This window comes from Antechinus flavipes, chromosome 1 (assembly GCF_016432865.1).
Source record: "Antechinus flavipes isolate AdamAnt ecotype Samford, QLD, Australia chromosome 1, AdamAnt_v2, whole genome shotgun sequence".
NCBI lineage: Eukaryota > Metazoa > Chordata > Mammalia > Dasyuromorphia > Dasyuridae > Antechinus > Antechinus flavipes.
The window spans coordinates 324,281,581-324,425,759 of NC_067398.1; the positions used below are offsets into that span (position 1 = coordinate 324,281,581).

The 144,179-nt window shown below is 35.3% G+C and overlaps 1 protein-coding gene across 6 annotated transcripts; it reads left to right on the forward strand.

The window, feature by feature from the left end:
* The first annotated feature begins 5,021 nt into the window (after positions 1-5,021).
* On the forward strand, positions 5,022-106,100 carry PRUNE2 (prune homolog 2 with BCH domain). Of its 6 annotated transcripts, none has more exons than XM_051966663.1 (13): positions 5,022-11,379; positions 11,840-12,650; positions 52,865-52,944; positions 55,651-55,851; positions 70,457-70,630; positions 78,439-78,541; positions 79,216-79,347; positions 79,578-79,664; positions 88,691-88,789; positions 91,455-91,490; positions 92,056-92,094; positions 96,649-96,696; positions 103,266-106,100. In XM_051966663.1, exons 1-13 carry the CDS (start codon positions 5,022-5,024, stop codon positions 103,294-103,296), a joined length of 8,199 nt encoding a protein of 2,732 aa, XP_051822623.1. In that variant the 3' UTR covers positions 103,297-106,100. The 6 variants fall into 6 exon arrangements, with proteins under 6 accessions (XP_051822623.1, XP_051822650.1, XP_051822640.1 ...); XM_051966690.1 differs by having other exon boundaries at positions 5,022-11,214; XM_051966680.1 differs by lacking the exon at positions 96,649-96,696.
* The last annotated feature ends 38,079 nt before the right edge of the window (positions 106,101-144,179 follow it).

Genomic DNA, 144,179 nt, shown 5'->3' on the forward strand with positions numbered 1-144,179 from the left:
TTTTTTTTTATTAAAGTTTCCAAATAAACAGATTGGGACAGAGTCTCGGGGAGTGAGAAATAGAATGTTAGTTAATTTCTAACCTAATTCAAGCTCTGCCTTTGACTATTTTATATAACATTCCTCATGTAATCTGATCAGAACAAAGTAGTATGAAACTAGGCTCTATACAATATGCTTCTATGTTACACCACATTGAGCCTGCACTGACTGTGTGGAGAGTCGTCACTTAATAGCCTGTGTGTTATTGCTATGTACTTGTGTAATATCTCCTATGCTGATGGATTTGTGCATACCTGTTTCTAATAAGACCCTTCAGCCCAGAAACCCACTAGCAATCCCCACTTTCCTTTGGTGCTTTTCATCTCCCTTCCTAGACGTCAGTGAGGGTGTGATCATCTCCTTTTTAGTGCTTTCACCTCTTTCCTGAGAAGTCAGGGAGGGCATAATCACCTCTCCTTGGGGTCACTTCCTTGAAAGGTCAGGGATGGTGTGACCACCTGTGTTCTAAAACAAAAGAAAGCAGGAGATGTAATGGACTGAAACTGAGCGATGCACTGAGGTTCAGACAAACAAGCAATTAAGGCTAATTACCAGTTGGACAATACTCTATTAGCATTCGCTTGGAAATATGGCCCGCCCCACCATTCTGTGCAGGCTCGATCTGTTGGTGTATAGGGAGAGGAGGAGGGGGGGAGTAAAGGAGAGAGTAGGACAAGCAAGGTGACTTCAGGTGGGAGAAGGAAGAGGAGATTCCTGTGTCCACTCTCTCTTTTCTTGCTTCAACAAATAATAAAAATCAAGGACCTTTGCTTATCCTGACTCCAGCTGATTTTAAAGTATTCAGGGTGCTAACGTGGTCATCACATTTATAGTAATATAGTGTAAAATCACATTAACTTATTTGACAGCCACATCTCATACTCCTTCCTTCTGGCCCCAATCTTTTTCACACCTGTCTTTTTCACACAAATTCCTGTATAGATACATTCATATGTTGAACATCTACCATCTTGTATATGAGCAATTCTTAACTGTTTAACCTATAGAGATCTTTTAGAATCCCATTTAAAATTTTTTTAACTTTTATTAATCCTTTCCAATAACTGAAATCTAATTTCAGGTTTTGAATGTTAATAGAAAAGAAGACAGAAAGAGAGAGGCTATTGTGTTAGCATGAGGTACAGCCAGAGAAAACACTTAGAGACATGAAGTGGGACAGCAAGGATACCCATGTCATTCCATCAAAGAGTTCATGGAAGAGGGGAAAGTGTAACAGATCAGAAAGCTGTGGGCAGAGAATTAGAGGAAAGAGGTTTGAAAGTCTTTGAGCTCCCAGTTGAGGATTTTGTTTTTAGTCCTGGAAGTGATAAAGAAATGCTGGAATTTATGGACTAGGGAGGTACTAAGATTGAAATAGTACTTTAGGCAAATTACTTTGGTGGCTAAATGGAAGATTGACTAGAGCAAGGTAAGATTCACAGCAGTTAGACTCACAAGAAATCTAACAATTGTCCAGGTATGAGATGATGAGGGCCTCAACACATTGCTGGCAGTGTTTCTGAAAGGGAACAATAGGATATTTGTCCACTAAAGAAAGACTGCTTACATGTTCATAAGTCACATTCCTAGATCTGTGAGCTGAGAGCTCCATAAACAACTGGGTTACTTCTAAGGTCTGCTCCTGGTTTGTTGGGTTCCAGTCTTCACTGTTATGGCTGGTACTGGACTGTGTTCCACTCTCACCCTGATGTTCTTTCCTGCTGATCTAAGTTTTCTTGGGCTGGAAAATTGTTTCACTTCATCCTTTTGTAAGTTCTGCTACTCTAGAATTTGTTGTAGAGCATTATTTAAAGATTTTTTTGAAGAGGTTTTGGGGAGAGCTTTTCCCTACCATTATGACTGCCCCTACTCCTTCTTAGTTTCTTAGTGACAGAATAATATAATATCAGGGTTGTGGATGAGCTGATAGAAACAGAGACAAAATATTTATTATTTAATATTTGGGAAATAATTGGGACAGGTTAATGTTTTAAATGTTATTTGCCTGAATTGTTGGTAATGATAATTAGTTTTTGCTATTATAAGAAATATTGTAATTAAGAAATAACAATAGTGACACTTTAGAATTATTCTCTTAGAAATACTTCAGTTGATTTGATCTTGTCAGGTTTCATCAATGGCAACTTCCCCTCATTATCTGACTAATTTCTGAGAACTCTTGTACTGTTCAAAGTTTAGTGCATCCTCTTCTAAGGGATCCTCTTCCAAATTCAAATAAGCCCACTCCATTGTGCAACTAGATTACTAGTATAGTCAATTGTACTATCATAGTACTTAATAATTATTTGTTGAATTGGCTTGTCAATAATAGGTTAGTATTCCAACATTTCAGGAAGGTAATCAGGATCCAGAAATGAAAGAGATTAATTTGTTTCTTAAACTAGCCAGTGGATTACTTTAAAGAGTAATTGAGTATTTTCTATTTTATTTATGGATTTCAAACTAATTCAAATTAGTTTTAACAGATTTTTTAATGGTTTCCATAATCCTTCAATCTTTTTTTTAACCATGGTACGTACAGTGTTTAATTCAACACTAACTTCTGGCCTTGTTAAATCAGAGCTAAGGAATCATGTTCACCAGTCCTAGGATTTTTCCCGAATCCTTTGTTATTGGGGAGAGAAGGCAAAACCAGAATGAATTGCCTACTACAACTGTGTAGCCAGAATCGTTTTCTTTTTCTTAGTTACTGACTGCAAATTCATTCTCTCCCTCAGTGTTTTGACAGCCATTTTCATATCCTATATGTGCTTATGGAATTCCTTTAAACTCTGCATACTCTGCTTTAGCAGATATATCCTCTGGGCATCATACAAAAGAAGTATGACTTTTTCTGAGTGGCTCCATCCTATACCCCCCAAGCTTACCTCCCTTTTAAATGTCTTTATAGCTGCACCACATTTTAACTAGAGACATCAATGACAGATGATCTTAATTATGTAGGAAAGAATTGTTTCTTTCATTGCAAAAATAATGATTCCCAATCCTGACTTTATAGTTTCTCTTTTGTCTTAAGAAATGGTATGAAGGGGCAACTAGATGGCACAGTAGATAGAGTACTTGCTATGGAGTTAAGAGGATCTGAGTTCAAATCCAGTCTCAGACACTTAACACTTCCTAGCTGTGTAATCCTGGGCAAATCATTTAACCCTAATTACCTTGCAAAAAAAGGGAATGGTATAAAGTTCTTTAAAAATTATTGAGATCTAATAAATTTAAAAAGTTGAATATTTAATATTCATCATACAGTACTTTTTAGAATTAGACCATATGATGTGTGTATATGTGTGTGTTGTGAGTATTTTATATCACTCTACCCAGTCTCAAATTGGAAAATCCTCTGATAATGTCTACATTTTCCTTCTATTACAGGACTGCATGTTTCATAGAAATATTGCCACTGACCTGAAGATTTTTACAGAAAAGTATGGCTTTGATGTACTCATTCTTTTGACCAGTTACTTATCAGATGAACAACAGACAAAACGTCAGATAGCTGTATATTCAGAGAATGTGGAATTGTGCAACCAGGTGAGCATCCTGCCACAGTAGTTTCATTACTTTAAGAATATGTTATAGAGGAGAGAATTCTGAATTGGGGGCCCAAGGACCTGTGTTCAAATTCTGCCTTTTCTACTTATTACCTGTGTTACCTTGAGAAAAATGCATATTCTCTCTGAATTCCAGTTTTCTCATCTGTAAAACAAAGGGTGACTAGATGATCTCTAAGATATATTCCATCTATAAATTAGTGATCCATAGAATGCTCGGATAAATGGTTCATGTGGAAGATAAGCTTTTAACTTCTTACTAGAAATAGCAAAAGACAGTCCTACACTTGGCTTCAAAAGATGTCAGGCATTAGGTTAAAATAAGTCTTTAAAGGTATTGCCATAGATCCAAAATATAGTGCCCCCTCCTCCAAATAGGAAGTGTCTTATGGTTTTCAAACACTTCCCCAGTTGGGATTTATAATAGAAAGAAAATCTAAGTCCTCTCCTTTTCCCTAATGTAACTTGCTGGCTGAGCTATGTCAGTCTAAAGACACCCAGTGAAGATTTTACATTTTCATGCTATACGTCTCCTTATTCTAATGCTGATATATGGGAATACTGAAAAACTTTATAGTGGTCCTGGTTCCTTCCTCCCAATCCCAGGGGTTATGGGTTTGAGAATATAATTACTGGATCACTGTTCTGTTTATATTAGAATGTTAGTGAATGTTACCAAATCCTCAGGCTATTATTTAGTGTCTCTCTTATCATTCAATTCTTTGTAACTTTCTCTACCAAAAATATCCTTCTCTGGCCACCACCACTGCCCTATATGGTTGTTTCTCTATTTAGAAAGAGTTGCTTTTGTCTTTGTATCCCCACCATTTAGCACAGTGGTAAGCAAATAGTGAATACTTAATAAGTGCTTTTTTATTCGTTCTTTGTATATGGCTTGAGCTTAGAAGAAGAGGTGTGTAATGGAAGTAAATACAACACCTAGAGTCACTGTATTTCCAAAAGGGACAGTGTCTCTCCAAATACCCAAAGATGGTACAATGGAGGTATTACAATCGTTTCCCTAGGAGATCCTTGTACCCCTCTGGTTTTGTTTTTGTTTTGTGCAATTTAGGTTTTTATGGGTAATCATTTGGAAACAGATCGATTGTGTTTCACTGAAGTGAGTATTGGTTTTTAACTTATCCTCTCCAGCCTGTGTAGTTAAGCAGGTTTGAGACAGGTATGCTGCAAAGATGATTGGGGCGAATGATCATGTTCATTTGAAATGTTGTGCTTTCCTGACAGATCTGTTGTGAACTAGAAGAGTCTCAGAATCCTTGCCTTGAGCTGGAGCCTTTTGAATGTGGCTGTGATGAGATCCTAGTGTATCAGCAGGAGGACCCTCTGATTACTTCTGATCAACTGGTTCTCCTTGTCAAAGAAGTCATTAGCAGAAGGTGCTCAGAAATGGTCTCCAACAGTCGGACATCCTCCACCGAAGCTGTGGCTGGCAGTGCACCACTCTCTCAGGGGTCTTCTGGTATCATGGAATTGTATGGTTCTGATGTAGAACCACAACCCAGTTCTGTGAATTTCATAGAAAACCCTCAAGACCTCAATGGTTCCATTCCAGCTCAGGTGGATGTCAATGTAGACCTTGTGAGCCCTGATAGTGGGCTAGCAACCATTCGCAGTAGCCGGTCTTCCAAGGAGAGCTCAGTTTTCCTAAGTGATGACAGCCCAGTAGGTGAAGGTGTGGGTTCTCATCATAGCCTTCTCCCAGGGTTTGATTCCTATAGTCCCATTCCTGAAGGAGCTGTAGCTGAAGAGCATAAGCCACAGTCTGGAGAAGATGGTGAACATTTTGACCTTTTCAACTTTGATTCAGCACCCAATGTTTCTGTGCAATCCCAGTCATCTTCCCGTTCAGCTGACTATTCCCCAGCAGATGACTTCTTTCCCAACAGTGATTCATCAGAAGGACAGCCACCCACAGTGCCAAAGGGACTTGATGAAATGAATCTATTAGGGAGTGACATGGATAATTACTCAACAGGTTTAGTGATGACAGTGGCTGAAAAAGAAAATCTTCTGGAATTTGATGGGGAATTTGCCCAGAGGCAGGAAAGCCCTGGAGACATCTCAGAAAGAACTTTGAGCCTCCCTGATTTTGTGGGAGATGATTCTCCTCCTTCTGAGAAGCTGAAAAATGTTGGGACAAGAGTCCCACCAACTCCAATGAACAGCTTTGTGGAAAGTTCACCACTCACAGAAGACCCAACTCTGCTCTTCCCAGAAGATATGTTACAAAAAATAAATGACTTAGATTGCACAGGGTCCACTCAAACCCGCATGAGATGCAGCAGCTGGTGGGGTGGTTTAGAAGTCGACTCAAAAAATACTGCCCTATTGAACACTGATGCATGGAGTTCTAGTGAACAGGAGTCTGTCTTCCAGAGCCCTGAGTCCTGGAAAGATCATAAAGCAAGTCCCATTGATAGGAGGGCCTCAGATTCTGTATATCAACAAAAGCAGTCCAAACATGGTGACTATTCAAAGCTGGGTCTCTGGGAGAATCAACTTGAACAAGATTCAGTCGGTAACATTGGCACCCACCTCCAAAGTGAGGGCAATCCAGAACACCTGAAACTGCCTTCTGAGAAATCACCTCTGTCTCACACTTCCCCTCAAGGTACATGCCACTTGATAGAAGACTTTGCCACTCCATGGCAGCCCAGCTCATCTTCTGCGGTGGAAACAGATCCATGGGAAACTCCTGCAGGTGACAGTGGGAGACAGGAGGATTCAGAGCCTTTCCCTGCCTGGACTAAATTTAGTAAAGAAGACAACACCACTGCTCTGAAAAAGGCCTGGGATGTGCATCAGATGGACAGAAATCTACCTCTCAAAAGAGACCATAATGACTGGGCTTTTTCTGCACAAGTCCCATCAGAAAATTTCCCCCAAACTTCAAACAATCAAGTGACTTCAGAAGCCTGGGATGAAAACAAAGGTGATCCCAACAATATCCACATTAAGTCTGAAAATCCCAATCTTGATTCTGATGTTATATGGAATAATTCCAAGTTGCTTAGGGAAAATCAGGATGCATTCGATGGTTCTGAGATCAGGGGGAAATCATTTGAAAAGGTAAATACCTGGAACTTGTATGAAGCAAATGATAAGGAAGGAGCTCCAGCTCCTTGGGAAGATTCCTTCTTAGCATATAGGTGCTCAGACTTCAGCACATCCAATGTAGGTGAAGATTTGGTTGCTTCTGAATTAGATACCAATTATTCTACATCAGATTCATATATATCACCTACATTTGTAGGGGAAGAGAAAGAAACTGAGGACAAAACTTTTGATCATGATGCTAACATAGCTACAGAAGAGATGTCACTGAATAAGTCAAATGATGCTGAAAATCTTCCTCAGCCTATGGAGCCAACATCCTACAGAAATCGAATTAGCTCAGGCCCTGGGACCCTACAGATGTGGACAACACAAACACCAAATGATAGCCAAATTGTTGATGCAGAAACAAATGTCCTTTCAAATCCACATAAAGGTTTGCTCAAGTTAGAATACCCAGATGGTAAAAATTTCTTGGCCGAGGATGATGCTGGGGAGAGTAGTCAATCTAGCTATGATGATCCTAGAATGATGCAGATATATAACGAAACAAACCGACAACTGACTCTCATGCATAGTGGTACAGAGCCCAGGCAAACAGCTCCTGAGAATGTTGACTTGTGGAATAGAGTTATCCTGGAGGACACACAGTCTACAGCAACTATTTCAGATCTAGATAACGATTTAGACTGGGATGACTGTAATGGGGGAATGGAGACTTCCAGAGAAGGACAAGCCCAAGGATATATGCATGAAAGTACAGAACCAGAAACTCGATTTTCAGTGAGACAGCTAGAACCATGGAGTGTTGAGAGTCAAGAGGATAGTCAAGTAGGATGGGAGCATCATATGCTTTACAATGCCTCTGAAGAAGGAAAAGATGCCACTTTCAATGATTTCAATTCATTGGATGAGAAAAGTGGACAAAAAATCCTTAGCAATATTTGGGATACAGTCATGAAAGATGACAATGTGTCATCCTTAATATTACCTGACTCATCATCCATTGTAGATTCAGATGAAAACAAATCACCACAGGAAACCCTGAGCTCATCAGAAAACATTAAGGACAGCAACATCCCAGATAAGCTAGAAATTTTAGAATATGATCAGAAAGAAGCATTTACACCTGTCACTCCTCTGGCTGAGTCTGTCAGCCAGGAAACACAAGAAAGTACTTTGGTGAACAACGAAGGATTCTTTGCAACAAGTCCTGAGAACAAAAAACATTCTGATCATTCAGACATATGGCAGGATCAGAATTATAAACACAGTGAAGATGATAATAATATACAAAAAAATACTGATAAAGAATATTTAGTTGAAGATGATACAATAAGTTCTGAAGTAGATAGTGCTTCAGGAAGTTCAGGAAGAGAAGAAGGTAACCCAGAACTATACTTTCCTGTTGCATTTGAAAATCAAGGGACTCATGATGACTCTGTTAAAAGCAGCTCTCCTTCAGTTGCGTCTAGTCCCCACACTAATGAAATCTCAGAGGAGCTAGTGGAACTTCAGGGCAATACTATTAACCAAGAGACAAGTGATGCACAAGCTAGAGCTTCCACAAATAATCTAAATATAAATAATGCCTGTGAAAAGCATTTTGTGGATCAGGGAAATTCAGTTGACACTGCTAACACTTTATCTATTGAGAATCAAGATGTAACAGATCACTCATTATCTGAAATGAACCTTGAGAAAAATGAAACATATAAAATTTTTGGTTTGGAGAGTGGATCCACAGAGAATGTAAATAAGGTACCTCTTCTTAAGACTCCCCAGAATAATGACATTTGGAATGAATGTGTAGGTGTTGACCCACCTCAATCCAATGAAACAAGTCTTGAAATAAATGAAGAGCATGAAATGAAAAATATTAAGAATCATTTTGCTATAGGAGATTTTCAAAAGAGAAATGATGAGGATGATATAGTGTCCAGTGAATATACACATTCGAGCGCATCAAGCCCTGACCTAAATGATCTATCTGCTGCTATGCCCAGCTTGGGTGATACAAACTATCAGCAAAAGAATCAAGATGATTGGAGCACAGGGAATAATGAAGACTATAAACTTGTTCCCAATGATGATCAGTCAGAAATGGTGCCTGAAACGGGAGACTTACAGGGGAATATGACAGATGAGTTCCAAAAGGTTGTCAATCACAAAGTCCCTAAAATTTTAGATATCTGGAATGACCAAGTGGAGGATGATAACTCTCTCTCTTCTTCATCAAGCCCTGATGAAGGCAACACTCCTCAAAATTCAGGATCTGAGGAAAGAAGTTCAGCAGTTAACCATTACCAAACAAATGAGCATGAAATTCCTGAAACTTCACTCAATAATGATACTAAGTCCATTACAACAAGCTCAGAGATTAATAGCAGGGATAATTGTCAAGATAAATTGGAGAAAGAAGTTCATTTGGTCACTTCCCAAGCAAATTTGCAGAAGGATTCTAGGATATGGAATATATTTAATGAAAAAAATGTACCTTTGACCATAGTTGACCATGAAAGTCAGGGATTTTCTGAATATAGAGATTCCTGGGAAACAAGCAGAGGTGAAAGTCAAGAAAGTCCATCCTATGAAGATCAAAGTAGTCCTGATAATTGGAATTTCTCACCTATAAACAAAAATGATGAACAATCAGCTAGATTTAGCGAGGAGACAAAATGCTGTCCAGAGACATTGAAGATTAAAGATGTAACTGAAGAGGCATCATTGCAAATGTCGCCTAAAAATGAATCAGAAGTAAACCATAAGTCCAAAGTGGAAACTCTTGGATTTTCAGCTGAGAGAGAAGAATGGTGTAACACCTTGTCCCCCCAAAAGAGTCCTGAAGAGATAAAACCTTCTGATTCAGATGGTGTTTTAGGAGAGACCTCTTTTGGATACCAAAAGGTAGATCCATGGGATATGCCCATTCAGGGTAATCTTGAATCCAAAGAAGCATTTTGTGTTGATCCTTTAGCAGATGAAAACCAGCCACCCTTTCAAGGTAACAATGAGGTGAACTATGAACCACCTTGGGATATTCAACCGACTCAAGTGGCTTCAAATTCTGTACAAATGGAGCAGTCTGATGAGTTTGATCCAAGTCAAGAAAAAATGGATTTTAAAAAGCAAATTTTCATATCAGCTGCTGCTTCTGAGTTTGTGCCTGAGAGTCATACACAAGAACAATGTCAAAACAGAGTGTTACCTGTTTTGGATCAGCTAGACTCAGAAATTACTCATGAAAATGTTTCCATTGCCATTAGCCCTAACTCTCAAGTGACAAATAGGTCCAGCCCTGGATGGAGTAGTTCTCCACCTGGCAGGATGCCTCAAGATACATTTGTCCCTGATATTTTGCATGACAATTTCCAAGAAGACAGACAAATTATCTCAGCCCTGCCTGATCTGTGGACTGATGCTACACAATCCCTCAGCTTAAAAGTAGATGGTGAAAATCCAGACATATTGAATCACTGTGATCAGGACAGCAACTCCCAGTCTTCCACCAGTCCTGATGTATGTCATGAATATGACATGAAGGAAGAGGCTGGGCAGCATCTTGCCCAAGCTTTAGGCAGCCCTGGAGGGGAAACTAGTGAGTTTTATCTCACTGAATCAGAGCAGAATGAAGTACCTAGACAGAAATTTGTCATTCACAATATGGAAATGCATCCTGAAAAACAATTTTCTTTGCATCCAAACAATGAACAAACAAATGTTGATAGATTAGATTTTTCAGTCTTTCCCAGACCTTCTTCTGAACCTTCTGAACTGGTTGGTGACAATGATGCAAACTTAGGAGAATTGAAAAGTGAAACCATCCTAGAAAAAGCATCAGTTTTGGACCCAGTCAAAATGGAGGATTTGACTGTTGAAAACATGGGAGCCTATGCCATCTTGACTCCCCAGGCATCAACTACTGTTGATTTCAACAGTGCTCGTATAACAGATGATATCTTTCTTGCAAGTCAAGAAGATACAAATGTCTTGATTAAGGCTGGACATCTTTTAACTGGTGAGGAACCAGAAGGCAGCACTGAGACCCTAATAGCCATGAGCCCTTTTCATGATAGAAATGAGGCTATTATAGGACACAATTTCAATGATGCAATGAACATTTCAGATGGAACAACGAAGGACATGAAAAAATCACCATTAGAAAAGCACAACCCTGAAAATTCTATGGGAAGACAAACTGTCTGTCTCTCAGCAGCCTCTTGGGATGATTTTGAAGATAGTTCAATGGTTACAAATTTTGACGAAAGAGCAATAAAAGAGCCTGAACACTTCCATTATGGTGGTGAGGGTCTCCTGGAGGAGACTTCCACCAAACATTCACTTATGCCATATACACCTCCCTTTGATTTGTCATTCCTCACAGAGGTGCCCCAAAGCTCCAGGCAGGAGGAGAAGGAAGTGTTCTCAACTGAGGAACAGTCTTCTGACAGTGAAATGGAAGAATTACTGTTCCCTGCACCAATGTCCAGAAAATATAAAACAAGCCATTCAGAGGAAACAGACGGTAAGGCCAGGCACCAGTTGCTTGAATTATATATACAGGAAGATCCTGAGCCAACATCCTTGCCATTAGAATCTGGTTCCAATCTTGGGTCAGCTCTTTCTTCCAATGAAGTAGAATCACGTAATTCTGGTTCACCAGCAGGTGGAGACATGAGACCACCTTATGGTAAGACATGTTGCCTTAACTAACAAAACATGGCTTTCCTGGAATGATTTAAGAGACTGCATGTGTGGGATTCATCCTTCCTTCTCCCCTCTCCCCAATAGTTTGCAAAAACTTGGAGATAAGAAATGCGTGTCATATATGGGAAACAGAAGGTCAATTTGACAGAATCAGTGTCATGAGCTTCTGAGTTTAAAATGCATGTTGAAGCACCAAAAGACTAAACTTTATGCAGTTTTGCCAAATAAGCAGTCTCTATAATTAAAATAGCTTGTAGTGATTATTCCCAATAACACATATAGAAATAGTAACAAAACCAGTCACTGTGAAATTTTTAAAATTGATTTTTAGAAAAATGTTTTTATTTTAGAGGGATCTTTTGAAATAGGAAAGTTACAGAATACCTCTAACCAAAATGTCTCTGCCCCTTTCCTCTACCCCCTTCTTCCTTATTCGTATATAGGTGTCATCCAAAACCCACTAAACTTTGAAGTAGAATTTGTTTCTAGCAAGGATTCTGAATTAAGAACAGAAAATAAGGAAGATGCCTGCATGGAGATGAATGAGGACTCTAGTGCACTACAAATGGATTATATTCTTGTTGATCATGAAGAAAACTTTGAGAGAAAAGTTGTCCCTGAACCAAAGGAAAGTGAATCTGAATTACAAGAAGGCAATGTTGGGTCAGAAGAAATGGATCTTTCAGGAGAGTTTTCAGCATGCTCTCAGGAGATATTTCAGTCAGTTGGAATAAATGAATGGAAAGGCCAGTCTACAGGAGGACCTTTAATAGAGAATGATTCTTACATTGTGCCTTCAAAACTGGAAGATGAAAGAAGACCTTCAGAAAGCCCTGGGCAAGACCCAAGTTGGATGGTCTTAGGCCAAAGTGAGGTTTACCATCCGTTACCTGAAGAAAGTTCTAGACAGACAGAGACAGTGGCCCTAGGGTCTGGACATTCCATCATGCATGTAGACCAGAGACTGAGAGAAGCTGAACAGACTCAGGTCTGTGCAGAGACAATGAAAAATAGTTCTCATGAATCTTCAGGAATGGAGAAATCCTCTTACCGAGGCAGCCTGGCAAAGAAGAATAAAAATAAGAGCACAAGTGATGTGGATGGAGATGCTCTTTTGCTAAAGGTGGTTGCCCATGATAATGAATGGGAAATGCTTTCACCACAGCTTTCTGAACATAGCATGGCCCCAGAAAAGGAAATGGAGGAGGAAACAGAGTTCCTTGACTCTGAACCAAAAGAACCAAAACCACGAGGGTAAGAGAAAATGCATATTATACCCCATCCACTCAACCTCCCTCCCATTTATTAACATTTTAATAACCTGAGAATACGAATTTTTAAAAAGAAGTAAACCCTTCAAATTATAGGCCAGCGAATTTGATGATCGTTTGTCAAAATTTTAAAATGTATTATTAATGAGAGAAATTGAAAAAGGAAGCAACAATAATTATAATGCTTTTGTTAATAATAGCAATTACATGTTTAGTAATAATTCTTTATTAAAAATACTTATTTAATGATAATAACAATAAATAATAATACCTAGCATTTATATAGTTCCTACATACCATATGCTGGACACTATGCTAAAGGCTTTACTAATATCTCATTTTGTTCTCATAGCAACACAGGCAGGTAGATGACATTATTATTCCTATTTTATAGTTGAGGAAACTAAGACAAACAGAAGTTAAATGACTTGCTAAAGTTCATAGAGTTAGTAAGTATCTGAGACCAGAATTAAACTCATGATGTTTTTCCTAACTTTAGGTCCAGCACTCCATCTACTGCACCATTAGCAAATAATACCAGACTCAATTTATTTCCATTTCTATGTTATTAGACTGATATTAGTATTCCTAGATTTCATCAAGGCCTCTGACATATTTCTTGATCTTTTTGAAGATAAGAAGAGGAAGAGATGTGGGATTGGATAATAGTGCAGTTAGGTGGATTTGAATTTGAAACTGGACAACTCAAAGAGATGATTTGGGGTTAGTATCAAACCAGAGGGAAGTTTCTAGTGGTGGGTCCTGAGGATATGTCCTTGGCTTTGACCTAGTCAAAATTTGCATGAATGATTTAAATAAACCCATAGTAAGCCATTCTATAGAGGCAGCTAGATGGCCATAGAAGATAAAGCACTGACCTTGGAGTCAAAGATTCTGCCTAAGACACCTACCAGAATTATTTAACCTCTTGTAAACTCACCTTCTCCCACAGAGATATTGGGGGGTTTTTTGTTTTGTTTTTGTTTTTTGTTTGTTTTTTGCTGAGGCAATGGGGGTTAAATGACTTGCCTAGGGTCACACAGGTAGGAAGTATTAAGTGTCTGAGGCCACATTTGAACTCAGGTCCTCCTGACTTCAGAGCTGGTACTCTATCCACTGTGCCACCCAGCTGCCCCTCCACAAAGGTATTGTTAAAAACAATACCTTTTATATGGCCATATAATATTTAAAGTGTGGTTTACATTAGCTATTAATATTGTCAAATTTATAGATGAAAGAATTTGAGAAGGGTATGTTAAATGACAGAGTCAGAATATTAATTTATTTCAATAGGCTAGAATAATTGGTTGAATCTCTGAAGGAAAGATTTAGTAACACTAAAGTTCTATACTTAGGCATGTCAACTTAAGATATGCATATTGAGGTTCTACTCTACTCATTTGCTCAGAATTACATGCTGATTTGTAGCTTAAACAGATAAACCAATTCCTTCCAAATCCTCATAATACCCAAATGGTTATTATTCTCAAATCTGCTCACTGAAATATTGTTCCTAGTACCTGAATGTCCGTGAATAGTCATAGCAGGGAAAGATCCTGATGCTTTTCTTGTAGTCCTGGGAGAACAGGAAGCCAGTCCCTTAAGCTGGGTAGCTATGAGGCTATTTTGGCTGGGCTCTCAGTTGTCAGTTCCCCAATTGGACCAAAGTAGACTAAGTCACTGCCCATTCCTCTAACATTAAAATTCTATGAAGTGCATGTGATTTAAGATTCCCCGTATTTTCATCTAGAAGTAATCATCATCATATGTATTCAGAAACTTTATATGATTAAGTTAAATTTTGATCTTTCAAAAAGGAATAGGACCTCTTTTCATTTCCAGTCAAATGCTTCCCCATTGCTTAAATCATTTCTCTGTAGTAATGTACCACCCTAAGTGCCTGACTGAGAATTGTGGAGAATAATCTGAGTATGTTTAAGATGTGGAATGAGCAAATTCCTCTCCTGGGAGGGAGAGAATTCTTTCCTCATTTGGGAGGGAATTGGCTGAACAACTGAAGGGGAAAAACGTAAAAATGCTCATGTCCTGAAGCTCAGGAATCTATCTTAATGAGTTAAAGGTATAGCTCTTACATGCTCATCAACATGTCAGCATCTTCACTGTTCTAGACATTTTCTTTGCTATTCTGATTTTTCTTGCCTCTTTTCAGTCTATTTTGTTCCTTGGAGATCCTCAATCTCTCCCTTACTATAAAAGTAGCAGCAGATGGAGCCCAGCAGCCTCACTGGTAGGGTTACACCCTCTTTCTTGGAAACAAGACAGTTTTTAGTTGAATGAGCAATTGTTTGAGCTCCTGTACACTCAGGCACCTGCCCCTGAAATCTAACATTGACACCATTAAAAATGGCACCGACACTTTAATTATTAATTTATTTTTTCTTTTAATTATAAATGTCCACATAAAATATTGCTGGAAAAGTAATTCAAGGTAAAAAAATAAATAAAATTCTTCTGTCAGACACAAAAGTACTGAATTTCATGCTTAATCAATCTAACAAATATTTATCAAATTCCTACTCAATATGAGCAATTAAACTTGATGGTGAATAATATTAAAATTTATAAAACAGGATCCTTGCCTTCAAGGAACTTACCATCTGATATAAGAAAAGAGAAAAGATAATCATGAGGTAGTCCATGGTTGAATGCTTCCCAAAATGGTATAGATAGTAAGTGGAATTTAAAAGGAGAGAGAGGTTTATAATGGGTCAAAGTAGTTCAGGAAAGCTTTATAAAAGTGGTGCATTTGAATGTGATATGGAAAGGAGGATGACATTTAGAATGGTAGAGAAGAGAGATCTCTGTGCAAGGCTATAATATGAGCAAGAACATATGGAAAGATAGAAAATTTGTTTAATATATGTAAAAATATGTAACAAAACGAGAATCTAAAATTCAAAATCAGATTTCTCCAAAAAATATTTTGGAAAACAATAATCTAGATTTTCACATTTTTATCTTAGAAAGCAGCACGTCCTCTCCTGTCATCTACCAGCCTTCTTTCAATTGTGTGCTTTCTGACTCTCCTAATGGAACATACTATTGCTATGACAGTCTGAAAGTTTCTACCCCCACCCCCACATTCATGGCAGATCTCAGAATATGCAAGTAACCAGAAAGAAACAGAGACAGAGAGAAGTAGAAACCTTTGATTTCCCTACTAGATCACATGAAAAGTGAAAATAATTCATTTCTTGAAATGAGACAAAATTTTTTTTTAAAGGAAAACTAGCCATCATTAAGAAAGGAAAACTGGATAAACAGAATGCTCAGTACTTTGGTCCTTAGGATTTTTAAAATTATCATTTCAATGATAATTTACACATACACACACACACACACACACACACACACACACACACACACACACATATATATATGAGTCTGTAGTCCGGGGCGGGGGGTGGGGGGGAGAGAGGGGAGAGCGGAGAGAAAAGACAGAGAAGGACTAAAAGATTCAAATGAAGCACTATACTCAAAGCATATGTAGGCAGAAAAATTTTTATTTTTTGCTTGATAAGATGTGGTAAAAGGGAAAAAATTATCCTGTGCCCTCATATAGCTCCCATTTTGTGATCGTTTGGAAAAATTCTCATTGTGATAAGAAACTGTATCAGGGGAAGCTTTGAAATAAAGTATTTAAAATTAAGTTGAACCTTAAATTTATTAATTTTTTGTATAAAGTGAGTGATTTTATATTTTAAAAAAATTAAATAATCTTGAGGTTCAGTGGATTTTACTGCTGGCATATTTCCAGCATCCAACTAGAGAAAGATGTTTTTCTGGACCTTCCTGTCCTATCCAGACCTTTGTGCATTCTTTTGATTTTTTTTTTAACATTAATCATTCTTGGCTTATTTTCACATATGACAGGCCCTACAAAAAGTCCTTTTATTTTCTGTGAGTGACACACATAATATGCCATTAGCTCTTCCTGCATTTTTCATGAGGCCCTCTAAGTTTCAAGCTTATTATTTCTCGGAACTACTGGAGACAGTCGTTTATGGTCATGTTTCAAGAGTCATTATGCTAAGGTTCTCTGTTCTGTAGATTTCATAAATCCAAATACAAAATTATTTTCAATTTCTCCCTTACTTAAAAGATGGAGAACTGTGGAGGAAAATCCTCCCATATGAATGAATACTCAATCTAATTTTTAGAATTGGTTTTCTTTTCAGTTCAACATATATATGTATATACATGTGCTTACATGTAGATATATACACATCTACATATGTGTATATATTGTGTATGTGTATACACACACACATATTTTGGAGGCAACTAGATGGCTCAGTGGATAGAGTGCTGAGCCTGGAGTCAGGAAGATCAGAGTTCTCATTATCCTGGATAAGTTACTTAATCTTTATTTGAATTTAGTTCACTGCAGAATGAAGTGGAAGACTAGTAAATTTGCCAAGAAAACCTCAATAGGGCCACAAAGAGTCAAAAAACAATCGAACAACAAACCTACATATGTATATATGTATGTAGATACCAAGTTAGGTGTTGTGGACATATATCCCCAGAGTTAAGCATCTGTGGCAAAGCTGTCTCTCCCCAAACTGTGGTTCTTCACTGAACCCTTTTCACTGAACTCAATCTGGAAGTCTGGGATTTGACACCAACTTTGATTTTTTTTAGTTGCAAAGTTTAATTTCATATATTGATATATTTTTGAAGCAATGATTTTCAAATATTTTTGTTCATATACATTCTATGAGGAGTCACAGCATACCCTGAGAAGCCAGAGAGATTGCCCATGTACATATAATGGCAAGTATAAATTCCATGCAATCTGAATTTCACACAGTGAAACTCAAGGCATTTTAGTGTGCTAGGAAGCACATTTTTTGAGATCCCTTACCTCAGGGAGCTGAAATATTATTAAGCATGAAAAAGAGTTATTTGTAATTATAATCCTGTGGCACAGGGACAAACAGGTACTTAATAAGGATATATTTGAATGACAATAATTTAGAGTAACTTCATAGGTAGTCTATACATTAGGATGTTCTGCTGTTTCCATTTTAGCAAGGAAAAATCCAAGGTACAAAAAGATTAAGGATTTATAGGGATATAATAAAGTGCAATCATTTTAGATTTTGAGCTCCTGGCCTTAAAGATTATTATTTTATATACAATGTTGCACTGATGCCTGAAGCATAGTTGGAATGGCACCAAGAACAGACAACTTAGTGAGAGTCAAAGCCATTGTATCATTGTATTCTCTGTTACATGTGGTTTGTAACAAGTATTTATTAAGTCAGTCAACATTCATTAAGTATTTACTATGTGCAAGCCCTGAGCTAAGCATTGGTAATACAAATATATAATCCTTACCTTCAAGGAGCTTATACTCTAATAGGATAATATAACCCATGAAAACACATTGAAAACTGGTGGGATGTGAGAAAGGTTATTAAGGGGTCCTAGAAGAGAAAGAAGTCTAGAGACTCAGGAACAGAACCCAGAGAGGAATGGAATGGATATGGCTTGTCTGAATGCCTTCCTTAAAATGGAGGCTCCAGGAGGAACTGATCAATTAAAAAAAGGACCATAGGGATAGAGCGATTTTCCAGATTGAGGAGACCCCCAGGGAGAGGCTGTCTATGGGCAGACAACTCCATTCATATACATAGTTAAAAGACTGAAAGCTCTTAAGCACTTATTTTGGATTTTTCTGAGTATTTAGGAATGTGATAGGGGGGCATCTTTGGGGAAGACATAAGCAGGGTACATTCTGTGAATGATGTTCTACAGCAGGTCACAGCTTTACAATTATACATCTAACTGTAAGGTAGTGACAATAGAAGTTCAGAAACTGATAGAATAAGAAAAGATCTAGAAGAAAAGGTATATGTGGATGGTAATCTGCACATTGGAGGGTATATAAAGAGTTATGTAGATCAATGATATGTAGAAATGAAGTAAATGAATTGGTGAAGTAGCTTGGGAAAGCTGCACACAAAAGTTGACATGGTTCAGTCAAGGAACTGGTTAAGCATCAATCTAAGGGACTTTTATGCTAGAAAATGTAATTGTTCAAGATGAATGACATTGATCCATATAATGTCATTAGTATTTTATTCCATTTTCATTGTCTTCTGGTTCTAAGAGATGTGAGTAGTTTTCTTGAAATATGGTATCTATATATCTATGTAGTCATGGTTTTCAGGTCATTCTGAGAGTCTCTCTCCTAGATCTGTCTTCTGGGGTTTTGTTTGGTTTTTGTTTTTTGTTTTGTTTGTTTTTTGATCTTTTTTGATTTTGTTGTAATGTGTCTTTTTTTTTTAAAAAAATGTTTTTTCTTTTCAAAATATATGCAAAGATAGTTTTTAACATTCACCTTGTGTTCCAAATTTTTCTCCCTCCTTTCCTTCCACTCTCTCCCCTAGACAGCAATAATTCAATATACATTAAAACATGCACAATACTTCTATACATATTTCTACATTTATCATGCTGCACAAGACAAATCATATCAAAAAGGGGGGAAAAAGAAAGAAAACGAAAAGCAAGCAAACAACAAAGGTGAAAATCCTGTGTTGTGATTCACATTCAGTCTCCATAGTTCTCCTTCTGGATGCAGATATCTTTCTCCATCACAGGAATCACCTTAATTGTTGAAAAGAGCCAAGTCCATCACAGTTGAGCGTCACATAATCTTGTTATGTACGATGTTCTCTTGGTTCTGCTCACTTCACTTAGGATCAGTTCGTGTAAGTCTCTTTAGCCCTTTCTGAAATCATTCTTGTTTTAATGTTTCCTGTTGTTTTGTGACATCACTGCTTTCTATTTCACCCATTTTAATTTTCAGTGATTTCAGTTATTGGATAGAGCTGGCTGTTGTTTTAGGCTATTAATTCTTCTTGTCATTCTTTCTAGCTGTCATTTTATTTAATAACTTTTCTTGTATCTCTCGTTTCATTTTATGTTTTCCATAGCCAAGACATCCTTTTCTCTGGGGACTTCTGAAATTATTTTCTTGTTTTGAATTTAGCTCTTGGGTTTCTCTCAGTCCATAACATTGCATTATAGTCAGTATTTTCTTGTGTTTTTCATATCTCCAACTTTGGTTTCTAGACTGGGACTTTGGGTTTAGGGCCTCATACTCTTAGTAGGCTTTGCTTAGTTCTGACTTTGGTGGCTAAACTTCAGCCTGTCATCTGTCCTATGCTTTTACTCAGTCTCCTGGTGATTAGAATTAAGTTTTGGTTTGTCTCTTTCCTTCTCTCCTTGCTCAGTTCTGCATTCAAAGCTCTTATTGTGACCCAAATAGTATCCCATCAAATGTCACAGGATACATTGGTTGCAAGCTCCTGCAGGATCTCAAGTATTTTGCTTCCCAGGTTCCATTCTAGTTATTTCTCCTTTGCAGATCCAACTTTAGCTTAGACACAGACAATTGATAGGCTGGGCTATCTGGGCATGGTTCTGGACTTTTCTGTTCTGCTATGGTTGGGAATGGACCTCCTATGCTCTAGATTGGGCCCAGCTGTCTCAGTACTGAATTGGGAATGGGCTACCTATTAGCTGGTCTGCCCTACAGCAGCTTTTGCTTGTGCTAATCTGGTCCTTATCTCTTGCTGTGAGACCTGGCTGTTTATGTACTTTGCCTTCCATTATTCTGACTTATTTCTGCTCAGGCCTTCTGGAGGATCTATTGTTTTTTTTTTTTGTTTGTTTGTTTGTTTACAATCCTGTACAACACAACATAGTGTTTGTCTCTTTAGTTTCATCATTATTCCTTCCAGTGCATTTTTAGAGTTCTCCTGGGTGTTTGTAAGAGAGGTGGGCTCCTCTAGTCTTAAATTATTGCCACCTTTCCACAATTCCTCTCATGAACTAATGGAAAGTAAAGATAGTAGAATCAAGGAAACAAAAAACACAATCATTACAAAGTTATAAATGGAAAGAACATTACCTAAATTATTGAAATTGAATGTTGTTTCCCTAAATAGTCCTCTTATTTCTTCTATCCAAAAAGTCATCTAATTTAACAAATATAGAAAAAGAAATAAAAGGGAAAAGGAAATTCAGCAAAACCACTGAACAAACCTGAGTTCAATAGTATATTCAATGCTTCAAACCAATAATCTTTTACTTCTTCAAAGAAAGTTGGGAAACACAATCTCATTATACAGAAATACAATTTCTTTAGAGTTAAATTTAGTCATTATAATAACAAAATGTTCAGTTGTGAGGATTATTTAATTCTTTCCATTAAACTTGTTATAATTATCATGTATATTGTTTGGTTCTTTTTATGTCACTTTTCATTACTTCATCTGTCTGTCTTCCCATAATTCTCTGTATTCTCATATTCATTGTTTCTTATAGCACAATAATATTCTATCACATCCATGGATGACAATTTGCATTTTCAGTCAAAAAGCATCTGCTTTGTTTGTACTTTTCTTTTTCTTTATTTGTTATATAAAAAAATGTTATAATTATTGTGGTGTGTATGGGAGTTCCCTTTCCATTTGGTCCCCATAATTGACATTCTTAGATTTCAGCCTCATTATTTAGCCAAAATGTTCTTTGAAAGTGCCAGTGATCTCCTAACTGCTAAATTTAGAGCTTTTTTCCCCAGTCCTTATACTTCTTGGATTCCATAGCTGTTGCCTTCTTCTCCTTTATATCCTTTATCTCTAGGTTTTCATTGCACTACTCTATTCTGGTTCTCTTTCTATCCAACTTGCCATTCCTTCTTAGTCCCTTTTGATGAATTTTTGTCTCATGTTAGGTAATATCCTCAGGGCTTTCTTCTGGATCCTTTTCTCTTCTCCTTATGTTCTATTTCACATAGGGATCTAACCAGCTCATATGGACTCAATTATCATCTCTATTCCAATGATTCTCAGATCTATTTATGCAACCTTAACCTCTTCTCTAATTTCCAGATTTAAATGTCTAACTGCCAATCAAACAATTAGATCTGGCTATTCCATAGTCATCTTAATCTAAATTTGTCCAAGATTGAATTCATTGCTTTTTCCACCAAACTTTACCCCTTTGCAAAGTTCCCTTTTACTGTTGAGGGCACCACTATCCTTCCAAGCATCCAAGATTGAAAATCAGATTTCAACCTAGATGCCTTACTATTTCTCTCATACCCATAACTAATCTGATTTCAAGTCCTGACTTTTTCTGTAATACCTCTAGAACATATCCTCTTCTTTTTGCAGATACTATCCTGGTGTAGGTTTTTATTACCTCATAGCTCGATTATTATAATAGCTTGATGATTGATCTTTCTTCCTTAATAGTCCATCCTCCACTTAGCTTTCAAAGTGATCTTAAAGAACAGAGCTGAACAGCCTTAATCAATAAATTTTATTGGCTCCCTGTCACTTCCAGGATCAAATTTAAACTCCTTAGCTTAACATCTGAAGTCCTTCTTAACATCTTTCCCTACCCATTGTGCAGTCTCCTTTTATTCTCCTCTCCACCTCTTACATGTACTTTGTTAGTTAGTCATATTGTCCTCCTTATTGAGGACCTTACATCTCTTTTATGCGATTTTTACTGACTGTCCTCATGCCTGAAATTCATACCCCCTTTTCCCATTTCCTTGGCTTCCTTCAAGTTGCAGCTAAAAGTCCATCATTTACAGGCTTTTCTTATCCTTTAAATACTGGTGTCTTCCCTATATTGATTACCTCCAAATTGTCATATATATGTATATATAGATCTGTATATGTATATCATATATGTGTATATATGTTTTGAGTACTTTGATGTATTAACTCCTAAATATTTACTTAATTTTCATTTTGAATGACTTTTTCCTTTCTATTATTTCTTCTATGCCTTTTCCATCAATATGATTTTGATGTTTAATTTGTGTACTTTTAATTTATTCTTAGCATTGAAAATATATGACACTGGTAATAGTAAACAAAAATTTATGGACCAATAATGGCTATTAAATCTTAGATGTGATAAATTTTGTAGAAATAGTATGACTGGATTTTGTAAGATAGTTATCAAAATGTCTCATGACACATTTGCAAAATCCTCTTTCTTCTAATTTCTGTAAGGAAAAAAATGAATAAAGGAAAAGGAATACAGAGTCAATTAAGAAAAATGGAAATTATATTTCTGATTTGGAGGGAGTTTAAAGTAATAAAGTGAGCCATGGGTTACATTTTGAGAGGAGAAATTTGAAAGAAGTGAAGGAAAATTGGATAGAGAACATTCTCTAAGTCTAGATATTGGCCCCAATTCGTTGGTATAGGCCTCTAAAGGAAAATTTATAAATTATTAAAGATGATCAAAATAATTAGGAATTAAAATAAAAAGGTAGACTCAGGAAAAAAATGAGGAAGTAATAGGCATGATGAGGCAAATTTGCAAAAAAAATGTGGAACAATTAGAAGGCAAAGTAAATTTACATTATGGATACTTGTGGAAGAAGCAAATTGATGAAAAAGATAATTAGTGAAGGATGAAAGGGATATAGACTATGGTTGTGGTGGTTTTTATACTAAAAAAAATAGGTAAGTAAATGCTTGTCAAATTATTAGGAGGCGATAATCAGGTAAAATAATTTTAAATAAGAATGTTTTTAAATGGCTAAAATTATCAATCTATATGGAGTAAATTTTACATAATGGCTTACATCAAGCATGTATTCTTTGAATTTCTGATACAGTTGGAAGAATGATATTTGTGTTCTAAGTATAAACTGATCATTTTCCTCTTAGAAATGAAAGTGAAGAAATTTTAAAGATGCTTCTCCATACTCAGGTTAGTAGTGACAATAAAGTGTTATAGAAAGAAATAGAAGTATGGCATCAATGGAAGCAAAGGGAAGGATCTCAGGTAGAGGAAGGGAGACTTGAGATGTTGATGTTGTAAAGTGCAAAAATATTCCACAGAGGAAAAAGGAAAGGAAGAGAATAACTATATTTTTAGAGTTTTAAAGACATTTAAGATTCTTCCTTCAGAGGATAAGCTGGATATTCTAAGAAGGAAGCTGCTGCTTGATATCCAGAGAATGATATAATAGTGTCATCAAGGCTTTAAGGTGAGAGATTGTCCAGTAATAGTGGTTGGTGATTTTCTTCTCAGGGCTTCTGAAGTAACTATTTGTCTACCTGAGAATAAAAAAGAGATAGGGCCGTTGTCTTCTTGGGACCTATGTCTAAAACATTGCAGAGAACCTGCCAAGATTAGTGAAAACAGATGACTAGACTCCACTTCTGGTGATTCATGTGGACTCAAATGATATTGCCAGAAGGACCTAAATAGTAATTATTAATAATTATCAAGTCTTTAGGAAGAAATTTAAAGTGATAGAGAAACAGGTTTAGTTTGCTCTTTGAAAGCAAAGGTCAAAGAAAACAACTGACTTAGGAAGTGAATGATTGGCTTAGAAGATATGTCTAAGAATGGGGTTTGTATTTTTGAATCAATGATTAAAACATAGAGTTGAGAAATTCCCAGTCAAAGGGGGAGTGTATGTATGAAGCCTGATAAGAGTATATTTGCCAGGAGTTTTAAAAATCTAGTTAAAAGAGCTGTAAATTTAAAAAATGACAGAGAAAAAAAAAAACAAACAAAAAAAAAACATTGCCTAGGAATGTCATCCAAATTAGAGACCACAGAAAATAGCTATAATGAAAGAAAAAAATAGGAAAGTAGGAGCTAAAGGTACTAATAGAGTCGGATCTGATCTCAAAGTATAACTGAGGTTTTCTAGAATAGAACCTATGACTGGAATATGGATCTGGATATGTATATCATATTAAAAAAAAGTATAGTAAGAAGTGCAGAGTAGCATTGCATTTTAAGAAGATAACAAGGAATTGGAAACAGGAAACATTGTGAAGGGAACATTTGGATAAAGGTCAGTGAAGGTAGAAACAGTGACTATTTTCATTGAAATTTACTGCAGATTATATAGAGAAGAGAAGTAGATAAAGAGCTTGGCATAAAGGAATACTGTCATAATTAATGATGAGGGCTTCAGTAATGCAGACATCTGCCAGTGTTTGCTCTTTGCCAAAACCAGACCAGCTAATCATTTTTTAACTTGTCTTAATAAGAATTTCATCCTTCAAGACAGTAAAAAAAAAAAAATCCCAAAAAACAAAAAATCTACTAGGGGAAATTCTGTTGTGGATTGCATTCTTTCTGATAGGGAAGAACTAACAGAAATGATGAGACGCCTTAGGGGCAAATGAACCCTTCCTCCCAGAGTTTGTGACAAAGAAAGAAAGAAAATAATGGGTACTGTCTTGACAGGCATATTATATTTGGGAAAATCAGATTTTAAAGGATTCAGAGGAATGATAGATAGAATCCTGTGAATCAAAATTCTAAAAGGAAAGTCAGTCTGGGGAAAATAGAGGATATTTAAGAATGAGATTATTAAAACAGACAAAGAAACAAATTTGATGAAGATTAAAAAAAATAAGATTTGACTAAAGATATTAATGTTCATGAATGGTGAATTCACCCATTAACTTGGATCTTAAAAAAAATGCACATATACACACACAAAGGATGAAAGTAAGTCCAGTTAACAGAAGATAAAAATACAATATTTTACAAAAAAACTTCAACAGCTTAAAACTATAGTATAAGAGTATGGCACAGTTTTATCAAATAGTATCAGCTGTACTAAAGCTTAAAATGAACTAAGTCTGGCAAAGAATGTTCAAGATAGCAAAAAGCCTCTTGTTTTTAAAAAGATATATTAGGTGTCATAGTGTCATAGTGAATCAATCTGACCTCAGACACTTGATATTTACTAGTCATGTGATCCTGAGCAAGTCACTTAACTTTGGTTGCCTTGCCAAAATACATACAGAAATATATACATGTGTATATATGTGTGTTTTACATAATATATTTATTCACATAATTTCTATAAATTTCTATAAATATATGAAATTTATATTTATATAAAATTTTATATTTCTATATTGTATTTATTTTATATGATATATTCATAATATTATATGTATATGAGAGAATAGAGGCAATCGAAGAAAAGGATAGGTCCTTTGCTTGAAGTAGATAAAATGATTGTAATTGACAATAAAAAGAAGTCAGAGATACTCAGTTTTCATTTTACTTCTGTTTTCTCTGCTAAGGAGAGAATGACTTTTTCAGTGGAAAAGAGAGAACAAAAAATGATTAATAGGGAATCAATATCCAAGACAAATTAGGAAATAAGTAGAAAGTATCTAGTTGCCTTTGATGAAATCAATAAACATAATTGCTGAGCCTCTATTAGTACTATTTATAAAACTGTGGAAAATGATAAAGGTATCTCAATATTGGAGGAGGGCAAATTTCATCCCAATTTTCAAAATAGGGAATAAAATAGTTTCCAAAGCTACTGAAATTGGCTTTGGTTCTTGGGAATATTTTAAAATGGATCTAGAAGGCATAAAAAGGAGGCAAACTAGTGTTGATTAAACACCAACTGTGTGTCAAGCACTTTGCTAAACATTTTACAAAATGAAAATCATTTGATCCTCACCACAAACTTGGGAGTTAGGTATTCTTATTATGACTATTTTACATTTAAGGAAACTGAACCAAGGCATACAACTAATCCAGTTTGTGGCTGGATTTGTACTGAGGTCTTATCACTGCAGGCCTGATGTCATATTCAGTGTACCACCTAGCTACCTCTTTAGTTAAGAGTGATTGCAAAAAATTAGAATGGTTTCAAGAATAGGTCATGACTAATCTCATTTCTTCAAGTTGATAGATGAGGGGGAGGCTATAGATAGAAATTCTCTAGATTTTATTAAAGTCTATAACCAAGTATCTCGTATTGTTTTTGTGAAGATGAAAAGATGCCGACTAAAAAAAACAAAACAAAACAAAGCCAAACCCCACAATTATATGAATTCAGAGATGGGTTTAAGACCAGTATCAAAAAGTAGTTAATAGTTCAATGTTAACCTGGCAGAAGATCTCCAGAGTTAGTATAGCAGGGATCTGTCCCTGACCTTACTATTAAATGGCATTTCTGTAAACTTTGCAGATGTAATGAAAATAGCTAACATTTGCCTGACAGAGTCAGTATCCAAAAAATATCTTGACAGGTTAGCACATTGGACTTTATCTAATAATGTACAAATTCAGTCAGGATATGTGTAGTCTTACACTTGAGTGGGAAAAAATCAACTTCATAAGAACAAGTCAGAGGAGTCATGATTAGGTGGCTGTCAGAAAAGGATTTGAGAGTTTTAGTGAGCCTTGAGCTCACTACAAATCAACTAATTGACATTGTGGCCAAATTAAGGTAATACAATATTGTGCTGCATTAAGAAAAGCATAAGAATGAGCAGGTCTCTGCACTCTGCATCATATTTCATCTATGATATTTTGTCCAGTTGTAACAATTTTAGAATGACTGACAAACTAGTGACTATCCAGAGGACTGTATCAAGAATTGCCAAGGACCCTCAGTCTATGCCATATGAGGATTAGTTGACAGAACTAGGGAATGTTTAGTTTTGAAAAAAGAAGATGAGGTCAGGGAATAGGGAGAAAAGGGAAATATGTTTGCTGTTATTGATTATTTAGGAGACTGTCACATGGAGGAGAGATTAGGCTTGTCCCCTTTGGTCCCCAAAAGAAAGAACCAAGAGTAATGGGTTAAAGTCTCAAAGAACTAAGAATGAATGAATTTTAAAAAAACATGTGCTTACTGTTTGCCATGAGTTGTGCTAAGCTCTGGAGATACAAACAGAAAAGCAACACTTTCCCTGCTCTCCAGGAGCTCACATTCCAATGGATAAGATAATACCTATAGAAGCTTTCAAATGCAAATCAGATGGAAAAATTCCAAGATCCTTAGAAGCAAAGCAGATGCTAATGGATTACCCAATCATATCATTTTCATGGGGAATATCATATTCATTTCTTATGCTGAGCCACTTGACAATGCTGGGCACTTTGATAGCAAGAACTTTTTAGTTCTTCAGCATCTGGCTGCTGAAGAAACAGAATGTAGCACTCACAGAAACCATTGTCGTGTTGCTTCTCTTACAACTTTGGCTTTGGGGAGTGGGATAGAAATAGGATGGTGACTAGTTTGTGGATGCTGCTATTCTTAGGGCTTTTATATTTCAGTCATACAGTTGGTGGTAGTTGGTCAGAAGTTGATGTTATTGGTATTTAAGAAGGTAGGTCCCTTCTCCACATACATTTCTCTCCTAAAAGATGGTTTTAGGGATAGGCTGAAAGTCTCACAAGTTATAATAATAGCTAATCTTTATGTGGCATAGTGTTTAGAACTTTATAAGACACAGAGACAGAGTGGATAGAATGCCAGTCTGAAGTCAGGAAAACACAGTAGTGTCCAACTCTTGGTGGTTCTGGGTTTTCTTGGCAAAAAAAAAGATGGAATGATTTGCCTTTCCTTTAAACAATTATAGAACTGACTCTTTGCCTTTCCTTCTCCAGCTCATTTACAGATGAGAAAACTGAGGCAAACAGGGTTAAGTGACTTGGTCAGGGTTACATAGCTAGTAAGTATCTGAGGCTAGATTTGGATTTAGGAAGATGAATCTCCCTGATTCCAAGCTCAGTGCTCTATCCACTGTGACTCCTAACTGCCCTTGAAGTCATATGATCAAGGTTCAAATCCCGCCTTCCTTAAATCCCTCAGCTTCTGAGTCTCAAGTTCATTATTTGTAAAATAAGGAGATTGGATTTAATAATTTCTGAGGTCTCTTCCAAATTTAAATCTATGTTCCTTGTTCGGCTTGTATATTATTAAAACACACACACACACACACACACAACACACACACACACACACACACACACACACACACACACAAATCCAGGACTTTAATAAAGAAGGCCAAAAATAGATGGAAGTCACCATAAGCAGTACTCTACAGGCATCCACATCTAATCTTATTTGGACTGAGGAATGGAATGATCTGCAGCTTTTCTGAGCAGTTCCCTAATTCCATGCCTGAAAGTGGAGGGAGCATCCTCTGAGCCAGCACCACCAGAGCCAAGAGTCTTGCAATTCCCCAATGAAGCTGGGCAGCCTCGTGTCATTTCCCTTGCTGGGGTTGCTGTGATGGTTGGTACATGCGGGAGGTTTCTCTGGAGGCAGGTGATCATCCTTATTTAGCTCTACCACTGATCATGTGATCAGAAAATGGTGGAGGAGGATGTGTCTATATTCCTAGTTAAACTGTTCTAGAAGAAGGATGCTAAAATGCACTTATAGGACATTTTCTGCGTTCTCCTATTAAAAAGCCTCTGCTTATCCTTCGGAGGTAAGTGATTCTGTAGGGGGGAGGAAGAGGGGAGGTTGAATCTGCAAAGAGAATGTGGTATAGAAGAAAGATAGTGACAGTTTGAAATGAAAAGTATTCTTTTAGATCAATCTATTACTATTGTTACTTGGGAGGGGGTGCAACAGAATAGGCAGGGGTCCGACATGGTATAAAGCATTCTGTCCTTATCTCTGACAATGGGGCAGCTGCGTGTGAATTCTGTGGCTACTCTTTTATTCAGAATTCTTTGCTCAAGGAATAGACTCACTGTGGGTAATTGGGGACAAAACCTTACTGTTCAACTGGATTTATCAGCCCCTCAATTCATTTTCCTTACCATTTGTATCGCTAAAGTGGAAATGGATAGAACGGACGCAGAGTCAGTTCTGTAATTGTTTAAAACCATTGCTAAACCCGGAGCCCAGCAGTGAATTGACATAGACAGCAGAACAAGGCACAGCCCTAGGGAGAGATGGTTAGGTTTTTTTTTTTTTTTTTTCCCCTGTTGGTTGTTGTTTTGTTCCTGATAGAAATCAGGGCACATGACTTCCCTCCTCCTTGGTAACACAATCTATTTTGTTTTATTCTAATGAGGCTTGTAAGGATCACCTAGAGATTCCAGTTTGAAGAGAAAGAGCAGGATTATTGGTGTGATATTGCATATTAGCGTCATGTCCCCCAGATTTTAGATTTCATGAACTTATTAGTATTGTTCATCTATCCCACTAGAATTCCATTAACTAAAGGAAAGAGAGGGAAATTGTCAACTGGGCTAACACTTGGGCAGGAAAGAAATATGTAGTTTATGGAATAAACTCCTTAGATAAGTAATATGGGAAAGAAGATGCATTTCTATTTGCCTGAAATTATCTCACTGTGGCATTGGCTAAAGACAGAAGTTTGGACTTAAATGATCCTTAAAGGGTTGATTTCAACTTTATTTTTATCAGAATCTTTTCAAACTCAAGAATGGATTTCAGAATTCATGCAACATATAAAATATTGGCCACTAAGAAAAAAGATAGAGTAAGCAAAAGATGTGTTTGCGGAATAATTGTTGAATCAAAAATATTTTTATTTTAATAAGTAACATACCTTTTTTTGGGGGGGTTGTTTTTGGGGTCATTCCTTCATTGTCAAGTTAAATGTTTTAATAAATATATTGAACATAAGCCCAATTGCTTCCTCTGCTCAAAAAAGAAAGAGAGAGAAAGAAAGAGAGAAAGAGGGGAAGGGAGGGAGGGAGGGAGGAAGGAAGGAAGGAAGGAAGAAAAAGAATAAAAAGAAATACAGTGAAAACTTTAGGCTTTTCAACTGCTTATTTAACAAAATGGGAACAAGATTGGTAATATGTACTAAAAGTTAATATAAATTTGAGCATGACATTTAAAACAACTGACATCTTCAAAGCTATATTCTATATGACAGTTGAGATCTCCTGGATTTTTTTTTTTTTTAAGTATAAATCAGTCTCCTGAGAATGATTGTTTTGAGAGCTAGAAAGGACCTTAGGGGGCATCTTGTCCAGATTTCCTCATTTTATAGATGAAAAAGTAAAGACCCTGAGAAGTAAAGGCATTTGTCCAAGGCCATACAGGAGGAAGCAGCAAAAGAACAAAAATTTGAACTCCAGATCTCCAGCTCCAATTCTACTGCTGTAGTTGCTATACCAGGTCACTTTTTCAAGTGACCAAAGAACTCTATAGGTCATAACAATGAATCTCCTTAAATATTTCCATTGACTTGATATCATCAGCGTTCTTCACTTTGGACTAAGCAACAATTCTCTGAGTGATTCTGAGAGGAATTTTCTATATTGCTAAAGCATCATATCAACTCTTGAGCTGAATTGGCAATTACCCAAATATTTTCAGAAAGTCTTCTTAAGTAGATGGATGGCAAGACTAGGAGTCTGAGATTATAGGATTAGTTTTTGTTCTAAGTGGAAATGAAAGGGCAGGAATTGTGTAGTCGGAAGCTGACTTGAGTGCCCTCCCTGTCTGTCTCTGTCTATCTCTATGTCTTTATCTATCTGTCTATTTATCTATCTATCTATCTTTTTCTCTAACATAGCTTTAAAAAAAAAAAAAAAAGGACTTTCCTTTGGCCATGTTGGAATTTTTTACATGCAAAGGATTTTCATTCAAAACTTGGACACTGGGTCCAGCTGATTGTTCCCATTATGAAAATGGTTCTTTCACTAGGACTTTGTCACATATTGGGAGGGGGCTGGAGAGGATGAGTGAGGCATGATTAGTGCATGATTCAAGAGGGAACTGCTCATTATAATCAGTAACCTCTCCCCATTCCATTTGACAAAGGGTCTGTTTGTGTCCCAAACTGGGTAGTGATGGTAATAAAAATGGCATTAGGGAACAGGCATTTGGCAGGAAGAGGGCCATAAGACTTAGTATCTTGTCTCAACACTGCTTCCCATCTCTGAGCTTGAGATAACTATCAGAATGTCAATGTCACATGCAATTTCCAGGGGACCCACTTCTAGATAGAATCATAGCATTTTAGAGCTGAGAAAGTCCTTAGAAATCATTTAATCCAATCTTCTTAGTTTAGACATAAAGGAAATTCAGAGAGATTGTTTGACTTGCCAGCTTTGTCAGAACCCAGAATCTGGGTTGCTACTGCTTTTCTTACTCCTAGAATTTTAGCAAAATCTAGTCAATACAATTTAAATTTATTAAACTTGTTTATTCATTCTAAATATTCTAAATATCAAGCGGCATTTTCTTTCCTAAGGTTTGTCTTAATGAAAGCTTGGAAATGCAAATACTTTGAAAACAGAACAGGTAGGGTACCTTTAAGAATATACAGTTAGGAGTATAAGGATCATCTTTACCAAACCAAAAATCAGACATGTGGCTGCTCAACACTTCATCATTGCCTGCATCATAGCATCCATGCTATCATCACTTACATGTTCACTATATGGGGGGGAAGGAGGAGACAGACCAGAGAGACAGACATAGAAATAGATATTAGATGTAGATATCTTTGGACAATATACATTTTGTAATAGAAATACTCCTATTTCTATTAATAGTATCTTCCAATCATCCAGGTTTGCAATTCAGGAGTAATTCTTGATTCTTTACTCTTATTCATTCCTCCTCTACCCATTCCCATATTAAGTTAATTTCTAAGGTTTGTCCATTCTACTCCCACAAAATTTCACAACTGTCCCCTTCTCCCTACTCATATAGCAACTATCCAAATCCACGCCCTCATTACTTCTCTTCTGATCTACTGTAACAGGCTCTTAATATATGTAGTCTTTAGTCTCTCTTCTTTCCAATCTATTCTTAATGTAACAGCCAAAATATCAGCATTATAAATGCCCCTCCCTTGTTTAAGAAACTTATAAGCCTCACAATGCTTCTGTGAAAACATTCATATTCTTTCTGTTTGACATTTAAAACCCTTAATAGTTTCTCTCTAACATATCTTTACAAACTTAAACTCCATGATATCCTTTAAGGCTTAGCTCTGGTGCCATTTCCTAGAGCCTTTTCCTGATTGCCCCAGTTTTTAATCCCATTCCCCATTGCATTTATTTTGTTTGTTTTATAATGACTTATCTGAGAGTGTGTTTTCCTTAATGGAGTGTAAGCTCTTTGACTTCAAAAATTTTAGTACCTAGCTCACTTCAGACATTTAAATATTCTTGTATAATTTAATGCAATGAATCTTTTAAAAAAAAATTTCAATCCTATTCTATTTGGAGAATATTCCTCCTCTATCCAAAGTGTTTTGTAATATTCTTGTGGAACACATCCACATCCACACACACACACACACACACACACATATATATTCACCCCAAAGGATATGGAGAAAGGTGATAAAACTGACCAATGTATACTTGAAGGATAAGTAACAGAGCTAGGATTGAAACTCCTTCTTTGAAGTCTTTCCTCCCCTCCTTCCCTCTCTCCTTCCCTCCTTCCCTTCCTCTCTCCCTCTCTTCCTTCTTTCCTCTCTCCCTCTCTTCCTTCTTCCTTCCTTCCTTCCTTCCTCTCTCCTTCCCTCCTTCCCTTCTCTCTCCCTCTCTTCCTTCCTTCCTTCCTTCCTTCCTTCCTTCCTTCCTTCCTTCCTTCCTTCCTTCCTTCTTCCTTCCTTCCTTCCTTCCTCTCTCCCTCTCTTCCTTCCTTCCTTCCTTCCTTCTTCCTTCCTTCCTTCCTTCCTTCCTTCCTTCCTTCCTTCCTTCCTTCCTTCCTTCCTTCCTTCCTTCCTTCCTTCCTTTCCTCTAAACCATGCCTTCCTCTTCTATAAAATTGGGAGGTTGTACTAGATGTTATCTTGGGTCCCTTTCACTTTGTCATTGTATGAGTCTATAAGAGAAAGGGGGATAGACTGACTGTATGACCTCTCAGGATTCCTTCTTCCCTAGAATCATTTTTTGACAGTGACTGCAACAGTAGTTTCCTGAGTTAACTCTTCTAGTCAGAGACTAAAAAGAAACCACACACCTAAATCACCCATTGCCCTGGGAACCAGGTAACCACTGAAACAAAAATATGACTCAGCATCTGCTTTTTATCTCCTCTGGTTCTCAGAATTGTTCAGGAAATGATGATGAAAAAAAATCCAAGGTCTAGAAATACACTGTTCCAAAAGAAAATCTAAGTGAGACAATTGTTATATAGTGGAGAAGCTTCCCCAGTAAGATCATGAGAGAACAGCTGAGCATGCATTATAGTAGGGAAACAGGTAAAATAAAGAGATACAAGGGACACTGACCAGCCCTGTGACCCTGGGCAAGTCATTTAACCCTGTTTGCTTCAGTTTTTTCACCTGTAAAATGAACTGGAGAAGGAAATGGCAAACTACTCTAGTATCTTTTTTCAAGAAAACCCTAAAATGGAATTAGGAAGAGACAGATATGACTCACATGACTGAACAACCACAGAGGAGAACTGGATTTTGAACATATGAGGCACTCCTTCCTTGGTGTGCTGTTTCTCAACTAATGGATGAAGTAGGGGTAGGGAAATGCTGTTTAAAGGCTTCTAATAGTCTTAACCCAGCAGTATAAGTTTTCCTTGAAAATTTACATTAGACAGTGAAATCTATCTATCTATCTATCTATCTATCTATCTATCTATCTATCTATATATTATACACATACATACACATCCATATATAGTGCCTAGTCTTTGTTAGGTGACTCTCGTTGTATGGACATTAGTAGAGCAGAGCTTTCTAACTCTTTCTTTACATAATTTGGTTCCAGCCTACTGGCCTAGATTAATTTCACATGAATTACTTCTCATCACTTAGTTCAAGTGCCATCTCCTATATAAGATGTAATCTGATTTTGCTGGTGACTAATGCTTTGTCTCTTCAAAATAACTTTGTATATATTTTGAACTGTATTTACTTATCTATTTGCATGTTGCTTCTCTGCAGTAAGATATAAGTTCCTTGAAGGAAGGAAGAGTATCATTTTTGTCTTGTATTTTGGCCCTAGCACTGTGTCTGGTACACAAGAGTAATACCTGACTATTGAATGATTTAACCCCAGTATAGAACTGAGCTGAGGAACTAGACTCAGCTGACATCACAAATGTCATCATTCAAACAGCAATCCAATAACAAAACATTTTGAGTCCTGAATCAACTAATCCTTTGAGCATCCTCATATTACTGTTAATCCATGAAATATAGATGATTTGACCAATAAGGTCACATATTCATCTTCTGGAATTACCAACTAATTCTATAAAATTAGCACATACCAATTAAGGAACTATAGTGAAATGATTTAGATATATTATTAAGATTAGTATATCCTTATAGTCACTGAGAATCTCCCTCAGGAGATTGTAAAATTAATCAAGTCTTACAAATTAACTTCATAAAATGTGATTATGCTACTTAGGAAGGAAGAAGGAAGATGTAAATAAGATGATAACCTCTCTCTCTCTCTCTTTCTCTCTCTCTCTCTCTCTCTCTCTCTCAGCTTCAAGACACTTACTAGTTGTGTAAACCTTAGCTCTTTTCTACCTCAGTTTCCTCAACTGTAAAATAATGATAAGAGCACTTACCTCCAAGGGATGATGTGAGGATCAAACGAGGTAGTTTGTTAAAAATCAAATCTGAGTTATAGATGAGCTGCACCTTGTATGCATTTTATAATATGTGCCCATGGTTGTCTTCCTTAATTTAGAATAGACTTGAGATCACAAGAGTTTCATTTTGGTCTTTGTAATCCCATTGCCTGGACACAGTACTTGGTACATAGAGAGCACTTAAATCCTTGTTGATGATTTGAAAGGAGTGCCCACTTTGAGGTAATCACAAATCCTTAAGTAATAATGCAGAGCATAGTGCTAGGCACTTGAGTGAGTTTTAAGCATCAGTACTTAATTTTCTTAACTCTAAAAGAAGGTCTACTCCCCAAACCAAGTGCTTTGAAGCTAACTGGGTTTTAACAAAAGCTACTCAGGAGTTGGTGGAAATAAAGGAGGAGTAAGAGATGCAGAGGTTTTAAAGTTGCTTCAGAATTTCAAGTTTTCAACAGCATTGGGCAGGCAGCCAGATGCCATATGCAGTGGTCCTCAAAGTGTAGTCCAAAGAGTTGTTGGGGTCTCTGAAACCCTTTCTGAGGGTCTACAAATTCAAAATTATTTTTTATTTCTAATATAGTAAATAGCTATAAATATAACCCATGTGAATAAAAACTCTTTGAACAGATCCTCGATAGTTTTTTAACAACATGAAGATACTGAGAACAAAAGTTTGAGAACCACTGCAGAGGTTAGAGGACTGGACCTGGAGGTTGGCAGACCTGAGTTCAGGTCCTGTTTTAGATGCTTACTAGCTATGTGAGCTAGTAAGTCATTTAGCCTGTCTGCTTCACATAGAGAGAAAAAATGAGGATTACGTTAGTATTTACCCCTCAGGGTTGTTGTAAGAAGCAAATGAGATAACATATGTTAAGTTCTTTTCATATCTTAAAGACTTGTTCAATAAATGTTATCTATTTTTACAAAAAAAGGAGCATCTTCTCCACTTTACCTTTCTTCCCACCATGTCCTGCTCAGCTAAGCTGCTACTTTAGTAGCCATATGATATAATATTGGGAAGCATCTATTTGTAGCCTTTAGTATTGTTAGAGACAGCCCACTCTGAATGGAAGAATCTGGCATGTAGTAGGTGTGAAATAAATGCTAGGACAGCTAAGTGGCACAGTGGATAAAGCTAAGAAGATGTGACTTCAAATACAACCTCATATACTTACTGTGTGACCTGGGCAAGTCACTTAACTCTGCCTCAGTTTCCTCATCTGAAAAACGAGCTGGAGAAGGAAATGGCAATCCTGTATCGCTATCAAAAAAACCTCCAGAGTGGGGTCACAGAGACATGACTGAAATGATCTAATAACATATATATGCTGCTGCTTCTTCCTTTCCTTCCCCTTCCCTCCCTCTCTTCCTCCTCTTCCTTCTTCTCATACACACACACACACACACACACACACACACACACCTCCTCAGTTAGGGCTTAGCACAGCATCTAGTACATAGTTGATACTTAGTTATTGCTTGTGGATTTGACTCTTGTCCCTCACAAATTACTGTATATTTTTTCTTTGTACATCTTGAATTGAATTTTCCACTAGAATGCAAGCTCCTTGAGCACAGGAATAGTTTAATTCTTGCCTTTCTACTCCCAAAGCCTAGCACAGTGCTTGATACACCAGTACCAGGAGTCTTCAAACTACGGCCCAGGCCGGATGCAGCAGCTGAGGACGTTTATCCCCCTCACCCAGGGCTATGAAGTATCTTTATTTAAAGGCCCACAAAACAAAGTTTTTGTTTTTACTATAGTCCCGCCCTTCAACAGTCTGAGGGACAGTGAACTGGCCCCCTATTTAAAAAATTTGAGGACCCCTGTAGTAGACATTCAAAAAAAAATGCTTGTTGAATTGAATTGAATCCAAGTCCAACAAAATCATCCACATATATTTAAACTGCTTTGGCCATTTTCATCTCTAGGGCCTGATACCTATTTGTTCTTTTGTAGCGCCCTCCCTCCCCATCAAGGTTCCCTCTTTCCCCATGTGTTGCTTTATGCCTGTTTTGTATCAAAAATTTCAAATCATACTTCCTCACCTCCCTTTTTTATGATATTGCTTCTAAAGCTGTGATTGCATTCTTCTGATTTTCATATATTAATATAGCTGTATGACATAGCATTGTACCTACAATGTGTGTGCTGGAGCCCATCTAACTAGGTTTGAGAACCAAGTGTAAATTTTCAGTGTATTTGCAACTTGGAAATCGCCAGATTTCATAAGTCAGGGCTTGATTTATTAATTTGTTGATTGTCTAGGTTTTTAAAAGTGATGTAAAAATGTTAATAACAATGATTAAATTAAAAAATATGTCAGGTATACATTCCCCCTCTCTTTTCAGAGAGTCAGTTGTTAAACATTTGCCAACATATTTCTGCCTATGGGATCTCAACTGAAAATAGTCAAACCTGTCTGATTTTATATATAGATAGCTGTATGTGTATGTATATGTATATATGGATGTATGGATGTATGTGTGTGTGTGTGTGTGTGTGTATATATATATATATAATTTAGCTTATTGAATCCAGTTTCTTAGGTTTTTATGATTTGGGAAGTGCGATCTGGATTTCTATTTTATTCTGTGTAATATTCTCAGTGTACAGACTCCTCCCTCCATCTCTCCTGAATGCAGCCCATTGCAAATGTGTAAATCCCAAAGTTGGCCCTAATGGTAAGGTGATGGGCCCTATCAAAGTTGTGCTTTTTTGTTCTCCATGATTATGTGCATACTTGGACTGATAGTGTTACCCCCAACATATATATGTGTGCACACACACACACAAACATGCACATACACCCCATACACTCCACTATAATCAAAATATATACCTCTTAATACTCACCTCTTCCAGATTAAGCAACTCAGGGATGTTAATTGTTGCCTCCCACAGGAGAGTTGGACAGCAAGCAGTCCACAAATCTTATGGCACAGATGGCTGCCTGTTTCACTTACAACATTAAATTGGCATTGACAGATCCTCTCTACCACTCCCTGTACTATAGAAGGCAAAAGCAATCTATTTTCCTATTTATTCATTCTACTACTGAGCCATTTGGAGAACAGTAACCAGATTGTGAGGAGCAGCATGGGAAGGTGGATAGATGGCCTTGTTGCAGTCAAAAAGACCTGGATTCAAGTCTAGCCTCTGACACATAGTAGCTGTGTGACCTTGAATGTCATTTCACTTTTTTATTCAATAAATATTTATATACTCACCACATATCAGTCACTGTTAGACTCTGGGGAAAAGAAAAGAAAAGAAAAGAAATAGTCCTCACCCTCAAGGAACTTAATTCTTTTGGAAGGAAGCAATGCAATAAATAGATCAATAAATACAAAATATATACAAATAATTTGGAATGTGAGGCATTAAATAACATAACATCTAGAAGTCAGTCCTCTAAGATGAATGGTGTGGCTGATCTGAATTGGTGAGAAGATGGAGAGAAAAAGAATGAATTTGTACACTGTGATAAAAAGAGAAATGAAATCAGAAGTCCAGACCTTCCCATTTCCCCCCAAAATCACAAAACCCCACATAACTTATAGAACTGATAACCTATTTTTATAGTGTTATATATAGAAGTGAACTGAGAAGTTGTCTTATTAGAAATATACCAGAGAGCAATTTGTTTATTTTAATTTCTTGGACTGCTTCAACTCAGGGAGAAAAAAACCAAGAAAGAGTGTAGGCCCAGAAAGTACTCCAGTTAGTGGGACTGTTTTTCATGAGAAAAACAAGGAGCTTTTCATCACAGCAAAATTCCCCTGAGATACCATTAATGTTTTAAATTTAAATTTGCCAATTTTTAGGGACTTAAGACAAAAAATGGCAAAAACCCATATTTGCAATTTTAGAAACTCTTGAATATTTTAAAATACACTACTGCATAAATATATTAGGAGACTTTCTTAGCTGTAATAACATCAGGAACTGTGTGCATCTATGCTCTATGAGGTTGAGAGAGTATTATTTCCGTGGGCTTGTGTGCTAGCCCTGAGTTTCTGAGACATCCTTTTCACATCTATCTAAAAGATAAAGATCTTTTGAATTTCAGTTCCTCCATCTATTGGGTTGTTTCCTACATAAATCAGCAGAAAGTCACAAACACCCCTGGATCTTTTCTCTTTCATGACACATTTCCTTTTACTTGCTGTGTCTCCTGCTATTTCTGTCTCTGGCTCCTTCTGTGTCTCTCACAGTCATTTTCTTAGCCTTTTCTCATTTCCCACTGTTCTGCAAGCCCCAAAGGGTCAGCTGGGTGACTTTTCTTAAAGTATGATACCACTCATTTCTTTTTAGAAACCAAATAATTTTTATCTTTATTTCCAATTTGTACCTGGCAAAAAGTCTCTCTTAAAAAATTGACCTTTTTTTTGGGGGGGGGATTTTTCTTTTTTTTTAATTTTTAATAGCTTTTTATTTACAAGTTATGTGCATGGGTAATTTTACAGCACTGACAATTGCCAAACCTTTTGTTCCAATTTTTCCCCTCCTTCTCCCAACCCACTCCCCTAGATGGCAGGATGACCAGTAGATGTTTAATATATTAAAGTATAAATTAAATACAAAATAAGTATACATGACCAAACCATTATTTTGCTGTACAAAAAGAATCAGACTCTGAAATATTGTACAATTAGCCTGTGAAGGAAATTCAAAATGCAGGGAGGCAAAAATATAGGGATTGGGAATTCAATGTAATGGTTCTTAGTCATCTCCCAGAGTTCTTTCGCTGGGTATAGCTGGTTCAATTCATTACTGCTGCACTAGAACTGATGTGGTTCATCTCATTGCTGAAGATGGCCAGGTCCATCAGAATTGAACATCATATAGTATTGTTGAAGTATATAATGATCTCCTGGCCCTGCTCATTTCACTCAGCATCAGTTTGTGTAAGTCTCTCCAGGCCTTTCTGAAATCATCCTGTGGGTCATTTCTTACTGAACAATAATATTCCATAATATTCATATACCACAATTTATTCAGCCATTCTCCAATTGATGAACATCCACTCGGTTTCCAGTTTCTGTCCACTAGAAAGAGGGCTGCCACAAACATTTTGGCACATACAGGTCCCTTTCCTTTCTTTAAGATCTCTTTGGGATATAAGCCCAGTAATAACAAAGGATCAAAGGGTATGCACACTTTGATAACTTTTTGAGCATAGTTCCAAATTGCTCTCACAATTCCACCAACAATGTATTAATGTCCCTGTTTTCTCACATCCCCTCCAACATTCCACATCATCTTTCCCTATCATTCTAGCCAGTCTGACAGGTATGTAGTGATATCTCAGACTTGTCTTAATTTGCATTTCTCTGATTAGTAATGACTTGGAGCATATTTTCATATAGCTAGAAATAGTTTCAATTTCTTCATCTGAGAATTGTCTGTTCATATCCTTTGACCATTTATCAATTGGAGAATGGCTTAATTTCTTATAAATTAGAGTCAATTCTCTATATATTTTGGAAATGAGGCCTTTATCAGAAACTTTGACTGTAAAAATGTTTTCCCCGTTTATTGCTTCCCTTCTAATTTTGTCTACATTAGTTTTGTTTGTACAAAAATTTTTCAATTTGATATAATCAAAATTTTCTATTTTGTGATCAGTAATGATCTCTAGTTCTTCTTTGGTCAGAAATTCCTTCCTCTTCTACAGGTCTGAGAGGTAAACTATCCTATGTTCCTCTAATTTATTTATAATCTCATTCTTTATGCCTAGGTCATGAACCCATTTTGACCTTATCTTGGTGTACAGTGTTAAGTGTGGATCGATGCCTAGTTTCTGCCATACTAGTTTCCAATTTTTCCAGCAATTTTTGTCTGACAGTGAGTTCTTATCCCCAAAGCTGGGATCTTTGGGTTTGTCAAACACTAGAGTATTAAGGTTATTGACTATTTTGTCATTCGAATCTAACTTATTCCACTGATCAACTAATCTATGTCTTATCCAATACCAAATGGTTTTGGTAATTGCTGCTTTCTAATATAATTTTAGATCTGGTACAGCTAGGCCACCTTCATTTGATTTTTTTTTCATTAATTCCCTTGAAATTCTTGACCTTTTGTTTTTCCATATGAACTTTGTTGTTATTTTTTCTAGGTCATTAAAATAGTGTTTTTGGGAGTCTGATTGGTATAGCACTAAATAAATAGATTAATTTAGGTAGTATTGTTATCTTTATTATATTTGCTCACCCTATTCAGGAGCATTTAATATTTTTCCAATTGATTAAAAATGAACCCATTTTAAATAATGTATGGATTTATCCACACTTTTCTTTTAAACATATCTAAGTACTATTATTAGAGAGAATTTTTGCTTGATATTGTTTTAAAAATCATTTTAATGCCTATGTTTTACTTGATGGTTTGGTGTAATTATATTTGCTATATTTGTGTGTATGCATAAACATGAATATGTAAGGAACATAATCTATTTGGAGGAAGCAATGTGTAAAGAGATAAGTATATATAAAATATATACAAATGTATGCATATTATATATGCACACAATATACACATATGTCTATCTATGTATGTGTATATATATATATATAAGTGCATGTTTTAAATAAAAATATATACCTATAAATCATGTGTGCATATATATATATATTCACATCTATACACATATATATATTCTCAGACATGACTCTAGGCAATTCACTTTTGTTTGTCTATTTGCTTCAGTTCCTCATCTGTAAAATGAGATGGAAAGGGTAATGGTAAATTGGTAATGGTTTCTTTGCCAACAAAATGCTAAATAGGGTCACAAGGAATCAGGCACAATTAAAACGACTAAACAACATCTGTGTGTATAGATAAATGTGTATAAACATATACACACAAATTATATATATATATATGTTTATATATATATATATACACACATGTGTATATTGATAAGATATATGTATACATAAGATATATGCATATGTGTAAATGTTTGTGTACATAAACATAAATATATGTAGACTTGATATATATACTTATGGGTGTATAGACAAAATATATGTATATGTTTATACATAAATGTGAATATACATACATGTGTCTATGGACAAAAGATATAAATGTATAAACAAGACACATGTACATGCAGGTTTATACAGAATGCAATACGTGTGTACACACATATATAGACAGATGAGATGTGTGTACACATGTGTACATGGACAAGATATGATTACATATTTGATCCTTTCTAATAAATCTTATATTTAGAGCCAGGGGCCTTTGGATATCATTTAGCCAAAGCCTGTCATTTTTCAGATAAGGAAACATCTGTGGAGAGGTCCCACCATAAGAATTGAGTTGGGATTCAACTTCAGGTTCAGTGATTCCAAGCTCAGCATTCTTCCCCTCCCCCTCCATTTCCACAGCATGATGCTATGGCTTAAACCAGATGTGCATTCATACAATTAAGGTTCTTCGTTGACTAGTTAAATTTTGAATATTGCCAAAGAAAACTGGGGCAATGGAGCAAGAAAACAAATCTCAAAATATTTTTTTCTTAGTTTTGAAAAGTACTTTTCATTACTTTTAATCGTTACTAATTCACTGAGTAAACTTGAAAAGTTATTTGTCTTTCTTGGATTTCAATTTCCTCATTTGTAAAATAAGGGGATTGAGCTTGAATGATCCCTTACTCATCTCCATCCCCCATTTCAAATATTTCCCCTAAGGTGGCACTGTAGAACTGAATTTAAAGGGAAGAAATAAACACACTCTACTGAGAAGGAAGACTTGACTTTAAATCTGGCATCGGATCTTGATGTTTTACCCTGGATAGGTCACTTAGTTTCTTACAACATGGCAATAATAATAGCTCCTATCTCACAAGATTGTTGAGAAGATAAAATTAAATTAATATTTGTAAAAATAGTAAGCATTATATAAATACTCTTTTTCATCTATTTTCCCAGTTATATTCTATTCCAAGTTGCATTTCACAAGGCCATCAGAAATTGTTTATGGCAGAGCAGTTCAGTAGATCAGGATCTGAAATACTTATGTGAAAGACTTTCTCTAGCCTTAAAATTCATAAGATTATCTATTTAGATTTAGAATATACTTTGGAGTTCATCTAGTCCAACATTTTAAAGATTGGGGAAACAAAGACATAGAGAGAAGAGAGGAAATATGATGAAACTGAGATGATAAGAGAACATTATGAGTGAATAGAGCATAAGAATCTGGGTTCTAAATTTATGTGCACAATTCATTGTAGGACCTGAGGCAAATGACTTCATTTTTGTACTTTGGTTTCTCATCTGTGAGGCAGGGATCTTAACACCTGCATGACAAGAATGTTGTGAAGTTTGATTAGACTAATAAAAAATGTGTCAAGCCCTTTGGAAATAAGTGCTATATAAAACCACAGTGGTATCATTGAGAAAAGGGGGAAAAAACCTTCACTCACACACATGCATACATAGATTTGAGCATGCACACACACAGAGATGCAAATTTGAAAAATGAACAGCATGATTTCTAGAGTAGAGAATTCTTAAACTAAGAAAAAATATCAAAAATGGAAGTCGAAAAGATGGAAAAAACTGCAAAAAAAAAAAAAAAAGCAAAAAGGAAAGAAAAAAGACGATGTTAAAAAGAAGTACATCTTAATTGAGCCTAGGTTATACTATTTAAAGAATGACAGGGTCATCAAATTTAAAAATTGAAAGAGACCTGAGAGATTTTGTTCAATCGTTCCATTTAATAGAGGAGTTAAATGATACAGGTAGTTCAATGATTCAAAATATTCTAATCTCTCTGACTCTAAATCAGTTTTTATACCACTCTACTGTTCCTTCTTCCCTTGTGAGTAGAATCTGGAAATTTTAAAAACTAGCCACCAGGCCTGCGAAAGATAATGTTCCCTTGCAACTGAGTCGACTGCTCTAGGAAAGAGAAAAGGTGCTGTGATAGAAATAGCTCCAAAGGCAGCTCACTGGGTATAACCCTCCGTGGAATGACCTTATTAAAACCTGGGTACCACCTCCTTCATTCTGAGAAACTTGAACATTGAGGGTAGAATTTTCTATTATTTATTCTTCTGCCCACGCTTTATTATGTTTATATATAAACGTATATGTGTATATATGTTTGTATGTGTTTATATAGTTATATGATTGGTGTTTGGGGAATGGGTGGTGATGGTGTGATGTTCTTACTAGTAAACAACTTAAATCCTGGTTTGCTAAGTGTTCAGCTTTTTCTGAAGATTTCTTGGTGCCTAAAGTTCTCTAAATATTTGTACAGAGTTTAAAAGATATAGAATTTAAAAAGCAACAATCTAAGGAAATTGTATTCAATGCAGTTTCTTCTCTGGATCACCAACAGAGAATTTGTACTAACCAGTATAGTCAGGTTTCATGAATTTAATTAGGATTAGGAGAAGAATGATATTCCTGGAGTCCTTCAATGTTTCTCTCAAATTTCACTTTCTGCAAGAGACCTTTCCTATCTCCTCACCCCTTTCTGTCCCCCTCCCAAAGTGTCTTCCCAAGTGATCTATATCTTGCCAATGGATCCAGGTAGCTCTGGAGGGGAAAGTGAGGCAGGTAACCTTGGATAGCCCTCCCTTACTTAAATCCAAATTCACTTCCAAGTCATGGCACCTTACTGATGTCATGGTCCTCTTTAAGAATGAAGGCTAAACAACAATAAAAATATTTCAATTATGCTGTATGTATCTCTCACATACACAATTATTTTGCATGTAGACTCCTTCATTAGAATGTGAGCTTTTTAAAGGCAATGGGCCAGTTTTTATCTTTCTTAGTGACTACTTACAATAATGATCGGTAAATAGTAAACATTTAATAAACATTTGTTGATTGTTTTAAAAACTGATTATTCCTTATTCAGGGAGAGGATTTATGCATTCTCATTGCTGTCAGTATTTCTAAGGACAATCATACTAATTCATAGTGCAAGTACATTTGCAATCTATGAGGATATTTACTACATGATCAAAATATTGATTAATGATTATTGATTCCCCAGGGAATAAGTCATAGATAATGAGTCTGTATTAGAATTTGGGTAGTACTTTGCAAACATAATTTATTGAATCCTTAAAGCAATTCCAAGTGAGTTTCCTTTCCTTATTTTACATCTGAATGATGAAAGATTGAAAATGTATAACTTTAGTTTTAGAGGAAGAAGAGCTATTAGATCAAGAGCCTAGATGTTGTTTAATTTCTATCATCATTTTCATCTGCTTTTTCAATTTCCCCTGATTTTTACCATTGTAGCTCCTCTCATGTTCAATTCTCTCTTCCTCTGCCTTCTGACTTTACTACCCTTATCTGTCTGAGAATGAGGCAAAGAGGCAATGCTGGATAGTTTGGACAACTGACCACTGGAATCTAAAATATAAAAATAACATAGACATGGCTTATTGTCCAGAAGCATATTTCTTCCCTCTTGATGCTGCTAAGTGGCTAATTAGACTGAATGTTGGGGAAGGGGAGACTTAAGGCAATTCTTGAAAGAGACTAGGGATGCAATGTAAAAGGTTCTTTGACATTTTTAACTCGCTGGATAAGTCTATGTGATTTGACTAGAGATATCAAAGGATATAAGGGGATGGGCGGATAGAGGGATAAACCAAGAGATACTACTAGAATTTGCAGAGATCAGGGTATACAAAGTTCAGTTATAGGGACCAGTGGATAAAGTTAGAATCAAAATCCTGAGGGAATCTTGTGTTCCAAGGCAGGAAGAGGAAGTTTATGATAGGCTTGTGAGAGGCTATTTCCAGCACTCAGGGTATCATTAAAATACACTCTTTTTATTCCTCCTATAGTCATTCCGTGTGTTGAAACGGCTCAGGGATGCAGAAAAAGACTGAGTATTTGACAGGAAGGGGCAGGGTCTGGATCAGGAGGCACAGAAGCACCAATCAGAGAGGGCTTCATAGAAGATGGATAATTCAGGCATGGAAAAGATCCTATTTCAGAAAAGGTGGGGAAAGACTGCAATAAGGAGAGGAGAAACTGTCCCAAACAGAAATAGCCTTCATAAGAAATACTAGTCTTGAAAAATCCATTTTACTTCAATTCTTGCCTGTGTTGCTTCCTGTGCTAATAATTTGAATTCTTAGAATAATACACTTTCCTTTCTCTGCATTTACTATCTGATACTGCAGGATGATGACATCTTAGGTCCTATCCTAGGGCAAGGCACATAGCTGATAGATAAATTCTTAACTGAATTCTTTAAGAGTCGAGTTTTGAAAAGCTTATTTTGCATCATCCTAAGGAAGTCATTTCATGTGATATTTATTTTCACTTAGTCTCCAGAGAAAATTTTTTTATCAGTCAAACATAGGAAACATAGACCAGAAAAGCCCCCAGAGAATACAGTGGGAATTCCCTCACTCCACAAAGGAACATTAAACTTTGCAAAAACATGTTGTCCTGAATATATCCTCAAGCCTATTATCCTTCATCTTGGCCTTGACTACTTTATGTTGCTGCCCATTTGGCTGAGTGGCCTACAGGATGCTTTATTCCCAGTAAAGTTTCATTGACCACTGCTCATGGTACCTGCCTATCAGGAAACATTACCATCCAGGGACAGGATTGCATTTTTTTCCCCCAAGCTTAATTCACTGCTCATTTCATATTAAAGGAAATTCAATCTCAAACAAATCAACTCAGTCCCACCAAAAAAAAAAAAATGCTGATTCCTTTAAATTCAGAAATGCTGAAAGAACACAAAATGTGCCTTGCTTTGATTTTTCTGTTTGACCTAATGTCAAGATGGGATGGGGATTAACAGTGATTGAAAGGATTTCCCAAAGTTTGGCTATCTCCTCATAATATTCACTTGTCCTCCATTTAGTGGACATCTGACCCAGTTTATCTCCAAACCTCCACACAGCTGCTGTTAGAATGCTTTATTATGAGTATATTAGCCAGAAATGCAAATTTTCACTTCATGTAATACATTAATCTCTGCTTTTGATCCTTGTCCTGGTGATTTACCTTTTATGTTTTATACACACACACACACACACACACACACATGCATGAATGCCTCACGCACACTACACACACAGAGACATATAGCCATGAGTCTGATCCTGAAAATGGGTTGAACATATGGGAAATAATATAGGTCAGCCAGGGCATAAAGCAGTGCATCTCCCTGGGTATGTCAGACATCTTTAACAAATCACAATATTGGACATAACCTCTAGGTGGAAATAAAGATATAGTTATCTTTCCTTAGCAACCAGGACAGTGCCATTGTGTGTTTATGGACTCTGCTCTCGTTTCTCTGCTCATGCTTACCTCTGTTCTGCAGTGACACTTTTGAGCCCAAGGAAGCTCAAACTCTAATCGGTCGTTCTGTGTGGATGGAGGAACTTGCCTGAGTAGTTTCTTGGTGAGACAATGGCAAGATTTTTTACCTGGGTCTAAGAAATTGCTCTCATACTCTTCACTAAATGCTGTATTTGCTGTTTGGGAGACATGGTAAAATGGCTGAATTAACATAATCATGTTAGAGGGATTAGAGTAAGTACAATTCAGATCTGTTTTTGATTATACACTAGCCTCAAGTCATCCCCTCTTCTAACCCTGGTCCTAATTTCTCTCCCTGTTCTTTAGCATGGTCTTCATTTTTTCCCTCATTTTTCCTACCTCAATTAACTACTTATTACATTACCTCTTCCACCTTTCTTTTCCTCTCCTCTTTTATTTCATGCTCTACACTTTCCCCTTTCTTTTCCATACGAGCCATTGATTTTCCTGCATCTCCTTGATAGAATATGTTTTATTTTGTTTTATTAAGGATTTGGAAAATAAAAATCTTTACTCCCATCTACTCCCCTTTCAGCACACACATTTGTCAGCCCCTCTAGACTGTGTTCAACATTAAAATTTTCACATATGTGGACCAATATCCAAGTGGTGGCCATCTTAGCTGTCATTAAACTTTTTGTCAGGCTATATATAATATTATAGGCATCTGTAATTAATGAACCATAATAATGAAAACTACAGAAGGACCTAACTTTCATCTTAAAAATATAACCTTTTCAAGGATTCTTATTCTGGAGTCCATGAACTTATTTGGTATTTTGATAATGATATTTCAATATAATTTGTTTCCTTTGCAATTCTGTTTTTTATTCAGTATATGTAGAAGCATTATTCTGTGGAAGGTTTCATAAACTTCAATAAAATGTCAAAGGGGTTCATGACATGAAAATGATTAAGAAACCCTTTTTTTCCCTTTACATTAGAATCATTATAAGTATCCTTCTTTATTTTTGCTTGTGTGCATTTGATTTTCATTTCATTTTTATAAGCATCCTTATAATGGTTTCCATAGTTGATACTATCTTTATTAGAGAAGTTAAGTATATACAAAGAAAAAAGGGAGAAACACTTAATAAATTATTTCTGATTATTTGTTTTTGCCTCTCTTTGCACCCTTAGTGCTGGACATAATATTTGCATACAACAAGCAATTAATAAATGCTTTTTCATTTATCCATTGATTGTGGGAGTAACATCTCCTATGGAAGATTCTCTCAAATAGTTAATGTTTTCTGCCTCCTCAAATTATTATATATTTGTAGATTTGCTTGCTCAATAAAAGATAAACTCCTTGAGTAGCGAGAACTATTTTGTTTTGTTTTGTTCGATTTCTGGAGGCTCTAAGATAGTGGCTTACATATACTAAGGTTGATTGTATTGAATGGCATTAGAGTAGGGTGTGTGTGTATGTCCTAATCAGCAAAGCACAATTCAGGGACCATTAGTTAGGGCTTGAAAATATTTTCTTTATAGTGAATATATTCAATTAATAGGATTTGAGTTAAACCAAAAAAATCAAACCAAAAAAAAAAAAAAAAACAACCTAGTTACTTATTGTAAGCTATCTCCAAATAATTAGCAGTAGGCCTAAAGAGACCAAAGGAATCTTTAGATTCTGATATCCTTAATTGAATTTTGGGCCCTAAGAATGTTCCTGAAATGATATATTATAATTCAAAAGAATGACCGCTTCTTCAGGGCAGAATACATGTGAGACTTGGCACATAGTAGCTAAAGAAATGCTCACTGATGATTTGATTGATACTTTAAAGAATCATCCTAAATATAATTCAGATGAGCATCTATGTTAAATTTGGTTAATGATTTATTATTCCAACTGAGACTTTTACATTACTCATTAAACAAACATCTGTTGAACTGTGTACAGAACACTGTACTAGGTTCTGAAAGAGCTCCAAAATTGAGTCATTGCCAGTCTCTCTGGCAATGAAATTTGCAAATTAAATTATTTGTTATTCATTGTTCATAACTCAAGGCCTCTCAAATTCTCTGATGCTCCAGCTTCCAGAGGGGCAGGTAGTGGCACAGTGGATAGAATGATGGGTCTAGAGTTCAAAAGACTCATTTTCCTTAAAAAAAAATCAATAAGCATTTATTTTATATATATACATATACATATATTCTGAGCAGAGCACTATATTGGTCACATAGGAGGAAATGAAGCAATTTAAGACATGATTTCTGTCCTTGGGAACTTAATGTATAATTGGAAAGTTAGGAAATATATTTATGAAATAGCAATTTAACAAAGCAAGCATATCAAATTGAAAGTGTTAAAATGAGTGATCCAAATAATAGATTTTCTTGAGTTTTGAAAGAAATTTGAAAAAAAATTTTTTTTACTTTGGAAGCCTTTAAAAAACATAACTGTTTCTTAAATGAATGTTTAGAGTGTTTTAAATGTGATTCTGTTACATAGAATGGATTGGATACTTTCTCCAAAGTCTCTGGATCTGGCAGCAACTGCCTAGTGATTCTGTCAATCCACAGCATCATTTTAGAAGACTAATTTTCCTGAGTACAAATCTGGCCTTAGAAACTTATTAGATGTGTGACTTTGGACAAATCACTTAATCCTGTTTACCTCAGTTTTCTCATCTGTAAAATGAGTTGGAGAAGGAAATAATCAATCATTCCAGCATCTTTGCCATGAAAACCCAAATAGGGTCACAAAGAGTCAGCCCAATTGGAATAACTAAACAATAACAATCACCAGGCTTGAACCCAATATGGGGATGAATACTGTAGGAAAAAGAATATTTTACATATAAGGATCTGTCCCAAATTAAAGGATATTATGAAACAAATAGCATTCTGAATAAATACTGCTTTAAATTGAAAATATCCACAAGTTTCAGATGTAAGACATTCCTTTAATGATCTTCCTTGATTCTATCAATATAGAGGATCAATCTCTCCCCAAATCATTTATTCCTATTGATAGTCTCCTACATGTGTATTTATCTCATTGTAACAAATATACTTGTGATATATATTTCATTTTCGTACTAGACCTTTGAAATCAGAGGGTATGTCTATCTTTCTCTCTTTTTCAACTATACATGTAATATGATAGAAAGAGCCCTTGTCTTGGAGTCCGAGCATCTGAATTTGAATCTTGGTAACAACGTTTATTAGTTTTGAAACCCAGAACAATTTACGTAACTTAAATCTCCATTTCTTCAACTGTAAACTGGAGATAATAATCCTTATACTTGTTACTTTTGGGAGTCATTGGGAAGGAAAATGCTTTGTAAACCTTAAAGTGCTACATAAACATGAGTCAGTGTTATTATATTCATCTCTGAATGTCCAGTTTCCAACACTGATTTTTTTCTTTTTAAAATTAAAAAAAATTGTTTTAATAACAATTTTTCTTTGCATCATAGTCATTTCCTATCCCCTCCAGATTTAACTTTTCCATGTGATAAAGAAAAATAATTAGGCAAAAATGTCTGATATAAAAATCTTGTCTAGAAGTATATATGATACTCTGATCTAGTAGTCTCTCCTCTCTCCTCCATGAGGGGGAAGGAAAACTTCATCATCTTTTCTTCAGGACTTCCACTGTTTTGGAATGGTTTAGGGTATTTTTTTCCTATATAGGTAGCTAAGGTGGTATAGTGAATAGAATTCTAGGATTGGAATTAGGAAGACCTGAGTTCAAATGTGATATAAGACTCTTATTAGCTGCATGATCTTGTGCAAGTCACTTTACTTCTTTCTGTCTCAGCTTCCTCATAGGTAAAATGGTGGCTATAATACCACCTACCTCCCAGGAAAGCTATGAGGATCAAATGATATAATATTTGTAAAGCCTTCATATGGTGCTTGACACATAGTGGGTGCTTAATAAATTCTTGTTTCCTTCCTTCCATTAACTATTCAGAATTCAAATTGTTTTAATATTTTGTAGTTGTATATATTGTTATTTTGGTTCTATATATTTCATTTTGCATTCATTCATATACATCTTCCCTTGTTTTTCTGTGTTCTTCAAATTCATAATTTCTTATTGTAAAATAATATGAATTGTATTTATATGCCATAATTTTTTTCATCTGTTTCTCAATCAATAGATGTCTATTTTGTTTCTAATTCTTTGCTCACATAATGAATACTTTGGTATAAATTAGACCTTTGTTTCTGCCTCTGTCTTCTTTGGGCCATGTGCCCAGTAGTTGAAATGCAGTGTTAAAGCTTGATTGTTTTATGATTTTTTTTGCATAATTCTTATTGAAATGCAAAACAGTTGAACCACATCTTCACAGATCTATGTTTCTTTAATGTAAACACATGTAAAGTTTTTTCATAGCTCCTCTAAAATCTACTGCTCCCATCTTTTGTGATCTTTCTCAATTAGCAAGAAATAAGCTAAAACCTGACTTTTTAAAAATTTGTATTTTTCTTACTATGATTGATTCTCATCATGTTTTCATGTCATTTCTTCTAATAAATCATTTCAAAAACTGTTTGCATATATTTATATGTGTGTGTATATGTTACACACATGAATTGTATGTGTATGTATTTGGCAGGTGCCAAATATTGTATTATACATACAGACATATGTTGTATATATATATATCCATATATATTTCCAAGATGTAACAGATGATAAATAGCATTATGCTAGATGCTGAAGGGAAAGTCCAAAGATATGATCTGTGATGATATTTCTATATAGTATCTTAAATATATCTAGATATGATGAAAAATAAAAAGCAAAAGTAATATCCACACTCTACTTCTAAGATATTCTTTATGACAAATCTTTAAATTTTTATATAACTTAGATAAAATGGGATGACTAGATCTTTTATGTAGAATATAGAAAATAGTCATAGGTTGTTTCTTACAATTGGAAAACATCTTAAAACCTAAATTAGGCTTAATTTTAGATTGTGAGATTTGGTTTGGGCTGGGTAAAATGACTAGAGATTTACCAAGGGTAGGGCATCTGGAATAAAAGGCAATGAAATGGAGGGGTATAAATGTAAGAATGATTTTTAAAGATTGTATAACTTTAAAAATGTGTTACAGTTTGACAGCATTTTTACTCCTTTGGCAGCTTAGAAATTAATTAGCAAGAAAATTAATTACATTTGGAAGCCTCCAAATGGAACCCTTCCTTTTCCTAACAAGTGCCTGATTCTTTTTCTTTATCACAAGAAAGAGTTTAATTTGGAAGACAGGGGTAAGAAATGAATTACATAAGTCTATCCCTGCCCTGACCCAGCTCTTCCTGGATGTATTCTGCTACTGCCCTGACACCTTTTGAAGTAGCCTTAAAGTATTCCAAATTTCTGTCTTTACCTACCTCTTCCATGAGGAGAGAGAGAAACATTTAAAGAATCTTTGGGAAACTTTCAAAAGAAAATGACAACCAAACTAGTCATTATTTTTAACTCTTTGTTTTGCCTTTTTTCCAGACCACTAGCAGATGATGTAGGAATGGACATCCCCTTTGAAGAGGGAGAGCTAAGTCCCAATTCTGCAGACATGAGACCTGGTGAGAAAAACATTAGTTCATTCTCCTAGCAGCATTCCACACCCAAGACAGTGAGAATAATATTTCCTGTGCTTTTAACACTTTCTTGCTAGGAAAAAAAAAAAAAAAGGAAGGGGGGTGATATTTGCTAGGAGCTCAGATTTATTTTACTATGTTAATTTTATAGTTGATTTAACCAATGTTAATTTGCATATTACCTCCTATGTCTTCCTTGCATCTATCAGAGTTTTTAATTGCTATGGTTACTGTCTACTCTATTGAAACTTGTTGTTCTTCACTTGTGTCCTACTCTTTGTGATCCCATAGACCATAGCATGTCAGGCCTTTCTGTCTTACTCTATCTCCTGAAGTCTGTCCAAACTCATGTTCATTGTTTCCAGGACCTCTCATGCTCTATCATGCCCATTTCCTTTTGCCTTCAATCTCTCCCCAAATCAGGGTCTTTTTCAATGAGTTCTATTTTCTCTTTATGTCATCAAGATATTTAAGTTTCAGCTTCAGTACTTCCAATGGCCTAAATTAATTACCTTAATTATTGACTGATTTAACCCAAATTCTCAAAAGTCTTTTCTCCAGCACCACAATTTGAAAGTATTGATTCTGTGATGCTCAGTTTTCACTCTAGTCCAACTCTCCCAGCCATACATTGCTACTGGAAAAATCATAGCTTTATCTATATGAATTTGTGTCATCAAAGTGATGTCATTTTAAAAAAATATGCTGTCCAGATTTGCCAATAAATCCGTAGTATACAAAATAAAAAAGCATATGATATAATGGAAAAGGCAGCTAAGTGATACAGTAAATAAAGTGCCAGGCTTGCAATCAGGAAGATTCATCTTCCTGAGTCTAAATTTGGCCTCAGATACTTACTGTGTGACCTTGGACTTTAACTCTTAAGTCTGTTTGCCTCAGTTTCCTAATCTGTAAAATGAGCTAAAGAAAGAAATGATAAACCATTCCAGTAACTTTGCAAAACAAACTAACAAAAACCCTCAAATGGGGTCATGGTGGGTTGGACATGACTGAAAAATAACTGCACAACATAATGGAGAAAATCAATAGATTTGGGTTAAGTATATGGCTCTGTCTTTCATTAAATTTGGATAAATAATAAGCCCTCTGAACCTCCATAGTATTCTTCTCTGTAAAATGAGGAGGGTTTTTTTGGGGGGGTGTTTTTGTTTGTTTTTTTTTGGGGGGGGATGCAGAGTGAGAGTGAGGAATGATCTCGAATATCCCCTGTGATCTCTTTTGGTCTGACTTTCCTCATTTCTAATAGGAGAGTAAATAAGATCTTCACCATTCCTTCCAACTTTAACATGCTGTGATTCTTCATGAAAATCTATGCTTAAAAGATGAAAATTTTACAGGAAATGTGGTAGCAAGAAGGTAGTCAGTTTCAGTTCAATGCCCTAATTATGTAAAACCACTCCAGGGCCCACCCTCAAGGGTTTGTGGATAAGTTACTGAAAATAAAGTGTGGCCCCTGAGCCTGCATAATTAAAAGACCTGCTTTAAGAATAAGTTCTCCTGAATTACTTTTCAGACTATTCATTTTTGGTTACTATCCAAGGTTTGAATGAGAATGAACACAAAGTTATAGTTATTGGGTTTATTGGTTACCCTATGTATATATGAAAATCTCTTCTTTTTACTGTTAGCCTATATGTCTGAGGGCCAGGGCTTGGACCAGTCCAAGATCACACAGGGCTGAGTAAGCCAGATCTAGACCTAAAAGAAGCAGAATAATTGGTTTAAGTATTTACTTAAATACCAGGTTAAATGGTATTTAAGAATAGCCAGAAAAATCTGGTTCCTGCTTGTATCCATCAACCTCTACTTCTGGATGTTTATCCAGTTTTTTTGATATAGGGGCATTAAAACATAAAGAAGCAATTATATCTGTAGATATTAGCAATGAGAGTCTCATCACCGTTACATTGGCTCTCTTGTAATTAGAAAAGGATGCTGTTATGCTGAATATTAGTGTTCCTAAGATCATAAATTTAGAGCCAGAAAGGAAGTTAAAGGCTGGGTATATTCCTCTCATTTACACATGAGGAAACTTGATATGACAGAGATTTATTTGCCTGGGGTCCTGTAGTTAATAAGATCTGGAGAAAGATTTGAATTTGGGTCTTCCTGCTTCCCAAGTTTAGACTCTAAACATTGTAGAAGTATTGCTATTACTAATGAGGACAAATAGACCTGTTGGTTCAGTAATTTTCTTTGTTGTATATCTGACTGTAATTAAGATGGCATTAAATAAAGAATAGCCACTTTAATTTATCTGTAATGGACAGTGTTGAACTAAGAATTAAAAAAAAGAAACCTGGGTTCAGATCTGACATCAAACATTTACTAGCATCTATTACCATAAATATTTTACTTGCTTGACTATATATATGTATATTTGTTACAAAAATTTTTTCTTTTCTTTTTTTCTCTAGTACATTTCTGTTAATTAAAAAACAGAGAGATGAGGAAAGTGGTAGAGAATGAAAATGGATGAAAATGTCTCAAAGTGGGGGTAATCTGTAAATATGTATAATGTTAAAACAAAACACTTTAAAAAAAAAAAAAACTTTGAAAGTTAAAAAAACGTTTTAAAAATTCCTCAATAGGAACTTATTTCCTAAAAAGGATGTACCAATGAGATATAACTGGCCCATGTTAATATTACTGTTCTTGCTGTCTTTGTAGAACCACCCAATTCTCTGGATCTTGATGGTTCCCATCCCAGGAGGATAAAACTCACAGCCCCAAATATCAATCTTTCTCTGGACCAGAGTGAAGGATCTGTTCTATCTGATGATAACCTAGATAGCCCAGATGAAATTGACATCAACGTGGATGATTTAGACACTCCTGATGAAGCTGATTCTTTTGAATACACCGTCCATGGTAATGTACCAAACTGGTGAGATTAAAGGCAAAAGGACATTTAAGGGAATGTAAGTGAATTTAGAACTTTAGTGGTAAAAACTTACTTTGATCAATCTGTACCTGTTATCTTTGGCTGCTTTTCATAATCTCTATTTGCTACCTTTCATATTTGAAATCAAAGGTGGTCGTAGATAATGGCATGAGATTTTGAAGAAGGAGTGCAGAGGCTCAAAATAGTCCTCTCTGGCCTAATTCCCTTCAGGAAATCTACCCTTGAACCTTGAAAAGCCCCTGTGACCTGGGGAAGTCCACACTTACAGAATAAGGGAAATAGCCTCTGATGTGATTTAACACAATGCTTGAAACTTAGTAATCACCAATATATTTTTGTTGGAATATTAATTGATTGGGGGATTCATTGCTACTAAAGTTTTGAGTATAATCTGTCAGCATTCACATTACAATCTTTCTTTCTAGCTTGTTAAAGTTTGCACCAAATTCTAACAATTAGCAATATAGCATTGTGTAAATGTAAAGCTTTTGTTTTAAGAATTACACTGTGGGACAGCTAGGTGGTGCAGTGGATAGAGCACAAGCCCTGAAGTCAGGAGGAGTTGAGTTCAAATCTTATCTCAGACACTTAACACTTCCTAGCTGTGTGACCCTGGGCAAGTCACTTAACCCTAATTGCCTCAGGGGAAAAAAAAGTTACATTGTGGAAATTCTGATTTAATAACAGTGCAATATATTTAAGATTTATGGAATTTTCAGAAGTCATGATTTTTATAAAGAAATTAAGTGAATTTTTGTCCTTTTTAAGAGAAGAGAATAGGGAAAAAACTCAAGTCTTAGAAGAGAAATAATATATACTACAGTGTTCTTTAGTTTTTTGGCCTATATTAATGCTAGTATTTTAATTGTTGTAAGAATATAGTTGAAACAGATGATTCAAGGTAATTCCAATAGAGTTATAATGGAAAGAACCATCCATACCCAAGGAGAAGATTATGAAGACTGAATGTGGATCACAACATAGTATTTTCACCTTTTTTGTTGTTGTTTGTTTTCTTGGTTTTTTCCTTTATCACTTTTCCCTCTTTTGATCTGATTTTTCTTGTATAGTATGATAAATGTGGAAATATGTTTAGGGGAAAAAAAAAAGAAGAAAAAGGATATAGTTGAAAGCAGTATGACTTAATGGGTCAAGAGCTGGCCTCAGAATCAGAAAGACTTGGGTTCACTTTCTGCTCTGGACATATATTGACCTTGTGACCTAGGCAGGTCACTTAACTTCTCAATACTTCCAGACAGGTTTCTAAAACTATCTCAAATTATAGATCAGGTGCCAACCTGCATTGGGAAAGGGAGTTCCTTATACCATTGCAATCATAGCTTTGGTCCATAAACACATAAAACCCAAAAATGTAGTTAGGAAAAGTTATATAGGAAAGGTTGGGAAGAGGGAACAGCTCACTTAGCAAGCCTTCCCAATCTTGTATGAATTTGCTTTATTTTATTAGTTCTATGCTTCACATAGACAGTAAATTCTGCTTATATTCATGAATGCAAAAGGCTAGAAAAGTATCCCATTCTTTGGGGTAAAATTTAGATACCTAGGGAAAGGTCTTCTTAGTCTCCTCTGGATTTCATAGACCTAAGATTTCCTGTCCATCCCACTTCTTCCTTTATCTTCTTTCCTACTTCTTCAAATCTCATTTAGTTGCATCTGTAGCTTGTATAGTTCAGCTTCTTCCTCCCACCCCTCCCTTCCTCTCATTGCTGGGTGCCCTAGAGGGCTGTCCTTTTTATAAATAGTAAAAATGCTAACCAAAGGAGTAATGTTTGAGAAAACTGGTAATTAAAACCATCACTTGCTGACATGCCCCTTCCCTTTATTTCCTTTGACACAGTGCTGAAGAAAGAACTAGCTAAAGTAGCAGAACATTGGGGTTTTTTTTTAACCCTAAAAATTCGACACATTTTTTTTTTTAACAAGGTGATTTTTCTAATCCTCATGGGTCTTCAATCTAGACTATGTCAACAAAACTATGACTCCAAGCCCTGATTTGTAGTTTTTTGTTTCCAACACATAAATTTTACTGCAAATTTAACATTCTGGCTCTTCAGAGTTGGTTGTTAGGTGGCTTCACCACAACCCTTCCTGTAATCCATTTGCACCTCATATCCACACATGACTTTCACATCTAGAATTTCACACAACCATAGATCAAAAAAGGACCTTAGAAACTGTCCAACCCAACTACCCTTGATGAGAACTTGAAGCTTAGAGATGTAGAAAACTAAATATTGCATAGTCAAAAAGACTACTGACTCTGAATCAGGGCACTGGGTTAAAATCCTGTTTATGATGCATCTGCCTTTGCGGTAATCTAAAATATGGAGGTTAAACAAGATAGCTTCTGTGATCCCATTTATCGTAAAATTCTGTAGGACAAGCTTATATATTTAGGTTGTGGCATGTTAAGTCCTGCTCTACCACTTCCCAGCATCACCTTTTTTTTTTTTTTTTTTAACCATAATAAGAGTATTTTAGAGATAAGGTAAATAGATCCTGTTTTTTTTTTTTTTAATCTTATTTTTATTGATGTACTTAAGTCACTTTAGTTTATGAGTCTTCTTTTCTTTTTCATTTTCTTTCATTTTCCCAATGTGTCATTTTTTATAACAAAGAATAAAAAAAGCAGAGGTAAGGGTAAAGGGAGAGGTAGTTCAGCAAAATGAACACTTAACTTTATCTGGTAGCAAATGAAGTATTTCACATTCATACCCACCACTTTTGCAAAGAAGCAAGAAAGGCAGGTGTGTTTTCTTAGCTTTTCTCTCTGCTAAGATTAACCATCAATTTGGGGTATACAGTATAGTCAAATATTTTGTTTTCCTGATTCTGTTTCATTTGTGCTGCATAACTTTACATAAGTCTTCCTATGTTTCACATTGTCATATCTTATGGCACATTAATAGCCTCATTCATTCTTATTTCCACAGTTTGTTTTGTTATGGTTATTTAGTTATTTCGATTATAACCAACTCCTTGTGATCCGATTTTGATGTTCTCTTGGCAAAAATATTGGGGTGGTTTTCCATTTCTTTCTCTAACTCATTTTATAAATGAAGAAACTGAAGCAAAAAAGCTCATATAACTAGTCAATATCTGAGGCCAAATTTGAACTCGGGAAGAGGAATCTTCCTGGCTCCTGGTTCAGAACACTATCTACTTTGCCACCTAACTGTGCCATTCCCAATTTTTTCCCCCCTACTTTCCTACATTCCCAGTTTTTCCCCTAATTTGTTCCCAGGGTTTTTTGTTTGTTTGTTTGTTTTTTAGTACCACAACAAAAAGGGATGCTATAATATTTTGAGGTCTCTGGGACCTGAAAGTGACATACTATGACATTTGAGTTAGGAGTAAAACCTGGAATATTCAGTCCATACTAACACAATGCCATCTCTATGGCAAGAATAAAATACACATTTGTTAGTTCCAGGGGGAATACTGGAGCCAGCTCTATCCAGCTAATACCATTGTTAAATTTTTAGGATGAGCAATTAAACCTTGGAAAAATATAATTGCTGTATATTGGGACTGCTTGATTTATTATTTTTATTTTCTAGACTTAAGAAAGTGTTCATGATGAAAATTAATCTTTAAAGTATATATACATATACAAAAATATTTATATCAGCTTTTTTGTTGTTGTTGTGACAAAGAATTGGAAATTGAAGGGATGCCTATCAATTGGAAAATGGCTAAACAAGTTATGGGATATTAATGTAATGGAATACTTTTGTTCTATAGGAAATGGTGAGCAGGCATTTTTCAGAAAAAACCTGGAAAGACTTAACACTGAGTGAAACGAACGGAACTAGGAGATCATTGTACATAAGAACAGCAACATTTTGCAATGATCAATGATAGACTTAGTGCAATGACAGACTTAGCTCTTCTCAGCAATATAGTTATCTAAGACAGTTCCAAAAGACTTATGTTGGAAAATGCTGTCCACATTCAGAAAAAGAACTATGGAGTCTGAATGCAGATTGAAACACTTTTTTTTATGGCTGTTTTTTCTTTCTCATGTTTTTTTTTCCTTTTGTTTTAATTCTTCTTTCCCAGCATGATTAGTGTGGAAATATGTTTAACATGATTAAGCTATATCAGATTGCTTGCTATTGTGGGGAAGAAGGAGGGAAGGGAAAGAAGGATAAAGGGAAAGAAATGTGGAACTCAAAATCTTTCAAAAATGAATGTTGAAAACTATTTTTATAGGTAATTGGGAGGGAGGAATACAAAAAAGTGCAAAATAAAAGGAATCTGTGCTAGCTAGTGAGATTAGGTTAGGTATACCTGACAGCATAATTCAATAATTAAGACCATAGTTATAGAAACAGGAAGGTTTGTCTTCAAATCTTGCCTGTGGTACTTAGCATCTAGATATCTTTAAGATGGAGTCCTTCTGAGTCTTCTTATCTATAAAGTGAGACTAATAGTGTCTATAATATTTATATCAAAGACTTACAAGTTTGAAACATTTTAATATATGGAAGTTTAAATTAACATATATTTTTAAAGTGCATATATATCATGTATAATCTATATCTATCTATCTATCTATCTATCTATCTATCTATAGGTTATATATCAGATTGCTTGCTATCTTGGGGAGGGAGGAGGTAAGGTAGAGAGAAAAACTTTGGAACTTAGAATCTTATAAAAATGAATGTTAAAAACTCTACATGTAATTGGAAAAAAAGAAAAATAATCATATTAAATATGGCCATCAATTAATTTTTTAATAAATTCTATATACATGCATTTTATTTTTCCCTTGGAGTTCCACTGCTAAACATTTACAAATACATCCTTATATTTGCTTTATAAATGCGACTTGAGCTGAGTACGATAGCAATAGAAGTCTTACTTTTTACCAGTCTGAGGAATGGTAACAGTAAGCTAAGAACTACTATAACGACAACAACAGCAGCAATAATAACTGGCGTTTTTGTAGCATGTTAAGATTTCCAGACTGTCCATCTGTTATCTCATTTGAATCCCATAATTCCCCTGGATATAACCCTGGGAAACTCACTTTCTAAGTTTCAGTTTTCTTAGCTATAAAATGAAGAGATTAGGCCAAGTTGTCTTGGAGATCCTCTCCAATTTTAGCCCTATGATTCTCTGATCCTACAGAGTGCCTTCTGTATCTATGACATTGCTAAATACTGGAGGAAATGCTAAATCTCACTCTAGTCTTACTCTCCTAAGAATTCATTTACCGAATATTTGTAGAATATTTACTCATACTGTATCACATTAAAAAAAAAATGCAAATAATATCTTCTCTAAGAACTCCCAACCCAACCTGAAGCTTAACATGGGCCATTATAGACTCTGCCTCAATTTAATTTATTGTTAATTTATACAATAATACAATAATAAAATAAATACAGAAGGGGCAGCAAGGTGGTGTAGTGAATAGAGCACCAGCCCTGAAGTCAAGAGGACTTGAGTTCAGATGTAGTCTGAGACACTTAACTCGTCCTAGCTGTGTGACCCTGGGCAAGTCACTTAACCTTAATTGCCTCAGTAAAGATAAATAAATAATCAAACAAACAAACAACAAATAAATTAGTAAATAAATACAGAAGAAGGAGGATTACAGAGAGAAATCTAGATAATGTAAAAATGTTAAATAAAATCTGTTTTTTAAAAGAAAATAAGTGCTAACAAGTTAAACAGAAATAGAAGAGTTTATTAGTTTTTGGAGACAGAAGACCTAAGTTTGAATTCCATATTTTTTTTTGACTGGCTATATATAGATTTACTTTTTTAGTGAAACTGAGCCCCAATGTCCTCTCCCAAAAGCAAAAGCTGAATGAGATGATTTCTAAAGCCCTTTTCAGATCTAAAGCCTCTGATCCTATGATTACCTGCTCTTCACTCCACACAATTTAAAATTAGAACTTCCAAAATGAAAAACATTATGTAATTTACCACCTGTCATTGTTGAGAAAATGTGTAAACAGTGAAGAAGGAATGGTGGTGACTTTAGGTAAAAGAGAAAAGCATAGTCCTCTTTAGACCTTGGAGGAGAGAAACATTAGCAGATGGGTTGGTCAGGAGCCCATTGCAGTTATGAGAAAACAGCATGGGTAAAGGAACAAAGATGAAAGATGGTGGAATAAAAACAGGAGCATAGAGGGAAATCCAATTTTGTAGGAATGAAGTAGTATGAAATAAAGTTGGACAGGATTAAGGAAGACTTTGAATACCAAGGTCAAACATTTATACTTTATTTAGTTGTCAATAGGAAGCCTCTCCAGCCTCTCCTTCAGGCACCACCCTGATTTCCCATATGACTGGATAACTTTAGATAGTGTTTACTCAGAGGATCAAATAACATGTGTTGGTTTCGGTTTTGCTTTATTTAGGTTTTTTTTTTTTTTCTTTGCTCCTGTACATGTTCCAAGAGATCCTCCCTTCCCCAGCAACTTCTTATCCCACCTATCTTCCCAAGTTGTCAGACTTGAACCATGGAGGTATGATCGTCCTCAAGACTAAATAGAAAATATCAGACTTCTGTTTATTCAGTATTTTTCACTGAATGTCCACTATTTGAAGCATCCTTTTCATTAGTTAATATAACAAATGTCTAAATTATTTCATCAAATGTTTTTGTCCATCATTTTATTTTGTTTTAGGTTTTAAAAACTCCCACACTTAATTATGCCCAAAGAGCTATAAAACTGTGCATTCCTTTTGATCTACAATATTACTGCTAGGTCTATATCCAAAAGAGATTTTAAAAAGGGGGAGAGGTTAATGAACCTATTTGTGCAAAAATATTTATTTAACTCTTTCTGTAGTGACTAAGAATTGGAAATCAAAGGATGCCCATCAGTTGGGGAATATCTAAACAAGCCGTGGTATATGATTGTGAAAAAATATTATTGGTGCTATGAGAAATGACAAGCAGGATGATTTTAGAAAAATATGAAAAGACTTATATGAACCGATTCATAATGAAATGAACAGAACCAGGAGAACATTGTATACAGTAGCAAGAATATTTTTCATTGAAGAGCTGGGAGTGACTTAGCTATTTTCTGCAATACAATGATCTAAGACAGTCCCAAAGGACTAATGATGAATTATCCTATCTGCCTCCAGAGAAAGAACTAATATTGATTGAATATAGACTGAAAAATGCTTTTTATCAATTTCTTTCATTTTTTTATTCAAGTCTTTTTATACAAAATAACTAATATAGAAATGTTTTACAAAATTGTACACATATAATCTATTCTGATTGCTTACTGTCTTAGGGGCAGGGAGAGAAAGGAGGGGAAGGAGAGAGGAATAGAATTTGGAACTCAACACTTTAAATAAATATGTTTAAAAGTTGGGGGGAAAATTTTCTAAGTTAAACTGTTTTTTTTTATTAGAGGACTTTTATTCCCTCCTGTGCAATTTACAAAAATATTTATAATTAGACAATGGAAACATTTAAATGTAAAAGTTTAAAGGTAACTTAAAAAGTTCTTTAGGGTTGTTAGAGAGGCAAAGTAGCATGATGAAGGTAATCTAACTATCTGGACTCAGGGAGATCTGAATTCAAACCTTCCTGATAATTACCAGCTGACTGTCTGACCATGGGAAAGTCACTTAATCTCTTAGTTGCCCAGGACATGTAATCCTTTATTTACTTTCTCATTTATTTATTTATTTTGCTGAGGCAATTGGGGTTAAGTGACTTGCATAGCTAGGAAATGTTAAGTGTCCTAGGCCAGATTTAAACTTGGGTCCTTCTGAGTTCAGGATTGGTGCTCTGTCCACTGCACTTGCCCTGACATGTAATCTTAAGACTATATATTACAGACTAGTGCACATTTATAGAATGATGAATTTTCATGGTCAAGAGTTTCTACATAGCTGAAATCAGAGGTGCAGAACAACAATAAAAACACATTGAAATGTCAAGGACATTAGAAATATCATATGGAACAAGGAGCAAATATCTTAGAAGGATCATCCTTCATACGAAAAAAAAATTTGCATTTGTTATAATGCTCCATTTTATTGAGCTTAGAAATTTGAAATCTCCACTGGCAGAAATGCTGATGACCCGTTTCCATTGTTGTTTTCCCAAACCGACAGCAAAGTTATTCTGTTCATGGTATTTTCCATAATTCAAATTTTGACAATATAATGATATTAGAATGCATTTGCATTTGAACTTGGTAGGAGATAGAGAAGTGAGAAGAATTTTTTAAGGCTGAATATTTCTGATAAGCATATTATGAGACTTACAGAGATTTACCCATTTGCTGTCATCCCTCTTTGTTCTCCAGATTGAAATTTATTGACTTTGCTTAAGTTACCACTTTTCTGAAGTGAATATTAGGCCATTTTCTGTGTGAGAAGGGGCACAAGTTTCTTTTCTCCATGATTAGAGAGTAAATTTCCTGCAGCTGATAGTCATCTCATAAAAATCACTTTAATAAGCATTTATTAATCACCTACCATGTGCTAGCTATGATATGTTGTTTAAAAGGGAGAAGTACTAGCACTGGGTTAAAATTCTGTCTCAGTCACTACCCATGCAGTACTTAGCATAGTGCCTAGCACATAGTAGGTATTTAATAAATTCTAATTGCCTGACTAAATATGTAAACTTACTTAAACTCCATTTCCTTATCTGTTAATGAAGGGGCTAGATTAAATTACCTTTAAGATCCTCTTTAGCTCTAAATCTATGATCTTATGATTCAAATTAGAAATGTCTATACCAAGTCCCTATGCTCATGGAGCTAGCAATATCTTAATGGGAAGGACAAGTAGACAAATGACCAGGTAATAGGAAAGGTGAAATTAAAAAAAAAAAAAAAACAGAAAAAAATTCAAAGAATTTAAAGGAGAAAATAGTTTTAGTTGGGCAGGATTGGGGAAGACTTCTCTGAGGAAGTTGCATCTAAGTAGAGCCTTGAAGGAGAGACATATTAGCAGACAGATAGGTAGGAAGCTTATATTAGGTATAGGAAAACAACATAGGTGAAAGTATAGACATTAAAGATGGTAGGAGGGACATCTAGGTGGCTCAGTGAAGACTGGGTTTAGAAGTAGGAACACTCATTTTCCTCAATTCAATTCTGGCCTCAGAGACTTACTAGCTGTGTGATCTTGGGCAAGTCACAATGAGCTGGAGAAGGAAGTAACAAATCACTCCAGTGTCTTTGCCAAGTATACCCCAAATGGAGTCCCAAAGAGTCAACAATAAAAAATTAATGAACAAAACTACAAAAGAAAAAACAGAAACATAGAAAGAACTTCGCTTTTGTACACTGGAGTTGGACAGAATTACAGAAGACTTGAATATCAAGATCAAATATTTATGCTTTCTTTCTTGTTAGTGGGAAGCCTCTTTGAATAGAGGACAGACATGATCACAGAATACATTACAAATTCAGTTCAAGAAATATTACATTGTATTTGCATGGTATTATATTAGACACTTAAGATACAAAGACATGAGTGAAACTGGTCTGCCCTCAAGGAACTTATATTCTAATGGGGGGGAGGGGAAGGTAACACAAATACAAACAAGCAACAGCAAGATAAAATGAAATAGAGAAATAATAAATGGATGGGATTAGAGAAGGCTTTATAGAGGAGATAGCTCCTTTCTGCTGGAAGGAAGATGGGAACTTTGGGAGAAAGAGATGAGTAAATTCTGGATACCCAACAGGTATAAAAATATAGTTTTATATTTTATAAAATGCACAAATAAAAAATGCTTAGTTAGGAAATGGAATATCAAGCTTAAGGAAATTTAATGTTTGAGTTTATTTAGCCTATAAAGATGCACAGTTAGGAAATGAAACATCGAGCTTAGGGAAATTTAATATTTGTTTGTTTAGAACATAAGAGTTCATGAATGACAGTAGAGTGATGTGAGAATGGTAAGGTGAATTGGAGACAAGTTGTATAGGGCCTTAAATGCTTGACTAAGGACATTGGTTTACCCTAAAAACAATGGTGACTTTCAGTTAGAGAGATGATAGACTTAGGATATAGACTGAAGCTCATATTTTTGGTTTTGGTTTGCTTTGGTTTGAGTTTTTAGGACATGAACAATGTGGGAATTTATTTTTCTTCATTAATACAAATTTGTAACAGGTTTTGTTTTTCTGCCTTTCTCAAAAGTATGTGTGTGGGGATTGCAGGGGTGGGAGGCACAGAATTTGGATCTGAAAATAAAATTCAATTTAATTTAAAAATAAAGTTAATAATTAATATAAGCAGTGGTGAGTCAATGAAATTTTGATAGCAGAGTGATATTGCAGACAGATGTATGCCTTAGGAAAATTGTTTTGGCATCTATGTTGATGAACTGGACAGGGAAGAAATTGAAAAAAGAAAGGCTAGTTAGAAGGCAATTAAATTAAAGTGATAGGTGATAGAGACCTGAACTGGAAGCCATGTGAGTGGAAAGAAGAATCAATTGTGCATTTTCTATCTCCTGTGTTGTTGCAGAAAATGCAAGAAATGTTGTTTAAGTAAAATCAGTAAGATTTATTAAATGAATGGATATGGGGAGGGGGAGGGAAAGCAGGTTAGGGAGAAGGAAGAACCATAAGGCCAAAAGATTATTAGAGAAGATGAATTAGAGTAAATTCCATGAGGAATCTTTAGTTTATGAAGATGGCCAAATGACCATCCTTTTATTAATTACTCATTAGCATAATTAATACGATTCCCCAAAACTAGGTCTCTCAAGCTTTTTATATTTCACAATTTTTCTCCATCAACACATTCTCTGCCTTGGGCAATGCTGTCTCTAATTCATCTCTCATTCTTGAGAGAGAAGAAATAATTGAGTAAAAAAGTCATAGGATAAAAGGATTTAAGGACCAATGTGACCTTAAAAGTCCTTTAGCTAATCACTTCATTTTCTTTATTAAAAAACTGAGGAGAAGAGAGTTAGATTAGAAGAGTAGTGATAAAAATTCAGGAAGTAGAAGAATGGGTATGAGGTTTGTGGAGAAATTGTAGAATTATAAAGCAGTAGTTACTAAAACCATCTGGTATAGGCTAAGAAATAGACTAGTTGATCAATGGAATAGGTTAGGTTCAAAGGACAAAATAGCCAATAACTTTAATAATATAGTGTTTGACAAACCCAAAGACCCCAGTTTCTGGGATAAGAATGCATTATTTGACAAAAATTGCTGGGAAAATTGGAAATTAGTATGGCAGAAACTAGGCATTGACCCACACTTAACACCGTACACCAAGATAAGGTCAAAATGGGTTCATGACCTAGGCATAAAGAATGAGATGATAAATAAATTGGAAGAGCATAGGATAGTTTACCTCGCAGACCTGTGGAAGAGGGAGAAATTTATGACCAAAGAAGAACTAGAGATCACTATTGACCACAAAATAGAAAAATTTGATTATATCAAATTGAAAAGTTTTTGTACAAACAAAACAAATGCAGACAAGATTAGAATGGAAACAATAAACTGGGAAAACATTTTTACAATCAAAGGTTCTGATAAAGGCCTCATTTCTAAAATATATAGAGAATTGACTCTAATTTATAAGAAATCAAACCATTGTCCAATTGATAAATGGTCAAAGGATATGAACAGACAATTCTCAAACGAAGAAATTGAAACTATTACCACTCATATCATTACCATCAAATCATTACTGATCAGAGAAATGCAAATTAAGACAACTCTGAGATACCACTACACACCTGTCAGATTGGCTAGAATGACAGGAAAAGATAATGATGAATGTTGGAGGGGAAGCAGGAAAACTGGGACACTCATGCATTGTTGATGGAATTGTGAACACATCCAACCATTCTGGAGAGCAATCTGGAATTATGCCCAAAAGGTTATCAAACTGTGCATACCCTTTGATGCAGCAGTATTACTACTGGGGCTTATATCCCAAAGAGATACTAAAGAAGGGAAAGGGACCTTTATGTGCCAAAATGTTTTGGCAGCCCTGTTTTTAGTGGCTAGAAGCTGGAAAATGAAAGGATGCCCATCAATTGGAGAATGGTTGAGTAAATTGTAGTATATGAATGTTATGGAATATTATTGTTCTGTAAGGAATGACCAGCAGGATGAATACAGAGAGGACTGGTGAGACTTACATGAACTGATGCTAAGTGAAACGAGCAGAACCAGGAGATCATTATATACCTCAACAATGATACTGTTTGAGGATGTATTCTGATGGAAGTGGATCTCTTCGATAAAGAGAGCTTTAATTGATCAAAGATGGACAGAAGCAGCTACACCCAAAGAAAGAACACTGGGAAATGAATATAAACTGCTTGCATTTTTGTTTCTTCCCGGGTTATTTATACCTTCTGAATTCAGTTCTCCCTGTGCAATAAGAAAACTGTTCAGTTCTGCACACATATATTATATCTAGGATACTGTAACCTATTCAACATGTAAAGGACTGCTTGCCATCTGGGGGAGGGGGTGAAGGGAGGGAGGGGAAAAATTGGAACAGAAGTGAATGCAAGGGATAATGCTGTAAAAAATTACCCTGGCATGGGTTCTAGCAATAAAAAGTTAAAAAAGAAAAAAAAAAAAGAGAGAAATTGTAGAATCTCTGAAGATTCCAGAGGCTGCAGAATGAAGTGGTTAAGGTGCCTAACTTGGACCCAAGAAGATGTGTTCAACATCTCAGATTCTTATTAGCTGTGAATACTTGGACAAATTATTTAATTTCCCTGAGCCTCCTTTTCCTCCTTTATAAAATGAAGAAACACAGGATTGTTGAATTAAATAAAAAGAATGTACAAGTTGCTTTGCAAATCATAAAACTAAATAAATTTAAATACTATTATTACAATCAGAGATATATTGCGACATTCTCTCTAGGTAGAACTAAACTGATTCAATACTTGCAGCTTAATAATAACAGTTAACATTTATATGGTGCCTTTGAAATTTTGCAAAATACTATTCAAATATTATTGTATTTAATCCGCATAACAATTCTGGGAGATAAGTTGCTATCATTGTAGAGATGAAGAAACTGAGGCAGACGAAGGTTAAGAAACTTTTTCTGAGTCTCACACTAAATGTCTGTGGCTGGATTTGAACTCAGATCTTCACTCTGGGTCCAGAATTCTGTCTACTGCACCACTCAGCTGCCTTTAATACTTAAAAGAGAATTTGAAACATTGATGTTTGGGAATCTGCTTATTCAAAGCTTCCTCTTCAACTGTATGTTTGTCTTCGCTTTATGTCAGGATCATTAAGGTGGTAATCATCTCTGGCATGCAGTGGGAAATATAGGATTGCAGTTCCTTAGCAAAATTGGGTTGGAAATGTGTATGTGTGTGTGTGTGTGTGTGTGTGTGTGTGTGTGTGTATGTTTGTGTGTGTGTGTGTGTGTGTGTCTAAACACACGTACAGATTTGTGACTTCATGTAGAAATTCCATCCACCTATGCAGATTAGCAATCCAGCTATTATAATTTATAATCTTAGAGAGTTTGCCTGTGGCATTGAGTAGTTAAGTGATTTGATCAATGACACAGACTTAATATATGTCAGTGGGAATAATTGAACCTAGGTCTTCACTTGCTTGGAATATTGCAATAGAGCTCAATTTAAAAGCTCCCAGGTTCCCAATTTAAAAATTCAGTGGGAGCTTAGTGTGTATAAGGAAGGAAAGGCAATACTGGTAAAAAGAAATGAATTGGAAGCAGAGGATATTACTGATTCAACAAAACTCATACATGAAGATCAAAGAAACTCAGATCTTTGTTTCCCTCATTATTGTTAACTCATACTTGCACCTCCTTACTTCCCACGTGCACTTGTAGGCATTCATACTTTTTAGTAGCAACTCTGGAGACAATGTTTCAGACTGGTCCGGTCCCATGCCCCTCTTTCCCAAATATCCCTTAAAATTGAGTGATTCCAAGGCCTCAAAATAAATCTAGGTGTAATTAAGAGTAGGTCTACAGTTTGGGCTCTCTTTAGGGGTCCCAAGGTCATGCTGCACTTAAATCTAGCTCTACTATACTATATTATCCCTACTCTCTGCAGAGACGCATTGAGCTAATATTATCTATGTCTCATGATTGACTTGGTATGGTCCTGGACCTAGATGGATACTAAGATAACTACCATTGGACCTATCTTAGGATATGGATAATGAATTTGTCTTCTCAATAACTCAATTATTATGAAATGCATGCTATTTACTAAAATAGTGGTAGGAGTTCAGCTCACAGGGTTATAGATATCAAATTGAAAGAGATCACAAAGAATAATTAATTCCAAACTATATTTTACAGATGGAACCTGAGTCCCACAAACTTGGGGCTTGTACAAGATCACACTGGTTGGAGGCCAGATTTGAACCTATCTCCTTTGACTGAAGGGCCAGGATTCTTTCCATTATATCAAAATGCGTATGCACAATATAAAGAATTATTAAATGCAAGCCATTGATAAATTTATAATTAGTCATTCATCTTTCTCATGAAATATTGCTACCAATCCCTAAACCTCTGTTCTGGATCCTTACCTGCTTGTACTTCTTATTTTCCTCCCAGAGGACCCAACATCCCTCCAAGATTCTGGCCAGGAGGCAGAGTCCATTCCAGAATACACTGCTGAGGAGGAGCGGGAGGACAATCGGTTGTGGAGGACCGTCGTTATCGGGGAACAGGAGCAAAGGATTGACATGAAAGTTATAGAACCTTACAAAAGAGTCATTTCGCATGGAGGTAGGGAACACCAGAGGGAAATGTGGAACTGGAGAAATGTCAAAGTCATATTCCATGAAGGGAGATAATTTTCTCTTTCCCTTTGGTGGCACCGTGATATCTCAAAACCCCTAGTCTGTGACATATTAATATGAAGCTGAAGCGTTGATGAGGTTTTACCTCTAAGGCTAGGGAAGCTTCTCAAGTGAAAATGTTGTTTTCACACTAAATATATGATGAGCATATCCCTTACCCCAGAGTTGTTGCAGAACAGGTAATTATCCTGTGCCATCACTCCTCGGCAGAATTCATATATATTGGATGGGAGCAGAATTTTAAATGTATGAGAGCATATAAGAACACTTTCTGAGTTTTTATGAATGCATTATTATTGAGTATAATCTTTTAAGATCTTTACACCAAATTGTCTTCTATTAAAAAAGAAAAACAAAGAGCCTTCTGGATTCCCTTCACACACTTCAGAAAGCTTTTTATAGGCTTAACCCTGATAGTTATTTTCCATGCAAAGTGTGCTTTTCCATTAGCTACCTTAATTCTCCGTGCATGGCAGCAGCAATCGCCTAGTCAGAAAATATACCTTTTTGAAAGAGGCCTCCAAAAGAAGATAATGTATGTTGCTTTTGTAATGCTTCTCTGGGGCTGTCTTCACCAGTGTGCCCTTCGTTAATTTGGAATGCAGGTGAAGCTAATTGAACACAAGTGTCTGCATTTATCACGGAAACTTTTGCAGTTTTTGGTTTTTCTATTGCATGACTTCCTCTAACAGCAGCCTTTAGGTGGTTTTCCAGTTGGTCCAGCTGTTCAAGAAAAAAAAAATTACCTCATCGAGTGCTAACCATGTAATCATTGTTCCCTAAATTCTCTTATCCTTCACAAATACAAAGCCCTAAATATCTTGGCAGGTCTTTAGAAGCTCCTGTGTCCTTTTGTCTGCCTCTGGTAGACATCATAAAAGGAAGATGAATTTTAAATGTAAAATTCTATTCTGCTGGGAGGCCTTTGAAGTTCCATTCCTTCCTTGTGCTATTTTTAAGGGTGCATTGAGAAACAGTGTTGTGTAGTGAGTAAAAGGCCAGTTTAGAGCCAGAAAGACCTGGATTCAATCTTGTTTCTGAAACATACTGACTGTGTGAGCCCTGGAAAAACCACTTAATGTCTGAGTATTTCAGGTGACTCTAGGACTATAGTCACAGATGAATTGCTGATCTGCCTTGATGGAGGGGCCAGTCACAGGTAAATTTGTCCCTGTTTGCATTGATTGAGGGACCAATCACAGATTCAACTCCTAAACAAACAAAAACACATAAAAAGGTACTTTATCTCAGAAGTAATGCAAATACGATGTAAAAGGGCCAGTAACAGTTGTGCTAACTGAGCACAGATGTCTGAGGATGCTGTTATTCCTGTAGTGACCCATGGTTTGATGCATAGTACTAAATTGCCATAAAGTAGACAGAGAATACATAGTCCCCTTCTTTATAAAGTTTATATTTTCTTATATTTCTTCCAGATTTCTCTGTAGTAAACAGTAGGTTCAGCTTTTTGAGATGTATACCAAGTTAAGGTCATGTCCAAGAGACTATTGCTATAACAAAGCACTGTGTACTTTTAAAAAAGGCACAGTTTGGCTATCCTCCTTCAATGATAATAACCTGTGCTTAAATTATTTTATCTCCCTCAGTTCTGAGGTGATAGCTGTATTTCTCAAAGGCAAGGATTTCTTTTTTTTTGTGTGTGTTTATATATATATATATCAACTCCTTTGGCAGACTGGGAAGCCTATAAATACTGCTTCTCAAATTAATGTGTTTTTGTTTTGTTTTTAAATTCATAATGGAAAAAAATGTTCAGTTTCAGTTAGAGGATGGTGAAAATGAAAATATTTTTTCCCCAACCCAATTCACAGACTTCTTGAAATCTGTCTATGAAGCCCAGCTCTAAGAAAAATATTCTTTATCAGTAACCAAGATCACAAGTCAAAATACTATCAGTTTAATGAGTATATTATATTAAGCCAATCTTACCACTTATACTATGATAAGCCAATCTTCAGGCTAGCATGGCATCAGAATCAATATGGAGTTCTGCCTCCTCTTGAGTTTCTGCTTGTTACCTACTAGAGTTAGAAAGTATCCTTGCTTCTGGCTGACAATGTTAAAACTTCAGGATAACCTGGTTTGCTGAGCCTCAGCACTTTCTTTTGCATTTATTCCTTTTCTTTTTGTGTTGTTGACTTGTTTTTTGGGTCTGTCTATGTTTGTTTGTTTGTTTTTTGTTTTTATAAGAAGGCCTCCCATCCTCTCCTTGGCACCTCACCTTCCTCGGGGCCACTTGCATGTACTCTTTTAGCCCTACACATCCTTGAATTTGGGGATCTGCATTATCATGCCTCTTACCCTTTTCTAAAAAGGGGAACATCCTTACTACTCTGTGAGTAAAACAACTTCCTTAGTTGCTTTCAAAGTTACCAAAGTGAGACAGCCTAAGCTAATGAATGTCACTATAAAACCTTACAGATGAAATCACCCAAATAATGGATGGCAGAATTGTCTGTTTTCACTATTTCTTGATGAATCCTGTTGAAAAATTGAAAATCAGTACTTTGATGTGGATAGTTTTCTTTTGAATGGTTCTTTGCATTGTGGAGAAACAGTCTAATATAGTGGGTCAAGTGCTAGGCGTGGAGTTGGATGCTGAATTTAAATGCCAATACCAAAACTTCCTGTGGACTGTGGACAAGTCTCATCTGTAAAAGTAAGGATAATGATATCTGAAGTATTGGAAAAGGCTGATATGAGAAATAAATGAGATAAGGTATGCAAAAGTTTGCAAACCTTAAAACATTGTATAAAATAAACTTTACATAAAAATTATAAAATAAACTAATATGTAAATAAATGTTACAACACTACATTAACAAGTAGAAGTAACAGTAGTAGTAGTAGTATGAAGATGCTTTTTGTATACAATTTGACATATCTCTATGTCAAATTGCAAAGTGAAGCATTTTATATAGTTTATATAATTTGTAATTGGAACTGCCTGAAACTTCTGGACCACACCAAGTATTCAGGCCCATGGAAAGACTGGTGAATGCCAATATTTGAGTGTCCTCCATCACTGATAAGCTTTGTCCTTCTTCTAAAAGGACAGAATAAAAATGATACATTAGATGTAATTTGTTCTGCCAGTCTTATTCATTATATGATGGAGCAGGTTAAGGTGAGGACCAGCTCTTTTATATTAGGAATGGGAAATGCATTTAAAGAAATAAGGGAGAAAAGAGTCCCAAGATTTATAACAAGAGGCTTCCTTTTTTTTTTTTTTTTACCTCTCATTTCATTTTAGGAGATTCAGGTAATCTGTGCAGTGGTCCTGGAAAATGGTCCCCACGATCTGAGGAGAAAACTTACCTGCTGGTGTGTGTGTGCGTGTGTATGTTTTGGTGTGAGACTGTGACATCCTTTCTTCTCTCTCCATTTCCATTGCTGGCCAGCAAACTTGTGTTACATTATTTCATGCTTCTCTTTGCTGCTGCAGGTAAGGCTTATAGTTACTGCTATAGAGGCTAAAAGGAGCCTCAAGAGGGGCTTGCTACTGGGCCTCAGCAAATACATTCCTTGTTCATTCCTCTTGTTAATGGAACAGAGAGATGTTTTAAATTTAAGGGAAAAAAACCCACTCCAAACATTAGCTGAATTGTAACACCAGTTGCTAGCATTGTTTAAATAAAACTGTATGCTTTATAGTATGAATGAAAGGTTTAGCTCTAATTTTGAAAGTAGTCATTCCATCATTCCAGGATTTGCTACTTGAAAGATTGCCAAAGCAATGAAAGGCAATGCTAGCATCACTTAATATAAGAGAAATTTTTTCTTGTAGAAATTCTCATTCATTATCTCCCTCTGTCTCTTTTCCCATACCTCTTTTTCCTTTTCTGTCTCTCCCTTTCTCTTTGCCTTTCGTCCTCTCTTTCTCCTTTCCTTCTTTTTCCCCTCCCCCCGCTCTTATTTGCTGTCTCTTTTCCTCTAGCTCTCTTTCTAGGTCTCTCTCTTTTTCTCTTCACTTTTCTTTTTCTCATTTTTTTCCCTCTTCTTTTATTTCCTTTTCCCTCTCCTCTTTCTCTTCCTCTCTTTCTCTTTTCTCCACCCCCTGTTCTCCCTCTTCTTTCCTTCTCCCTTTTCCTATATTCTTATTTCTCCCATCTCATCTCTCTTCTCCCTGCCCCTCTCATTCTTTTCTTCCTCATCATCTCACTTCAACTACATATATACAAGAAATAATTCACCTTCATTTATAAATTTCAGAATTCCTTTTCTAGAAAACATATTGGGAAGCTAGATGGTTCAGTGGATAAAGTGCTGGCCTGGAGTCAAGATAATTCATCTTCTGGAGTACAAATATGGCCTTAGTCACTTACTAGCTGTATGACCCTGGACAAGTCACTTTATCTTGTTTACCTCAGTTCTTCATTTATAAAATGAGCTGGAGAAGGAAATAGAAAACTGTTCTAGTATCCTTGCCAAATAAACTCCAGATAGGGTCACAAAAAGTCAGACATGACTGAAATAACTGAATAACAACAAAAAGAACATATATTCATGACATAATACAAGAATGGACAATGGAATAATTTAGGTGAACCATAATTACTTTGTCAGTTGGGTAATTTGGAGTTAGTTACGCACAACTTTATTATATAGAGAACATTGAAATATATGAACAAGTTGAATTTTAATATCCCTTATGAGGCAGTGTCTATAATCCCCAGACTTAAGTTTTGTTAATGCCCCAGAAGATTTCCAAAAATAGAAAAGAGAAGGCAAGAATGACAGATCAATTTCCTGAATTTATAAATATCCCAAGACCCCCAAACCAGCCAGCTGCTTTTAAAACTGTCTTTTCTGAAGTTAGAAACATTGCTGCTCAGAACATTAATGTAACTCAATATTTCAGAGGATTTTTCTCTCCCTATTTCTCTATTAAAATCTTTATGTTTTTAAAATTAGAGTTAGAATATTAGGTAGACATTTCTTTGGCAAGAGTTTTTGGAAAAGAATCTTGTTAAAAATATATGTAAAGAAGTAAGTTTAGCATGTAGGGCACATAGGTCTTTAAAACACATCTTCTACAAATCTCCTAATTTTATTTTAGTTATAAATATTATCAGGTTTTTGTTGCTATTGTTGTTAGAAAAATCTATAAACATGGTAGAATCAGTCAACAAGTATTTATTAAATATCTATTATTTGCCAAATAATGTGCTTGGTAAAAGAGATTTAATACAATATATAAAACAATCCCTGCTCCCCAAGAGCTTATATTCTAAGATCAGAAGCAACAAGTATAAATATATTGTAATGCTGGAGAAACTGAGGCAAGATAGAAATTAGAGAGTTTTTAATATTTTATTTGGATTTCTAAGGAGAGATAGTGCTGAGGGCATGTTGCCCCCAGGGCTGATGTCCAAAGCATCCAGGCTCCAAGCTACCCGGGGGTAGACCAAGACAGGGGCAGAGTCAGAGCACTGAGAGTGGAACAGACTATCAATCCAGTTCTGACAGCGTGGGGGGAAGCACCAGACATTCTGATAAGTTGGGATCAAGAAGAACAATGACAGAATGGGGGAAAGGCACTGGATATTCTGATAAGTGGGAAGGTCTGGGTTTATGATGTCTAAGATAAAAGGTTTTTCTCCTTATCTGGAATCATGATGATTAGGGGAGGGGGATATCGCAACCAGGCAGAACAATTCAGAGAAATTGAGGCAGAACAATTTAGGGAAATAGAGGCAGGATAATTAGGGAAACTGAGTCAGGACAATAAAAAGGAACTGTGGCACAACAATATATGGTACAAGTAACCTGAAGAAGGAAGCTATAACAATCCTCTGTCACAGATAACAGTTTTTATAACTGTGATCTTTCTGTCTGGATGGTGGCCAGCATCAAAATCTTTTAAAGAACTTACACCTATTATTCAATATATTTTCAACCCAAGTCAAAAAAACATTCTGAAGGTTTTATCATACACTTTGGCACTGAGCATACAAGGACAAGGAAGAAATGGTTCCTGCTCTCAAAAAGCTTTCATTTTGCTGAGGGGAAACAAGAGGGACACAATTAAATACTGACTATAAAGATTGGTTTCTTTATAATATGTCATTTACCTTGTATAAACTCTAGTCCTTGTTAAAGAACCAGCCTTAGAATCTATTTTCTGAATCAAAAGTACCTAAATATACTTCAAGCAAGCACTCTCTTCATCCCTTTTCTCCCAATCTCATGCCCACTCTCATGTGCACAAATTCTTCTCATATATATTTATGGGCTTTGAGGGAATAAAGCAATGACTCTTAGGATGCAATAAGATCAGACTTGAAAGTGTGGACTCTTAAGTCCACTCAAAGAACTATGACAATAGTTTAATTTAATGATTGAATTGTCATTTATCTAGGAGTAAGCTTTAATTCAGAGATAGGCTAATGATAAAGCTTGTAATTTTTTTAACAAAACACTTAAGCAGAAGTGCAATCTGAATCACCTCCATGATAAATGTCTTACATAGGACACTTGCAATTTCCTCTCTTTTAGCATTGATAAATATTGGTCAACATTTAGCACCAAATTCTGAGGGAAAAGTATGAAAGCAGAAGTATAGACCTTGCTTGTTTTTTTTTTTTTTTTTTTTTTTTTTTTAACATTTCTTGTGCTCAGAAGTTAGACCCTTCTCTGGAATTTGTTCTTCTAAATCTTACAAAAGAGCCTTCTTTGGAGTCAGGAAAACCTAGTTTTAGCTTCTGTATCTGAAAGGCACTAGCTTTTATAACTTAGGCAAGTCACTCAGTTCCTTCTCGTCCCTGAGCAAATCCTGGTTCTAACACTAGTTAGAAGACCATGGATAGGTCACTTCTTGGAACCTCAGTTTTTTCACCTGTCAGATATGGATAATGATGCTTATATACATAGCCTCACAAGAATATATTGTGGGGAAAATGTTATAAACCTTAAAGTATTATGTAATTGTTAGAAATGGAAGTTTTTTCCTTTACTTTCTGAAAGTATACTGAAAAAAATAGTAGTTGGTTTCTTTCTTTCTACAATTTTATCCAGCTTTTTTTTGTTCCTATTCTTTGATAAAAATTTATACTTTTCTTGTTCCACTTATGTGGGACTATATGTGTTTATGCAGATGTATGTTTATAGGAGAGGTAATAAGTTGGAAAGTTAGTCTCCAATCCAAGAAGATCAATATTCAAGTCGTGCTTCTGACACCTACTATTGTGTGACCCTTGATCTCTCAGTCTCACAGAAGCTCTCAAATTGGAGAGAAGATGCTGATTTGTATTGGTAGAGGGACTTTTTTCATCCAAAAAAGACAAAACAAAACAAAAAATATAAAAACAACCAAGAAGTATGTCTGGGTTCCATTCCCATATGCCAATAAATGAAGTATCTGACTTTATTGATATCTGGATATCAGCAACATAAAATCACCATACTTATAGCTGTACCTTAGGTGCATCATAGTCACTTGAGACTCAGAAACACTAAGTAATTTGCTTGTGGTATGAAAGGCAAAAGTTGAATCCATTTGACCACAGACAAGTCATAGCCTCATTGATCCTTGATTTCCTAATCTGTAAAATTAGGATGTTCCCTGTCTTTTGAGGTTATTACAGGAGTCACATGAAATGGCATCTGTAAAGTAATTCACAAACTTTAAAAAGCCCAGTAGAGTCTATTAAATATTATCTTGTTAAGGGTTTTTTCCCCTCAGTTACAAATGTCTTTTTGTTTGTCCCCCAGGATACTATGGGGACGGTCTAAATGCCATCATTGTGTTTGCTGCCTGTTTTCTGCCAGACAGCAGTCGGGCTGATTACCACTATGTCATGGAAAATCTTTTCCTGTGAGTGATGCTTGTGGACACTGGAACAAAGTGCTTTGAATGAATGTCTGTGACCATGTAATGACAGATGGGATGCCTTGAATTTGATGAACTATTTTTGGTATACTTTAGAGGCTTGATAAAACATTAAAGGAATCTGTCAAGGTGAACTACTCATAGAGTTGGGAAATTTTAGGAAAACCTTCTGTGCAGAATGGATTAAAAACCTTTGATATTTTTTGCCAGAATAAGGAATACCTACAACAAAATTTTTTTGGCTTAAGCATAGTTTTTCTTCCTGAAGTAACTTCCTAAGTCACTCACAATAAATCTAGATTTCTCTTTAATTACACTAATTCTATCTTAGGTCCTCTCATTATTTTAATTATGCATATTTTTGAAAGTCACGCTTATGCCCAAATCTAATCAGTGTGACTACTCTCAAAAAATATAATAATGATTTATAATTAATGTTTATTTTCTGCTAGATAAAATTAGTAAAGTAACTATATATCATTTTTGTTATTCTGAAGCTATTAAGGTCATATGTTAAAAAGCCATTAAATAATATACTGGATAATCAGGCTAGTTGTAAACATGTCCTATATTTATGCTCAACTAAAATGGTAATTGGTATAAGTATGATGGAAGGTTTTCTATAAATTTCTTTTAAAAGACTTTCTTCTAATGATTAGATATGTAATAAGTACTTTGGAGCTGATGGTAGCTGAAGATTATATGATCGTCTACTTGAATGGAGCAACTCCAAGAAGAAAGATGCCTGGACTAGGATGGATGAAAAAATGTTATCAGATGATTGACAGAAGGTATGCAAGAAAATTTATTTCCTGTTTGAATCCCTGCTCCTATATCTTTGCTCTTAACACCTTTATTGAATGTCCTCCCATCTGCACACTTTTCTTGTGATTCTAATTGGCTTAAAATCTTTCCTATATTACATGATATTTTCTATGGAATGCAATGAATTTTTCCTTTAAAGGAAAAAAAAAAGGTAAAAGGAGAGAAGTGATTTTTTTTTTTCCTTCTTTCAAAATAGGTTAAGGAAGAATTTGAAATCATTTATCATCGTTCACCCATCTTGGTTCATTAGAACAATTCTTGCAGTGACCCGACCTTTTATAAGGTAGAACATTTTTTTATTCCTCTTTATTTAGCCCTAGAATGCATTCCTAATAAAACCTTAAAAAACAGGTCTAGAAATATATAAATGCGCATATACACATGCACATACACATACTCATCCCCCCCATATATACACACACATAATACATAAATATATGCATATGTGGAGATGTATATGGATGTATTGTATAAAATTGTACATGTATATTTTATATACATACATACATACATATATTTCAAAAAAACCTTTTCTGGAAAGATCTTTTGGCCTAGTCATAAATAAATCCTACAGAACTGAGAATAATATAAGAATAATTATTTCTTCCATTTTTCTGATCTGTATCTAATAGCATCTAATATTAGTTAGCTCCTAAATTAGGCCATAGAATAGGCTAATTGAATCAACAAATGAACAGTGAATCCAAGATATCCTGAAAAATATTTAACAACTATCAAGGGGAAAAAAAATACACACACAAACACACACACACACACACCCCAAAGTTTTAAGTTTAATCTGCTTTAACAACATTTTATTACTTTCTTAAATCTAGATGACCAATAGAACAATAAATCAAGCCCTGATTTGTAGCATTTCTAACTTCTGAAGTGTAAAGCTTACAGTAAAATTTGATAATCAGCTCTCTGGAGCTAAAAGGAGCTGACTTCAGCACACCCCTAACATTAGGTCTTTCTTCACATTTAAAGTTTAAAATAATCAGCAAAATAAAATTACTATATTTCAGAGAACAGAGAATCATGGATGATAAAGAAAAAGTAAAAACCTGAAGATGAAGAAAATTTTGATTTACTGAAGTCATAAAAGAAACCTATTAAAAAGGATCAAAATATTTATGAGCATAAAGTAATTTAAGATAAAGTTTCTAATAAATGAGTATTTTATAGAGCCCTCAGATTTAGAAATAAACAATCCAACTCACAAAAGGAGAAGTATATTTTTAAAAAGCTTAGCTAAGAACTAGGAAAATTTGATTGAGAGAAAGGAAATCCCATTTTATGGAGTTCTTTAAAAAAATAGTCTCGACAAACATGGCTGGTATATATCCTTGTTTGGAATCAGGACTCAAATTAGGTAATCTTTTAAAAGCCCTTTCCATCTTCATGATTCTATGTCATAAGTTAATGTCCAGAAAATAATCTGAGAAATAACTTTTGAAAGTTATAGTTATCTCTTCTATACCTATTTAAATATTTTTGATTATGTCTTCCTTCTATATATTTGTTCTGAAAAAAAAAATCCATAACTTTATGGTTAAAATGGAGCAATTAATCTGCCCTAATGAGCTCATTAAAAGCTCACTCTGTACAAAAATAAATAGTGATAGTGATATTTATTAACTGATGTTTATTTAATAACAACACAATTATTTGAGACCAATAAAATATATCTTGAAATATAAACGCTGAGCATTCATGGCATTTTTGAAAACTATCTTTACTTATCAAGTAATAACTCAAATCAGTTTGAAGAGCATTTTTGCTGTTGTTCAGTTGTTTCGTGTCCAACTCTTTGTGATACTATTTTCTTGACAAAGATACTAAAGTGATTTGTACAGATGAACTCATTCGATCGAAGAGTAACTGAGACAGAGTTAAGTGACTTGCTCAGGGTCATACAGCTAGTGTCTGAAGTCATATATGAACTCAGGAGGATGAGTCTTTCTGACTTCAGGCCCAGCCCTGTTTCCACTGTCCTACCTAGCTGCTCCATTGAAGGCGTTAGAGATTCTCAATAAAGAAAATGAAAAGCAGACTAGTAAAACAGGAAATGCTGATCAATCATACATATATGAAACATCCCAGAGTTTTCTTTTGGCTCAGCTACTTCTTAGTGGAATATGTCAATATAACTCCAAGTATCAGGAAACTGACTCTAAAACATTTCATATTCTCACACGTTCTCTTGGCTACCAAAGAACAAACTACCGTGGCTCTCAAAAGCAAACCAGGATCATCAGTGCAGTTGTCTTCAAATCCCTCTTCTACTTCACATCTGGTCAACAAGGATTTAAGGGTCTGCTATGTGATAATCATTGTGTTTAAGTATTGGCGATATAAAGAAAAGCAAAACTAGCTCACAGACTAATGGGAGAGGCATGTGTAAACATCTATGTAAAGATGAATGTATGCAGGATAATTTGGAAATAATCTCAAAGGGAAGGTACTGATACTAAAGAGAATAAGTAAAAACTTCTTGCAGAAGGTGGAATTTTAGAGATTTAAAGGAAGCCAAAAGGAGATATGAGAAAGGAGAGAATTCCATGCATGTCGGAATTCAAGGAATTCTATTCAAGGATTGGGAGGTAGAGGCTTGTTCCAGAACATCATGGAAGAGCTCAAAGTTACTGGATTATAGAGAATATGAAGAAAAATTAACTGTAAGAAGAATGGAAAAGTCAGAAGGAACCCAATTATGAAGGATTTTAGAAGTCAAACAGATTTTATTTTTGATCTTAAAAACAATTTGGAGCCACTAGAGTTTAGTGAAGAGGAGGGATGTTGAAGTTAGTAAGGGGACCCCAAAAGGTTGGGGAATCACAGACTGGTGTTGTGAGGTGTCTCAAAAGAATTTGCAGTCTTGAACCCATATCCAAGTTAAGGGACAAAGTTTATTATCATTGTAATGCCAGTTGAATTAGGATAAAGTCCAAGGATTTTAGTAAGGAACCTGGAGAAAGGAGACACCTTTATGCAGTTCTTTATGTCTTTGATATGCTACTTTTATAGCCTAGAGGCAGAACTGAGGAATTGTCTCAGGAATTTAGTTATCACTTACCAGCAGACATAAGACTATCCTAAAGCCAGAAGACTTTAGAATCTTGACAGAGAACAATAGTGCTCTAAAGTCAGAGGGCCTCAGGATCACTAATATATCTTCTCTAAAATCTAAGGGAACAAATATTATTATATTCCTAGGCCAGAGGACATTTATAATCACTGACACACAGATTGCCAGGACAATCTCAGGATCACAGATTCTAAAGCCAGAAGATTTAGAATCACTGGCAGATTGTTAGGATTGTTAGCACCCTAAGGTCAGGGGATCTTAAAATTATTGCTGTTTCTCCTAGGAGCTATATTCCATCACGAAGCCACGATCAGATCTGCACTTTCAGATGATCTCTGACATCTCAGTATAGGCTGGATTGCAATAGAGACTTAAAGCAAGGAAGCCAGACAAAAGGTTATTGAAACAGTATAGACATGAGGTGATAATGAAGTAAAAATAAAGGCACCATGTGAAGTGACAATATGAAATGGAGATTTGGGAGAGCATAGTGATTAGCAACTTGGAACAATCATGACACAGACATCCATCAGAAGTAACAGAGATTTGCATTTATTATATGAAATAGCTCACAGACTTAATAAATCATGACTAAGCAAGGCAGAGTCAGATATTAAGCATCTTTTGGGGAGAAATGACTTTTCAAGTCTCAGGGAACCAAGGAACCAGAGAGGAGTTAGGTTATTTGAAGATGTGCTAATTAAGACAGTTTCCCAGTTTGAAGTACTAACTATGGAAAGCCAGATGAGCTCCAGCTTCACATCATTCTATGCTAATAGATCAATCGGAGAGAACTGATCTGATTATGATTAATAATACGAACAGGATGGGCTCATTTTTGCAATTCCTGAGAATAAGCTGTTTTAGTACACAAGCTAGTTTAAAGTTCTCATCCATAAGAACCTAAACTGGTGGCAGTGTCAGAAGAGAGAAGAGGGCATATAGGACTGATCTTTGAAAATAAATTGGTAACTGAAATCTGATTTCTTGAGTTTTCTCTTTTGATTTTATATGTAGTATGATGAAAAACATATTGGATTTTGTGGCAAGAGGATCTGGGTCTGACTTCCCACCTTAATAGCTATGTAACTTTGGTTAATTAACTTGTCTTGACTTATTTGCTATTCTGTAAAATGACTGGGTAGTAAGTACTAAATGATTTCTGAAGTCTCTCCTAGCTCTAAATATATGGACCTTATGATGGCCTGATTCTTTTGTATCTTTGCCCAAAGTTCAGAGCTCTGGAAACTTATCAAGATTTCTCTGCAGGAATCCTTCAAAGCTTTCAGTTCCTCCCAGCACCCACCTACCCAAAAGTCCACTGCTGTAAATCCCAGAAACAGCAACAGAGATAAAGTGGAGCTATCATCTTTGAGGCCTTTTGTGAAGAGAAAAAAAAAATCTATCATATAAACTTCCCACTCCTCACTCCCAGGGCACCCTCTGCTTCAACAAACCACACTTTAGAGTCTGGTGAGAATTAGAAGGGGGAGGGAGAATGAAACAGAGTTGTTGAATTGTTTTCATTTGTGACTCTACCAGATTTGGCATTTTCTTGGCAAAGATACTGAGTAATTTGCCATGTTTTTCTCTGGCTCTTTTTACAGATGAGAAACTGAAGCAAACCAGGTTAAGGGTTAAAGGATTAACTACACAGATAGTAACCATGAGGTCAGAACTGAACTCAGCTAGATGAATCTTCCTCATTTTAGGCCTCGCACTCTATCAATTATGGCACTTAGCTAGTAGGAACCAACTAAATCTCTGTAAAACCCCAAAAAGTTACTAGAGAGAGCTGACTTCTACCTTGACCCCTTCCAAATTAAAAACAAATAAAATGAAGCCAAGTGACAGAATGAACAAATTCAACCCATATGAGACTTCATATCCTCAGAAAAATAGAAGATATTTTCCTTATTCTGACTTAATTTCCTTTTCAAGGAGAGAGACAACTTAGAAAGTGATCACTCAACCCTTCCTCAAAATTAAATTCCAAATCTGCTTTTCTTTTCTAAATCTTCCTGCCCTCAAATGTACTCTAGCAGTTGAAGGAGTGGAAGGGGAACCACTCTATCCAAAACTTGCTTTTCTTTTCATTGTGAAGAGAATCTGTTATAGCTACCTCAGGCTAAAGAATATCGAAGAAGTCTTTAAAAAGATAGTGCTAAGTTAGATTAGTAGTCAGATCAAAGAAATGAGATTTGGTTGTCAGAATGAAATGTCCTATCCGAGAGTCATGGTTCATAGTGGGTTTGAAAGAATTCAAAGAGATTTTCTTATGATCACAAAAGACTTTGTTAATGTGAAAATTTAATGAATCAAATTCTGAGAGTATGTGGTAATTAGAAAAAGTTTGGGACAGCTTTATATACTGAAATTTAATGAGTCAGTCAGCCAGCATCCTATGTGAGGAGAGCAAGATAAGGGAGGAGCAAGGATGTCTTGTAGTAAAGTATTGTTATTCAAGAAAAGAGACAGGTAAGAAGTCTGCATGTACCTTTTATAAAAAGACAAATAAGGAGCTACAGATAAGAGGTTTTAATGTTCCACATTCCTAAGGTAGATAAGCAGATTCGAGTAGATCCTACACTCTGACCCATCATCTCCCCCAATCTGTCTTTTGGGGAGAGGAAATTCTGGGAACAAGGACTGGGGCCCCATAAATGGTGAGTGGTAAGACTTTGGGTAATTTCCTTAATCCTTTTTTTTTTTTTTTTTTTTTAATCTACAAAATTACACAGTTGAGTTGATTATTTTTGAGCTATTTTATAATTCAAATTCTAAAATTCATAAAAATTTGGAATAAATCTATTTGAAGAAAGTATAAGACCCAATGTGGTTCCATTCATGCCTGACACTTGACAAAGAATTGTGGTGATAGTACTCATGTTTGAAAACTGAATAAAACTGATACTTTTAGCCAAATCCCATTCTAGCTAGTTATCCAATGTCAAAACTAAATAACTTCAGTATGTATTTCATGAATACATATATAAGAAAATGAAACTCAAAGTTTCCTGGCAGATTATGATCTACATAAAGATTTCATTTTAGATGTTTTATTTATTACTGTGATTATTACATACAACTAAGTCCCTTGGTAACTATCTAGTGTTGAGGCTGTGGTATCTGGGACATTCCAATTCACAGGGTCAATCCCCATAATATAGCACTAATTCAGGTTCAGGTTATTCCTGGATTTGTACTCTTAAAGTAGCTAATGAACCCCCATCTATGTGTCTAATTTTCAATCTTCTAGAGGACAGATTTTAAAACAGGCATTTAATAAAATGACAGAAAAATAGCTACAAAATATTTCCCTTATAAATCTAAGAAACACTTTTCTACAAATATACAACACATAGATGTAAACACATGGAAGGATTATAACACATGGACAACATATGTGTCCAGGATCAGACATACAGAGATAACTCAAGCTTCTATCATTTCAGGATCACTAATATCTTTCAGTGATGTCATTGTTTGATTTTTTGCTATTGGTTTCCTAATCTTCAGGGGATACTACTAGATAATATTCCACTGAATCACTGACAAATACAGCTCTGCTAGACACTGCAAAGGAGGATACTTCTGGACTTTGCTCTATGCAGTGTCTACTTTCTAGCTTAGTTGAAATACTGAGCTTGTATGCTACATATTCCTTTATTCTAAAGTCTATAAATATCTATAAAATCTATCTTTTTAAATCATTCTGGTTCATAGAAAATAAAGCAATTTGAGCCCAAGGAAACAAATTTACCCTTCCTAGGACACTGTAACAGGCAATATGATATATAGTAGGTCCCCAATTCTCTGGCAGTCTGGGATTACCTTTTGGATATGAAACCAAAAAACTACTTTGAATCCTTAGGCAACTTGAAAGGAAAACTAAACAATTCATTTTTAGTTATAGAATATGTGTAATTTAATTCTAATTGCTACACTATTTATTTGAACTTTAGTTCATCCAACATGGTCATTTGAATTCTCTGAAGGCAGAAAATAAGAAGAGAATATTAGTGTAATTTTTTAAAAAAATGAACTTTTAGCAGTTTCTCACCAGAGTAACACAAAATTATTTTGTGTTTATCCCTTCCCCCCACAAAATCAATTAACTGAAAGGATCTATTACCCCACCATTGGTAAGCTGGTCTAAAAGCATGGGTTCTTTATACTTTTTGTGTCATGGACCCCTTCTCAGAATCATGTTTTTAAATCAATAAAATAAAATACATAGCACCACACAGAAAGTCAATTATATTGAAGTATAGTTATAAAAATATTTTTAACGCAAGTTCATAGATCTCACATTAAAAACTTCATGTCTAGAGAATGCTTAATATGGTAAAAGTGATAAAAAAATAGATTTTTTTTCTTCTTACAATAAGCAATGGTACAGAGGATTTAGAACTTTGCTGAGGAAAAATTCCTTAATCCTCCTGTTCTGTACATTTTTACTTGAAGGAAGAATTTTATATCCCTCTATCTTAAGAGCAGAATTAAGGAAAGATAAAATGTCAGAGTGGACAGCACACTAGGGGTAATCTTGTCCAACTGATGAGGTTCGACACAGGTTAGGGAGTTGTGGGAACCCCCTTCTGGTCAGCGCAGGTCCTTTTTAAATGAATTTATGAACCTGAAAAGTTAAACTGGCAAAAGAAATTTATTATTAAAGATCTAGCAGAGAAATCCTGTAGCAGAGAAAGTTTCTAACAGAGAAATCCCAACAGAGAGGTGAATAAGGTCTTGTTAGGGAAATAGGTGAGAAAGATAAAGAGGGAGTAACCCTGAAAGAGAATACCTTTCAGCGGGCAGAGAGTCCCTCACAGGTAGCTTTATGCCAAGGGAGGTCCCTTGGTCTGGCATGATTCCAGTTTTGAGGTCCTCTGCTGCCAAGGATTGAGTTTAGCTGCCCCCTTTTATAATCGAAACCTTGGCTAGAAGCTGGGGGCAGCTCTTAGTGGGGGCTGAGAGCAGTTTGAACTGGAATCAGATGGAAATCTTTTAATAGAAGTTTCAATTGAATGAGATTACTGCCCCAGGCCTAGATTTCTGGTAAATTAGGACAGTTTAATGGGAGTAGTCTTGAGCTAATTTTCAACTCAATAGAGGTCTATAGAAATCTCGATCTCCAGCTCTGGCTAAGTAGGAGTGATCCTGGACTCAACTAGTCCCACCCAGATAAAAGAATGAAACCATTTTATTTTGATTCCCTGGGAGAGGTCTCTCAGGGGAGATATTAGTGTTCCCCCCAAAGTCAGAGAAAAAGAAAGAGTTTTTGGGCTCTCCACATTTAACAGATGAGTCATCTGAAACCCAGAGAGATAAAATGATATAGCAGAGGTCATACACAAATGCACACTAGGACATGCACCATCATTTTAAATATAGATATAAATAAAATATAATATAAAGTAAAATATAAATATAAATTCACTAATAATTTTTTAAAATGAGGAAGAGTGATTTTAAGGCAAAGCATGTCTACTATAATCTATCCTCCCAGTTTCTAATTTCTACAAAATTAATTGATCATTAGAAAGAAATGCAATCATTCACTTTGAAACCATAGCTAATGTCATCTCTTAGCATTCAGATTTTTAAAAGTGTCCAAGATCACAAACTCAAAAGGTATAATTTTATTTCTCTCTCTTTTTTTAAATTTTCATTTTATTTTCATAATTTTCTGAATTTATGATTGAAATGAGATAATAAATTTTCAGTATATTTGGTTTGGAAAATTTGCGGTTCAGCCATTTTTTGTCATATTGGATTCTTTGTGACCCATTTGGGGTTTTTTTTTTTGGCAAAGATACTGGAATGGCTTGTCAGTTCCTTCTCCAATTTGTTTTACAGATGAGGAAATGAGGCACACAGGGTTAAAAGACTTGTCTAGGGTCACACAAGTAGAAACTGAGGCCAGATTTGAATTCAGGAAGATGAGGCTTCCAGACTTCAGGCCTGGTACTCTCTATCTGCATCACTTAATTACTCAAATTTGGAAAATAATTGTAACATTTTCATATTGAATAGAGTGGTAAAGCAGGTACTATTAGTGAGTTTAGGCATGATAAACATACATTTTCTTATCCATGTGATATTTGGTCATCTCAAAAAGAATTCAACAATTTTCAAGATTGGGTTTTTGACTCATAACCCCTCTTCCCTCTCTCTTTCTTTCTCCTTCTCTCTCTCTCTCTCTCTCTTTTTTACAGTTCAAAATTCAGCAGCAAAATACAATACGTCAGCACCTTATCAGAGCTCAGTGAGCTGATCCCAATGGAATGTGTCCATATCCCAGAAAGTATCATCAAGTAAGTCCTGAATACTTTTTTAAAAAAATGTGTTAAGAGATGATGGATACTATGAAAGAGGATTAAGAAATACAAAAAACACATTCTCTTTGGGAATAATAGAGAAAAGGATCTTTTGGACACATATATATGCATTAAAGCTCCTGCTATCCCTCTATTATTCTTCATGCTCTACTGTTAATTATTATTTTTCCTTTAAAATCTTTTCCATATGATATTATGTTAAATGTTTACACTATCAATGAAACTCATTACTAATTTAATCAACTAGTTTTGGAGAAAGCATAAATTTAAATGTCAATTAAATTCTTTCTTCCCTGCAGATGTAATGCTAATATATTAGCTTAGCCTTCTTGTCTTTACTATCTGAAGGAATATAATTGATCAGCACTGCCCCTCAATCCTTAGTAATTATGAAGAATTCTCCTCTTCTTTTTTTTTTTTTTCTTTCTAAAATCCCATTTCATTTTCTGACTCCTCTTTGGATGAAAGAATCATTATGTAATATTTGCTAAATAGCAGATTGTATAATTGGTAAAAATTTCCCCCTGCCCCCTTCAGGGCAGTTCAGAAAGTACAACAGCAGCAGCCAGCAAAGAGTAAAACATGGTAAAGGATGGTCACAGTCACAACTGCAAAAAAGAAAGTGAAAGATTTCTAAGCTTGTGGTGCCTGGGACAAGAGACTTTAAAGTGAGATTTAAAGTCATGGACACCATGGGGTAGACCTACCCATATTTGGGCCATCATTGCAAACTTACATCTTTGTGTACGTAGTATATATTTTTTTTAATTTCCTGTGTGTCTGCTTATTTGGTTTGTGAATTAGAATGGAATTGAAAAGGAAAAAAAAAAAAACTAACAAATATACATTATTTTCCTTTCTGGTCTAAAAACCTAAATCAGCCTACCCAAACATCCATTGTGTAGGCTAGAATCACGCTTTTTGGTTTATTGTTGTCTTCTTGGACATTCTTCTTCTTCTCAAAATAACACTTTAAAATAAATAAAATACATAGAATTGCAAAGGAAATCAATTAAACTGAAGAATAGTTATCAAGTTTTTTTTTTTTTTTTAAGTTATTGGACCCAAGTTAATAACTCCTTCATAGACTTTCATGAAAATGTCTAATTAGAACAACAAGCCACGAGATTGATTTGTTTAGTCAAATTTAGCCACAGAAGCAATATACTATTACCTTTATTGGATTTTTGGTAGTACTGACAAATTTCTCTTTGGTCAATTAACTTAGATGATATAAGCTAATAATGAAGCCAAGATCATAATTTTCATCATTTTGCCCTTAGGGCTGTCCATTTGCTTTGGAAATTTGTTCTATTAGTTATAAGGAGAGCCAAGAGAAAGTTTGACTAGAAAAGGATAAAACTTTTTTCTAGTAATAAAAAAATCACCCAAAGCACAAAGATTAAACATGATAATTAAAAAAAAAAAACCTAGAGCCACAAATGATGGAAAGTATAAATTAAACTTTAATGGCTTTAATGTTTATGGATTATGTATGCTGTAATGTTAATGAATTAAACAATCCAACAAAACGAAAGAGCATTAGAGATTGGACAAGAAAACAAAATTCCATGATCTCTTGCTTAAAAGAAATATACCTACAAAAAAAAGCAAAAAATATACATAGAATAAAATGTGATGCTGGAATAAGATGCTCTTCTGCTAATGACACAGTGAGATCATATTTGAGAGACAGTCCATAATTCTTTCTTCTAATTAAATAAACATTAGCTTCTAAAAGTGCTAGGAAAAGTTTTGGGAAACTACTATTATGTAGTATCCTAAATTCACCTATAAGCATTCATCACTGAGACGGAGTTAAGCCACCTTTTGATAGGAATTTCCATCCCTGTTTACAAGGAGTCTTTCCTGTTACCCATACCTCTTCTTGTAACCCCTTCAAAATTTCCCTCCCCTCCCATTTTCACAAAACGTTTATGTCATTTTATCTGTTGTTCAGTTTTCAGATTATGTGGGGACACAGCTCTTCCCTAAAACTGAGATAACATTATATATAACTTATTAAACAAATATTGAACCCAAAGAGACTTTAAGCCTCATAGCTTCTCAAATTAGACTTGAATGAGGCAGAAAGTTACTTAATTTTAAGGAGAGCTTATAATTAAATTAAGAACATTTTGATAATTCTTAAATTTACCATTTCTCTCCAATTTTCTAGAAGACAATATGACAAAAAGCTACATGGCATAGTAAATAGGGGAAGGATTTTTTTAAAAATTGTATTCCTGGATATTTGCACAATCCTTGGCACATAATAGGTAATTAATAAATGTTTACTGGATTGGAAGACTTGGGTTCAAGTCCTACCCCTGCCGTATGCTGGCGTTGGGATCCTGGGCAAATCACATAATGCCTCAATGATCTCTTTGGAATTCTAAGGTGCAAATAAGCTATTTGTTTCAGTGGAGAGTCCAAAGGTGATGCAGCAGATTTTGAACTGAAAACATCCCAGGAAATTATAGGTCCAGGTAATCCTGTTTCCCAAAAAATTAATAAGCAAATTTAGATATTTCCCCACATTTTGACAAGATAACCTACTCTTTGAAGATATATTTGTACCTGTCATCTTTTTCATCTGTGTGCTTGTTATCCTCATTGCATTCGTTTTTTATCTTGTAAGGTACGATGAAGAGAAATCTTATAAGAGAAGTGTGAGGTAAAATGCTTTCTTTTGCTGTTAATGCTCTTTCCTCTCCATGTGTGTGAACAAACCAGTCTTTCACTTGTAGGTGACCTCAACAAGCTGCCACTGAAAGGAAGCTATCTCTATGTTCTGTTATGTGTTATTTTCCATCTCCCTTTCAAAGCTGTTGAGGTCCACCTTCTTTGCAGCTGAAACCTACTAAACGAGACACATCCTTGAACTGACCCAGGCTGCCAGCTAACATTCTGAGTGCCAGATAGAACAAGTGAATGCTACTTTTTAGCTTTACACAATATGCATGTTTCAATCCCCTGTTACTTTTTTTTTTTTAATCTATCTTCAGATTAAGGAATCTGCAAAATAAAATTACTTAGCAATTGAGTGGGCAGAAATGATACCATATTTAATTGAAGCCGTTTATTCCAGGCATAACCTTCAGTGAATGTTTGAAAAGTCTTTTTATATATATGTAGACCACACTAATATTTTGCTTTGCTTTGCTGGATTTTTTTCTCATGCTCTGCTTGCCTTTTTTTTTTTTTTTTCTTTGAAACACCTTTCATTTTTGCTCATGCAGACTGGATGAAGAGCTGAGGGAAGCATCTGAAAGAGCTAAGTAAGATTCTGCTGCTTGGCCTTGCCTTTGCTTACTTTTTAGGAATGAATGGGGAGAGCTGCATGTTTGATGTTTATATCTGTACCCAGAGAATAGTGCTGCCCTTTAAAAACAAAATCCACCTAATCCCCTGCAAATGCAGTCTTCTTTAATCTAATTGAACTCTGTTTGCCTTCTGTCCCAACTATTTTGACAAATATTATTATGGTAGTTTAACATTTTTTGAGCATGCACAGCATTTAGGTACATGATTAAGCACATATATCTTGGTTTCTGTCTCCTGGAATTTGGGCTCTTTGTCAGCTGTATCAAACTCAGATACAAATGAGGGCTACTAATCCATACTTAAGGACTCACTGCTGGCCGATTACTGACTTAGTTTTAAAATGGATTGTTATTATGCTTTCTTGTATTTTTATTTATTTTGTTAAATATTTCCCAATTACATTCTAATCTGGTTTGGCTGCACTCAGGCGTGCTGGGCCACCTGCGACAACGTGTTTAACACCTCTGCTCTAAGGTACTGTAGTACATACACCCAACATATCCCAATATATCCATCAATATAGCAAAACCTTAGTGATGCTTAGGAACTGAAAGACCAAAATGAATTAATAGAAAAATCTAAATTTATAATATAGATATGTGAAAGAGGAAGAGTGGTGGAGGAGATAGGGAATTGCCCTTAGAGTCCAGGAAAATTGGGGTTCAACTCCTGTTTGACTATGTAACCCTGAGTTAATCAATTAACCTCTCACTGCTCCTGATGACTTTAAGATTATAAATTGCAGAAAAGGAATTAGGCTTCACTGGTAAGAGGGAGTCTCCTCATTTGGAAATTCCCCATATCCATGAAATCATATCTGTCTCTTTCATGTTTTTGATAAACTTAGTTTTGTTTTGTTTTTTTTCTTTTCTGAGATAAGCAGTAATCTTAAGTGAGTCATTGAAAAGCATCAATAAATATATACCCTCTGGGAGTTAATAGAATGAACAGATGAGAACTATTTGTAATAATCATATTGATAAATATTGCTGCTCTTTGGGAACTATGCATCCACCCCACTCCAAAACTTTTACTTTCACTATGATTTAATCAACAAGCCCAGCCACTGTACACATTTCAGTATATTCTGAATTCATCCATTGACTAATCTGACATGGCACAGAGGATAAAGTGTGGACTTAAATCAGGAAGATTTGAATTTAAATCCTGCCTCAGGTACTTATTAGCTGTGTATCTCCAGGTGAGTTATTTAACTTCTGCTTCAATTTATATAAAATGGGGATAATAGTATCACAAACCTCCTGGATTGTTGTGAGGAGCAAAGGAGTTAATGGAAGGGAGTTAAGAAGTTAATGTAGAAAGTGCTTTGGGAACTTTAAAGTTCCCAAACTTTAAAAGTTGGTAACTACTACTTCCTCATTCATGGTTATATGTACTCATACACACACTGTGTACAGCCCTCAGAGCCTACATTAATTTGTGGTATTACTATTGTCTTCATTTTGGCTTGAAACAGAAGAAATAGTATTTTTCTCATGAAAACTTCACCTCCTAGTTTCTGTGTGATCTTTCCTTCCCCCTGTCAATCAGTTAGGCTGATGTGACTTTAAGTGATATAAATTGTACCCCAGGTAGAATCCATTTACATTTTAATGAACCTTTTAGCTGAAATGTACAATAATTGTGTAGTACTGTGACACTGTGGGGAGGAAGAAAGCCATCAAATAACCAATAAGCTTCATCTCGGGTCATCATCCTCATGCAAGAATAATTGAATTCATTTCCTCCTCTCTGAGATTTATTTGTACCTAAATTTAGCAATAAATATTGGAGGCAGACCATTAAAGAAATATGCCCCTATGTTTCTAGTTTAGAATCCCAGTGACTGTGTAATAGTCTATTTTGTAAGAGAGAAGGACTATTTAACAATACTACTTTTTGAGTAATATTAGATTGTTAAATTAATCTATTCCTTCCAAATAGAATATAGTCTTCAATTGTTATTCATTTTTCCAGGTAGAATAACAGTTTTTGTTTGGACATTATTTTAAAAACTCCTCCTCTCACAATCTCTCCCCTCCCCATTTCATTCTGCGCTGGAAGGTCATGTTACTACTGGCCTTATGTCTCTTCTCTAGTCATAGAGGGATTATTGTTCTGACTACAAGTACCATATTTTCTCTCTTTCTCTGTGACAGAGCAAGTAGTTCAGGACTTCAAATCTGAAGCATCTGCCCAATTTGATTCTTGCTTCTATTAATATTGAAGTTGTCTTTAAAACATTAAAAATAATTTGTCCAATTGTAGACATGCAAAGAAGAAGCACAGGTTGTTGTTGAACAGAACCTGTGAGTTGTGTAGCCAGATATTGGAAATTCTCGTTTTGATTCTAGTACTTAGTTCCTCTTTATCTTAACTTCTTCCACCTCATAGCAACCAAATATTTTTGTCAAGAAATGTGAAAACTGTACCACTCCTTCCTCTCATTCCTATATTTGTACGAGAAGGTTCGGAGGAGTTTTTCTAAGTCAAAAACTCTTCCTTGGCCACCACTGAGTCACCATGACTGAGTTCGCAGATCATAACTACCTGACTGGCAATCCATGACTAATCTCACCTCTTTTGCTTACACTATAAATTTAATTGTTAAGCACAGTGGCCTAAAACATTGAAATACATTCTGAATTAATCGAATAATATGAATAAATTCTGAAGTCATGTGGCACATAAGATAAAGTGTTGAATTTTCTCTAACTATGTAAACAAAAAACACGAGGGAGGAAAACTCTCCCATTCCTCCCCAAAAAAGTAATTTCTAAAATATTTGTTTTATGTAGAAGAAAACTCAGAAATTTTTTTTTAAAAATTATCTGCCTTCTGTATAGACTATTCTGCATACTTTGTAAAAAACTCTTATGTCACTTTATGAGTGACAACCCCGTGATATATTAACAGAAGTAGAGTGCTGAATAATTACTCTATAAATATAGAATGCACAAGTGCCAAAATAGGCCATTGCTTGCCAGATGAAACTAAATTTTGTTAGAGGTTGAATTCAATAAATCACCATTTATCAAACATCTACTATATTCTAGGTACTATGCTAAGTACATGGTCTTTATTCTTGTGATCCATACTCCATTAGCAAAGAAAAACATCAACAACAACTAAATATTGGGGGAAAACTACTTTAAAAAATATTTGTATTATTCTATCATAATGCTTTATCTCCTCCCCAGATTAATCTTCCTAAATAATATTTTGTTTATGGTAATAGCAAAGAAAATAAACTCATTGAGCCCACTTCAGTTGACTCACTGCAGGCAAGTTGCCATAAACTATGTTTGGAATTCAGTGGCCATGTCAATAATCCATTTCCACATAATTGAAGGTTGACTGTAAACATTCTTGCTAAATATATTAAGGCTATCTTAGTGAATTCCTACATAGAAGGAAAAGTGTTTTCATGTCTGAGGTAAGAGTAAAATCTTCCAGTCATTTATTTCCATTCAATCAGCTATGGAATTGTCATCAGAATAGAGAAAAGTAGAAATTCTTTCTGGCTCAATGAATCAACCTTAGTAATTGGCTGGTATTTCCTCATTTTATAAATAAGAAGCCTGAAGCCTGGAGAGAGAAAATATCCTATCCAGTCTTCAAACATGACATTGTTGTGTGGTTAGGATACAGGGAGAGTCTCCCCATGCCAGACCACCAAAATGATGAAGCATGGGGGTTATACCCTAAAAGAAATATTGAAGTTATGGGCTGGTGTCATAAATCATTTCAAAAGAATTTGTAGGCTTAGACATACTTCAAATCAAGGGGCAAAGATTTTATCAAACTGCTAAGAGTAAGCCATATTTACATATGATAAGGGTTTTTAGCAATTAACAAGGGGAATTTACAATTAACCATGAAGAAGATGCCATTAAAGGGCAGATGCCATGAGGTGGGAATATGCCATTGACTTTAGCAACAGCTAAATGTACAGCAAAAGTTTAGGAAGGATCTACAGTATGAGCACATCTTTATAAGGGAAAAAATAACCTCGGAGATTTGACATCATAACTTGTTTTTCTGATCAGATACAGTAAAAATGGAGTTTCTAGAGAACTTAGACAAAAAGCTTATACAAAATCAAAAGGGTTCATTTGTAATTCTGTCAGGGTTTCTCCCTGCTTGCCTCAGGAAGTAGTTTGGCTTTCAGATTGTTTACAGAGATTCAGGTTTTCTCTGCCAAATCCCACCTGGCTACCAACCAGGTCATCTGAGGCTTTTCCCACAACATTGCAGTCCTTAAAGTATCTACATTCCACTTGTATTTTTGAACTTCCCAAATCAAGGTTCATTATTACTCAAAAACAAAATGGATGCTCATAGAACCATTGTCTTTATCAAACTCTTAGGCTGTGTATCAATAAATACTGTGTAAATGATAGTTTGGTATTTTAAAAGATGACAAACTCTTGAAATATACTATGCCTGTCAAGTGGTCACTGTGGGGAAAAAAATGTTTACTTCTGCCTCTTTTCCCTTATACCCAGAGCTAGCTGCCTTTCAAATGATCCAGAAATGTCTTCTATGGAGCAGGAGTAAGAAATCCACCATTTATGGCAGCTCTGTTCTTGTTTGTAATAAACTGTTGGCTGCACAGGGACAGAAGGATTTGAGGAATGGGTAAACTCATCTCAGTTGTCCAGCTTGCCTTAATGTATATGTTTTTGTCAGTGACTAGAAGAGAAATTGGGATTCCATGAAGTTGGATTGGCTCTCTGACACTTAAAAACACAATCTCATTTACTTACATGCAGCCTAACTTAAAAGCTCTTGAAGTGGCCCCAAGGGCATTGAAACTTCAAGGAAACAGAATGTAACATGTGTTCAATGGAGTCTTCTATTCAACTGATTTTGAGTTCTTAGGTTCATAAATCTGGAAAGGACCTTGGAAGTCTTCTAATTCAACCTTCTCATTTTATAGAAAATGAAATAGGACTTGCCCAAGATCATAAAAGTAGTAAATAGTCTTCCAATTTGTACTCCAGAACCACTATATTGTCTCCCTAATTTGTCAATCACTTCTTGAATTAATTTATATCATCAATTACAAACTTTGTCCATGGGAACATTTCAGGCTACTTGTCCTAGGAATCAATCTAATTATGTTTCTGATAAAAGAGATGTTTCCTATTGACATTTCTTTTTATTTATTTACCAGATTCAGATTCAAAAAGAGCCTGGGGGATGGAGACTTAAGTATGCAAATGAACAATATTGGATCATAGAAATTATGGTTGAAAGAAATATTAGAAATCATTTAGTTCCAGTGTTACACAGATAATAAATAGCAATGCCAGATCTGAACAAGATGCTTTGATAGAAATTCCATCATCTTTTTGTTTATTCTAATGAATTTGAAGACCTGATTTTACATTCTGTCTCTGGTGTTTGCTACCTATGTAAACTTGTAAAGGTCAGTGAACTTACCTGAACCTCATTTTCCTCTTCTGTAAAATCAGGGTGCTTTCCTAGTTGACTTCTGAGGTCCCCTTTTAAACTCTTTGTGATTCTTGAAGCAATCAGATTGCCCATTGGATAGAATATTGGCCCCTAAATCTTCCTGATTCAATACACTTCCAACACTTACTAGCTGTGTGACTCTGGGCAAGCCATTTAAGTACTTTGTCTCAGTTTTTTTTATCTCTAAAATGAGGATGATAATAATAGCATGTACTCGATGAGGTTATTGTTAGGGTCAAATGAGACAATTAATATGAAATGTTTTACTATATGCTACCCATGATAAATATGCTACCCATCTCTTTAAAGAGAGATGATAGAATTATGGTATAGGCTGACATGTACATGTGCATATACATATGTATGTATTTGTATATGCATACACACATATAAATATGTATACACACACACACACATATATATAATGGACATGGCTAAAGTTAAAATTTGATTTGCTTAACTATGGCTATTTTTTGCAATTTTTTTCCTTCTCTCAAATAGGAAAGAATGATGGGAGGAAGAGAAAAATGGGTTTTTGTTCATTAAATTTTAAAAATTTGACTCAAAAATAAAGTGCTTAATAAACTTTAATATACCATACAAATGATAATTATTATTAGTGTTGGTGGTGGTGGTGGTGATATTATTGTTATTATTTCCCCTAAATCTACCACATAAGTGAGGTCTGATATTTGCATTTGATACTTCACTTTCTACTGTCTCTATAAAAGCAAGCTACAGTCCTTTGGTGTTTTCCTTGGTTTCATGGGATTGCCATGGCCAAAAAATGTACCACCATAAGGCTAGCCTATTAGTGCTGATCCTCTCAAAGCATGCCAGAGGTTCAGTGTGTGCCACTGACATAGATTTCAAGACTTCAGAGTAACCGTTATATCACAATGATGCATAGATGCAGGATATTCCAGAAATAGATGGGGGTTCTTTGCTTGCCATCATGCCTTTGATTTTTTTTTTTTTGACGGGGGCAGGGTGGGCGAGGAGAGGGAAGGAAGAACAAAAAAAAATTTGTTTTGTATATACGACTAATTAGGGCAGCCTTTTTATCCCTGTATCTGTGTGGAAAAGTAACTTAGGGATCGTCTCATCTTTTCCCCTTTGCATATTTGAGAAAATTGGCTCAGAGAGATTATGAATTATCCAAAGTCAAACAGCTTGTTAATAGCATAAGATACTTTGTGAAATATATTGTTTTTACCAACATGGTCTCTTACAAAGAACTTTTCCTTTGCATCAATGGTCTGCAGAGATTTTTATATCAATTATTATTCTTGGAACCCTGGAAGGAATAGAATAATCAGAATTCAAATGTTTGCTTCATGAAACACGTGGGAACCATTCCTGTTCCTTTCAGATTCTAATGGGCATCATCTGTGAGAACAGGAGCACACTGTCATAGATCTGAATTCGAAGAAAGTCATTAAACTCATCTGTACAATGAAGGAGTTAAATTTAATGACTTCTTAGGTCCTTTTCAGCTCAAAATCAATGATCCTATCATTTCTTGACACCATGAACATTGAATAAAAACTGTATCTTTCTGGTCAAACATCAGAAGAATGAAGCCAATCTCAAAAATATATCATCACAGCAGAGGAGGGGAAGCAGCAGAAACAAATTCTTTGGCTAAAAAGTAAAGTCTAAAATACTTTAATTGAAACCTTTGAAACTGAGCAACTATTTACTGTGGACCACATTTGTCTCAAACTTTTGATGTGAAGAGAATTTTGCTGTGGAAGATTTGGAAAAAAGATCACCCTCTCGCACAAATATATAATTTCGCCCTATGCTCCAGTTTCCTGAGATGGCATAGATATTGAATTCTAAAATTTCAATGCACCCACCCTGCTGCAACTGCTTTGGAGTTTACCCATATCTCAGTCTGATTTGTTTTGTTCTATACTTTCATGCATCAGTGTTTTGATTTGGGATGAGGGCAAAGGAAATTTCTTTTCATTTTAGTCCGAGTTTATTTTAGTGCTTGGGGTGGGGCATGGAAGAACTATTTTTCTTTTGGTGTCTGATTCCACTTCCCCCCTTCTGAGGGATGTAAACCACTTTGGAGAACCCATCTCATCCTTCTACTTCCCTCTTTCAACTTTTCTCACTTTACCTACTCTTTCTTGGATTTTTTCCTTTTCTCATTCCTCACCCCCAATACCAAGGTCAAGAATGTGATTAGGTTTGGGTACTAGGGAGAAATCTTTTCCTTCTACCTCCTACTCTTTCCCTTCTTCCTTCTTTCAAACTCCAATTTATTTTTTCTGGTTTTTTGAGTGTTACTATTCCATACTTTAGGGAAGAAGGGAAATGAGAAAAGTTTATTTTCTGTGGAAGCATTTTATGCCTTTTGTAAATGGCATTGGATTGGTTTAAGATTTAAAGACTTTTTTGATGACATTGAATTAATCGGGCTCACTGAAAAGAGATGTACTACTTACATCATTTTCTTTTTCTTTTTTTTAAATTAAAGCTTTTTATTTTCAAAATATATACATGAATAATTTTCAACATTCACCCTTATAAAACCTTGTGTTCCAATTTTTCGCCATCCCTTCCCCCAGATGGCAAGTGATCCAATATATATGAAACATGTGTGATTCTTCTATATATATTTCCACAAATATCATGTTGCACAAGAAAAACCAGATCAAAAAGGGAAAAAAATGAGAAAGAAAATAAAATGCAAGCAAACAATAACAAAAAGAGTGAAAATACTATCTTGTGGTCCACATTCAGTTCCTACTGTCCCCTCTCTGGGTGCAGATGACTTTCCTCCTCACAAGATCATTGAAACTGGTCTGAATTATCTCATTATCGATGAAAGCCATGTCCATCAGAATTGGTCATTGTATGATCTTGCTATTGTTGAAACACATTGATTTTAACACATCAATAAACTATCCTATTGGGCATTCTGCAGCACTCAATTTTTAAATAGCCACCAAAATCATGAAACATAATAGAATTATCCCAATATTTCACTATTAAATGCAATGACAGAAAACTGTTCCCATTAGTTCTGACCCTAATCTAATTTTCCACATTGTGCCATATTTTCAAAAACTAATCCCAGACCTTTGTTTTCTCATTTTCATGCATACACTTCCTGAAACTGAAAAATACATACCTCAGTGAATGTTTCTATTTGGAAGAAACATTAGTACAATTTAAACATCTATGTATAAACATTTAGCATCCTGAATTATTAACTTAACCACCAGCCTCAGATTTTACTACTAAGCTTGTTAGAACAAAGTTATATTTACTTATAGTATAAATGTGAAACTAGACTTGCTCTTAATACTAGTTGAGTAAAGTTTTAATCACTCAACTCTTTGTTCACAACAGATTGAAGCACTAAATCTGAGGCTATATGCAGGAATTATGTGCTGATATAGCCCTAGGAATAACTATGGGGAAAACAAAATGTAAACGATTGTGTTCCACAAGAACCCAGGTTTCCCCTGTTGGGTCAATATCCTCAACAGCGTTGTTACCCTGGATTGAAGCTCATTAAATGTGTAATTGTCATCCTGAAAAGTCATTTAAAAATAGTATCTCTCTAGGTGATTCCTGAGCCCAATATTGGTTCAGATTTCTATTAGTGATCTGAATGGTAGAACAAAGAGCATATTTTAGGTAAAAAGAACTAGAGTGGCAGCTTGTATGAATGGAGACAAGGGAATAGAAGTGAATATTGTGGAGATAGAAAAGAAAAAAATTGCAACTGATTAGATATATAGAGTGAAAGTGAGAAATTATAAATCTGGGTGACTAGAAGGATGATGATCTCCCTGACCACTATCACATTTGGAAATATGAAAGAGGAATGGGAGATGGGAATCAATATCTTCTATTTCAGTTATGTTGAGTTTATGATCCCTCTGGGATATCCATTTAAAATGTCTAAAAAATAGTTGATAATATAAGACCTGAGATCTGGAAAGACACCAAAGCTAGATATGTAGATCTAGAAGTCATTATTTTAGCAATGATAATTAAATCAGTGTGAGCTGATGAGATGACTAAGAGACAGCATAAAGAGAAAAGGGCTCCTTAGAATCTTGGGGTACACTCACAGTTAGGAGGTATGATATGGATAATGGTCCAGAAATGAAGAATAAGAAGGAGCAGATAATTGCAGGACACCCAAGAGACAATAAAGTCATAAAAACCCAGAGAAGAGAGAATATGCACATGGAGAGGGTGATAACAGTGTCAAATGCTGCAGAGGTCAAGGAGGAATAAGAATTGAGAAAAGGCTATCAGATTTAACACTTAAAAGATCATTGTTAATTTTGGAAAGAGTAATTTTTGTTGAGTGATATTAAAATCCAGACAACAAAGAATTGAGTGAGAAAAGAGAAAGATAACATACTCAGTTATCTTTTTTTTTCTCATTTTTTTTTTTTCCCCTGGGAAAGGGAAGATGATAGTTGATGATACACAAAGTTTTTAATATTTCCACCAATTTAAATTACTCTACCTCTTTAGGCCAAATCATTTGACTTCTAGAAATTAATCTAGAAAGGGAAAATAAATTTAACACTCCAGCTTGAGGGAAGCATAGGCATAATGAAAGTTTTTTAAAACCCCTCTTTAGATTGAGCATGTCAATTATTACAGTACTACAAAATGTTGATAACCCAGAGGAAATCCAGGATATTTTGGAGTTGTTATTGTGCTATCATAAAACACACACACACACACACACACACACACACACACACAAATAATTTACTAAATCTGACTGTTAGATGAAATAAAAATAAAACAGAAAGATAGTTCCCCCCAATAGAAAGATTGACCATAGGGATCCATACCAAGTAGAGTGTTAAGAGTATGGTATATGGATATCACTTAATAGATAATAAAAAACAACTTTGTCTAGTGTCAGCAAATTCCATTATGAAAACATGATATGGTAATCCAAGGAACACAGAGTCATGGGACCATTTAAAAAAATGACACTACAAAACTTCAAAACTCATCCCAACAATTTCTCTTTCTTTTTTGACCCATATTCTGAAGGCTGTCAACTAATTTTCCTTTTTTTTTCCCCTGGGAAAGGGAAGATGATAGTTGATGATACACAAAGTTTTTAATATTTCCACCCATTTAAATTACTCTACCTCTTTAGGCCAAATCATTTGACTTCTAGAAATTAATTCTTCTCTGTCTAGTTTAAAATGAATAGTACTTTATTAGAAGTTACATTTTCCAGGTTAACCACCTATTCGGTCTTTTCTGAAATGTTATTTATTTTTTAATGGATGCTTTACTTTCCAGGAAGGAACCCATTTCACCCATATTATCCTACACATAAGATTGAACCCCAGATCTAAGTCTCAGCCTGGCCTAAAATGCTTCCATAAAATTCTATAAGAACGAAAGAAAGAAGAAGAGCTGTTTCCATATGATAAGGGGAAGAGTAGGGATCAGGAATTGGAGGAGGATATCATTTCATCTAGTTTTCTCATCAAGTTTTGCATGATTTATTTTAAGGGAATAGTAGATTCCCTTTTTAAATTTTAAAAATGTAACAAGTGAACACTGAACAGTGACCTCATGCTTTTCTTCCCTCTCCCTCTCCCTTTTTTACTTGTCCTCCTCATCTTGGAAGTATTGACATGAAGCTGAAAGAAAAACTGTAGCTGGTGGGGGTTTGCAGAAAAAGAAGATGATTCCTGAATTGAAGCCCTTCTAAAACATATCTACCTAGAAGAGAAAAGATGATGATGACTCTTTCATTTTGCACTATCTGGTGCCATTGGAAACTTTGGAGTGGAGGTGGGGGGAAGCAGTGGAGAATTCCTTTCATTTAACTACAGTTTTTATGTAATAGTGTGTGTGTATGTGAGTGTGTATTCAATTAAGTTATTATAGTGTGTTTGTTGATCACCAATCTCATGTGCTCTTTATTTAAACCTCCCAACAAAAGAGAGTTATGTTTTTATGCATTGCTGACTGTAATATCACACAGCTTCCTTACTACCCTCACTGAGGGTTACCCTTAGATAAGCCAGACAGGAGTATTAAGAGACAAAGCACTTTAATTCCAGAGATTATTTCTTTCCCCTCATAAACATTGTAGACTAAGATGATTTCATGTTTCTCTGTGATACTTAGCCCTGTATACATAGCTTTTCCTAGTCACATTGATTCATTGATCATGAGACAGTATGGAACTTTGTTCCTTGAATTTCCTAGTTCAACAATCAGTGAGCGTCCCTTTAAGAAACTTCTTGTTTGAACCCAAACCAATTTTATTGTTTATTTGTCTCATCTGACAGCTTTATTTTTCTTAAAATGTGTTCTTTTTAAAAATTATTCATCCCAGAGTGACTAAAGAGGCATCCTATGGCTGGGAAAGTTGAAGTGTAACATGTACATGATTTTATAAGTGCTGTCCTAGTTTTAGTCCTTCAGTCTGAACTGTTCTCAATGCTTCTATCTGAAAATATTAACAGAATACAATAGCAAACACAGAATAAGTCAATCACTCATAAAAACAAATCTGTTAGATTCTCATTTGACTTCAAGCTTGCAGTGTTCTTATTTATTAAAAAAAAATAATTCTTTCACGTTTTATCAATCTACTCCGTTTTATATAGTAACTTCATTATGAATTTGTGGGCCTCTATCATGCACAATTTTGTTTTGTTCATTTAAATTTAAGTATGCATTCACCCAACAGAATAAATGAGTAAATTTAGCTAAATTTATTTTATAACTATATAATATAAATGATATAAATTTTTTCATGCAATTTGAGAGTAAAATGCATAACCTTTTGAAAAAGGATCATAAAATACTGATTACAAAAATAATGGTCTTAACAGTATTTATTAAATGGCCAAAATGGAAACTGTGCTTAAAAATATTTAAAGGAAAACTTTGATGCTAATATCACTTTTTTTCTTTACATATGTTTTTAACTTCCAATATTATTTATCATCAATGGGCTAAAATGAATGAGAGTCATGGAAATAAAGAGGTTCCACCCCAGATCTGCTATACTTAAAGAACTGGGCAAGATTCCAGTTTTGATTCCACAGAATGATGGTTTTTTTTTTTTACCTACACCTCTCCACAATTTTAATGATGCCAATCATGTTGCCACTGTGGTTGCTCATACTGGACAACTTTTGTTCAGGTGCTTCCATAAGTTTACTATCCAATCTTTAGATATCAAATTTAATTTATCTGTCCTTTTTGCAACTTTTATTTCTAACTTCTCTTTTTTCCTTTCATATCAGCTCCAGATTTTTCTGTCTTTTCTCATTCTCTAGCCAAGACCTATCAGTGCTGGTCCCTTTTAATTAAGAAATGTGCCTGTGATTAAATCATTCCTTCCAAATATTTTAGATCCCATATCCAGCCCTACCTCACACTTCCAAAAATTCCAGCCCTAGGAGGCGCTGGCCATCCCAGGCTAGTACAGTTCTAGAGAGATAAGCTTGAAGACACATATAAATTGGTAGAGTACAAAGGTCATCTCTAACTAGAGAAAAAGCTAGAATCTCACCATTGGATATTGCTTTTACTTCATCCTGCTGATTTATTTGAAATAGCCATAGTAATCTACAGTTTTAGACTTTATCTTCACTGAGTTACACAAGTCAGTTACTTTCCTTGGGTTTCTCCATTGTTTGCATTCTAATTCTGATATTTAGCTCTTTACCTTTATATTCCACTAAAAAATAGAAAATTAAATCAGCTCTCCAGATGAAAAGTTCTTTGCAAATTCAATTCAAAAGAATCCAAGAAGCTGAAAATAATACTTAAATATATAGGTATCTATACTGACCTTCACATTCTGATCACTTGTTCTCTGGTTGACTTTTGGAAACTGCCTATAGGGTACATTAACTGTGAGTCATTGGTCAAAAGAATGAAGAATTGGGGATGGGTGGGAGAGGAGCAACATTATTGCCTTCCAAATGATACTGTTCTCCTTCTTAAATGAACAAGTGAAAATGTTCGTGGACTAGGCACTTAGGCAGTGAGAAATCTTGTTTGAAGGCAGCAGCTAAGAGTGTAGGAAAATCTTGAAGCTCCTATTGAAGCCATATGATGTTTAAAAATAGGTTTGACAATAAGACCTTCCTTAAGGCTTATTCGAAAGTCTGTTCATAAGTCTCATCTTTAAGGTATTTTAAATCTTCAACTATGGTAATATGTTTGCAATTATATCAATGCCTCTCAGTAGTTGATTAATATAGAAATACTTAGAATTGCACAAATTAATCTTTTATATACAAATGGGTTTTTCTACTATGTATCTGTTTGCTCAGAATAAAGTATATCTAAACTATTAGATTTTGTTTTGGTAAAATATCTATCTATCTGTGTGTAACAATGCTGCCTAAATTGTATAAACTAACCAATACAGAAATATGTAATACAATGTATGTTTGGCCTCTCTATAATTCTGAAATAAAATGCTGCAATCCCAGCTATCAGTGTGTTTTCCCTTTAGGCATATATGGATTTTTATGTGAATTCGGTATGTGATAAGAAGTCAGTAAGCATTTAATAATTTCCTACTATGTGCCAGTCACTGTGCTAAGTGCTGAAAATACAAGGAAAAAACAGACCCCATTCCCAAAAAATTCACAATCTAGAGGAGGAAGATAACATACAAACAATTACATATAAGCAAGAAGTGTGTAATCAACAGTGGGAAGATAGTAGATTTTAGGAGCTGTAGAAAGCCTTCTTACAGAAGCTGGTCTTTAGCTGGGATTTGAAAGAAACCAAGAAAGCCAGGAAGCTGAGATGATGATGAAGAAAATTCAAAGCATGGGTGACAATCAGTGAAAGTATTCCAAGTATAGAGATGCAATGTCTTATATGAGGAAGAGCTACTGTTTATGCTATTTCTATTTATCCTTTAACAATTGTCCAATTCAAACTTTTGATCCTACTTATTACTCCAGATTACTTTTTTTGGTTCAGATTTGATTGGCCACAACTTACATTTATTATGCACCTACAATGCTAAAAAAAAAAAAAAAAAAAAAAAAAGAAATTGTTCTAGGACTAGGAATAAACAGACAAAAATAAACATTCCTTGGCCACAAGGAACTTGCATTCAACTATAATGTTTAAAATACTTTTGTTTTTCTGGGTTGCCTACCCTCTATATTGGCAATTCCCAAACCTTTTTTGTTACATAGTTTATTATCTTCCCCTTACCCTGATATTCTCTCTCACATATAATCTAGAAAAGTGCTTTGTGCATTCATTCATTGAAAGAAAATCAGTTTTTTAACACCTTCTTTCACCTTTTTTTGCCAAATAATTAAAGTCACCCTGAGGAATTACGAAACTGGGTAGTGAATTGTTGTTGTGGCAAGTTCTTTTTTCCTGATACGTGACTTGATATTGTGTTCTCTGCTCTAATACTTACTGAGTATTAACTTACTGAGTTAAGTCCATATGGTCTGCCAAAATTTGACATATCCATTCATTTTCAGTACCTATGAATCTTTGTAGATGTTCCATGATATAGAGACATGTAGTGTATAGATATTGTGTTGGCCTGAAAAAAGGAAAAAATTGCTGGGTCAGTATGGATAATGGAAAAGAGGGAATACTTTTTCCAGAGTAGATACTAACTTTCATTCAGGTTGCTCTAATAAGTAACTTGAAGCCATGGAACCTAGTCTTGGAAAATGTATTTCAAGTCATAATGAATCCCTAAGTGATCATTTTCTTTTGCATTTATTCTTATACTAACTCATTTTAGCTGAGGTTAATTTGGTTTTGCCTGCCAGAAATAAGTGACTCCACCCTGAATTGCCTCACTCTGTGTAAGTGTTCAGCTAATGTTTTATGACTACACTGATGCAAAAGCATGGGGTTTTATAGACTAGGGAGGTTACCCTGTGAACATAATTTTCCTAAAGAGGACCAGTGGCTATAGCTCTAATACTCCATGAATTGTTATAGCATTCTTGTTAATTTAAAATAGAGATTTTTTTTAATCAAAATTTTCAAAAGGAAGACATGTGATGATTTTGACCTGAAATATAAGAATTAAATTCCTCAATATAATGGAAGGAAATTACAAAATGGATATATAAAAAATTTGATAATTGTAAGAAATACATTTTTAAATTAATCAACGATCAACATTTTTTAAGTCCATTGTATACCAGATCCTGAGTTAGATGCTTAGGATACAAATCCAAAGAGTGAAAAAATCCTTAGTCACCAGTTTACATTAAAATATATATGTCTATTTGTATAGATAGATAGAATCAATTAATATATACATATTATGACATAGAATACATATAAAGAAATAAAAAATATACAAAGTAGCTAAATGCATGATAATTTGGGAGGGTCACTAACAGGATCATGAGTCTTCATTCAAAAGATGGTGCTTATATTGCATCTTAAAAGAAGATAAATATGAGAATTGGATGAGGGTTTAGTTTCCACAGAGTAATGAAAATTGAATTAAAGAAATAATTTAAATTAAAAAAATAAATCTGAAGCCTATGAAGTCCCTATGAAATAGGGACTAGGACAACGAACGAGGATAGCGATTCACATTTTGTAACCTCTGTAAAACCCAATCAATGAGGAATCAGGGGAGAGACTTGTGCTTTAGCATAGGAAATAAAAGATCTATCTAGGCCTTTGTGCTTCAAGAGTTTCCCTACTAGCTTAGACACAGAATTAAGTGCAAGAACACAGAATAAAACTTTTCCTGGATTATCAGAAAGTCAGTAGAGTTTTTAGTAAGATATTTTGTTTCTTACAATAAAGACTATGAGTTAGAGATAAGGAAGAAGTACATTCTGGCCATGTGGGATGGGCAGCACAAAGGCAAAGAGATCAGAGATTGACCTGAAGAAAGAGTTTGAAAGAAGGTCAGTTTGTCTAGATGGCAGAACGTAGGAGGGAGAATGTGATAAATAAGGCCAGAAAGATAATTCAGGGTTATAAATTCAGGTTATAAAAGATTTAACAAATGAACCAGATGGGTTTATATTTTATCACAGAGCTACTAAGAAGTAAAGAAAATTACTTTTGGCAACAATCTGTAGGATGGATTGTGATAGTGAGTGAAAAATCAAGGAGACCAATTAAAAGGATGTTACAGTACTCCAGGCAAGAGGTGATGAAGGTTGGAACCAAGGTGGTAGATATGTTAGGAGAAAGAAAGACTCGGATGTAAGAGATATTGCAGATATAGAAACACCAAGATTTGGAAATTTATTGGATAAGTAAGAATGTGAAGCTATGATACTGGAAGAATCATGGTACATTAGAAAAAGGAAAGTCTGGAAACAGGGAGTATTTGGAGGCAAAGAAAATAAGTGCATTTTGGATTTATTGAAATAAATTAATGAATATATAAATGAAGGAATGAATAAATATATACACACATATTATATATATACATATATATGTGTGAGCACACACATTAAATATGCATATACACATACAAATACATTTACACATCTACACATGCATACATATATATAATATGTTTATATCTATGTATGTTTGTATTTGGGACATCCAATTTGAAGTATCCAAAAGGCAATTGGTAGTGCAAGACTGAAGCATGGGAGAGAAACTAGGACAAATTATATAGAACTGTGAGTGATCTTCATGGAGATGATAGTTTCTTTTTTTTTTTTTTTAATAACTTTTTATTGATAGAACCCATGCCAGGGTAATTTTTTACAGCATTATCCCTTGCACTTGCTTCTGTTCCGATTTTTCCCCTCCCTCCCTCTACCCCCTTCCCCAGATGGCAAACAGTCCTAAACATGTTAAATAGGTTACAGTATATCCTAGATACAATATATGTGTGTAGAACTGAACAGTTTTCTTGTTTCACAGGGAGAATTGCATTCAGAAGGTATAAATAACCTGGGAAGAAAAATAAAAATGCAAACAGTTTATATTCATTTCCCAGTGTTCTTTCTTTGGGTGTAGCTGCTTCTGTCCATCCTTGATCAATTGAAATTGAGTTAGATCTCTTTGTCGAAGAGATCCACTTCCATAGATGATAGTTTCCAGGAGAGGGATTGTTGTTCATCCTTCCTCCTTAAAGAATATTGATGACATTAGGAGAATGATATTTTGACTTGCAAGTGAATAAAACTGAAGTGAGGCAGACCTGTGCAAAGTCATCAGTCTAACTCTTTCCTTCAGTTATCTGAGTCTACTGTCAAGATGTAGATCAGGACTACTAAAGATAGGCCTAGATGCAGTGGGAAACCTTAGCCTTCTAAACTAAGGTTTTTCTGAGGTCTCAGTTGGTCTGATGCAGCATCCATTCAGTGATTTAAGGTTAGGTAAGAATTTCGACAAAAGATGGCCTCGTTTGCCTATTCAAAATAATCAGTTGGAAAGGGAAGACACCCCCCATCCCCACCCTCCCATCACCACCATGGGTTTCTGGCCTTCACATAAACAATTGTTATTTATACTCTTTAGAGACACCAAAACCCAAACTATGAGTAAATTAGACTTGGGCTGGGGCCTATTATTGTCCAATCAATGAGCTCAAAGAGATGTGCGTTTAAAGGCATAGTCAAGTAGCTCCATTTGAATCCTAAAGAGCTTTATCAAAGCCTGGTTTTCTAGAGCTGTATTTCAAAAAATCATAAAGCTATGTGAGACAAAATAATTAATTGTTCTAGTTTTTCAGAGGGAAAATGATAGAATAAATAAATAGGGAAGACAAAAAAATCTAGCCCCCAAACCCCAAGATTTCTTGCAAGATTTAGGCAATCAAAATTTATATTCATTTAGACAGAGCACCTACATATAAAGGTATGATTCCCCATGTGGACAGAGGGAGAAAGGAAGGAAAAAGGGAGGAAGGGAAAGAAGGAAGGAAAGAGATAAAGAAGGAAGGAAGGAAAAAAAGATGGAAAAAGAAGGGTAGAAGGAATGAAAGAAGGGAGGGAGGAAAAAAGCAGAGAACAAGGGTGACATCTGGAAATGCAAGTCTCTCTCTTGATGCCTCATTGACTGGGTACCAGAGTTGTTGCTTATTGTCCCTTATTCTTGAAAAGTACCAAAGTACCATCACTATGTTAGAATCGTGTTACCATGTGTCCTACTGTGGCTGATCAGACTAATACGAATTCAGAATGCTCTGCCACAGGTCGGACATATCTCACATTTTTTTCTGGATAATTCAATTCAGCTTTGCTCATAGAGCACAGCAACTTCTCTGTTGATGAGGGCACGTCATGCTGGGCAGTCTTGTGACAGTGTCTCCTATGTCATATAATCTATTCTAAAGTTTTTAAGAGGTTTTGAGAGTGTCCTTGTATCACTTTTTTTGATCACTTTGTGAGCGCTTGTCCTGTGTGAGTTCTTCATAAAACAGTCTTTTTGGCAAGCACATATTTGATATTAGGATAGTATGGTCAGTCTACTGGAGATATGTTCTCTGCAGTAGAGTCTGAAGGTTTGGCAGTTTAGTTGGAGAAAGGACCTCATTGTCTGGTACTTTATTCTGCTGGATGATTTTCAGAATCTTCCCAAGATAATTCAAATGGAAACAATTCAGTTTCCTGGCATGGTGCGGGTACCCTGTCCAGATTTCATAGGCATACAGCAATGAGGTCAGTACAACATCTCTTAGACCTTCAGTTTGGTAGTTAATCTAATATCTTTCCTCTCCCACACTCCTTCAGAGCCTCCCAAACACTGAGCTAGCTCTGTCTATGCCTGTGTGTAATCATCCACGTGAATCTCCACCCCATTACATCATTACATTTTCCCTTGGTGCTGACCTTATTTGAAAGTAGTTCAGTCCTTCCCCTGATTCCCTACTGGCTGAGTACTATCCTATATGAAGAGTCTAATTCCTCCTTGTGAGTCTCAGTCTCCTCATCCGATCACATTATTACATCTGTACTCTCCCCCTTCCCCTAATGTGTAAATGGTTCTCCACCTCTAATTACATCTTACAGGAATGCTACTATTTTAAGTCTCCACCTTATATTTTCCTCTTATTAATTTTTATTTCTTAATTTCTCACCCCTGATTGCATTTTCCTTTCTTTTATTAGTCTGAATCTCCCAGCCTGATTGCATTTCCTCCTTTCTTTTATTTTTGTTTTCTTGTTCTGTGTCTTAACCTCCCATTTCTTAGGTTTCATTTTTCTAATTTAAGTTTCATTTCTCTGTATTTCTCTAATTCAGTTTTCATATGACTGTGGAAACTAAACCCCCATTCATTTCTCACAGAACAAAGAGAATATATGGCATATATCATAACTAGTATACATGCTGTGGTTAAAAATTAAAATACTAGAGTAAGGCCGCAAGTGCATTAGGAAATCTGTGAAGGATTTATGGGGAAAGGAACAAAAATAGTGCAGATTTAGCATGTTTAATATAAAACCTTTCTTGATTTTGGCTTTCAAAAACCTCTATTATCTGCCCCCTTCTTACCTTTCCATTCTTATTACAACTCAATCTTCTCTACACATTCTGAGATTCAGTGCCATAGTTCTACTTGCCCTTCTTTGAACACAACTTTTCATTTCTCAATTCCAAGCATTTTCACCTGCTTTTCCTCCCTACTTCCTCCCTCCCTTCCTCCCTCCTTTCCTTCCTTTCTCCCTTCTTCCCTTCTTTCCTTTCTCCCCTCTTCCCTCTTTTCCTCCCTCCCTCTTTCCTTTCCTCATTTCCTCTCCCTCTTCCTTACCTGGAGTATCTGTGCTTCTGTAAGTAGACATCAATAATAGTTCTTTCAGACCTTCAATAAGGGCTGGGAACCACAAGATCCCTAATTACCACTTCTTGGGGCTTTCTCCTAGGCAAAGACTTTCAATTAACAAGTGTAGACAATTGACCCATAAGGAGCTTTGTATCCCTGTTGTTCAAGCTATGTTATGGCAGTTATTTTCATTCAAAACATCTACCAGTATTTAGCCCATATGGGTTTTCTTGCTATCTTGGGGAAGAAGTTGGGTGTGGGGAGAGGGAGAAAAATTTGGAACTCAAGGTTTTGAAAAGGTGACTGTTAAAAACTATCTTTACATGTATTTGGAAAAATAAAATACTATTAAAAATGAATGTTTAACATTGGATGTTGGGGATCTGTTGTGATCTAGTTCAGATGGATCTGAATCGGTCCCTGTTCGGGCGCCAAAATGTGGTGAGCTTTTTCTTCTCAAAACACAGCCAGGTGATAAAAGTTCAGATCTTTTATTATCTCCAATATAGGCCGGTTAGCTTAGAGGCCTATCTCTCTGCTTGGTTCCAAGAGCTCTTTCCGAATGTCGCCAAATCCAAAGGTCTGGTCCTTCAGCCTCTGCCTCTGCTTTCTTCAGCCTCCAACCAGCTCCACTCTTCATGTCATTCCGGTGAAATCTCGACTTGTAGCTTCTTCACTCTGAAGAACTTCTTCGACTGGCCCATTGAAGCTCTATTTATGCTCCTTCAAGAGAGGGATTGTGGGTTTTCTCCCATAGTGCTCTCTGGCCCAAAGAGTTTCAAGGGAGGTGTGAACTCATTAAACTCCAATGAGTAAAAGTGTGAACACAAGCCTTGTATTAATTAGTTCTACTTAGTACCTTGTTTCAGGTTCTGCCCAAAACATCTTCTTGTAAGATTAGATCAACTCTAATTAGTTAGCAGTTAGTAAGGAACGCGCCCGATCTCGTCTGATCTCGGAAGCTAAGCAGGGTCGGGGGCCTGGTTAGTACTTGGATGGGAGACCGCCTGGGAATACTAAAAGCTACAAGTCGAGATTTCACCGGAATGACATGAAGAGTGGAGCTGGTTGGAGGCTGAAGAAAGCAGAGGCAGAGGCTGAAGGACCAGACCTTTGGATTTGGCGACATTCGGAAAGAGCTCTTGGAACCAAGCAGAGAGATAGTCCTCTAAGCTAACCGGGCTATATTGGAGATAATAAAAGATCTGAACTTTTATCACCTGGCTGCGTTTTGAGAAGAAAAAGCTCACCACATTTTGGCGCCCAACGTGGGGCGCCAAAGGGATCAATACTTAGAATTACATTGTTAAAAGCAGTCATCATGGGGAAGTGAGTGATAATTTTGGATGGGGAATCTATTGCATCCTTTTCTAATCTACTGAAATTCATCACAAAAAAGATAGCCCATTCCATCTACATGTTGTCTATAAGATTTCATGTGATAAAGCTCTTTGAAGGTATAAAAATTCAGTTACTTTCTCTGCATCTCAAAAAGCCTATAATCTAATTAGGAAACAAACTAAAACTTCTGTTTCATATGGCACACTTGGGAATCTCCTCCTATGAAATAGTTTTCATATAATGGACACACACATGAGAGTAAAATATAGGAAAGCTTGGCTTTAATGTCCTCTGAAAGGAAAGAGAAGAATTTTATCTTTTGGTATACAATAGGGATCAATTTCCTATGGGAGAAGAGGGCAAGGAGAAGAAATTAAGATCTAGAGCAAATATTGACCCTTTTTTGATCATGTACCTGTATCAATAAATACATATTGAGTACATATATCTATGCATTTATCTGTCTGTTTATAAATATTTATGTACAAGTATATTTAGTATATAAATATTTACTTTTTTATGTAGATATTCACCCTGCAGATGTATATTTACTCACATATGTTGCTTAGTTATAAATAATGTATACTAGCTTATTTATATTTATAGTTATAAACATATATTTGAAATTGTGGTATATGAATATTATGGGATATTATTGTTCTGTAATAAATGACCAACAGGATGATTTCAGAAAGACCTGAAGAGACTTACATGAACTGATGCTGAATGAAATGAGCAGAACCAAGAGATCATTATATACTTCAACAACAATACTAAATGATGATCAATTCTGATGGACCTGGCCCTCTTCAACAATGAGATGAACCAAATCAGTTCCAATATAGCAGAAATGAATTGAACCAGCTACACCCAGAGAAAGAACTCTGGGAGATGACCAAGAACCACTACATAGAATTCCCAATCCCTCTATTTTTGTCTGCCTGCATATTTGATTTACTTCACAGGCTAATTGTACACTATTTCAAAGTCCAATTCTTTTTGTACAGCAAAATAACTGTTTGGACATGTATACTTATTTTGTATTTAATTTATACTTTAACATATTTAACATGTATGGGTCAACCTGCTATCTGGGGGAAGGGATGAGGAGGAAAGAGGGGAAAAGTTGGAACAAAAGGTTTTGCAATTGTCAAAGCTATAAAATTACCCATGCATATGTCTTGTAAATAAAAATCCATAATAAAAACATATTTATATATACTAAAAACAAAAACAAAACCAACATGCATTTGTTTATTTGCATATATACTTATGTATATCTATGTCTTTATTTCTCTGTTTATACTTATATGTATTTATATATATATATATATATATATATAATGACAACTATGTAACTATACATTTATTTAATTGTATGCATTCTATTTATTTAATTATATAGCATATATTTAATTATAAATTTGTCCATATTTACTTAGTTATAAGCATCTTTATTTCTTATAACTATATGCATATTTACTTATTTATAAATTATATTTATATGCTATTATCTGAATTATGAATAGTATAAAACTTACAAATAGAATGTAAAAAGGATAAACTAAAAAGGAAACAATGTATTAATGATACTAAAATGATTTCATTTCCCCTAAAACTAATAATATTAATAATGATATTTTTAGTGGGAAAAATATAATTGCACATGCTTTTAATATCTTGTTGGCAAGTGAGTAGACTCAGTTCCAATCAGATAGTAAGAATTGTTACATTTTCAGTGTGGTATTTATATCTTAGAAATCAGTAAAGCTACAAATCAGGATTTGATTTGTTGTTTTGGTGATTGTTTAGAATTAAGAAAATGATAGAGAAAATGTTAATAATGCAAATTAAACTAAAAAGTGTGCAGCAAGAATGTATCTTTTTGGGGGACTGAGGGCTGGGGGGGAGGGGAGTTGATAGTTAAACATTTATTAAAAATCTATTTCAAAGGCCCTGGGTGTAACAATCTTTGAGTCTCTTCTCAGCCTTTATTCTTACTTTCTCCCTTTTGGAGATTTCATGAGCTCCCATATATATATATATTCAGTAGTGGAAAGAAAACTAGATTTGGAATGAAAACATTTGGGTTCAACTTTGAATTTTAATCACTTAATATCTAAAAATTAAAAGAAATAATGGTTCCCAAATTGATAAATCCCATCCAAAGCTCTCCCCCTGAACTCCATTTTATATCACCAATTGCCTCTTCATTATCTCTACCTTAATGGTCCATCAGCACATGAAAATCAACATGTGCAAAATGGAGTTAACCATCTTTCTACCCAAAACTTGCCTTCCCCCCAATATATCTATTTCTATTAAAGACATCACCATACTTTTAATCCATCCTATGGATTATGAGCTTGTAGTCATCCTTAACTTTCTTCTCCATTTCTCCTGCCTCTCAGATCCTATCTCCTCTTAATTTGTTCTAACAGCCCCAAAAGTGGAAGAAGCAGGCACTGTGGAGCACTTAAAATTTGGTCAGATATTGAAGATGATAAGATTATCCACTGTTATTGCAGGCCAGTACCCATCATCCTGACTTTGATTTTGCCCCTGGATCTTCACTCTAGAAGAGAGAATGAGGCTGATGACTTTGCACAATTCTCCCTTATTTAAGTCCAATTCACATGTAAGTCAAGACATCACCTATAATGTCACTGGTCCTCTTCAAAAATGAACAGCAAACAACAAATAAAACCAATTCTACATTACAACTTTTACCCTTGTCCCGCTCTTCCCACTCACAAAGTTAACACTCTAAGTCAGACCCTTGTTACCAGTCTTCTGAACTATCACAGTAGCTTCCAAATTGTTCTCCCTAGTATTCATCTCTTCTCAATTTAGATTCTCCTACAAACAGCTATCTAAATAATATTCCTAAGACACAGGTCTTGATGTTCAAACTCTTGCCCCAAAACTTCCAGTGGAAAATGAATAACGCAAAGATAAAGTACAAATTCCTCAATCTGACATGAGGCCCTCCATAATGTGGCTCCAACTTTGATTTTTTATCCTTCCTCTTCACATGCTCTGTGACATAACCATATCATCTGTTTCCTAAACTCAACATTCTATCTGTGTCTTCCATGCATTTCCATAACCTCTCTCCTGTCTCCTTTCTTCTTCCTCATTTCCTCTTCTCAGAATCCTGAAATAAGGTTGTATCTCAACCATATTACCAAAAGTGAGCTCTTAGAAGGCAGAGGATGTTTCCTTTCTTTCTTTCCTTTCTTTTCTTTTTTGTCTTTCTAATCTAACACCTAGCATATGCCATAGCATAGCATGAGGTATCAGTCAAGAAATCAAATGTAAGAAAGTAGTGCAGCACAGCTCCCCTAATGAATACTCCAACAAGGATCACAGATAAGAGCCAGACCAAGTTGGCTTTCTAAAGAAAAAGCACAGAGGGCCATTTTTTTTTTTTCAGCGCAAGATCACAAATCCAACCTATACAAAAGTGATCAGAGCAGAAACTGGGTGATAGATGTGGGTTGGGATCTGAGAGCCAAACCCTAAAAATAGAAGAGAGTTATACTGCTATCCCTCCAAACCAGGAAAGAGGCTCTTGGATTCAGACTGGGGGGGAGGGGGGATTCAGAGGGTTGCAGCTTAACTTTGAGTCTATCAGCAATAAAGCAGATAAGACAGATTAGGACCATACAAGACCCCTAGAAATCCATCAGAAGTGTATAGAACCTATCTCTAACCTGAAGTCTCAATGCAGGAAGTAAGAATAGAAGAATAAGTAAACAAACAAACACACAAAAATAAAGAGCTATTATGATGGCATGGATGCCCCAAACATAAGAGAATAAAATCACTACACAATTCCTATAAGGAAGTTTCAAAGAAAAAAAAAATTGTTCATAAGCTCAATTAGAATTCCTAGAAGACTAATGAAAGAGTTTTTAAAAAGACACTAAAATGATATTATAAATAGAATGAGAGTACTAGAAGAAAGAATTGGGAAAGAAATGAGAGTTATGAAGGGGAGACTTGGAAAGAACATCAATGACAGCACTAGGGGTACAAAACCTTACCCAAGTAATAGATTCCCTAAAACAAAACAAAGTTATTCACTTGATGAGACAAAAAGAACAAAGTCAAAAGATTGAAAACAATGGAAGAAATAAAGTTATGTCATTAAAAAAAAAAACAGTTAAGCCAGGAAATAGCTCAAAGAGAAATATTCTATGGTTCAGTGGAGTACCTAACAGCCATGACTCCCCCCCCCAAAAAAAAAGGGGGAGCTTGAAGGAAAGTAGTCACTTTGGTGCACGATGGACTGATTTATAAATGAATCATTCTAGAAAGCAATTTGGAACTATGTTCAAAAAGTCATTAAATTATATGTATCCCTTTAGACCTATACCACAGAGTGATCCAAAAAAGGGGGAAAGGATCTGTATTTACATAAATATTTATGGTAGTTCTTTTCATAGTAGGCAAAAACTAGAAATTAGCAGAATGTCCTTATATTAGGGAATGGCTTAACAAATTATGGAATATGAATGAAATGGAATATTACTATAACATAAAAATTATAAAATAAAAAGCTTCAGAAGAAATTGGAAAGACAAATGAATTTATGCTGAGGGAAATGAATTAAATCAAAACAACAATTTACATGATGACAAAGTTATAGAGAAAAACAACTTTGAATGACTAGAACTCTGATTAATGTAGTGATAAAGCATGAGTCCTGAGGGCTAGAGATGAAACTTGCCATTCATCTCCTGCAAATGTTGATGGACTTAAAATGCAGAATGAGACATTTTTGCATACAAGTAATGTGGAAATTTGCTTTGGTAGACTATGCATATTTTATGGATTTTCTTTTGCTGTTCAATTGGGAATAAGGCAGCAGTGAGGGAAAGATAATAAGCTCAGTGAAGGGAGGGAGGGGGAGAAGAACAGCTGGAACTCAAAATTTAAAAAACAAATTAAATTTTTTTTGCATGTTACTGGGGAAAATAATTTTTAAAAAGTCATATAGCCAATCTAAAAATAAATAATAAATAAATTATTTATTAAATAAAAATTTTTTTTAAAATAAAAAAAGGTTTAAAAATAAATAAAGGATAAATATATAGTGTGTGGGACAGCGACATTTATTCAAATTAAAATCAGAGACTCTCAAAGTAAAAAGCAAAAAAGGATTTACTATGAATGTTGTGGCACAGTTCCCTTTTAATGTCCTGACTCAGTTTCCTTAATTGTCCTACTCAGTTACTCTCCCTCAGTTTATAACCATTTCTTCTTAATGTTTGATAGGATAAAGGTCTTTAACCATTTTAGACATCATTAGAATATCAGGAGCCTCTCCAGTACCCCTCTCCATTATGTCGTCCTAGGTGTCTCCCCCAGTAGGTCATCCCCAGCCCAGATACCTCCCCCATTATGTCATCATTCTTGTTACCCTATAAAAGAATCTTGTATCTGACGTTTGCTGCTGGATTCTTGGAGACAATAGTCTCATTCAGCCCTGGGACGAAACCATGGATCCATTTGGTCCCAGTAAATTTATCCCTTTCAAATAAAACATTAAATACTCTCTAATCTCTAATTCTGTCTCAGTTTCTCCAGTATTACATGACCTCCTGAGAAAGGGCAACTTCCAACAGACAAGGGGTCAGTAGAGCAGTGCAAAAGTACAAAGTGCAAAACACAAGATTATATAGACCCTAAGGTAGAACACCTCTTTCCCCTTCCTTCTCCCCCCAACTCCCCGCCACATACATACACACACACACACACACACACACACACACACACACACACACACAAATCTGACTTTTCCTCCCATTGATTGTTGAGTTCTAATTTACCCAGAGCTCAGAAACAAAGAATACTAGTCATTCTTTATCTAAATGCTAATGAAAAGGTGGAGGTGGAGGGGATAGGAGGGAAATGTTTGTTTATCTAAAATAATCCAACACCTGCAGCTTTTAGCCATAGCTCAATATGTTATTGCAAACTTTCAAGTCACAATTAGGACATAAATTAAGGCTACAATCTTATGAGAAGTCTTCACTCAATTTATTGCATTCAGTAGTACCCAGGGACATAGCAGACACTTGATAAAAATTTGTTCAATATATTTGCTGAATAATAGCTCACCTTGCTATAATTCTTCCTAGTTATTAATTAAGCACAGACACTATGCTAAGCATAGAGAATTTGTTATTGTTGTTCAGTCATTTCAATTGTGCCAGTTCTTTGTGACTCATTTGGGATTTTCTTGGTAAAGATACTGGAGTGGTTTGCCATTTCCTTCTTCAGGTCATTGTACAAATGAAGAACTGAGACAAACAGGGTTAAGTGCCTCGCCCAGGACTACATAGCTAATGAGTGTCTGAGGCCAGCTTTGAATTCAGAATATTATGGAATACTATTGTTCTATAAGAAGCAATCAACAGGATGATTTCAGAAAGGCCTGGAAGACTTAATGAATTGATACTAAGTGAAGTGAGTAGAATCAAGAAAACATTGTACAGAGCAACCACAAAATTATATGATGATCAATTCTGATAGACATGGCTCTTTTCAACAATGAGATGATTCAGGCCAGTTCCCATGTTCTTGTGATGGAGAGAAATGCATCTAAAGAGAGGACTATGGGGATTGAGTGTGGATCACAATATAGTATTTTAAAATTTTTTTGTTATTTGCTTGCATTTTGTTTTCTTTCTCATTTTTTCCCCTTTTTTGAATTGATTTTTCTTGTACAGCATGATAATTGTGGAAATATATATAGAAGAATTGCACATATTTAACAAATAGTGGATTATTTGTCATCTAGGGGAGGGGTGGGGGGAAGAAAGAAAGAAAAATAATTTGGAACATAAGATTTTACAAGGGTGAATGTTGAAAACTATGCATATATTTTGAAAGTAGAAAGCTTAAAAAAAGAAGTTTTTTAACCTGAAAAACCTTGTTGTTGTTATTGTTTTTAATTTGATAGCTACATTTCAGTACAATTTGTTTCCTTTGTAATTCTATATGTTTCATTTTATAGATTTAAAAACATTCTTCTAAGAAGAGGTCCATATGTTTCAGTCAATTCAAAGGCTTGGAGATGGGGGATTGAGATCATCTCTGAAGTAAAACAAATGGGAGATTTAAAGTATTTTCCTTGAAACAAGAACCTTTTGAGGTAGGCTGTTGTTGGTGTGGTTTAAATATTTTTCAGTTGTGTCCAACTCTTCTTTTCCATGTTTGGAGTTTACTTGGCAAAGATCCTGGTGTGGTTTGCTGTTTTCTGCTCTAGCTCATTTAATAGATGAGGAAACCGAGGCAAATAGAGTTAAGTGACTTGTCCAGGATCACAGTAAGTGAGTGTCTGAGGCTGCATTTGATGTTAGGAAGATAAGTCTTCCTGATTCCAGGTCCAGCACTCTATCCACTGCCTCTATCAGCCCTTAGCTGAGCATGTTTTATTGCTGCCATTTTACGGATGAGGAAATTAAGGGTCAGAATGGAACTCTTAGTTTTCTGACTCCCAAAACAATCTTCTTTCCAGCTATCTCATTCTAATCTGAAGGGTGCCTATGGTAGGAGACACAAGGAGATGGGAAGGGATAAGAGTTCTAAAAACATATTTATCCTACTTCTCTCCTATCCATTCTCTCCATTTTTTTTTTTTTTTGTCCAACTGCCACTATCTCTCTGCCTACAAAGTCCTCAATCAGCCTTTTAAAGGGATCATCCATGTCCCTCCTCCTCTACAAACACTTTGGGAGCTGGTCCTTTTATTATTGAGAGAGAAAAAAAAAAGCATAGGAAACACAACGGTAGTGCCTCATATTTTAAGCATGCTCATTCATGCATTCATGTATTTGCTAATTTTGTCACCTGCCAAGGATCATGTTGACATTTTTGAGAATTGCTTCACAGAAATTTAGGGTCAGAGAGTATGACAGGTGAATTAATTAGTTAGTTTTGAAAAGGATTTCGAAACAGGCTGGAGAAGCAGACATATGAGTCAGTTTGTTCCTTTGACATTTGACTAGTTTTCTAATTGTCCTCAGAATTGACCACTTCCTTGTGGTTTTCTTAACTAGTTTTAAGCTGTTGTGCTTGTTCCTTAACTACTTCTTTACCTCTCAATACAGTCTATACCATCTACCTATATTAAAATATTCAGAATTTTTTCTCTTAAGTATTAGCCAAGTAGCCCAGTGGATGAAGTAGTAGGTCTGAGAGAGAATATTAGTGACTGAGAAAGTCACTCAACACTTCTGTTTCCCTCAATTTTCTCAAATGTAAATTGGTGGTAATAATAGTACCTACCTTGTAGGATTATTAGGAGAATCAAATAAGATATTTATAAAATGCTTAGCACATGGCTGGTACATAATAGGAACTATATAAATGCCTATTCCCCCAAATACATTCTCACCTGTATACCATCTCATCTGGCCATTTTTCTTCTGTTATAGAGCCACTATCCTGATTCTGTCCCCATCACCTGTCACCTATACAATTGTAATAACTTTTTTTAATGTAACTTAAAAATAACTTATAAAATAAAAAGTTACAAAATAATTTATAAGTTTCTTTTAGAACTTAAAAAAAATCTTTTTTTTTTTTTTTTCCACTGAGGCAATTGGGGTTAACTGACCACACAGCTAAGGAGTGTTAAGTGTCTGAGACTTAGAGATTTGAACTCAGGTCCTTGTGACTTCAAGGCTGCTGCTCTATCCACTGCACCACTTAGCTGCTCCAAAATGACTTCTTAAATGGCCTCGCTACAATCAACTTCTGTCTTTTTTCAAATACAGCATCTACAGAGCTGCCAAAGCAGTCTTCATGAAGCACAGATCTATCCTATTTTTCCTTAGCTCAGGAAGCTTCAACAGTTCACTGCTGTCTTAGATAAAATGCAAATGCCATGTAAAATCCTTTACAACTTGGTTGCAACTTATTTTTTCTTTTTAGGATGATTACATGTTACTCCCCATTCTTACAGTCTAAATTGCTGCCAGGTTGGACCATGTGTTATTCCCTGTACTTGATGTTGTGAAGAATTTTAAGAGCATGTAATACTAGAGACAACAGGGAGCCACTGTCATGGTCAGATCTGTATTTTAGGAATATCATATGGGCAGGATGTTATTCTTTGTCCTTTTCCTAATCTCTCCCTTCCAATGCCCTCCCCATCCCTACTCCACCAAAATCTTTGTATTTATTTTATATTTACTTAGATGTGTGCATGTTTACTCATGAAGAAGAATACAAATTCTTCAAAGATAGAGTCCTTTTTTTTTTCTTTCTTTCTTTCTTTTTTTTTTTTCATTGTATGCTCAGCACCTGGTATATTGAAAGTGCTTAATAAATGTTCATTTCATTGAATTAAATTGAATAATAGCTTCTAGACTGAAGATTCATTCTCAGTGTGCTAATGCAAGCTAGTATCTCCCTTGGGATTCCCAAAAGAATGAAGTTTTGATGGTTATAATCTGGATATTCACAATTTCTCCATCAAATATCATCTGATTTTCCCTATCCTAAATTACAAAATAGGTAAATTGATGCAGATGATTTGTACCCTTCTTCTCTGTGTATTTTAAAAAGAAAATAAAGATAGGGTCTAGTTTCCAACTAGTCCTTTGACTCTTTGCTCCAAATCAGTGGGGCAACCCAGGATTATCGCCATCAGGTACATTCTGAACTTCTATGTCCCAGTGTGACTGAATATTCTATGTACATGTTCACTAAATTCTACAGTTTGTATTACTTATCATCAAGAGTGTCCATTCACCAATTCACACCTCTCAGATTGGCTAAAATGATAGAAAAAATAATGATAAATGTTAGAGGGGATGTGGAAAAACTGGGATATTAGTGCATTGTTGGTGAAGTTGTGAAATGAAGCAACCATTCCGGAGAGCAATTTGGAACTATGCCCGAAAGGCTATAAAACTCTGCATACCCTATGATCTAGCAGTGTCTTTACCGACTCTATCCCAAAGAGATCATAAAAAAGGGAAAAGTTCCCACATGCGTAACAATGTTTGTAGCAGTCCTTTTTTTTTTTTTTTTTTGGTAATGGGAAGGAACTGGAAATTGAGTGAGTGTTCATCAGTTGGGGAATGGCTAAATAAGTTACAATATATGAAGGTAATGGAATATTATTGCTCTATAAGAAATGATGAGCAGGTTAAATTCAGAAAGCCCTGCAAAAACTAATATGAATTGATGTTGAGTGAAATGAGCAAAATCGGGAGAACAGTGTACATAGTTAGAGCAAGACTGTGTGATGATCAACTGTGACCGTCTTGGGCTCTTTTCAATAATGAGGTGTTTCAGACTAATTTCAACAGATTTGTGATGGAAAATTGTCATCCACATCCAGAAAGAAAACTACAGAGATTAAGTGTGGATAAAAACATAGTATTTTTACCTTTTTATTGTTGTTGATGTTTGTTTGAGTGTCTTTTTTTCTTTCTCTTTTTTTTTTCCACTTTTAATCTGATTTTTCTTGTGCAGCATGACGAATATAGAAATATCTTTAGAAGAATCACACATGCTTAATCTATATTGCTTTCTCAGGGAAGGGGTTGGGAATGGGCAGAGGGAGAAAAATTTGGAACACAAGGTTTTGTAAAGGTGGCTGTTGAAAACTACATTTGCATGTATTTGGAAAATAAAATAGTATTTTAAAAAAGAGTGTCCATTTACTACAAGATAATCCTTTTATATTCTTTCCTGACTGACTCTCTAATCAAGCTCCATGGAATACTCATTCTAACCTTCTCTTCTTTCCTCAATTCTTCAATGCCTCCATTGAAATACCAGTCTCTTATCACATGAACCCTCTTCTAATTTTCCTGAAAAAAAATCAAGGCTACCCACCATCTATCATCTACCTTATTCCACTGAAAACCTCTTTCCATCTTTATATTTTTTGTCTTTTGCTCTAGTTTCTAATAATAATAGATTTGCAAGGCACTTAGTGTGCATTATCTCAGTTGATCTTCAGAGCAATTTTGTGAGGTAAATACCATTATTATTCCTATTTTACAGATGAAGAATTTGAGACAGAGAGATTAAGTGATTTGCTCAGATTCTTAACTCACATAGCAAATGTCTGAAGCAGAATTCTAATACAGGTTTTACTGACTCCAAGTCCAGTTTTGCATCTTCAATACCCAGTTGTTTCTGTAGGATCAGATGAAGCCTTTTTCTTGTTCAGGTTAACCTCCCCAAAGAGCAGCTGGATGATATAGGGGATAGATACCAGGCCTGAAATCAGAAAGACCTGGGTTCAAGTCTGGCTTCAGACATTTAACACTTCATAGACGTGTGACCTTGGGCAAGTCTATGCAACCACATTTGCCCCTCCACGCACATACATACACACACACACACACACACACAGGCTAACCTCTCTATTTCTGCCCCTTGATCTTTTGCATTCCATTCTCCAGAGTCATTACTAAGACTTCTTGAATCTCAAGCAAATTCAGTGGGGTGGAGAGGGGAATTGAAGGAGATGTTTATGTTATGACCAATCCTATGCATGGTTAAGAGAGATTGGGGCCAGTGGTCATGGCACTTAGGTTGAAGAATTGTGAAAGACAAGGCATTTGAAAATGGAAGGGGTTGAAAATAGAAAAATATGACGAGCAAGATAAAAATGACAATAATGTTAATGATCTAATGATCATTATTTCTTCTTGCATTCTTATTATGCACATTTTACACAATATCTCATTTGATTATCACAACAATCCTAAGAGATAGGAACAATCCTCTTTGGAGAATAGGGAAGTGGGGAGGGAAAAATACATTTTAGGGAAGGATGTAGGAGGAAAGAGTGGTCAGCTTTCTGTAGGTTTTGGGGAAGTGAGCTTCCCAAGATGTCCCTGGGGAAAAAAATAAAGTGATAGTTCTAACTGATTAACTCACCTAGAGTTTGCTCATCTATCATTTTCTCTCTCTTTTATCTTCTATCTCTATCTTACCTCTGGTTTCTTATTTGCTAATAATTACCACAAATATGTTCATGTCGCTTCCATCTTTTAAAAACCTTCATTTGACATAGACACTCCTTTAAACTATCAACCTATATCTCACCCTCTTCCTCCTGTCAAACTCTTTGAAAGAGTTGACTAATCGCATAGCCTCTACTTCCTCACCACCCACTTACTTCTTAGAAATCTACCTTTAAATCACACTTCTCTGGAAAAACTGACCTTTTTAAAGGTTATCAATGATTTCTTCAAATTGAGTAGTTTTTTCCCTGGCTCTGTCTTTTCCTGCATTGCTCTAATTGTCATTTAATTATCTGATTTAACTTGGGCAAATAAGACAACTAGCCCCCAAAATGCCATCCTAAAAAACTATTAAATTTCAGTTTTAAGCTATTCAATAATCTTTGAGACCCCATTCCCACTCTATTCCTCCCCCCAAAAAACTAAGTAATGTTAGTTATACATTGTCATATCGTATTAAGAATAAAACAATCAAATACTCAGAGATTCATCAGTTTGGATGATCTCTCCAATGGTACAGATTAACCTATTCCCTACCTATATATCCTATGTAACTCTTAACTTTGGTTTCCCCAAGTTTGCTACAGAATCACCACCCACAAAAAAACTGGAGGCCTTCCTTTTTTTTTTTTTTTTTTGACATTGTCAAGTATCCATAACCCCTTACCCTCACTTTGTGGTCTATATGATCTGACCTCTTTTTCTATTATATATTTCCCTGATGACACCATTTATCCCTATTGTTCAAAGATTCTCATTTATTATTCCCATGTTATCCCTGCTCTATTTCCCTCCCAGTGATATTTCTTTTCAGTTCTTCAGACTATTATATTCCATCTCTCATAGTTATATAATGACACTGGGAGATGATAAATATTAAAATATGAGTTTTTTTCTCAGAGAAGTTCAAGGTTATTAAACTAGCTTTATAATTTCCTAAAGGAAATACATTTTACTCTCCTGCTTAACTTTTGGCTCAATTTATTTACCCTTCATACATCCTTCATAAATCCCAACTCTACCTATTGATTAACAAAATCTATAAATTGCCTATCTAAACATATGCTTTAATTTAGTCAATATACATTCACCATCCACTTGACCTTTCTGAATAATGAGACCAAGCTCTTGTGAGTAGTTATGGAGAACACATAAGTTAAAATAAAACAAACCTCCCCAAATATTAGCAAGAATATTCACATATTGTATATAGTAGGTGCTTAATTAATGTTGATTGATTACAATCCTCCTATCTCCCATGCTTTAAATGAACTTCCTTTCTCAGAATCCAATTCTTTGTTCAATGCTCAGTTCCAGTTCCAATTTACTATTTCCTCTAATAAGCCTTCCCCTAAGCCCTTCCTAAACTCCCTTGTATTTATTTCTCTGTGTTGTATACATATTCCCTATGAAAGAATTGTTGTTGTTTGTCCTTCAAAGAGAACCAAAGATATCAGAAAAGTGATGTCTTGACTAGGAAATGAATTGGATTTCATTGAGGCAGGGCTGGGAAAAGTCATCAGCTTCACTGAGGATACCTGTTGATAGCCCAGATGCAGCAGGAGACCTTGGCCTTTATGAGCTAACTGAAAGAATATAAACTTCTCGAAGGTAGAAACTATCTTGGGGTAACTATCGAGGCTCAGTATGTGGCATTTCTGGCACATAGTAGGTACTTTCTGAGTGATTTTTAGGATCCCAAGTTTCGAATAGTTGTTTAGTACAATTATGTTATTTTACAGTTGAAGAAACGGAGGCCCCAAAAGATCTCATGTGTAATCAGTGGTAAATGATAAAGCCAGGATTTAATCTCAGGTCCCAGAACTCCAAATGAATTTAGGGAGGGGAAAAGGGAGCAGGTAATTTCACATGTATAACTTTATAAGAAATTCAGAAATGAGAATCCACTTTCCAGAAATATACTTTAAAAAAATCTTTGTGCAACAACACATATTCTTTAATAAATACTGGTAATCTCAAAACCAGTCTTTCAGTCCAAGTCTTTCAGTATAGATAAATGCTACTATGATAACTGTTGTCAGGAACACAGCGGAAAAAAACGGCTGACCACTGTTTGTTATAGAGATGGCCTAGAGATGATAAGAAACAAAAAACTATAACAAAAGGCCACAAGTCTATTAATGGTCTGATTCATTCTTCCTAAGGCAAACAGAGCTTACTTTGTGATTAATTATAAGCACACCAAGCAAATGAACTAAAGTCCAACCCTATGGGAAACAAAGATGTAACCTAGGCATTCTTTTCAGTCAGTTATCCCCATATAAAACCCAGGGAAATTTTATGAACTATTTCGGGGGGAAAAAAGATCATATCTAATATCCCATAGTTACAGGCACTGTGATGTGTTGAAGTGAGAAGGAAACAGAAAAGAAATAGCATTGAATTCAAAAGATTTCAGTCTTTTGGGGGCACTTACTTAAACTTATTGGATGTATAAAAGTGGGTAAATATCTGCCTTCTCTGAATCTCACTTTCCCTATTTGTAGGCTAGAAATAGAATGGGAACTGTGATTTTGATGGCACAAGGAACTCTCAGATGAAGAGGGTCCATCTACAAATGTTAGTCAGTATCTTCTCTGTAACTTAAAGTCTAAGATTTCTTTGAGGTCCAGACATATTTAGTGACTTGCCCCTGGGTCACAATCCAGCTCTTCACTTGCTATTGAGATCTATTAAGGTACAAAATGACTTCTCTATCTACCTTACCGAGTTCAAGTGAGGATCATATATTTAAAGTTCTTCAAAAGTGAAAGTGGCAGGCAAATATGGGCTATTTTCAGAGAATTTAAAACAACAATCGTTTATTTTTTTAAAAGTTTTTATTAATAGCTTTTATTTTCAAAATACACACAAAAACAACTTTTAACATTCACCCTCACAAAACCTTGTGCTCTAAATTTTTTTCCTCCCTTCCCTCATGCCTTTCCCTAGATAGCAAGCAATCCATTATAGGTTTATGTTTAAATGTGCAATTCTTCTAAACATATTTCCAAATTTATCATTCTGCACAAGAAAATCAGATCAAAACGGGAGAAAAATGAGGAAAAAAAGCAAGCAAACAACAACCAAAAAGGTGAAAATACTATATTGTGATCCACAGTCAGGCCCCATATTTTTCTTTCTGGATGTAGAGGGTTGTCTTCCTCACAAGTCTATTGGAACTGGCCTGAATTACTTCATTGTTAAAAAGAGATAGGTCCATCAGAGTTGATCACATCACCTTGTTGTTGCTGTGTTCAAATGTTCTCTTGATTCTACTCATTTCACTCAGCATCAGCTCATACAAGTCTCTCCAGGTCTTTCTGAGATCAGCCTGTAGATGGCTTCTTACAGGACAATAGAATTCCACTACATTTATATACCATAATTTATTATATACCATAACTTATTCAGCTATTCCCCAACTCAGTTTTCAGTTCCTTGCCACTACAAAAAGGGCTGCTACAAACATTTTTGCATATGTAGATCCTTTTCCTTTTTTTAAATGATTTCTTCGGGATACAGATCCAGTAGACACCTTTGGATTAAGAGTATGTACAGTTTGATAGCCCTTTGGGGATAGTTTCAAATTGCTGTGCAGAATGGTTGGATCAATTCACAACTCCACTAACAATGCATTAGTGTCCCAGTTTTCCCACATCCCCTCCCTCCAATATTTGTCATTATTTTTCCTGTCATCTTAGACAACAATCATTTGTTCAAACTAATCAACAATCATTCTTTAAATACCTGTGGTATGCTAGACAATAATTTAGGTTCAATAGCTACAAACATAAAAGGGAGACATTGCCTATCCTCAAGGAGCTTAAATTCTACTATAAAATGTTTATAGATGGGCATATACATATGCAACATAAATACAATGGGCTGGGTTGGGCTTTGGAAGGGACCAGGGTGAAAGGAATGTAGGGAATCAGGAAAAGACCTTAGAAAGAAGTTGGATTTGAAATGAACCTTAAGATATCTTAGAGATTCCAAAGGTGGAGAAGACTAGATAAAATATTTTGGGCATGAGAGACAGAATTTGTAAAAGGTTTTAGTCAGGAAGTGGAATATTGTTTAGGGAAAAGAAGAAATAGTTCTATTTAAATGGAGCACAAAGAATAATGAAAGGAAGAAATGAAGTTACATTATGAAGAGTTTTAAATGCCAAAGAGGAGTTTTAGATTTTATCCCAAAAAGATTTTAATCTTAAGCCCCTGAAGCTTCATGAGCAAGTGAGTGACATAGATCCGTGCTTTAAGAATACCAATTTGTTTGCTCTATGCAAGAGGGATCAGAGAAGGAAAAAAAAAAAAAAAAAAAAAAAACAATGCAGAGAGACCAATTAGAAGACTATTGAAATCTTACAGGTCTAAATTAAGGTTTTTGTTGCCTATATAGAGAAAAGGAAACTGATGTTAAGGATATTACATACAGAGTCAACAAGATTTGACAATTAAAGACAGGGATAGGAATAAACTAGAAGTATTTGAATGATATCTGATACATTGTCTGCAGATGAGTGAATGGAGGAATAGTGGTAGCTTTGACAGAAAAAGAAAACTTAGGAGGAGGAAGGAATTTAGGAGAGAAGATAATGAGTTCTATTTTGGACATATTGAATGTGATATGTTCATGTATATCAGCTGAGTCGGTGACAAGTTTGTTGTCTAATATCAACTGTGCCCTCATTTTGACATAGTAAAATGTTTATTTGATTAAATTTCAGTTTAATTTGCCTCTGCAGTTCTTCTATATCTTTTCTCTCTGTAAGCCAATTTCATCCTCTCTCCCGGGAATCTTTGCTATTTTATTATTTTATTTTATTTTATTTTGGCTGAGGCAATTGGGGTTAAGTGACTGACTCAGGGTCACACATCTAGGAAGTGTTAAGTGTCTGAAACCACATTTGAATTCAGGTTCTACTGACTTAGGGCTGGTATTCTATCCACTTCACCACCTAGCTGCCCCTTTACTATTTTATTTTACTAAGACAATAAATGTCATTCATCATGAATTTTAAGGTATTATAAATTTCAGTTATTATTATTATTATTATTATCCCTTCTCTGGGAATATGTCCTTTTGCCTAACCTGTCACCATGCATTCCCTAGGGCTGCATAAAATATATTCTGAGATCTATTCCACCCTTAAAAAAAAAACACACACACACAAATCACAACCTTCACTTAATCTTGCAGTCTTTTCAAACTGTAATTCTGTAGCCTTTTTTTTTTTTTTAATTATAACTTTTTATTGACAGAACCCATGCCTGGGTAATTTTTTTACATTATCCCTTGCACTCACTTCTGTTCCGACTTTTTCCCTCCCTTCCTTCACCCTCTCCCCCAGATGGCAAGCAGTTCTATACAAGTTAAATATGTCACAGTATATCCTAGATACAATATATGTGTGTAGAACCGAACAGTTCTCTTGTTGCACAGGGAGAATTGGATTCAGAAGGTAAAAATAACCCGGGAAGAAAAACAAAAATGCAAGCAGTTTATATTCATCTCCCAGTGTTCTTTCTTTGGGTGTAGCTGCTTCTGTCCATCCTTGATCAACTGAACTGAATTAGATCTCTATCGAAGAGATCCACTTCCATCAGAATACATCCTCATACAGTATCATTGTTGAGGTATATAATGATCTCCTGGTTCTGCTCATTTCCTCTCTGTATTTATCCTGCTGGTCATTTCTTTCTGTAGCCTTTTTAACTTTCATAGCTAGACTCTTAATAAATTGATTCTGCTTACCACCTCCTCTTCCCTAAGAACCCACTCATTGCCTCTGATAACTTAGTTTATTCAAATGGAATTGCTATCTGTAAGATCACCAATATTTCTGAAGGAGATGCGTATTATCAACTTTTCTCTACGGTCACCCTTCTTAACCATCAAAATCATATAGCATTGACTTTTACTCTTTCCATTTATATTTTTTAGTCATGATATACATTATTACCCTGATTCTGCTTATTTTATTCTGTATTAATTTATGTGAGACTTTTTATGATTCTCAAAATTCATCATATTTATTTTTTCTTAAATCATAGTAATAGTGCATGACTTTGATGTCATACATCTTGTTTCACCATTTCCCAATTATTCTTTGCTATTAAAAAATGTTTCCATGAATATTTTGAAGTACATGTAATTTTTCTTTCTGTCATTGGTTTTCCTGAGACATATGCCTAGTAGTGGGATATCTGGGTCAGAGTAGAGACATTTTAGTCCCTTTTCTAGCATAATTTCAAATTGCTTTCCAGAACAAGTGGACAAATTCACAGGCTCCACTAACAGTCTATTAGCATGCCATGCAGCCTGCTCAATATTGTCTATTTCCCTTTTTTTTCTTTTGCCAATTTGCTGGGGATTTTTAAAGTATTAAATCAGAGATCCTTTCATATTCTTCATTTTCTTTGTGCCTTCTGGAACTTAGAATACCAATGGTCTCTTTCTTGCTGTCTCATGGACACCTTTTCAACCTTTGTTCTTTCCTGGCTCTTCTTCTGTCTATATGACCATTCTTCCTAGTATCCTTTGCTGGATCATCACACGGATCTCCTTTCTCTTTGATACCATATGTCCCACAGCTCTGATTTTTTTGCCTTCACTCTCCGAAATTTCTCTCTTGATGACCTCAGCTATTCTCATAAGTTCAAATATTATCTCTATGTAAAAGAGTTCCAATTCTATGAAATCAGCCAAAATTCTCCCCTCCCTCCTCCCCATGGTAATCCCATTGTAATGGATATCTTTTTATCATCTTTCTACTCAAATTATTACTTGCCCTTGGGTAATTGTTTGGAGAACAGAGATAATCATTACATTATTGACAAGTTGCCATACTTCTCACCTCCCCAACTCCTATCAAGTATCAGAAGCTGGAATATCTCCAAACCAGTCCTTGCCTGAAACAAGGGTAAAACCACTTGAAAAGATGGGGGAAATACAGTGAGATTTGTGAACAAGTCTGTCTGACTCTTTCTTATATTTCATTTTTGCCTTCAGGAGTGTTTCCCAGTCAGGCATGCTGGGAATGGGGAGCAGATATACTCTTTAAAAGAAATGAGACCTTGGCTGTTCAGATTTGAGATTCTATCTTCTTGTCCACTGAAGGAGGAAGATCTAACACCCTATAGCAGAAATAAAAATGAAAGGAAGAGGAAATTTCCTGGGGACATTAATCCATCTGCTATTGTGAATTCTAGTGGATTGGCAAATTAGGGGATGCAGAAAAACCTATTTTCCCTCCTGTATTTCCCTTGATTATAGATGCTTATAGTCTTGACCCTGGGAGGATCTCATATACATATACACTCTCTTGCTTAATACTTTTTTTGGGTATGGTTTGGGCCTTTTTCAACTTTAATCATCCTAAAGATCAGGGATGCTAAGTGGAAAGAAACTTGAAAGATAATTGTGCAAAAACTCCATGAGAGAGGAGCATAAATTTCTTATTTTTTAAATTTAAAAACATTTTAATAATAGGTTTTTATTTTCAAAATACATACAACAATAGTTTTCAACATTCACCCTTGCAAAATCTTGTGTTCCAAATTTTTCTCCCTCCCTTCCCTACCCCTCTCCCCTAGACAGCAAGTATTCCAATATATGTTAAACATGTGCAATTCTTCTAAACATATTCCCACATTTATCAAGAGCATACCGGTTTCTTTGCAGCTTTACGCTGCTCACAGAAAAGTTGATTGCCTGGGTAATATGAACATTGAAGGTCAGGCCTAACTCAGACCTCTTAATTCAAATTTGACCTAGAATGACTAGACTCTCCTAGTTATCCAGACAGTCAATAAACATTTAATAAGCATCTTCTATGTTCCAAACATTGGTAAGCCCTGGGGATTTTTTTTTTTTTAATGGAAAAAAATAGACCTAATGGAGAGAGCATTTGCAAACAACAATATTTGCAAACAGGATAATTTGGGTAGCAAAGGTAAAGACCTATCTTTAGGAGGGATTGAGGAAGGCTTCTCAGAAAAAAGTAGAATTTAATCTGGGATTTAAAATTTGGGAAGCTGGGAGATAGAGATGTGGAGAAAAAAAAAGAATTTTAGGTACAGGGGATCGCCAATGAAAATGCCAAGAGCTGGGAATGTCTAGCATTAAATAGTTATAAGAAATAATTTTTTTAGCCAGAACATAGAAAGGATATTCAAAAAGCTATAGTAATGCTTAGCTCAGGCAGCCCTCCTTGGCACATTAAGAAATCTTTCTGGATAGCAAAGCAGGGTGTGGTGACTCTTGCGGTGGGATATCTGAGGGCCCTAGCCTCATGTGGCTGGGCATTTAGGAGACCAGGAAACTATGTCAATATTGATATAAGCCTCTAGGAAGTTGTATCAAAGGATAAGCCTTGTGCCCTATCTTTGGGCCATTCAAACCTTATTTTTGCCACACTGGGGGAGAGGGCAGAGCAAGGCTCCATATCCAATCAGTCACCAGGTCCTTTTGATTTTATCCCAATAGTATCTCTAACATCCATTCTCTTCTCTGAATTCACATAGACATTAACTAGAATGCCTTCATCATTTAACTGGATTGTCAGTGCTTCTTATTTAATCTCCCTGCTTCCAACCTCTCCCTTCTCTACTCCATCTTCCACACAGCCATTAAAATAATCTTCCTAAGGCTTCAGATCTGGCTGTGTATTCCTTAGCAAAATAAAAACAAAAACACAATCCACTTAGTGATTCCTCATTGCTTTTAGGAGAAAACACAAACTTCACCATGGTTTTTGAGAAGCTACAATTTGGCTATCTTCTAACTCTCTAGTCTTATTTATTAGTATTAGTCCTCTTTACAAATTTGGTATTACAATTAAACTGAAATATTAACCTCCCAGACTCCACACTATCTCCTGCCTCTATGCAATTACAAAAGCAATCCTCTGCACCTGCAACTCTCTCTTTCATCTTTGCTTTTCAGAATCCTTATCTTCCTTCAAGGCTCACTCAGTTCAAGTACCACTTTTTCTGCTCTTCCCCAATTATTAATGCTTTCTCTGTCTCTGTTTCTGTCTCTGTCTCTCTCTCCTCAATTTTTCTTGTATTATAATTATCTACTTATACAGCATATTTTCCCACTAAAATATAAGCTCTTTGAGAATGAAAACTATTTCATTCCTATCTCCCTCACCTTGAATAGTTGGTTAATAAAAATTTGTTGAATGAAATCTTCATAAGCTCATAGGATCATAGATCTAGAAATAGTCCAACCTTCTTCCTTTATAGATGAAAAACTGAGGAGCAGAGACATTAAATGACTTGCCCAAAGTCACATCCATAACTCAAATCAGAGGTGACATAACATCCCTTTCTACCTCTCCCTTCCCCCTTTCTCAATGCATTCCTCTTTCTAATCTCTCTTTCTTTCTTTCTTTCTTTCTTTCTTTCTTTCTTTCTTTCTTCTTTCTTTCTTTTTTCTTTCTTTCTTCTTTCTTTCTCTCTCTTTCTTTCTCTCTTTCTCTCTCTCTTTCTTTCTTTCTTTCTTTCTCTCTTTCTTTCTTTCTCTCTTTCTCTCTCTTTCTTTCTTTCTTTTTCCTTTCTTTCTTCCTTCCTTCCTTTCTTTTTTCCTTCCTTCCTTCTTTCCTTTCTTCCTTCCTTTCTTTTTTAGATATCAGCCCACCATATTTAACTCACACATATGAGAACTCACAATTATATAAAATCCTTATAACTGCCCTAATAATAATAATAAAGTTTTTGGAAACTGAATGGCTGCCTATCAATTGGAGAATGGCTGAATAAGTTATGGTATATGAATGTTATGGAATATTATTTTTCTATAAGAAACAATCAGCAGGATGATTTCAGAGAGAACTCGAGAGACTTACATGAACTGATGCTAAGTGAAGTGAGTAGAACCAGGAGAACATTATACATAGCAACAGCAAGATTATACAATTGTAACGTTCAGGCTAGCTTTTGAAAGGGCCTTGGTCTCAACAGGATAGACACCATGAGAATGGTCAAGAATAGAGTCTCGAGTCCTTCACAGTCTGTCTCTTTTACAATCTGTGTCTGTCACAGTTTGACCCAGTCTTGATCTTAGTGGAAGAGTGCAGGAGGCAGGAGAGCCACCAGGAGGATGGTCAAAGATGGAATGTATCCTTTCTAGTACTTCTTAGCCCTTAAATACCCTCATATGATTAAAAATTACAGCACACTATGTATGTGTGAACTAGAGAATCATTACATCACTATACTAAGTATATATGTATACTATCATCTCTTCTCATCATCTTATCAATTCCACTGAGTTAACATCTTATTGTTAAGTATACTTCTCCAGAATTCTGGCCCTCTATATGTAATGATCAATTTGACAGCTGCTCTTTTCAACAGTGAGGTGATTCAGAGCAGTTCCAATGATCTTGTGATGAAGAGAGCTATCTGCACCCAGAGAGAAGACTATGGAAACTGAATATAGATCCCAACATAGTATTTTCACCCTTTTTATTGTTGTTTGCTTGTATTTTGCTTTCTTTCTCATTTTTTTCCCTTTTTGATCTGATTTTTCTTGTACACCATGATAATTGTGTGGAAATATGTGTAGAAGAATTGCGCATGTTTAATATATTGGATAACTTGCCATCTAGGGGAGGGGAGGGGGAAAGGGAAGGAAAAAAAATTGGAACACAAGGTTTTGTAAAGTCTGAATGTTGAAAATTATCTATGCATATGTTTTGAAAATAAACAGCTTTAATTTTAAAAAATAGCTTTTGAGGAGTGACAAGTATCATCTACCCATGTAAGAATGTAAACAGTTTAACCTTATTGAATCCCTTATAATATCTCTTTTCTGTTTATCTTTTTATGCTTCTTTTGAATCTTGTATTTGAAAGTCAAATTTTCTATTCAATTTTGGGTCTTTTCATCAGGAATACTTGAAAACCCTCTATTTCATTAAATATTCATTTTCCTCCTAAAGGATTATACTCAGTTTTTCTGAGTAGCTGATTCTTGGTTGTAATCCTAGGTCTTTTTCCTTTGAAAATACCATATTCTAAGTTCTTTGATTCCTTTATGTAGAAGCAATGAAACACATTACCATGACTGTGGCTTCATGATATTTGAATTTTTTTTTCTGGATGCTTGAAATATTTTTTCTTTGACCTGGGAGTTACAAAATTTGGCTCTAATATATGTGGGAGTTTGCATTTTGGAATCTCTTTCAGGAGATGATTAAGCTATTCTTTCAATTTCTATTTTACCCCTGGTTCTATGATATCAGGGCAGTTTTCCTTGTTAATTTCTTGAAAGTTGCTATTTAGGATTTTTTTTTTAAATCATGACTTTCAGGTAGTTCAATAATTCTTAAATTATCTTTCCTTAATCTATTTTATAAAACAATTGTTTTTCCAACTAGATATTTAATATATTTCTTTTATTTTTTTTCTGCTTTTGATTTTGTATTATTGTTTCTTGATGTTTCATTGAGTTATTAGCTTTCACTGGCCCAACTCTAGATTTTTTAAAATAACTTTTTATTGACAGAACCCATCCAGGGTAATTTTTTACAACATTATCCTTGCACTCACTTCTGTTCCGATTTTTCCCCTCCTTCCCTCCTCCCCCTCCCCTAGATGGCAAGCAATCCTTTACATGTTAAATATGCCACAGTATATCCTAGATAAAGAAGGCAGAAATAACCTGGGAAGAAAAACAAAAATGCAAATGGTTTACATTCATTTCCAAGTGTTCTTTCTTTGGGTATAGCTGCTTCGGTCCATCCTTGATCAGTTGAAACTGAGTTGGATCTCTTTATCGAAGAAATCCACGTCCATCAGAATACATCCTCATATATTATCGTTTTGGTATATAATGATCTCCTGGTTCTGTTCATTTCACTTAGCAACAGTTCATGTAAGTCTCTCCAGGCCTCTCTGAAATCATCCTGCTGGTTGTTTCTTACAGAACAAGAATATTCCATAACACTTATATACCACAATTTACCTAGCCATTCTCCAATTGATGGGCATCCATTCATTTTCCAGCTTCTAGCCACTACAAACAGGGCTGCCACAAACATTTTGGCACATACAGGTCCCTTTCCCTTCTTTAGTATCTCTTTGGGGTATAAGCCCAGTAGTAGCACTGCTGGATCAAAGGGTATGCACAGTTTGATAACTTTTTGGGCATAATTCCAGATTGCTCTCCAGAATGGTTGGATTCATTCACAACTCCACCAACAATGCATCAGTGTCCCAGTTTTCCTGCATCCCCTCCAACATTCATAATTTTTTTTTCCTGTCATCTTAGCCAATCTGACAGGTGTGTAGTGGTATCTCAGAGTTGTCTTAATTTGCATTTCTCTGATCAATAGTGATTTGAAACACTTTCATATAAGTGGAAATAGTTTCCATTTCATCATCTGAAAATTGTCTGTTCATATCCTTTGATCATTTATCAATTGGAGAATGGCTTGATTTCTTATAAATTAGAGTCAATTCTCTATATATTTTGGAAATGAGGCTTTTATCAGAACCTTTAACTGTGAAGATGTTTTTCCAGTTTGTTGCTTCCCTTCTAATCTTGTTTGCATTAGTTTTGTTTGTACAAAGGCTTTTTAATTTGATGTAATCAAAGTTTTCTATTTTGTGATCAGTAATGGTCTCTAGTTCATCTTTGGTCACAAATTTCTTTCTCCTCCACAAGTCTGATAGGTAAACTATCCTATGTTCCTCTAATTTATCTATAATCTCGTTCTTTATGCCTAAATCATGGACCCATTTTGATCTTATCTTGGTATACGGTGTTAAGTGTGGGTCCATGCCATACTAATTTCCAGTTATCCCAGCAGTATTTGTCAAATAATGAATTCTTATCCCCAAAGTTAGGATCTTTGGGTTTATCAAACACTAGATTGCTATAGTTGACTGTTTTGTCTTGTGAACCTAACCTAGTTCACTGATCAACTAATCCATTTCTTAGCCAATACCAAATGGTTTTGGTGACTGCTGCTTTATAATATAGTTTTAGATCAGGTACAGCTAGGCCTCCTTCATTTGATTTTTTTTTTTTTCATTAATTCCCTTGAGATTCTCAATCTTTTGTTCTTCCATATGAATTTTGCTGTTATCTTTTCTAGATCATTAAAATATTTTTTTGGAATTGGCTATACCAATCAGATATAGCACTAAATAAATAGATTAATTTAGGGAGTATTGTCATCTTTATTATATATATTGGCCTATCCAAGAGCACTTAATATTTTTCCAATTATTTAAGTCTGACTTTATTTGTGTGGAAAGTTTTTTGTAATTTTGCTCATATAATTCCTGACTTTCCTTTGGTAGATAGATTCCCAAATATTTTATGCTGTCGACAGTTATTCTGAATGGAATTTCTCTTTGTATCTCTTGCTGTTGGATTTTGTTGGTGATGTATGAAAATGCTGAGGATTTATGGGGATTTATTTTGTATCCTGCAACTTTGCTAAAGTCATGAATTATTTCTAACCAATTCTAGATTTTAAGGAAATATGTTCTTCAGTGAATTTTTCTACCTCTTTTTTCATTGGACTCATTCTACTTTTTAAGGCATTCTTTTCTCCTAAGAATTTTTGTACATCACCCCCTTCCCCCAACTGGCCAATTTTGATTATAAAGAATTCTTCTCCTTAGTTAATTCTTGTGCTTCATCTGCCATTCTCAGCTATTTTGATTTTTAAGGTGATATTTTCTTTACTATTTTTGTGTGTGTCTCTTTTACCAAGTTGTTGGCTCTTTGTTTATGATTTTCTTACTTAATCTCATTTCTTCACCCAGTTTTTCTTCTCTCTCTTATTTGATTTTTAAAATCCTTTTTGAATGCTTTCAGGAATTCTTTTTAGAGCCAAGGCCAGTTCACATTTTTTCTTTGACTATTTGGATATAATAGTTTTGACTTTCTTGTCTTCTGAATTTGTATTTTGATCTTCCCAGTTATCACACTAACTGTTTATGGTCAGTTTTTTTTTTTTTTATTGTTCATTTTCTTTAGTCTATTTTTTTTTTTTTTTTTTTTTACTTTGAACCATCTATTAAAATTAGGCTTTTCTGGGATAGAGAGAGCATTGTCCCATGCTTCAGGGGGTTTGTGCAGCTCTTTTCAGAGCTAGTACTGGGGTTTGTAAATTTTTGGTTCATCTAAGGTAGTATGATCTAGGGAGAAGTGTTTTTACTCCATTCCTGGCCTGGTCTATGAGTGACCACAAGCACTTTTCTGTCCTGGAACTGTGAGCAGAGTCCCCACTTCCCTGTGAGCCCAAGTTCTGATGTGCTAGTGCTCCCCCTCATATGAAACTAAGACTGGATCCATGTTTGAGTACTGTAACATAGTACTGTACTCAGTGCCAGCAAAGGAACTCCTGTAGTCTCCTTAGATCAATTATCTGGTCCCTTTACTTATAGTTGCTGTTGTCAATTCAATGGCTCCTCCTTTCCCCCCAACCTGATGCTGGCATGTGGCTTCACTCTACTCTTACCCTGGTACAACAAACTTTTCCTGCTGATCTTCTTTGTTTTCTTGGGCTGGAAAATTTTTACCCTGAAAAAACTATGTCGGTTTTTCTACTCCAGAATTTGCTTTTTTAAAAAAGTTTGTTTTATTTTAAAGCATTATTTTAAAGTTGTTTTGAGGGGAATTTGGGAGAGCTCATCAAAGTCCCTTCTTTTTCTTCATCATCTTGGCCTTGTCTCGTTAAAAGAGTGTTCTTAAACTCTTAAGCTGTTAACTTGTTATATATTCACACATCTTTTGAAATAAGTATAAACATGACTATATTTCAATAAAATTGGTTTCTTTAGCAAAGTAAAAAAAAAATTCTTTAGCAAATCTATGCATTTTATTTCATATGTTTAAGAGTAATTATTCTGAGAAGGAGTTGCATAGGACCTTAGTAAGACTTCCAAAGGACTCCCTTATACAAAAATAGTCAAGAGCTTTGGCCTAGAAGAATATAAGCTTCTTGAGGACGGACATATTTTCATTTTTGTTTTTGTATTTTCAGAGCTTAATAGTTTCAGGCATCTAAAAAGTACTTAATAAATGGTTTTAATTTATTTGAATTGAATTAACTTTAATTGCACTAAATTGAAATGAACCTTTTGGTCTCCCAAGACCCTTCAGGGGATATAGTTATTCATAGGAACATTCCTATATTTGTCCCCTATGTAGAGATCATTTTTAGCCTGATTGATTTATAACATGGCAGCTTGGTGGCTTTAAAGTATTTTAAACTGCCTTTAGGGAGAATTTCCTCCAGCAGGGTGGAGTAAGAATTTCTAAGGTAAAACATTTACTAAAACATCTAAAAAAAAAGTAAAGTATTCAAGATAAGCTATGTCACATATCTGACTAGACCAATTCCTCATAGGATGAGCAAATTGATTAGTAGATACAACCTGACTAATGAACATGTGGACGTCTGTTCCTGCCAGGAAAAGAAACAAATATTTTTCACTTGGCTTTGTCTCAGTTTGAGCCATAGCACCTCTGAGAAAAGAATGCCCTTATTCATTCACTCCCTTACTTCACTATTCAAATTTCTAAAATTTCCACCATACGAATACAGGATTTTTACAACTCTCTCTGTTATTTTCCTTTTCAAAATCATTCTTCTTTCTGAAATCCAGAGTTTAAAGAGGGGTTATGGGGCCAAGGCTGTGAAAAATTCCCCTTTCTGAAATCCTTTTTCTCAGCAATTTTATAAGAAGTTTTTAAAAGAATAAAACTATTATATTTTTTCAGCAAAAAGAAACAGATTCAGAAAGGAACCTTGAAAGTCATCTGATATATATAAATGTATGTGAGTCTTTTTTTGTATGTGTACATATACATGTGCTTATAACTATAAATAAGCATGGATATATATGTGTATACATGTATATAAGTATATGTGTTGTATGAACATATATGTATAAATAAATATATCTGCATTTAATTGCAGCCTTCTTGGAGATGGGGAGAAAGGGAAAAAAGAATAAAGTAAAAAACACACAGCAGAGAACAAAAGAAGTTGTAAAAGGAAGCAAAGAAAAGATGGACAGTTCTTAACATAATGTGTAATACTTATTAGATAGGCCTTCTTGAAATGGAAATTTATTGCTGTATATTTTGACTTCTCTCATGCTCTGCTGTGTACATGGTATTAACTTTTCCTTTTCTATTTTGTATTTAAATTTTAAATAATTTTTTTTTAAGAATTTGGTCAAACTGCTGACTCATTGAGTTTATAGTCATAAAACACCCAAAAATAAATTGTTTTACTATTATTTAAAACACCTGATATTTAATCTAGTCAAGCTTTTGAGTTTTGTTGGTTTGTTTGCTTGATCCTTAAATAAAATTTTTGAGAGAGAGAGAGAGAGAGGAAGAGGAGAAGGAGGAGGAGGAGAAGAAGGAGAAGCAGGAGAAAAAAGGAAGGAAGGAAGGAAGGAAGGAAGGAAGGAAGGAAGGAAGGAAGGAAGGAAGGAAGGAAGGAAGGAAGGAAGGAAGGAAGGAAGGAAGGAAGGAAGGAAGGAAGGAAGGAGAGAGGGAGGAAGGATAAAAAGGAGAAAGGGAGGGAGGAAGGAAGAAAAGGAAGGAAGGAGGGAGGAAGGAAAGGAGGGAGAGAGACAGAAACAGAGACGGAGAGTCATCTGGGTCTCTTCTATTGTCTCATTTCCTAGGCCTACAAACATGCTCACATCTTCTCTGTTCTCAAAAACCTCTCATATGGGCTATCATGCTATATCTCTTCTGCCTTTTATAGTTAAACCCCTCTTAAAGCTACCTATAATAGATGTCTCCATTTTCTCTTCTTTCACTCTCTTCCTAACATATTACAATATGGCTTCCAATCTTTTTATGCCACTGAAGTTCCTCTATCTAAAGTTACTAATGGCTCTTTTAGTTGCCAAATCCAATGGTCATTTTCCAGTTCTCATTCTTCTTTACCTCTTTGCAGTTTCTACACTGCTGATCGCTCTCTCTTCTTTGATATTCTCTTCTCTTATCAGATTTTGGACACTATTCTCTTCTATTTTTTCCTCCTGCTTATCTGATTATTCCTTCTCTGTCTCCCTTGCTGGCTCTTCCTTTCCTCATGCCCTCTAACTCAAGGGTCCCTCAGAGTTCTGTCCCGAGGTTTCTTATCCTTCTGTACAATTTCAGTGTGATCTTAACTCCCATGGATTTAATGACCACTTCCATCCTGATGATTCAAATCTATCTTTCCTGCCCCACTCTCTCTATTGACCTTTAATCTCGTAATTCCAAATAACTTCCCAACATCTTAAATGGGATGTCTAGTAGACTTCTTAAATTCAATATGGCTGAAACAGAAGTTCCCCCCCCCCTCAAATCTCTTCTATCTCCTTGCATTCCAGAGAGGGCACAGTAGAAGGACTGGGGTGAGGTTGTATGATGACACTTGTGGACAACTCAGCTCAATGGACAATGAACCTACAAAAGTTCAGAGTCCTTGGAATGTAATCAATGTGACCAGATGTGAAAATATTCAATTCCAAGTGAAGAGCACAATCCATATGCTCAAAGGATAAATCTAGAAGAAGATGGGTGGCTTGAATGGCTCTTTGCATTGGAGGCTACGTATTTCAGTTGGGAGACTGGGCTGGCAATAGGAGGTAGAGGGAACTGGTTGCTTTAGGACACATGGAAGATGTCTAACAGAAAATCAATGGTTCAGGGCACTGGTGCCCTACAGTCTGAGGTCTTCTTACTTTAGGAAATTGGTTATGAAGCAGCAGGAAGAAGTAGTAGACTCCTCGCACAGATGGAAGCCAGTTATTTTTTATGTTTGTGTCCCACCCATTCAAGGAATTGGTTTCTAATTCATATTTAGTTTGTAATTCTGGCTTCGTTTTTTATGAAACATGAAACTTCAACAGACCACATCTCGATGATTGAACAATAAAGAGTCTTGCTATTTATTTGCTTACTGACTTGTGAAAACCATTGGACTCTAGAGAAGTGAGTGATAAATCTTTACCAATGAAGAGAGCTATGGCTTTGAACCATGGATTACATTAGCAATTATATATATGAATAAAAGGTAAGAAACAGCGTACTATCATGAAAAGAGCACTGGCGTAAGAGGAACTGGATTAGAATCTCAGCTCCTCTAATTACTATTCCATGTGACTGAGCAAATCAGTTGGTATCAGCTTCCTCATCTATAAAAAGAGGATGGAAATTGGCAGCAAGGGGGTGAGGGGGAGGGAAGGGGAGGAGGAGAGAGTTTGGATTAGATAATCTCTATGGTTCTCTTCAGTTTAAAAACAAGTCTTTGAAATGGCATAAAAGACAAAGAATTCAGAACATTATCACTAAAAGAAGTTGATCATGTATCCGTGAGTGCTCCATGAGTGACCACAAGATATAGAAGGAAGCAAAGATAGTTAGCAGATAAATCTATAGTAAATTTATGGGAAAACATGACCAAGAGTTACACAGAATTGGGAA

Coding starts and splice junctions, on each gene's coding strand:
- PRUNE2 (XM_051966663.1), top strand. CDS start 5,022: ATGGTCTCCAACAGTCGGACATCCTCCACCGAAGCTGTGGCTGGCAGT. Junction 52,945..55,650: donor TTCTGCAGACATGAGACCTG/GTGAGAAAAACA, acceptor CTGTCTTTGTAG/AACCACCCAATTCTCTGGAT. Junction 96,697..103,265: donor ATGTCTTCTATGGAGCAGGA/GTAAGAAATCCA, acceptor TCATCTTGGAAG/TATTGACATGAAGCTGAAAG.